A 144,179-nucleotide genomic window follows, 5' to 3' on the forward strand; every position below is an offset into this window, starting at 1 on the left:
TATATCCAGCACTTTACTTTGCTTACTTTCATGTCCTCTGCTTAGACATAGCTATTACAGAAGGATTTACAGGGCCAGAAGTATGCTTTGGCCTCTGTAACCGGTAAGAATAAACAAGTTGTAAATCTAATGCAAGGCTTTTCAACTTCTTGGCAATTGGGAGTGGATGACATCAGTTCCATTTACACTCAAGCCAGTTGTCAGATGAGTTGTATAATTTTATATGATAGTGGAAAACTGTCCTGGAGGCCAGATGTGCCTTTCTAGCTCTCAGCTGGGCAGGCTTTGTTTCATCCATTAGTATTCATAACTCCATGTGATGTTACAAATAATAGTATTTACATTCAATTCCTCTGAGCAATTATCTCATCTCACTTTGTGTTTGTGAGCACCAGATAAAATTCCAAGGTGATATAAGCGATTTCTTTAAAATAGAACATACCAGCATGTCCTATTGACTGAACATTTTTGTTTTAAATATAGATGTACTTCTTGGTATTGAACGAGTAATTACACTTTTAATTATTGGAGCAGCAGAACTTCAATGCAGAGAACTGTTATGAAAATAACTAAATTGAATCTTTTGGATGGTATTTTAAAGTTATTTTTATTCTACTTAAAATAGAATAGTGAACTCAGAATAGAATAGAATTTCAGTTGGAAGGGACCTGCAACGATCATCTAGTCCAACTGCCTGACCAGAGGCATTTTCTAAATTACCTTTCGCTATCTTATTGAGCTCTAAGATACTTACAGGGGTTTGCCAGCTTTGCTCTATAGTTCTGCCTGACATATGTGCTTCTAAGTTGGCATCAGTCAAAAAGCTAGGCCCCCAGTGCTCCTCACTGTTGCATGTTCATGTAACTTCAATAAAATTATATGAGAATAACCTGTGGCTGGTTCTATTTCTCTACATTTCCCGAAAGCCTCTCTGAGAAGAGAGGAACAGCACTAAACTTGATGAGACACAAGGCCAAGTGCTGGGCCCTGCACTTCGGTCACAACAACCCCAAGCAACGCTGCAGGCTTGGGGAAGAGTGGCTGGAAAGCTGTCTGTCGGAAAGGGACCTGGGGGTTTTGGTCGACACCTGGCTGAACATGAGCCAGCAGTGTGCCCAGGTGGCCAAGAAGGCCAACAGCATCCCGGCTTGCATCAGGAACAGTGTGGCCAGCAGGAGTAGGGAAGTGACTGTGCCCCCGTATTTGGTACTGGTGAGGCCACACCTCAAATACTGTGTGCAGTTTTGGGCCCCTCCCAGTGCAAGTGGAACATTGAGTTGCTGGAGTGTGTCCAGAGAAGGGCAATGAAGCTGGTGAGGGGTTTGGAGAACACGTCTTATGAGCAGCGGCTGAGGGAACTGGGATTGTTTATTCTGGAGAAGAGGAGGCTGAGGGGAGACCTCATTGCTCTCTACAACTACCTGAAAGGAGGCTGTAGGGAGGTGGGTGTTGGTCTCTTCTCCCAAGTAACTTGTGATAGGACGAGAAGAAATGGCCTCAAGTTGCGGCAGGGGAGGTTTAGAGTGGATATTAGGAAAAATTTTGTTACGGAAAGAGTTATCAAGCATTGGAACAGGCTGCCCAGGGAAGTGGTGGAGTCACCATCCCTGGAGGTGTTTAAAAATATGTAGATGTGGCACTTCAGGACATGGTTTAGTAGGCATGGTGGTGTTGGGTTGACGGTTGGACTTGATGATCTTAGAGATCTTTTCCAATTGTAATGATTCCATGATTCTATGATTTGAGAACTTGGCTTTGATATGATCCTTCTTTGACATTGAACAAATTGCTTATATTTCAGTGTTTGTGTTGTGGATAATTGCACTGTGGAGTGCTCAGCCACTACGAAGCGAGGGAGATGCCCTGGGAGACATGGCACTTCTATTCCTCTCATGTCAAGCAGGCGAGTTTTGAGAGCAGGATACAGAAGACACAGGATAGACCATCTTCTATATGTCTCCCATGTTCCCCTTTTCTGTCAATCAGCTACAAAACAAGGTTGGTATGGAAAATACTTATTTTGCAGCTGGGGCCAACCTAGTCTGGAGTCAGTGCTGCAGAGCCAGGCTTCTCCTGGAGCCCCCTGCACCCCTCATTTAGGCACAAATCCAAGAGCTTTGTAACAGTAGCCACGTGGTTTGCTTGCCCACTCTAACCCACCGAATCAAGGCGTTATTCACCCGTGTATGGGAGCAACCGACTGACCAGACCTGGCTGTGGGTGCCAGCAGCACCTTCTGAAGGAGTGGGAACGGCATCCAACACCCATGTCTTCAGCCACAGCCACCGGTTCCCTCAGCCAACAGGAATGTGTGGGGCAACTCTGAGGCTGGGGCAACTCTGAGGGTGCATTGATAGAAGTCATACTAGAAACACTGTGTGCAAACACTTTGGGATTAACAGGATTTTGCATTTTTTTCATGTATAAGCAGAGTGACATTTATTAATGAATTACTAGTGCTTTCTACCCAAGTTGAGCATGAGAGGCTGGAGCATTAGGGGGCTGGAGCACCTCTCCTGTGAGGCCAGGCTGAGAGAGCTGGGGCTGTTCAGCCTGGAGAAGAGGAGGCTCCAGGAGACCTTAGAGCGGCCTTCCAGTACCTAAAGGGGGCTTGCAGGAAAGATGGGGAGAAGCTCTTCAGCAGAGCCTGTTGTGACACAACGAGGCATAATGGTTTCAAACGAAAAGACAGGAGATTTGTATGAGACCTAAGGATAAATTCTTTACTGTGTGGGTGGTGAGGCACTGGCGCAGGCTGCCCAGAGAAGCTGTGGGTGCCCCATCCCTGGAAGCGTTGAAGGCCACGTTGGACAGGGCTCTGAGTGACCTGGTCTACTGGAAGGTGTCCCTGCCCATGGCAGAGGGGTTGGAACTAGGCGAACTGTAAGGTCCCTTGCAACCCGAACCATTCTCTGGACAGGCAAACCCTCAGCCCCTCTCCCCCCCGACGGGCCCGTGTTTTGGCGCCGCTGCCGCCAGGCAGACAGGCGAGCAGGCGCATGCGCAGCCCGGGACGGTGGCTAACAGCTGCTGCCGCCTCAGGGGGCGGGGCCTGAGCTTGGCTCCGGCCCAAAGGGGCGGGAGCGCTCGTGGCCAGTGCCAGGGGGCGGGCGGCTGGGAGCTAGGGGTGTCTTACTTCTCCCGCTCCCGGAAGTAGAGGAGCGCGCGGCTGAGGCGAACTTCCGGCGGCGGTTGCCGGGGTAACGCGCTGAGCAGGGAAGCCGCGCCGGGCCCGCCGCGCAGCCGTGAGGAGCGGTGTTGCTCGGCCCCCCGCCCGTCCAGGATGTTCATCTACCTGTGCAAGAAGGTGCTCCGGGGGCACGGAGGAAAGTCCGGGGGGCCGGAGTTCCCCTGGGAGCCCCCACGGCTTGGGAGCGCGGAGGCCTCGGGGCGCTGAGGGGACCCTCGGGGCCTCCTTCCCGCTGCCTGCGGCCGCTGTGGCCGTGCTGGCGCGGCTGTGGGTTTGGTCCCTTCATAGTGCGCTGTCCTGCTCTGCTCTGTCCTGCCTGCGCCCTCTCGGCCTGGGTTTGGGGTTTGAGGTTTCTTTGGTCTTCAGCTGCTCAGCAACTGCTCCTCCGGGAGAGTTTAGACGCGGCTCTTCAGCTGGAGACCAGCTCGCGGCAAAGCCTTGTGCCTGCGTGATCCCTCTCATCTGCTTTGTTGCTCATGGCGCCTTCTCTGCACACCTTTGAAGATGTCCTGTTACTGTTATTTACTGCATGTGTTAGATTTCCTTTTTCTCAAGTGTTGTGTTGCACAGTTTCACTAGTGCTTGTAACTCTAATTATCTTCTGTCTCTTTTTGCGTGTACTGATCTGTTGATAGAAATGCTTATCTTGTGTGCTATCATAGGTGTCCTTGAGGTGTTCAAATAGAGTATTTACAATAAAACATGATTCTTACAACTATGTAGACATGCACAATATTTCTTTTTCAGATTGCAATTCCTGGTAATGTTCGATTAAGATGTATTTCCTGGAATAAAGATCAAGGTTTCATAGCCTGTGGTGGAGAGGATGGGTTACTGAAAGTTTTAAAATTAGAAACACAGACAGGTAAATGAGGTTTTTTTTTAAGAACAAAATCCACTGCATTTAAGAAAGCGTAACTCCTTCTACATGTTACTTGACATATTGCATATGTTTTAAATCTATAGCTAGATATTTGCATAAACATCAAATGTGCTGTCACTTTCTTTTGAACACTATTTTTCCCCAGCTTGTCTTACGTGGCACACGTGTAATTTGTCTGCCTGTTATATCTGCTGAAGCTTTCTTCAGTTCTTCTTGTTTTTCAGGGCATATGTTACGTTCTTGTTCTTTTTGTATAGGTTTCCAGTTTATTTTGGAACTTACTTCATTATTTCTTTACTTAGTTTGAATGTTTTCTACTATCTTAATTATTTTAGGGAGAAAACTTTGTGGTTTTTTTTTTTTAAATAAATATGTTCCCAGAAAAGTAAAATGTAATGTATTTTTAAATTATTTTAAACACTTGTCTTACTGTAACAAAACGTAATAGTTGTTATGGGTTTTTTTTTCTTGTTTTGTTGAATTTTATCCTGAAAAACTGCTAGACCATATAGAGTATATGAATTTGGATGACAGATGTGAACAGCAAACACATTGAACTGGGAGCTCGAAAATTCATCCTGCAGTTACAATTTACATACTTTTAGGTGAATAATTTTATCTATGTAAATAGTGACTGGAGCTGCAGTATTAACAGAAACAGAGTAATGTGTATGCTTTGTTAGATTTCTTTTATAGCTATTTTTGTTATTTTTAGATGAAGCAAAAATAAAGGGTCTTGCAGCTCCTAGCAATCTTTCTGTGAATCAGACTCTTGAAGGTCATAGTGGTAAGTGTCTTTGGCCATTTAATGTACTTTTGATTAGAAAAAAAAAATACAAATTTTGTGAAGTTGATAGAGTAATTTTGCGGTCACTTTTATTATAAGCCAGAAATAAAGATTATCAGTATTCAACTCAGGTATGTAACAGCTTGGCTATCTTATTTTTACCAAATTATCAGACGAAAGACCTATGGTAAATCTTTCACGATCTGAGTGAATTACTGGGTTGTGAATCAGACTGATACAGCCTTATGTCAGTTCTCCTGGCTGATACTGTATGTGTGAGGCAGGATGCATGCTGCACACACCAAGCTCTGCTCTGCACGTTACAATTTAAAGTTTGCTTATGGATTTTGCAAAGTTAAGCCTGTGAACTTTGACATTACAGCCTAACTTGTGTTGTGTTACCTCAGGCTTTACTTTTTCCAAATGATTTTGCCCCATTCATTATCCTGCGAAGGAAATACTGATTTCTATTCAAGTGTTTAAGTGGATGATGCTATTTTATGTGTTGTATTACAGAGGGACTTTCATTTTTAATCATGTGGTGCTACTGGTATTGTACTTATCTCTGACTTGTGGTATAGTACTTGTTATCTGGAAGTGCTACTCAGTTGCATGGGACTGGAATATATTTTTAGCTATTTACATAAAAAATCCTGGTACATTTGCTTCCGTACATTTCTTCACATACAGATAAAGAATGCTTTATAGCAGAAGAGAAAAGCTAAACTGATGAGCAGTTGATGCTGGAACTTCTGAGTTAAAGAAACAATTACGTTCTGTGTGTTCTTTTTTTTTTTTTTTAAGGAGAACATTTTTTTCTTACACTGTATATATAAAGTTTTAAAACCTATACAATAGACTAAAATCAGAAATGAGACAAAAAGCTTTCTTAAGCACTGTTTCTAGTGGCACACGTGGATAAGCCTGTTTTTTCTTTGTTTTGTTTGGTAGTGTCTATGAGATTTACTTATATGTTATGGTAGCTTTAAATTTTCTTCTGAAGAAATTGAAGTTAGTTCACTAAACCTGGTCTCTGTTTTAAATATATCTTAATCTTAATTTTCCCTTTATTGACAAATGACAGAATGTGTATGTACATAGTATATAGACAAAGTTTAAAGAGGTTAGAAAACAGGCTAGAGAAGGATAGTGTGTGAAAGTAAAAATTGAATGTAGGGAAATTACGCAGGGAGGAATGTGAGAAATGTTAAATGGTCATCATCCATGGAAAATGTGATAAAAAAAAAAGAGGGCTAAAACCCTTATGTTATTTCAATAAATGGTCTTTTAATGAGAACTTGCAGTTGAAACCTGCCAACAGCCAGATTTTTCTAGGGACCTGGTTAAATTTGATGGAAAAAAAATAATTGTGAGGATTTGATTTAGTAAATATTTTCAATGGATGTCTTAAATTCTGAAATAGATTACTGTTGCCTTAAAAAAATCCATGACATTCAGGATATCTTTGATTGCATCTGTTGATAAAGTTTGTGACTGAAGTGTTGAAAAATGGAAGGGATACAGAGGAAATGGATGACTAGTGGTGAGGGCATGAGAGAGTGTGATGCTTGAAGCAGCTGAGTTCGTATCTAGTGTTGAACTGAGGAAATAAGCTGCTGCGTAGAAACAGTCTGAACATGTTTCAAGTCAAATATTTACGAGTAAGATCCCATCTGAGAGTTGAAGGTCTGAAGCAATTGTGTGTAGAGTGTTTTTTATGTAATTGTGAGGGAGATTTTTTTTGAGCAGTACAGCACTGCTGTGGATCAAACTATTGAGAGGAAGAGAAAAACAAAACTTGTTATGTAGTGAAGTTTTGTTAGCTTCCCAGACTAACATGTCAGAGGCGGTCAGAAACTGTAAAACTATGATTTGGGTTTTGCATATTGAAACAATATTCTGAGAATTTGGAGAGTATGTTACTCAAGTGGGTGAATATGGAAGCTAAAGGAGTCATTAACAGAATTTTGAAAGAGGAAACAAGTGCTACGGAAAAAATGCCTAAAACTAAATCAAAGTCAGCAGTGCAAATTTCTGAAAAGCTCCAGGTTAATTAAATTGGACTGGTGATTTTTATTAACTTATTTAAATGTTATAAATAAAAAAACCATGTATAATTTTCTAGGTTCTGTGCAAGTGGTGACATGGAATGAACAGTATCAAAAACTGACTACCAGTGATCAAAATGGACTCATCATTGTGTGGATGCTGTATAAAGGTATTCTACAGGACAAATTTGAGATGGCTTAATAGTCCCTGTTGTGAGAAATCTTTTTGCTTTCCTGTTTTTTTTTCTTTTTTTTTTTCCTAGCAATTTTTACTGTTATTTTTCAAAAACTTTGTTTTGCAAACTGTAAAGATCAAAGTAGATTTAAAACACAAATTCCAAGTTTTTTTTTTTGTAATACTTGTCTACATTTTTCGTAGTGTAGTCACATATGAAAAGGCATTTGTCTTGCAGAGGTACCTTAGGAGAAGGTATCAGTTCTTAGCCATATGCTTGGTAAACTGCTCTAAATTTCTTACTTTCTTCCTTCTATTACTGTATTACCTTGGAGGAAAACAGTATGTTGAAAAACAAAAGAAAAGCAGTGCTTCTTTTTGTAGGTTCTGTTATGCTTATCGCTGTAATATTTAAATTGTTCTGCAAAGTGCATCAAGCACTACAAGAACTTATCAACCCTGCTTAGTACATCAATTAAGTACTGTCATAAAAACACTCTTTAGAAATGTTTAATTAAGGCAGTGAGCTAATATGACTAACCAGTGTATTGCTGTTACTGGCTTTTATTGTTCTTGACCTTTTCCCACATACATGTATTCTTTGGTACACTTAAATTCATTTGAAAACCAGCAAACCTCTCAGTCAAATTAACCGCTTTCCAATACATGTGCGGAAGAGAAAGAAAATAAAGGGTTTTCTTTTTCCCTTGAGGATATTTATTTAATGAAGGATGGAAACAAATAATCTCAGCTCAGCTGCTCACTTCAGGAATAAAGAATATAACTTGATTAGTTTTTCTGCCTGATATGTGGTTGCTACTGTCACATAAATAATCTCTTAGTTTTGGAAAAGAACCAGTAAATTACTTAATACATATTCCTATCAAAGAGAGTTGTTCCCTCCGTTTATGTTTCCTCCTGTATTCTTGTCAGTTCTGAAATTACGTAAGCACAGATTCTCGTCATGTAGGGCCCCTCTCGGACTTTGGCTCCCCTCTCCCATTCCTCATTTGTCAGGTTGTTGTTTGTTTTTTTTTTTTTTTTTTTTAAAGAAGGAGCTCACATCTAGATGCTGAGTTTCACAATAATTATGTCTGTGTAGTCTGGGGGACAGTATAGCATAGTCTTGCTAGAGTTTTACTGAAAGGGCAGAACAACTTTATTTTTAATACCTTTCCGAAACTTTTTTCTTCTGTAACTTTTTGTTGTATATTACATTGCAGAATCATATGTAACCTACCACCTCATGTTTACTTACAAGGAGACCATTCTCTGGTTTCTCTATTGAACATCTAATTTGATTGCTTAGTAACTTTTATAAACTTCTTGTGTGTCCGTATTATGGGTTTTTTTTTGTTGTATTTTAACAATGTCAAGAATTCCTATTGCTAAAAAAATGTAATTATCATCCTGTTTTCATATAATTGAGAGTAATTGTACTCTTTGAATTCAGTGATTAGTGTGTACCATGAATCCACTAGAGGATTATCACATCAGAAGTGTAACTCGATTTTTCATTCGCTGCTAATAGGTGCTTGGTATGAAGAGATGATTAACAATAGAAATAAATCTGTTGTTCGAAGTATGAGCTGGAATGCTGATGGACAAAAAATTTGTATTGTTTATGAAGATGGAGCTGTGATTGTTGGATCCGTGGATGGTAAAATTTAAACTCTACTAATTGTCGTATTACATAGCTTTTGTTTTCAGTGTTATGTATGTAGTGGCTCTGTTTCTATAGATAAATACAATTAATAGTTACTTTCTAATTATTGCTTTGACACTCTGTAGCTGCTTTAGTTTTTGCATTGGTAACTTCCATCCTATTTTTAATTTTGTGGTATATTTATTAAGTACAATCAATGTTCTGTTACAGGCAATCGCATTTGGGGAAAAGACTTGAAAGGTACCCACCTGTGCCATGTGGCCTGGTCCTCTGATAGCAAAGTTTTACTTTTTGGAATGGCAAATGGAGAGATTCACATTTATGACAATCAGGGAAATTTTATTGTAAGTTCATGGTGGTATAGTAAAGGCATTAATTTCAACAGGCATAACACCTCACCTCCTCTTAATTTATTTTCATGTTTGTTTGTTTAGTTGATGAACTTCATAGTTGGTAGACTTCAGTACTGAGAACTAGACAAGGTCTTGTGCGCAAAATTTTTATTCAAGATTTATGCAGCTGCAGCTTTTTACTATAAATATTTATTTCTTGGTAGCTAAATGAACATCACATTACCTGATGCCTTTTTGCCTTGAAATAGTTATTGAAAATGTAAAAATGTGTGGTGATACTAGTTAAATTAAGTGAAGCTCATGTTAAAAGTACTAGAGTGCTTTTAGAATAAGGCAGTTGTTTATTTTCCTATTGCTCCTGTCATTCTGTGTTACATAAAGAATGTTACATGCTTCAGAGAAAAACTGAGAATAGGTGGAAAAATGAAAGGAAGTAACTATAATATTGCTGCATTCCTACAACTTTGGTTTGCTTATTTATTTTTTATCTACTTATTTGGAGTATTGGAATATGACTATGACAAAATGCTAAAAAGAAGATATATGCTGACTTTCAAAAGAAGCAATGTATTTGGAACCACGTTCTTGACTTTTAGATACCTGTTATGGTGAATTTTCTCCTCCCCTTTCCTTCCCTTACCAAAGAAGGTATCTGTTACCCTTCCCATTTTCTTTTCGTTAACCTCTCACTGTACCTTTCATTCTTCCCACTGTGTGAGTCATGGTGCTTCTAGCAAATGCTGTAAATTACTGAAATTTTTTCAAATAAGTTGTTGTTGCCCCCCTTGTGCCCCTCCAACTGGTATCGACAATGTGTGTGGTTGTGCTCTCTCTCCCTTTCTTCCGTAAGTTACCTGGTAGCCCTCCTTGAAGTGATCCAGGTGCACTCTTATCTTTCAGAAAAAACCCTTACCTCTGTTACCAGATGTACAGGGCTAATTATTTAAAAAGTGAACTTACCTAAATTGGTGTTCTAATTTGGATAATATTTTTTTTCAAATTATTTTTATATATTATTCAAGAGATTTTTATCAAGAAAATACTGACAAAAGATTTCTTTTTTAAAAAAATCTTGTGAGCAGGAATAGTTTTAAGTTTGTGTTGTTTTTTGATATTTTTATTTCTTCATTTTTTTTCAAAATTCAATTGAGGTTCCTTATGCGTGTGGTGGGGTTTTTTGTTTGTTTGGTTTTTTAAGTTACTTTTCAAAGAATTCAATGCCAACACTAAAGTAGTTCTTTGTAGTTAAAATACATGTTTTCATATGTCTGATCCAGCTTTAAATAAGGACATTTTTCCAACTCTTAAAATTTTGAGAATGTGAATTTTTTTTTTCCTGGGACAAGAAAAAGAATTTGCATAGGCATCAAGGCATCAGTAAAGATATAAAGTGTTAAAAAAAGTGTGTTGCATATGACTTTAAATATTTAACCATTCTTGTTTAGGTGAAAATGAAACTGAGTTGTTTGGTGAACATAACTGGAGCATTCAGTATTGCTGGAATACATTGGTATCATGGTACAGAAGGCTACATTGAACCAGATTGTCCTTGTCTTGCTGTCTGTTATGACAATGGAAGATGCCAGATAATGAGAGATGAGAATGACCACAGTAGGTACAAAATGTGAGGTGTTGATTACTGAGCTTCTCTTGACCCAAAGCATTTACTTGTGTTTATATTCTTAATGTTTATTATTTAAAAACTAGATCCTGTTTTGATTGACACTGGTATGAATGTCGTATGTATTCAGTGGAACCACTGTGGAAGCGTATTGGCAGTGGCAGGCTCCCTAAAAGCAGCTTCTCAAGATAAAGATGTAAACATTGTGCAATTCTATACTCCGTTTGGTGAGGTAAAAATATTTAATATACTTACATAACTTAAATGTTTTTTTGTCTTAGTATGTTTTGTCTATGTAGTTATTACTAGTGGAATTTGGATGCTAAAGTGTAGGTGTTTAATGTGTTGAACATGCTCTAAGGTATCTAGGATATCCACTTGGATCCGGAAAGATGAGACAGGACCAGGTACCCTTTTAGAACAGCAAGTTAGTGGCCAGCGTGAAAATCTGAGTGCATCTCACAAAACACTAAATGATGGGATATGTATAGTGTCTAAGTTTGAACACCTCACTCAGTACTTGACTCAGACTATAATCAAGATGCCATTTGGAACGCTTAGGCAGCAGTTAAGATGCTAACTTAACATCTCTGTATCAAATTTGGAAGTACCTGTCTTTCTCCACTGGCCGTGTAAGAGAACTAGGCATCTCTAGATTAGGAGTTCAAAATAAGGCAGTGACTGCTCCCTTGTCTTTTTATGGAATCAGTAAATCTGAGAAAACTACATCTGGCATCAGTAAAAGCAATGTCTTGGAAACCTCAGAAAAGGTAAACTGTTTCTAATCTTCATGTGTCTGTTTGGGATATTGTTTTTTAAATGTCTTTTGTACTTCCTGTCTTTTTTTTCCATAAGATGTTAAATACTCAACAGTTGAGAACGTTCCTATATATTTTTATTCATGGTGCTGCTCTTGTCTTGTGAGGTAATTTCACTTTTCCTTCTAGTAATACATCTGGAAATTGGTAAGTTAGCAGTTCTTATGAAATTTACATGCATGAGTTTTCATAAAATTTTCTGTTAGGCAAGGACAATGAATATCTTATGAAACAGAATCTGGCTTTAGCAAGCCATGTTACTTTATATAAACAATGCATACCCTGCTAACAATTGTACGCTTGAAGAGAAACTGAGAGACTGATAAAAAAGAAACATCGTGCCCCAGAAGGTGCTGAAAGTGGTATGATTGCCAAAGAGCATAAAGTAAGCAAGGATCTGCATGGGAAAGGGAAAACCAAGATAAGCAAAGAGTAACACGATAGACATGGCCCTGAGAGAGCAGGATGATGCCATAAATCTGCCAGAACAAAGAAACACCAAGATAGGCTCAGGGAGAGCAGACCTGCCAGAGAAGCTCAAACAGATAAGGAGGGATCCAGAGCATGAAAACATTTATTAAACTAAGGGGATGTATATCCTTGCAGGTGCACAACATTGATAAAGGTGGTGAATGGTCAACAAAATGCCACTAATTAGTGTCCTCAAAGTGAATTCTCTCATTATAATATGAAAACCACACCTCTAGTGCTAAAATCACCCCCTCCTCAGATAAAGACCCTTACTCATTGAGCATCTCTAGCACCCATCTCTGCGCAGAAATGAAATAAATAAATACCTCTACTCTGTGTGTAAGATTGGCGTACTGCACACTGGGTAAACGAACCCAGATTTGGGAGTACAGTATCAAAGTGTGAGAGAGTTTGTCCCTTGTAGAGGGGAAGTACTCGTCAGCCCTGAGGGTAACTGTGGTAAGGAAAGAGCAGTGAACTGTGCTGTGAAAGGGATTAAGATCCAACGTCATGTGTACGGGTTTCCTTAGCTGAAAGTATTAAAATAAACCAAAGGTTCTAACAATAACATTCCATCTGTGGTTGCTGATGTCCTTCACATTAACTGAAACTGGTGTTCTAGGTTCTGCATCTAGTGTTTAGAACTAAATTCTTTAGGTTCTAGAAATCTTTTGTACTAGTTCTCATATTCAGGCACGGACTTAACTTTTTGGAAGATGATATCTTCTGTGAATAGTGTGTGACCAGTATTAGGACTTGGTATTTGCATCTGATGAAAGGCATTAAAGAGGTACTAAACTGTGTAAGTTCATTGATAACAGTTTATTCAGGGACAAAGGTATGTCCTTAAAAGGAAAGTTAGATCTAAATATAAGTATCACTGTTCTGCTCAGTAAAAGGTTGTATTTTTTTAAAGCCTAAGATTATTCAAAGTCTTAGAGTAAATAGTAGATTAATGCATCCTTTATTACATACATCGATGTTTTTATTTGTTTAAACTGTTGGCTGTAGTTAAGGGTGTTGTATATCAACTGACTAGTACACTTCAGCATAAATGAAACTTCTGAGGCATGTCAGGTTTCAGTACTATTGTTGTGTTTCTTTCAGTAGTGACTGAAATGATAAAGGTAATTGAAATTACCAGCCAAAGGAAAAATGTTTATACTGCCATTCTTCATCTATTATTTATTTTTGTAAGTTTGAACTTCAGTGTGTTCTGGTTTTACTTTCTCTCTGACAAAAAATGAATTGAGGCAAAAGAACAATTTATGGTAATGGATGTTAAATATCTCCCCCTTTGTTTCCATGTGTATTGCAATTTGGGAGTCATGGTAAAGAAGATCTATGTTTGGTTTTCATCAACTATCAGAACTATTGTTTATGTATTTTAGACAGTTTTCCTATGATAAATTGAGAATCTTTTTTCTTTTCTTGTTTTAAACAAGCATTTGCGCACACTGAAAGTTCCTGGCAAACAGGTATCTGCTTTGTCTTGGGAGGGAAGTGGACTGAAAATTGCACTAGCTGTTGATTCTTACATATATTTTGCAAACATTCGTCCAGATTACAAGGTAATGTGGCACTTAACTGTATTGATGTTTCCTGTGATATATTCTCTTTCTGAATGCACCAAATGTAGCTTTCTCTAATACAGAAATCATTGCTTCACTTATGATTACTGTTTGATCAACACCACTGACTTGAAGTTCTAGTGGAATGTGAGTGTGATGGAATGTCTTGGTGATGGAATGACTTAGCCATTGGTTTTATAATTAATTTGTGATTTTTATTTTCATAATAAGAAAATGTATGCTTTGTTAATATTAACAGAATTGGGTGTGATTCTAAATTTGGTAGTAACTGAGGCTGTCATGTAAGTGAGGCTCCAGTGTTTTCATTGCTGTTTGGTTAAACTGAGTGGGCTAAGTGACACAATGGGAATTGTTTGAGTCTTACTGTCATTTTTTTGGTGGTGAATTATTAGCTTGAACCAGGACAGTTGTGTGGAAACCTGTACAGTAGAAATGCATGCAACCTAGTAGGCATAAGTAGGCATACTTCCTACTTATATTTCAATTCTCAATATACTTTTTACAAATGTGTATTCAGCTAATTCTAAAAAATGTTTTTATCTTATCTACCACATGTGGTTTTTTTTTTTTTTTTGGTTTGTTGATTTTTTTAAAGAGTTAGGAGTGTTTCACTGAAATCTATGGTTTAACAAAAAACAGCAATTGCTGTCCAGTATACGAGTGGTGTCCCTCAGGGGTCCGTGTTGGGCCCAGCCCTGTTCAACATCTTTGTTGGCGACATGGAGAGTGGGATAGAGTGCACCCTCAGCAAGTTTGCCGATGACACCAAGCTGTGTGGTGCCGTCGACACGCTGGAAGGGAGGGATGCCATCCAGAGGGACCTTGACAGGCTGGAGAGGTGGGCCCGTGCCAACCTCATGAAGTTCAACCAGGCCAAGTGCAAGGTCCTGCACCTGGTTCGTGGCAATCCCAGGCACAAATACAGGCTGGGCGGAGAATGGATTGAGAGCAGCCCTGAGGAGAAGGACTTGGGAGTGCTGGTGGACGAGAAGCTCAACATGAGCCGGCAGTGCGCCCTTGCGGCCCAGAAGGCCAACACATCCTGGGCTGCATCAAGAGGAGCGTGGCCAGCAGGTCGAGGGAGGTGATTCTCCCCCTCTACTCTGCCCTGGTGAGACCCCACCTGGAGTCTTATGTTCTGGAGCCCCCAACATAAGAAGGACATGGACCAGTTGGAGATGGACCAGAGGATGGCCACGAAGATGATAAGAGTGCTGGAGCACCTCTCTTATGAGGACAGGCTGAGAGAGTTGGGGCTGTTCAGCCTGCAGAAGAGGAGGCTCCGGGGAGACCTGATAGCGGTCTTCCAGTACCTGAAGGGGGCCTGCAAGAAAGATGGGGAGAGGCTGTTCAGTAGGGCTTGCTGTGACAGGATTAGGGGTAATGGTTTTAAAATAGAGGGGGATAGATTTAGATTGGAAATTAGGAAAAAATTTTTTACAATGTGAGTTATAGAACACTGGAACAGGTTGCCCAGAGAGGTGGTGGAGGCCCCATCCCTGGAAACGTTCAAGGCCAGGCTGGATGAGGCTCTGAGCAACCTGATCTAGTCGGGGATGTCCCTGCTCCTTGCAGGGGGGTTGGACTAGATGACCTTTGAAGGTCCCTTCCAACTCTAACCATTCTATGATTCTATTCTATGATACAGTATTGTACACTTTTTTTTTTTTTTCAGCAGAGGATATGTAACCACCATGATTAAAGAGATAGTGAGTAATGTGAGGAACATAGCACAGCTATATTTAAATGTATTGTTCCACTCAGTTCTGAAAAATCATTGGGCAGGGAGTTATAAACACAAATCTGCTAGGAAGCAATCTCAGATAGTTTGTTGTAAATCTACTGGAAAGGACTTAGGAAATTTGAGCTGGAAATTACTCGTGCGGGAAATGCTACCTAATGTTTATTCTGGGAAATGTGTAACAGCTGGAACACAGGCCTGTTGCTTTTTCTTAAATTCATCAGTATCTACAAAACCGTGTGTATTTTAAGATCTGGTACAGTTTGCAAATGAATAATATTTTGAAACCGTAGTTTTAGAAAGTACATGTGTAAACTCTCTCTGCTTTTGCATATTTAAAGGGGAAAAAGATGTGCTCAAGTTAGTTTATTTCTGCAGCAAATAAACTCTTAACCTGTTGGTAGTATACTCAGTTTCAATGTTTTGTATTTTTGTGGTGAATATGTGTTGTCCTTCAATGAATAATACATGTTACTACCACTATGTTCTGTCTGATTGTATCAGTAACTCCCTTTTAGGAACCAGATATTCTAAAAGGTGACAGTCATTAACTTAGGCTGGATTGGAACTAATGACCTGGAGATGAAGTGTTAGTATTGCATTACCAATGTACTGAATTATCCGGTTTCCTGTATTTTTCAACTATTACCATAATAAGAGAAAGGGGGTTCTAAATTAATATAACAGGAAAAACTATGATTTGAGCTGATCTTTTTTTAAACTATTCATAGTTTGCATGTATGTTTTTGACTTGTAATACTAACTTAAAGTGTATACCTCTAGTTACATTTCTTCTGGTCTATATTACCTTGCTAAAATCTATGTTGGATTTCACTTTATATCCTCATCATCCAGCATTCTAGGGTCCTTTGCCACTTCTTGAAAACAGTTTTAGATTTGACAAATGTGACTTACAGTTTACTGACTTGTTACCTCATCACATGCTCCTTTTATATAAATTTTCAATATTCAGAATAGTCTAAGTTCCAGTTTGCATCTCCGGGAAGGATCCTCTGGGTAGAGGTTATAAAAAAACCCTACCTTTATTCCAGTCCTGTTATTTTTCTTCTTCTATCCAAAATGAGCTTGATTTTGTTGAAAATCCAAGTAGCTCATGTCAGTTGGCTCATCTTCATTTGCATGTCTGTTGCCTCTCTGAAAGGTAATAAGTAATACTAAGTTATAGTAATAAATGAATGAGGTAGAATTTCCAAGGCTAAAACATGATGACTGCGCAGTGTGTTGTATTTATCCATGTACATCTAAGTCCATTATTTATATATCTATATATATATTTTTTTTGTTACATCTCTACCTTGTGTGAAAGCTGGATTTACTGATTTGTGATTCCCAGAATCATGCTTTTTACATCTGTCCACTCCTCTTCCTCTGGCTATACTCAACAGCATTGTGTTTGAATTCCCACAGAACTCTACTTGGGGGAAAAGCATTGGGTTCTAACAATTTATTACCATTCAGTTTTAGATCTATTCTAAAAGTTCTTTTGCTGACACTTTAGTTTATCGCCTCAGTTTTCTTTTCCTGTAAAGTGAGGGAACCCTTCTGGCCAGCTCTCTGACAAGCTTTCTCCCCTCTCTCTAGTAAATGCTGATGCAGAGAATTATATTTTTTCTACAATTGCATCATCATCCTTAAGTAGTTTGCGTTATATCTCATTTGTTTGTCAACTTCACCTCCTCTTTGAGATATTTTCTGATTCTACCATGTTAGAAAGGATTTTTGTTATTAATTTCTGTAATTTAAATACGTTGAATTCAATAAGATACATCTTAATGCTTTTTTCAGTGTTTTGATATTCCATTTCTTTACTTGCCTTTTTGCTTTTTCTCCTACTTGTTACATGAATAATTATATTCTTCTGGGGAGAAGGGAGGGTTTTTTCTCATGTTACTAATGTGGAAGAGATGATGTGAGTTATTATAGTGCTCTAATATAATTGCTTACTTTCAGGTGTTTATTGTATTTCCCTTCGGAAATTAACTTTGGGTTTCCAAATCACTAGTCTTAGAGCAAGATTTTCATGGCAAGAACCATCACCACACTGGGTATTTCTGTGAACCTGCTGAACAAGGAAGAAACAAGGGGAAGTGATATCATGTCACGTTTTAATATTGATCCTCCAGTTCTGATTGCGATAGGTTATTCTGCGTGATGGAAGGCTTCTTTTGCCAGTTTAATATTATGCAAATAACTTATTACTAGAGCTGTGTTCACATACTTTTAATAAAATGGTTCATTACTTGACAGGTAAAGAATATTGAATACTGTATATGAAATAAGCACTTTATTTCATAGCTGTGGACAATTTATTGTTGAATTCTTATAATTTCTGATAGATTTTATCCAAATTGTCTCTCCTGGCAGTGGGGTTACTGCTCCAATACAGTTGTTTATGCGTATACCCGACCCGATCGTCCGGAATACTGTGTCGTCTTTTGGGACACAAAAAACAATGAGAAGTATGTGAAATATGTCAAGAGCTTGATTTCAATAACAACTCATGGAGACTTCTGTGTTTTAGCAACTAAAGCGGATGAAAATCAACCTCAGGTAAAATCTTTCTTTTAATTTTCACTTGAAACGTTCTGTTCCGCATGTCAGTGCTTTGCAGCCAGAGTAATATGAAATGTAAAAATTCTGAATCTGTGTCGGAGTGTGTCATTCAGTTGTCATTGGACAGAATGGTACTTGAATGGGCTCAGTGTTTAAAAACAAACAACTCCAACAAACAACAAAGTAATAGCAAAAATGTGCAGAACCAGTTAACTGCTTCTGTATTTTAATTCCTTGTAGCCATCAGTAACTTAATGAAAACTGCAGCCTTCAAGATTAATGTTTCTTTAGAAATATTTAGAACAGTTCTCCAAAGAAAAGCTAAAAGCAGGAGAACATCAGAATGGTACCAAGTATTTTGTCAGTCAGAAGTAGAAAAAGGGGATTTATTTATTTATTTATTTATTGTGATATCAATCACATGTTACTACAAACTTCTCTGTTTGTATATTTATTTATTTTAAATGTAGTAACAAATTCTATGATAACTGTATGTTCAATTAATGTGTGTTTGGTTAGCGTGATGGTGTCACACAGTTTTTCTTACTGCGTTCACTTCTGAATTATTTTCTGTATCACTTGTGTATTGCTTACAAAGGAGGAGCATGAGATGGAGTCAATTGGTGCAACGGTAAAAAAAAAAATGCTTTAGTGCTTTTTGCCTGATTGTGCAATAAATTGTGTACTGTTATATGGAGTGAAAATATGGTATACATGACCAAAACCATTTGGTGAAATTGGGTGCAATAAAATCAGATTTCTTTTCTGGGTTGCATTTTTTTTTAAATAGGAAACAAACAGTGGAGGGAATTGGTGTAATATGACTTGAGCGTAAATAAGAGATTTAATTTTAGTATCTGAAAATTACAGATAATAAGCATCTTTCAGTTATTTCAGAATGGCTCCAGTGTAATTATTAACACTGTGGAGGGTCAGCTTTTAGGAAACGAAGTGAACAAGCTTATCCTTTGGGCAGAAGTTCATTAGAGTTGCTTTCTGAGAAGATTTGTTTTGCAATAGATTGCAGTCATTAGAATTGTGATTTCAAGATGGCAAAACGTACAGCAATAGCTGATAGCGCAAAAAAAAAGACATAATTTCAGCAGGAACTGTTTAAAGGTATTGCAAGCGGATGTGAATGTCAGTAAGTTATGAAGAACTTAATGCTGATCCCCAGAGCACAGCTTGGGCTTTCTGATTTGATCAAATCAGACAATGCAAACTCCCGGCACCATGCTGTGTAGCTCATGCAGCCTCTGTCTTGGATACTGTTACTCCGTCAGCCCTTGGCACTCTCTGATCTACTGACTTCAGAGTCTCAGAAATAAATAAAAGGGGCATAAAAGAGGACTTGATTAAAGAGTGAATGTTGGGATAATTTATTGGAGAAGAATTAATATAAACATAATGGAAGCAAACAATAACTAGTTTAAAGAGCCAGATGTGGTTTCCTGCAGAGGTGGAGGCTCAACATATATTTTTATTTATTTATTTATTTTTTTTAAAAAAGAGAAATTTGAGAATGCTGGTGGTAAGTTTAACTCATGAACAAAGAAATAAAAGTACTGGTTTTGAGAGGTGTTTATTGGTGGCAGAACCAGAAAAATAAAGTATTTAATGAAAATAAATCCTTGTTCAGATCTTTTTCTTTGAAAGAATGAAGCTTATACTGTAGCTGAAACTTAAATTCTGCCTTTCTTATGTCATTAATAGGCTAGCAATCTGTCAGTTTAAAGAGGCAAGCTGTACAGTTGCTGTAGTCTACTATCGCAATTACATGAATTGTTCAGGAGGTGAAAGAGCTACGAAGAACTAATTATCTTCCATTTCCTGGAGAGTCAGGATAACAGCTCTTAGGCAATTCAAGTTTTGGCAGCCCTGTGGGTTGTTTGTTTGTTTGTTTTTTTTAAATCTTAAAGACTTTACAGTAAAAGTTGCTACTGAATTTCAACACTTCTCATCCCAGGCATTCTTATTTTCTCGTATAATCATCATAAAGCTATTAAATCCTTGATTTAGGTTTGGAAAAATAAGTACATCAGCAACAACAATGAAGCATTGGTGTTCAGGTCAATTTTGATTTATTTGCATCTTCCTGAATTTAACACACCAGTCTGAGGTGTCTGTGCTATCAAAGCCTTCTGAGCAGGATTACAAGAAAGGCAAAACTAACAAAACTCATCAGTTTTGCAGTATCTGCGACACTGCAGAGCAGAGGGATAACCTTATTCACAGTTCTCCCCACACTGTCGCCCTCTTGGAGATTTTAGGAGACAGAGGTCTGCAAAGGATAGAACAATGGTCCTAACTTCTGGGAGCGAGTGAGGGGATCTGATGCAGTTTATTAGATTATCTTTTGCATGAACAGCTAAGCGAGAGTTGAGTCACTGAGAAATTGCAGGTGTATCATAATAGTAAATAATTGCAGTCTGTACCCCACAGAGCAGGGGGTGGGACGCTGGCAGTCGTGCTCACATGTTATCTGCTGGTGGTAGTCCTATGTATTGTATTTTGTGTGGTAGATTTGCTCCTTCACTTAAAACAGCTGGTCACTTTCCTGTTCTGTGCTTGGCTTCGTGTATAGTGCTAATCGGCAAGTATCTCATTACTCTCATGCTTATGCTGCTTTATATTTACTGCAGTTGTGGTGTGCCTCTGTTTTCTGTTGCTGATCAGCATTAGATTGTGTGAAATGTGGGTTAGGAGATACACCTTCACAGAAAATCTTGTATAGTTTACTGATTTTCAAAAAACGTGGTAGTAATGACAGTTGCTTTTATTTCCATACAGTATGTGCTGGTGCTCTGCAATTCTATTGGCACTCCCTTGGACCCAAAATATATTGATATTGGTAAGCAACTTGCAATAGTCTTATTCTGTTGTTTTTTTTTTTTTTTTTTCTCTAGTCTTTATAATGAATTTCTTATTCAAGTCTGTTGTTCAATGAAACAATCGCTGTGTGGCAACACCCCTTCCATCCAAATGTTGTGACCTTCTGTTCTATATGTGGTTCTAACTATGATTTTATATTGGCTGCTTGCTTCTGCTTGGACTCTCTCTAAATGTAATAAACATGTAATCAAGGGTTCCTGTGTTATGAACTTTAATTTGTGTTGGAAATGATCTATTAATTACTCTGTTAATAAAAATAGTTGCTTATAAAACCAATCCTATTCCTTGTAAAAATTGGCTAAATTGAAACAAACTACAATAGAATTAAAAAAAAAATGTTACTTTTCTTTTTTTTTTTAATGGTTTTTCTTGGTGATTCAGATTTTCCTTCACAACAGTGGTAATTCAACTCCTTTTTAAGAAAATGTACTTCTTTGAAGAGGGTCCTGTTTCTCAGAGCAAGTGGAAAAGATTGGTCTGGGCTTTAATTTAAAAACAACCTGTTGCTGCTTCCCAAATATCTTAAAGATCAATTTCTCATATTTCAATGTTGATAATTTATTTTATTTTTCATCTTCCTCACCATTGTTTTATCTAAGTAGTTGTTTTATCTAAATAGTTTCACATTATAAATGAAAAATTAAAAAAAAAAAAATCAGTGGATTATAACAGAAGTACGAAAATACCCCCAAATCCTAAACAGATCTGAATTCCAGGCTTTCCCTACTGCTTGTTTGCTGCAGGTGTGGTACAGAACATTGCCAAGTAATGGCAAACCATTGTTTTCTGAGGGTCTTGCTAGAGAATAAATCATTGATTTTTCCCTTCAAACAGATGAGGGAAGTGTGGACAAATTGACAAATCAATTGACTTTTGGATTAATTGCTCCACTTCTGTTTGTTCTGGGTTTCGCTTTATTTCTGGTTTGTTATCCAAATAGATCTGAACTTGGATTCACAACAGACGCTGTGAACCCCATTTGCAGTTTTTTTTCTTTTTGACACTTGGTTCTTTGATTAACTTTTTCTGTTTTGATGAAAGGCTAAATCATTTGTAATGAATTTTTGGAAAAATATTTATTTGCTTTTGAATGATAGAGGAGAGTATAGTTATTTAAATAAAAAGCAAATTACTTATTTTTAGAACCTCTTAGCTAAAATGATGGTAAGTAGAAAGTCTGTTTGGCAGTAGACATCTGATGTGATTCCACTGTTTTAGAAAGGTGGGATACACTATACCACTGCTGTGCTCAGTGCTAGAGCACTTTCTGAGCACCCTGAAATACTTAAGAAAAAAAAAAATCCTGTGCATGGTTGATACAGGAGAGGAGCATAGCTGTATTGGAACAAGTTATGGATAAAAACAGATTGCTTATTGTAAACTTAGAAGAATTCCTCCCCTTTTACTTTCCTAATGTAAAGGTGTCTCCTTAGTATGTGTATATAGCTTTAGAATTTACGTGCTCTGATCCTACAGAAATTAGGTTTAATTTTTAAACAAACTAAACCAAAATATTTTCCCTACCTGTGCCAAAAAGAGATCTAGCTATTATGACAAGAAACTTCATGCACTTTTTTTCCATGTAAGCAACCTCCTAGAGCCATTGTTTCATCCTCTTTGCAAAAAAAAAATAACTCTTCTGTCTAAATGAGTCTCATTAGAGAAGTTAGTTCCAAGCCATACTGGTAATGCTTGGTGTTAGTATTAAACAATAAACAAACAGCCATTCTGTCTGATAAAACAGGTGGGAAAAGTGTCTAGCAAAGTTTTGGTGAGGTAGAAATGATGAGGAAAGTAAAGTGAAGAGCTGTAAGACAAGGAAGTAACAACAATTCACAGAAGAATAGAGGTAGGAAAAATCAACAAAAGAATAGAAATAGTTGAAATTATAGAGATTATTATTTTCCTCAACTAGTGCAGTTTTTTATGATATATTAACTAAGTTTGTAAGTGTAATCAGTGATAGGAGGAAATCAGCTGTGAGTCAAATACATATTGTGAAATTCATGCCCTGTATTGTAGATCATAATTAAAATGAAGGGTGTCCTGCTCTGATGAATGAGCTTGGCTTCTTTGTCCTGTGGAATGTTTATGAAATATTGTGGTACTTTTTAGTCTCATAATTTCTGTTTATGTCAATTTGATGCCCTCTTGCCACTTTTCACAATAGGAGTGGCACATTAGAATCTTAAGGATTAAAGTGCCCAGGAAATTCAATACCAAGAATTTTACAATGGATGGAGGGGAATAAAAAAAACCAACCCCAAAACTGAGCACTGAAGTAAGACGATATGGTGGGTGGTAGTGGTGTGGGTGGGGTGCCTGTTGTTTTCTTCCTGTCCTGTCCCCCTTCTATACTTTATGTGCCTACCAGTCTCCTGGACTAACTTGACAGGTGGGATTGGGGCGGTGAGAAGGATTCAGGGACTTATAGGGAGTAGTTAATCTTATTTCTACACTTGATGTCTAAAATAATTTCAGTGAATCATTCCTGAAAGGGGTCTTTTTGCTCTCCATTGGGTACAAAGAAGTCCAGGGCAACCAGCTCATCTCTGTCAGAGATGTCTAAAATTAGGCGAGACAAATCCCACTCAAACGGTCAAAATTAGCTTTGCATGTACACCTCTAACTCTGCATTTAAAATGTTTTCTTTGCATTTTTCTGGTGTTCTGTTTATGTGAGCTTTCTAAATCTTAATCTGTGATAGTTTTATTTATATTATAAACAAAGCTATCAGTTTCTTTGATTCCCCTATTATGACCCATCTCCTACAGGTGTCTGTACACAAGAAGAGAATATTCTCCAGTGACTGAAAACAGTTAGAGAAATGCTATTTAATTAAAAAATGCTGCTGTTGTTCCAACTGTATTTGTGCTGAAGAGATTAAACAATCTGGAAAAAGCTTATCTTCCTTTAGCTTAACTAAGCTTTCTGCAGTCTGTTTCTGTTCCTTTCAATGTCAGAGGATCAGTTTAGTGCATAGATTTACAATGCTCTTTCCCTAGTGAATTGATTCGTGAAAATGCTAGGCATTATAGCCTTTAAACTCATAGATGGACAAATACTTGAGGTTAGGAATATTTGCATTTTTGAGTCCTGTAAAATTTTTGTAGGCTCATTAGTTCAAACATAACAAGCAAGTCTTTCATTGCTGTGTAGTAAAAACAGCCAAAGATGCAGCCTTTTTTTTTTTTTTTTTTTTTAAATAAATGCATTCTGTAAGACTCCTTTAAAGTTCGCCTACCAAGCTTCCAGAAGGGATTGAAGCTGAAAGTGAAAAGCAAATGCCTATAAATAAAACACTTTTGGAACACATTGTGCTGATTTTATCATAGTTACTATCCTTTTTTGTAACCTTTGAAGATACAACTTTATAGAACAACTTGGAATATTTTTAACATAAGGTCAATTTGTGCGAGGTGTAGACACTTGTACACAGTCAAGGTCTTAATATACAGTATATCGTGCTGTTTGTCACAGTTGGAGCTTCTTGGCAGTAGAAAGTATAATTGTTCCAATCTGACAGTGCTGAACTTAAGCAGCTGGCTGGCCTTGCTTAGGGCAATAGCGAGAGAAGATCTTGTAAAACCTTAAAGGCAGAAGACTTTTCTGTAAGTTCTTTTGAGATTCCAGTTGGTGCATAATTTCTAACAAAATCAGTATCCTTTTGTCCTGTTTATAAATGAAAAAAATCAACTCCGGTGAGTTGTAATGATTACTCAGGTGAGAGTAATCATTAAGCAGTACAAAATATACCATCCAGTTATCTTGAGTAAAAGATATTATTGGCTTATGAAAAATACATTATCTGTCTGTGAAATTCTTTATCTTCTTTGTATGAAAACAGTTTTTAAGGCTATTCTCTTTTAGTAGAGTGATAAATTGTTACATTGAATTCTGTCCAGAAAATAAGTTGTTTAGGTAATTTTTATTTTGAACTCTTGTTCTTGTTTTAGACTTTTAAGTGCCGTATTTCAGAGTGGTTGTAAAACATTTAGGTTGTTACTTCCATTGATTTTCATAAATAGTTATGAAAAATGCCTGTTGTAGAGCCCGGATAGCTCAGTCGGTAGAGCATGGGACTCTTAATCCCAGGCTCGTGGGTTCGAGCCCCACGTTGGGTGCCAAAATAACGGTCGTAGTTCAGCCCTGATCAAGACCAGACAACACAGTCTCTCTCTCACTCCCCCCACCCTCCGAGAGAACAGGGGGAGAAAAAATAAGGAAAAACGGCTCGAGGTTTGAGATAAGGACAGGGAGAAATCCTTAAAGTTACCATCACGGGCAAAACAGACTCGACCTGGGGAAAACTATTCATTTATTACTACAAACAGCAGGATAATGAGACAGAGAACAAGATAACCTCTCTCCACCCCTCCCTCTTCCCAAGCTTAACATTATCTCTACTACCTTCCCCCCACCCCCGAGCAGCACAGGAGGGAAGAGGGAATGGGGGTTGCAGTCAGTTCATCATACGTTGTTTCACGCCGCTGCTTCATTGTCAGGGGAAGAACTCCTCACATTCCTCCCCTGCTCCATCGTGGGGTCCCTCCCACGGGCCACAGTCCTTTGTGGAACTGCTCCAGCGTGGGTCATCTCTTCCACGGAGTTCAGTCCCTTCAGAACAGCTGTCCCAGCGGGCCCTCCATGGGCCACAGCCGCTTTCAGGCATCCACCTCCCCCGGTACGGGGTCCTTCACGGGCTCCAGGTGGATCTCTGCTCCTCCGTGGACCTCCATGGGCTGCAGGGGGACAACCTGCTCCACCGTGGTCGTCACCACAGGCTGCAGGGGAATCTTGGCCAGGAGCCGCATTACTCCTCCCCCTCCTTCTGAACTGACCTTGGCGTCTGCAGCCGTTCCTCACAACAGGCTGGTAGATGTCTCTCAGGATCCTTTTTACATCTTATTCACTTCTCATCTCCTCTCCACTTCTTGCAGCCGGGCTGGACCGAGTTGGGCCCAGTCGGCTGCCTGGCGAGAGGCCAGAGGGTGAGGCCTGCAAGGCCCATGAGGCCTGCGCCTCCCCCTTTGCTCCTCTGCCCCCTCTCAGCTTCTTCACATCTTCTCTTCTCCTTTTTTTTTTCCTGTTTTCCCCTTCTTAAATACGTTATCGCAGAGGCGTTATCACGGAACATTCTGCTACCAATCGGCTCGGCCTTGGCCAGCAGCAGGTCCGCCCTAGGACCGGCCGAGTCCACTGAACAAAGGAGAGCAACTTCTAGCAGTTTCCTACAGAAGCTGCCACCTTAGGCCCCCCCTCACTAACAAAACCATGACAATGCCTTCTCATATAGCAGGATGTTTCTCAACAGACCACTCGGTATCTGTGTGCTCCTGCCTATTCTTAAGCGAGTGCTCTTGACCTCCATGAGTCTAAAGTATACTTTTTGACTGGCTGTGATTACTTCAAATTGAACACAAAATATCTTTGTTTTTTAGCAGACTGCCCCTTGTTGGAATAGCAATCGCCTGGCTCTCTGCTAAGCGTAAAGATTTTACTCCTCCTTGAGACTTTGGCGCCCTGTAGGTCTCTTGGGCTTTGACTTTGGTAGGGAATTGACAGTGGAGAAAAAAGATTGCTAATCTGGGAATGCTAAGTAGTTGATGAAGCATTTGAATAATAAACATGTGTTAAGGCAAAATTTGTACAAATTGTCAATAACATTTTATAAAATTGTTTCAACTAAGTGCTCTTAATCTTCTAATGACAAAGTAATTTTGACAGTGCGCAATGTTTGATTCACTCCAAGGAGATGTAAATCTTATGTTGTTGGGCTCTAAGCCAATAGTTCAAGAAAGGCTCAAAAAGAAAAGTGCTTATTCCCTTTATTCTGTTGAGATTTTAATTATGTCATTAGCTTTCTAACGCTTGCCTCTGCTAATGATGGCAAAATAAGATTTAATCAGTCATTATCTGGTGAAAGGCCATCACTTCAACTTTCTTTAGACATTGATGGATAATTTCACCTTACAGCTCTTCCTCATATTGCTCATTGTTTTGTCCAAGGGCATTTTTCTTCCTCTGCTTTCTGTGCCTTGTTTTTAGGGTTCTTCACAATAGCCAGTGTTTGCTAGCCCATAAATTAGTCTTTTCTGCGTTGTCTAGCATTATTATGTTCCATCCTACTAAGGTACAAAAATGAATCAACACAGTTTCTTCTGTGCGTGTTTCACAGGCTTTCTGTCAAAGTCTTTTCATGAATAACTAAATATAAACTACAGAAGGTTAAATATTTTGCTGTATAGTATCTTTATAATGGAAACACAACAGATGGTCTCTGCTAAGAAAATGTCACTCAAGCTGGATTATATCATCTTCTTGCATATGCTCAGGAGCACTGACATAGTGTTGAGCTGTCTTTCACACGTGTGTTAGCGCCCAGTGAAATGAATATAACAGCCTGATCCACATACAGGCGGATTAAAGGCAGAGTGCTGGAGTCACGTGTAGGTGTTTCGCCTCCCTCCTAGATGCCTTCACAAGGATGACTGAATTCCATGTGGAACAGCACTTGAATTGCTGTTACTTAAAGTTGATCATTTTAAAGTAAACTCTATTTTTTTTTTTTTTTTTTTTATTTCTTTGTGTTCTGTAAACTGTGGTCATGCATGAGTTGTCCCATGTGCAGTTGAGTTGTCCCTGCTGCTGTTTGATGTTTTCTTCTTTTTATGAGGTAATACTTCCAGAGACATTTGAATTGAGCTCTAAAATTAGGTAGATGTTATTGACCAGACTAAGTTTGTTCCAGGTTCTCAGGAGCAGCTTGTAACAGCCTTGCATGAAAATAACAATTTAGTCTTGTATCTGCCTGTCAGATTGCTTTCTTTCCATCGGGTTTAGGTAGGATTACTTGTCCCTCTTGTGTTTGTATATCCTATTTCATATACTAGAAAGTGTCTCACCTTTTTCATGCAGCGAAGTAATATAGTCATGTATGAAGTTTGTTTTCCATCTACTATTTTTTTTGAAGAAGATTGGACATGTTCTAACTGTTTTCAAGTGAGATAGAGTGAGTGTGGATGAAATACAGACATCGGAGGAGGTTATTTGAGATTCCTGGATATCTAAGTAATAACATTTCTCTCCTTCATGAAGGAGGTTTTATGAAGGACCAGTGAAGAGAAATGAGGTGAGAAGAGAAAGAAGAGCCAGAAAAAACTAAAAGGGCAGTTGTTTCACATGTTGGCATTGCTTTGATGGGATGGTGTGTTTAATCCCTTTCAGTATTTTATCACTGAAAAGGAGAGCACCTTTTTAAATGTTTTCCATACATATTTTCAAAGTCTGAAAATTAACTATTAAGACATTAATACCAAAGTTAGCAATCTGCAAAATCAGTGGGAAAAGCTAAACAATTGAAGAAGTCCGTGTGTTCAGGACAGAAAGCTGCTATGCAGTGGAAACGCTGAGCAGAAGAATGTCCGAATCTCTCGCCTCCTGCTGACTTAATGTGCTTGCGTTTCTGTCTGTTTAATAATCAAAGTATGAATTCTAAAGGAAACTAAGTAGTTAAACCAGCTGCCTAGAAAGGGATTTTAGATCTTCCTCAGCCTGAAGGGATTGAAATGAGCACCTTTCCTTTCCCAGAAAAGGACAAATTCCTTCCTTCTCTGCCCCAGCAACAGCCCAGACTTGGAGTGGTTAGGGCATAGAATCACAGAATGGTTAGAGTTGGAAGGGACCTTCAAAGGTCATCTAGTCCAACCCCCCTGCAAGGAGCAGGGACATCCCTGACTAGATCAGGTTGCTCAGAACCTCATCCAGCCTGGCCTTGAACGTTTCCAGGGATGGGGCCTCCACCACCTTTCTGGGCAACCTGTTCCAGTGTTCTACAACTCCCATTGTAAAAAAATTTTTTCCTAATTTCCAATCTAAATCTATCCCCCTCTATTTTAAAACCATTACCCCTCGTCCTAGGCATCCAAGGCATCCTCTCCTTGTATTGAAGCTATGCTGTTACACAGCCAGGAAGGAAAGCATTTTAGGAGCAGAGTGTAGCCCAGTGATTAAGGCTCTGAGGTGAGAAGGAAGAATAGAATAGAATAGAATGGAGTAGTTCAGCTGGAAGGGACCTACAATGATCGTCTAGTCCAACTGCCTGACCACTCTAGGGCTCACGAAAAGTTAAAGCGTGTTGTTAAGGGCATTGTCCAAATGCTTCTTAAACACTGGCAGGCTTGGGGCATTGACCACCTCTCTAGGAAGCCTGTTCCCCATTTAACCATCCTCTCTGTAAATAAATGTCCAGTCTAGACCTGGATTTTAGTTTCTTTTTCCACAAACTCTTCTGTTTGTTTTTTGTCTTTCCTTGTTTAATGACTGGCCAGTATAAAACGCTAAAGCAATTTGAGGAAAAAAAACCCGTATGTCCTACTTTTAAGCAATTGTTTAAGCTATATAGGTAATTTGTAAAAGCATTGGTCCCCACATATAGGTACTGCTCTTCCAGATGTGTTTTTGAAAGAATCTGATCCTGATGATTGTGTCTCTGTGCTGTATATCCCTCTCCCTGCAATTTCACATTTGGCTTAAATCCAGTCATTGTTTAGCCTGCTGCTGCAGAGAAGGGAGGGCCCTGCCCTCTATGCTGGCTGCTCATTCCTGCCCTCTCCAACATTTGTGATTTTTCCATTTAATCAACTTAAACTAATCTTTTATTTATTTAATTTTGATATCAGTTGGATGAATGAACTGATCCAGCTTACTCTGTGGTCAAGCTACTGCTAAAGCTGATACAAAAGAAGTGGCAGGGAAATGTGCTATAGGTTGGTATGTGGGTTTTTTTGACAGCAACAATGAGTTTAAATCTTAGGCATGTTCATAAAAATCCCTAATTGATTGTATTCCTCTGGATAAAGCATAGATGTGTTGCCATCTTGTTTCTGCATCACAACAGAGCTTACGTTAACATCCTTTTTTTTTTTCCCAGACTGGGATACTTCCAAGTGTGCACAAATGAGTAAGTTTAGGCTCCATGGGAGCTGTAGGTCAAATGGGGAGTCACCTGGTGAGTCTGAGGAATGCCCACGGCTTTCAGATGTGGGCTTGGTTTAGCATTGTCTTGCAGTAAAGTGTTTAAACGTTGACTAATTTGAGTCCAAATACGAGGCTTAATACTAAAATTTAGTGATTTAAGCAAGAGGAAACCTTATTCCCTCACGAGTCGGGAGATTCTCATGTTTCATTTTTCAAGGATAAAAGCATTGATATGGTATGTACAACTGCAAGGTAATAACAGAGTAAATACATAGAGAATTTATTAATGATGTTAATGAAACCGAGTAGACTATATCCTTCAGTTGTATGTGTCTAATTATTGAAATGAATGTGTTACAAGTATATGAAATATACTGAGTTGCACGTAATGTAAACAACTGTACTGTTCACATGGTAAGCACCATCACTAAGCCTTCTTATCCAGTATTTACATTTATACTAAAAAGTATTCTAGAGCCATCAGGTAGTTTATATAATCCTCTTGGATTCAAAGAAATAAAATCTGTTCAACCAGTCTTTCCTCATCTGTCTCTCGTAGCACTGCTCTTCTTTATGGCAGGCTTATAGCTCCCTCCAGAGTTCTATTCTGTGTTAAAATACAGGAGAAAAAAAAAAAAAGAGAGATTGTCATAGATTCACTGTAAAACAATCAGATTTTGTGCTGACAGCCTGTTGTCTGTATTGACTCAGTGTTTCACTAACAGATTGGGCTACACAGTTCTTTTGAATTTGCCTGTTTTGTCTGGTAGCATACTGATTTACTTGTAGAATTTGAAAATATTGGGGGATTTATTGCATAAGGTTTTACATTTTTTTTTCCTATGCCTTTTTATGTGCATTCACTGGGTTTCAGAAAGATGAAACAAAGGACTGTAAAAGAAAAAAAAAAGAACCACAGTACAGTCAAGGCAGTGTATTAGAATACTGTAATGGTGTGCATATATATGTATTTTATTTTTTTTCCCATTGTTCACTGAACATTGACAGCAGTAATGAAACACTCAATTTATCCATGTATTCTAAATGGGTTTAGGGCTAAAGTAAAGAAAATGCCTTCTCTTTGTACACTGTGATCTTTGGATGCACTAATGTAAGACTAAGCACACACTTTGCTAAATATTTAATTTGCTGCCATGCAGATAAAGAATTGTTGTTTGGCCCAGCTATTAACTAAGATACAAATAGCATTTCTAGGTCTTGTCTAACTCAAAATTTGTAAACTGTTGTGAAGTGGTGCTAATCAAAGAATCTCTTCTAGATTGTCAACTTTTGAGTAGTCTTCCTTTTATATTTGAATAATTACAAATATGTCAGATATGGAGGTATTTCATAAATCTCATTAGAGATTTGAGATATTCCTGAACTGGTCATGAACCTGAAAATTTGTCTATGTATATTTGATGTCTTCTGCATAAGCACATGGAAATTTGCTGAAATAAGAGGGAGAAAAGTGTCAGCACTTGTAAATAATTTCTCTGTTCTTCTGAACAAGGCCACAAGGCCCTAGTGAAATTTCTTAGAAATTAATGAAAACTGCTGGTAGGTTGTGTGTGGTGTGGGGTTTTTTTTTTGGTTTTTTTTTTTTTTTTTTTTTTTTTTGTTGTTTTTTCTTCTTGTAACCTATGGAGATATGATTTCATCCACCTAAGAAAAAGTTTACAAATTAGCGTCTAGCACACTAATTTTACAACCATTTGGGTTTCATAACAGGGCCGTTGTTTGTCACAATGACCAAAACGCATGTGATAGCAGCTTCAAAAGAAGCATTTTACATCTGGCAGTATCGTGTGGCCAAGAAGCTCACAGCAATGGAAATTAATCAGGTAGCACGGACCAGAAAAGAAGGCAGGGAAAGGTTTGTCTTCAGGCTTTGTAATTTTTCTTCCTTTGCATTGGTATAATCCATGTCTAAAATATGAACTCCTGTCTTCTCATTTTTCTGCTTAGATTTGTTGACTTGCAAGCCTGTAAGATTAAATACTAAAGAACAGTTTTTCATAACAAATGTCAGTTTGTTATCCAAACCTCTTAGACTTTTTTTGATTAGTTCCTGTTCAGTGTCTCCATTTGCTTGCTGTGTGCTTCCCTTACAGAGCTGTGCATCTTGATGCTTTTTTTCCCCTTCTCCTTTTTCTTCTCCATACTCTTGGTTTCTAGGCAGCTGTATTCCATTCCTGCTTTTTGTGTGTCATTGGCTGTAAGGACATAGTCTATCCAGCTAGTTCTTCTCTAAATACACTTGTACCTGATTGTATCTTTGAAGTCTAATCCTGTCTGGACTTTTATCCTCTCAAACTAAACAAGCCAAAGTCAACATCACCTTGCCTCCAAAATATTTCCTTCCCAGGTGCTCACTAGTGGCATTAACTTTTCTGTGACGTTCAGAAGCTTACAACTTTGTTCTGATTTTCTTTTGTGTTATTTTATGTTTTCTTCCATAGAGATGCTATAGCACCTTTCTATAAATCTACCATCTCCTGTCACCATATATCTATAATAATGAGTAATTATTTGTACATGGTGTAAGAACTCATATTTTTCTAGTACCTGAATGTCCTAGCCTTGGACAAGATTGTAAATTTGACAGAAATACTGAAAAAGTAAATAGTTGTAATTCAACATAAACTACGATTTTAGCAGTCTAAAATTTTTCCTAATGCTACTTTTTAAGGCAAAAGAGAAGTTATAATGAAGTATTGAATATAGTAATACACAAGTTTTGTGGATCTGATGGTGAGACTCCCCGTAAGTATGGAGAAGAGCCTGAGAAAATACAGAAGTGCACATTTGAAAAGAGACAACTGAGGTGGCTGATGGTTTGCAGGAACTTCTTGTTGCAGAATGAAAATTTATAGATCATATGGGAGTAGACCATTGGGGGCTGTGAAAGTGAAAGCAAGTACCACATCTTTATATCAATACAAAGCTGAGTTATCAAAGGGGATACCACTGGAACATAAGAGCAGGCATAGCTTTTATGCTCTTTTACCATTGCAGTGGTTTCTTTTCCAATGATTATATACTATAAAAATGATCCTTTCTTCGGACTCACTTTTTCTTCTAACTTCCCTTTTCTACAGGATTTATCATATTGATGACACCCCCTCAGGATCTGGAGATGGACACCTTGATTACAGCAGAGCTATTGAAGTGAGTGATGTTTTTAACTAGTTTATTGTGATGTCACTGGTAACTTGAAAGAGAATATTTATTTTCATAGATTTTCATTAGTAGGAGTGGTCATATTTAAACTTTCTTTTACTTCTGCCTTTTGTATATAAGTGTTATTTTTCTTCCTTCTGGTTAGTGTGTTGTTACTGTGCCATTATATATTACTGGAAATGTACACCAAACTATAGAGAACATAGAAAAAGTATATTCTGGGGTCCAGTATGAAAACATCGGCGGTCTTCTTGGTACGAAGCAGCTCCCCTTACTTCAATAAAGTATAAGCTTGTTGAAACTCATTAACTGTTGTAATCTTTTCTAATATTTTTTGCCTTTTTCACTATGTGTGTGTGTGTGCGTGCACGCATGTGTTTGCTTTTCTATTTACCAATATACCTGAAATTAATTTCAGGGCTCACAAGTCGGGGATAGTTGCCTTCTTGTGTTTTCTGTTAAACACCTGTTACATTTTGGGTTTCTTATTTTTCTGGAGGAAGGGCAGGAGAAGAAAGGAAGCTGTTAATATTTTTATTATCATGATTCCCATAACAAAGGCTACTAATGTAATAAATTATCCATTTATTGTATACTGACAAGGTTTGATAGCCCCTTTTCACGTGGATACTTAGTAACATTCTTGTATATGTAAATAAAACTTCTTTCTTTAACACTGCATTCTTACTGTTGCATTAAAACTGATCCTGATATCGCTTATATACTTTCAGGGAACAAGAGATCCAATTTGTGCAATAACAGCATCTGATAAGATACTACTTGTGGTAAGTGACATGATTAAAATAACTCCTAATTGCCTCTTGTGCTTGTAGGCAGAAGATTCTTCTGCAGTGTGTTCATAAGCAGTCATAATTTCAAAGCATTTCTGAATTTAGAACTTATACAGATGTAATCTCTTTCTAGACTTCCTCAAAGCTAACTTTTCAGAAGTTCTTCTGTTAACTTGGAGTCTTTCTTTAGGAGGGCTAATTCACTAAGTGCTTACAATTTAAGTACAGACTAGTTGCCTGAGTTAGTACATATACGTAGGGTTTGATAAAGTCCACGTTAGAACTTAATTCTGTCATCTGAGTTCTGGGAAGTCTCTTATAGGTTGTATGTAAATGCACAAATATTTACAAAGTTTGTCTATTTACATATTAATAGTATGATGATAGATAATATCACATGTATGTAGAATGCTATATACCCATTAATACATTTATGGATTATACATGTCTTAGGTATGAGGTATTGTATCATGCCGAACAACTGGTGCATTTTTTCTTTCCATCTGAAATGAGTGATCTCATTAGATGAACAGACATATGGGTGGGCTTTAAAGCAAACTAACTGAGCAGAACAAAGATAGAACAACACTATTTCTTCGTTTTATCCACCTTCCCAAGAAAGATCTTGATGTTTTCTCATGTTCCTACTACGGTGATATGTTTTTTTTTTTTTTCTCTGTTGTTTGACTACATTTTACAAAATCAGTGGGTCACAGGAGAAAACATGAATGAAAAAAGGTTAGCAGGTTTGTGCTTGAAGAATAAGAGTGAGAAAATTAAATTAAGACAATTATTAATCACTGCCTGGTTAAGAGGAAGGGAATGAAAGGAAATGCCTTTGAGACCAGATCTGGGTAAATGTGCTGAAGCTGAATGCATATTACAGCAGTTAAATTTTCTAACACTTCTGACCAAATCTGCTTTGCAGTTTATAGGGTATACAGATGTGAAGAAGTCAAAGATGAAAGGTGATTTATGCTGAGGATCTTAGTGATGGCTTGGGGGGAGAAAAAAAGGAATAATGTTTGGAGTACCTTTAATAGCAACTCATTTTCAGCATAAGGGTTAAACAGTAGGTAGAATAACGAGTATGTTGTTCAGTCTACAGAAACACCATGAGAAAATAGTGGCAGTGATCATTTCAGTCCAGGGATGTCAAACTCATATTAGACTGTTGGCCTGATAGTGTCTTGACATAGGGCATGGGTGTGTCATTCAGCAAAATTCTCTAAAGATAAACCACATTGGTACTTAGATTTGTTTACTGTTGCTCAAGCCTTTGAATAACCCATGTATTTTTCAGCATTTACTTTTAAAGCTAGCTTAGGTCTTGGAAGTAACCGGTGAAACTTGTTAGCAGGCAGACAGCACTACACGAACACAGCTGTACTGCTTTCAGACCCAAGCTGATACTGTTTGAGTGGATCTACCAGTTTGGGACAGGGATCTTTATGCTGTTCTTTTTTTATGTAGACCATGTCTGAAGGTTCATGGGGAAGTGCTAGGGTCCTGAAACTGTTCTGTAGGCTGTATGTGGACTATGGCTTTTCGTTTTAACATCCCTGCTTTAAACAGATCTGTAAATTGTCGCATCTTAAGAAGTATCTTATGTAATCAGCAGCATTTGTAACTTCTAGGATGATGACATTCCTTCTCTCTGCTTCTGCTTTGTCACTTATCCAAAACCTCTTTTGTCTAGGACAGTATATAAATAAAACCTTTTTAAAGAGTTTATTGATGTAAAAAATAGCTCAATAAACAAGTATGTCTTTTCTCCAGGGAAGAGAATCGGGCACTATTCAGAGATACAATCTTCCTACCGTTGGTATGGTACAGAAGTATAGCCTGAACTGTCGTGCGTATCAGCTGTCTTTGAATTGCAACTCCAGGTAAGTTACACATCTGCTTCCAACACAGGTATCCAATTTTAAAATAAACCACTACAATTGGTGAAAAATGCCAATTCTATGAATTCTGTGATTCTAAAATGTACTAATTTTACTTTAATATAAACTATGTGTGAATTTAAGTTGTTATTAATGGTTGCTTAACCATTTATTTACTACTAGTTAATTACACCTGGCCAGTCATCAGATTACAAACACAGTCTCTCAGAGGAAAGCTCTCAAGTTTTAAACTCGGGTATGTGGGGGAAGTTTAAGGAAACATACATGAAATTATCTTTGTTATCTTAGATGAACCAAACATAAGCTTCCTCTGATCATGACATGAATTGACAAAGTTATAACCTGAAATTTTATATCTAAGGCTTCTTTATTTTTCTGTGTCCTTCTGATGTCTGGAAACTTTGTTCATCCCATGTTAATTTTCCATTGTTACAAGCCGTAGCTGGTGGTAAGCCTCTAGTAAGACTGGTTTTCCTAACCTTCAGCTGTGCCAATACTGAATTTGCTTTACTTAACAGCCATTTTTTTTTTTTTTTTTTTTTTTATAAGAGTGAGTATGAGAGTCTGCAGAAAAGTAAAAAAATATACTGAGTAAAGAGAACTTGTAAGACAATATTAATCACTTCAAAATAACTTTATAATTTCAAACAAAATTCATAATGTGTGTGTAGATTGATCACCTTTTTAGGTATAGACCAAGAACAGATTGCTTCACTTCTGCGGCTCTGACTAGATCACTTTGCCATTTATTTTTGTTTTGAACCCAAGCTGTTTGCTTGTGGAAAAGGCTCAGATCCATAAGCATTTTGAAGTTAACTTTCTAAATTGCTTTTGAAATTTTAATAGAGATTAAGGGTGGATAAATACCGTTCAATATTTAGAAATGCTTTTAAAATGATGTTGTAGTAAATGCAGGCTACTATGATTCACTGAAGATCGATGTAACTGGAAATTTTAACATGTAACCCTTTAGAAATTTATTTTTCCTGTATTTTAAATAACTTCAAAGATTAATTTGGTTATACTGCATATTTTGTCTGGAAAAAAACCTAAAGATTACTGTTTGTTGAAATATAAGAAATCCTGGTTTAGAGATTAACAGTCTGCATTACTGCACTGTCTTTTTAATTTAAGAATCTGCTTCATTGCCTCCTAGTAAATAATGAAAACCAACTCTGTTCAGTTGTTAATTCGTAATGAAAATTACATGCATTTCACTGAATCTATGGGATTATACTGGTATTAGATTAGAGGGGCAATTCGACCTGAGTGTGCCAGTTTAGGGAACTATTTCAGATTCACAACCTTGAATAGTATTAATTAGCTGTCTTGGTTTTTCTTCTTTTGTTTTTCTGTAGTCGTGTTGCTATCATAGACCTTTCAGGTGTTTTAACTTTCTTTGACTTGGATACACGGGTAGTAGACAGTACAGGACAGCAAGTGATAGGTGAGCATCTGAAACTGGAACGCAAAGATGTCTGGGATATGAAATGGGCCAAAGATAACCCAGATTTGTTTGCAATGATGGAGAAAACAAGAATGTATGTTTTCAGAAACTTGGATCCGGAGGTAAATATTAACACATGTAAACTACTAATTTTACAAAATCACTTGTAAGCTAACGGCTTGATGTTGAATAGTATTGTTCTTTTGCTTACCATTCAATTAGGCAAGTGTTTATATAAATAAACTTGCTTCTGGAAATCTCAAAATCTAGTCAGCTCTAATGTGGGAGTGTTGTTTAGGAACAAATAAGTAAAATGAAATATCAGTCCTGGAAAGATAAAAATGCTGTCATATTTTTCTTAAATGTATGAGATGTTTTTCAGGACCATATTTTTTGTATGCTTTGAAAAATACAAACATAATTTTAACAAATATATTTGTAAAACACAGTTCAGTTGAATCTAAATATTGTCAGATTTTCTTTTGCCTCTTTCCCAAAACATGAGGATTTTTAATTATGTCTGTGTATATGGAATTGTCAATAATGTTAATGATTTTAGTATTTGTTTCCTGTTGGAAATGCAATTAAATCTTAGTTTGGAGAAGAAGAAAGTCTCTTTATATATACCTAACAGATTTGGTTATGATTTCATCAGACAGAATACAAGTTCATTCCTTTGTAACTTATTTAACTTTAAGGAACCTATACAAACTTCTGGATATATTTGCAACTTTGAAGACTTGGAAATCAAATCTGTTCTTCTGGATGAAATATTAAAGGTAAGTATAATTAATTTTATTTTGTAGGAAAAAATGGTGTCTGTCTTAATGATCTGAACAGTAGATATCTATGTTGGGTGAAAATAAAGGTGACATGGAATAAAATAATGTTTCTTTTATCTATTATTTTAGAATCCTGAACATCCTAACAAAGATTACATCATCAATTTTGAGATTCGGTCATTACGAGACAGTAGAGCATTGATTGAAAAAGTTGGCATTGAGGAATCTTCCCAATTCATAGAAGACAATCCACATCCAAGACTTTGGTAAAATCTCTTTATAAGACAACTTTGTTTAAATCTGTGTTATTTTTTATTCTTTTTCTGTTCAGACAGATCTAGTATTAAAGTACAAAACCTCAACTCAAAACTAGCCAAAGCAGTATACTCTTTAAACAGAATCATTTAAGAAAAAGCAAAAAAAACCCCCAAAGGTAGCAGTGCTCAGCTGCCCTCTGAAGGGCTGCTATTCTAATTGAGAAAGTGTCTTCATTGGGCTGAATCACCTCCAAAGGAGTATTACAGCGTTGAGGGAAAGCCCAGAGAAAACCTTGCAGTCCCCTGTTTGCCTGGCTCCCCGCCTCTTTTGCAGCTGGTGTTTTTGGGCTGTTTCAAGCTGTGTGGTGTTACGATTTCCCAGAATGCAATAAAGTGAAGTTTTTGTGCCTGAGCATTTGAGAATTCAGGAGATGCTGAGCAAGTGTTCAAGACTCCTGAGCAGCCATCTTAAAAAAAAAAAGAACTTGAGGCCAGGGCTTCCCCACGCTCCTAGTTCTTGAACCCAAAGAAGTGGGCTGCTGTTAAATTGGAACTCTAAAATTTTATGGATGTTGTAATAGCTAGAATGGAAGGCATGCTGCGTGTGTCAAGGTGGTGGGTACAGGGTACAGGCTCAGGACACTTTTTTTGCTCTGTGCTGTATGAGCCCCAAAATGCAGTGCTCCCTACTTTTAGGGGCAAATCTAAAGGAAATGAAAAAGCTGGCAAAAAGCTAACTTTAAGTTGGTTAAATTAAAATTCAAATCAGTCATAAGTTGAGAGGGTGTTTATTTATTTATATATTTTATATTGAACCTTGATGACAAAAAGCTTAAAACTCAGTAAAAGGAACACATTAGAATGGTAACAAGCTAAGAGAAGTTGACTAACCTTTTAGCATTTTGGACAGGCCATAAAGGACAGAAATGAGAAGGGATGAGTACGTTAATCATGTTACAATGCAACGTCGCAGAAGTAATCTGGGAAAAGGAGACGTTGGCATACTTAAACTAAGCTTGAAAATCTTGCACAGCAAACATGTAAGAGTAAATCTGTGAAAACAGAAGTTCTGGAAATCTGTTTAATATCCTGTGTCATAAGTGCTGGAAGAGTAAATGCCTCAGTAGATAATTTAATGAAAAGTCAGTAGCAGAAATTAAAACTTCATTGATGAGTTACTTCTTGAATGATGCCAATTCTCTTTAACTCTCTGGAGATTGTTTCTATAGTTGTACCTTACTTTAGTAATTTTGGCTCTGTTTTGAATCTAACTGATTTCTTGCAGTGTTGCATGTTTGGCTTGCATCAAGGGGGATTCTGACAGTTCAGAGGGGAATTTAGAATTGGTGAAAGTGTGACCAAGACAACTTACTTTAAAAGTTTGTCCCAAAAAGCATTCCTTCCTATCCAGTTGTGCTTTCATCTCCAGAACGTACGTTCTGAAAAACAAGATTTGATAGCTGCATGTTGAAAGTTTCTGTCATAGTGCTGTAACTTTATTAGTTTGAGTATGTAGGGTAAAACATTAGTTTTGTGAGTCTTCATTTTTACTAATGTCTTGAACTAGCTGAAGATTTTTTTTTTAGTTTTGAAGTTCATGCTTTGCTAGTACCATCTATTTATTCAATATAAAATGATTATTAGTTTTGAAAGTCTATGTCTCAGTAAAAGTTTAGTATCATAAAATCACAAAATATATGTCAAATGCTGTTCACCTTGCTCCAAAATTGCCATTAACCTAATTGTCATTATGTAATGAAACATATAATATGTTACATAGTTACACGGAAGAAAGGGATTAGAAGTGCTGGGTATAAAGCAAATATATTCTAGATCAGAACGGGACAGTGCCCTTACTGCTAGAATGCAACAAACGGGATGACGTGTGTTGCAGATCAATTAAATTTGCCATGCTGTTTTTCTATTGGTTTCACTGATGTCAGTGATGAGCATTTGAGTTGAAGTGATACTGACCTTCTCAAATTGATTCAAAAATACTGAGTTGATGCTGCCTAAGCATGGCTTAGGTCACTGAATACAGTAATAATAATATTGGTTTTGTCAGTGCCCTACTGCACTGGCTTTGTTTCACAGTGTCAATCAGCCAGTCTAAATTTACCTGGCCTGAAGGCAGAAATTCTCTATTTGCAGAACGAACCAATGGAGCGGTACCAGTACAAGGTTTCCCAAACTGCCATGCTGTCCTAGACTTTTGTCCTAACTGGACAAGGAATATCCAGATGGATTAGACAGATATCTTATACTTCATGGCTAGTTTCGTTGGAGGCCTTCAGACTGAGGCTGCCATCAAGGCTTAAAGTTATGATATATGCATAGGTAGAAATATCTAAATGGAACTACATCGAGACCAGCAACACACTTCACATAGGACAACTTTAATACTCAAACCCTGCCCATTCCTCCCAAGCCAGTGTCCATTTGAACAGTTGAACTAAAGAGTATGAGAGCAATTATTTGAACATCTTACCCTGAGCAAGTACTGTAGAGATCACAGAATGTACTGGGGACAAACATACAACTGAATTAAGATTAGGTAGTAAACAATACAATTAGAGTAACTTGAATGTTGTCTTTGAATAATGACTAGTTAAATGGATCCTCATTTAATTTACCTTATAACTGCTTTTCCATCCTTTATGTTTGTTTTTCACACAGGCGTCTCCTAGCTGAAGCTGCTCTTCAGAAGCTGGATCTGCAGACTGCTGAACAAGCTTTTGTACGATGCAAAGATTATCAAGGTATTAAATTTGTGAAGCGTCTAGGCAACTTGCAGAGCGAGTCAATGAAGCAAGCAGAAGTGGCAGCCTATTTTAGCAGATTTGAAGAAGCTGAAAGAATGTATCTGAATATGGACAGAAGGTAATTGCATGTAGTCATCTCAGTAGCAAATAAAGAAAAAGAGTCTCAAAAAAAAAAAAAAAAAGCTTGCCTTAATAAGGAATGACTGTTTTAGCACTGAAGATTCTTTACTAATTTCTGGAAACACAGAAGAGGATCGGATGGAGAGAATTTTGTTGTATCCACAGATAACCAATTCTATATGTAAATTGGGGCATTTCAAACTGTTTGCAAAACCTCAGTTGCTCTAGGTAGTGCTGTGTTTCGTAGATGTTTTTTTCACAAGTATTTTGTTGATATTACAACTGGGCCTCCAAAAATGCAAGCAAACAATCTTAACTAATGTTTAATTTATGTACTGTTGCTCTTAGCTAGTAGCCAAGTACACACATTCTTTCCAATTACATATACAAACAACAGAGTTTTTAATGAACTGTAATCTCTGGAGAGACAGAAAGAACTCTGGATGAAATTGTGGATGAATCAATGGAATTTTTGCTCAGGAATTAAAACAAACACAGCAAAATTACAATATTACTGGGAAATGTAAAGTAATGCTAAGTAATTAGCTAGAGCACTGTCTTTACTGAAAAAGGATAATGAGAAAGAATAAGCCGTAGTTGTACGATGTAGACTGTAGGTGGTGATCAAACATGGAGAAGCATGAATCACTTAAGCACATGTGAAATTTTAGGCTTTGATTAATGGAGCCGTGAAAAAAAGTAGGGAATGATGGAGAAGAAATGATTTCTTCTTTCATGCTGTAAGAATGAGAAACCTTCCTTTTCCGGTGTAAGGAGGTGGGGGAGAAGGCAGGAACTGAGGAGAGATGCACATTAGATGCTGGTAATGGAAAACTTTCTTGCACATAATTAATTAGCTGATGGAAGTATGCTAGTTTGGAGAGGCAGACTGCCTCATAAACACTTCAGTCACACTGCAGCACTGCTTTTTACATATGGCATATTCCTTTCCACATGGCTGAAGAGAAATTTGGGCATTATAAGATTGCAGAAGTCAAAGACTTTTATTACTGGTTTCTTCAACAGTAGAGCATCTTATTCCCCAGCTACAAGGATATGGGAATTCTGTATTGATCTTGTGTCTCCTCACCACTAGAAAAATCTTGATAAGGACCTACCATAAATCAGGCTGAAATAACTGTATTTTCAAATACAATTTTAATTTTTTTAGATAGATGCTCTTATTTAGCTGACTGCACTGCCTTGCTATTGCCTTTCTTAACTCACTTGTAAGTTTAGGACACTTTTCAAAGAATTGTATATATCTCTCCCATTTATTTTCTATGCATGTGCAGAATTGCTTCTATGTGAAGTAATATAGAATTATTCTATATGGTAGAAAAATGTGCCAGACAGACACACGGTGGGTCATATGTATGCATGAATAATAAAAAGGAAAGACTACTTCTGAGTCCTTTCTCCTTCATCCAAAGTAATCTTGAATCTGAAAGAGAAGTCTCTGAAATTCATTTTATTACATCTCAGCTTTAGCCTCCATAGTTCATATTCTTTGCTTCTTGGCCCTTCCCCTCATCTCCCTTTTGCTTTTAGCTTTTTGCAGCTGCTGCCATCTATTATAGCGGTCAGCAGTGAAAGATAAAGTAAAGTATAGTGCACAGAATAAGAGGAAATCTGAAGTAGCATCAGCCCGGCTGTCTCAACAGCTGCTCATTTAACTCCTCATACAGGAGTATGGCTAATAGGGAAGTACGATACAACCTGTGAAGTCTCTGAGTATTTGCTTTTATGGAATACTGTTTCAATTGTAAACAAGGTATCTGAGATCACTGTGATACCTACAATGGAGGTTATGAACATGAAAACACTTTTGGATGCTTTTCTCAATATTTTTGTTATCTATTTTATTGTCTTTGACTTTTTCCTGCTATTTTCTGTTTACATTAGAGATCTTGCCATTGGATTACGAATAAAACTGGGAGACTGGTTTCGAGTATTACAGCTGTTGAAAACTGGCTCAGGTGATTCAGACGATGCCCTTCTCGAACAAGCACACAATGCTATTGGAGACTATTTTGCAGATCGTCAGAAATGGTATGTTCTATAGAGGAACTAATAAGAAGTAAATTACAAAGGAAATCATAAAAACTGATGACAAGACTTAATTTATGAGGAGGGACAGACATCAGGAAAGTCAGGATGCAATACCTAGGATAATTTTGGAATGATGAGATTGAGCTCAGACCTTTATGTTTCCACCGCTGCAGGCACCTTTAAACAGACAGCTATTTATCAACTATCTAAAGAATGGAATTAATAAATATCTCAGTTTTGCCATAAGTCTGTCTGCTTCAAAGAAGGGGAGGGGGAGAGAAATACCTATACAGTTAGACTGGGTACAGAAAGTGTTAAAGAAAAAAAAAAAAACAGTGAAAAGTAGTGAGAGAATTATTAAACATCACTGAATTTCAAAACTAACCACAAGCTTTTTAGAATACTTAAACCCACAGATATTTGAAAAGGTCCAGAGTTCCCTTTGACCTGGATCTGTCTCCAGCTATTGCCCAAATTGGGCACCCAAGAAAGATTTTAAGAGCAGTGCATGCATGTGATGGTATTTCTCCAGAACACATTTTGCAGTCAGGTACTTACTGAGCTAAAAGTGATGCCTTTATAGCTAATAACTTGCAGAGAAATTTTGTTTCATTAACTTCTCTTGTTGCCTTCTAAGCCCACGTAAACTTCTAGCATTCAGAACACAGAGTTCTGCAGCTCCACTATGTATTGCAGTTACTTAGACTACATTATCACAAAGAACTTGGGTCCCAAAGCAGTTGAAATTAGATTTTGAAAGTTGATTTTTTAGATGTTTTAGGTAACATCGGAGAATGGTCTTGGAGATTTTAGTGCTTCTGTTTTAAAACATGGAGGCACAACAGTAAAGCCCTCTTCTGAAACTTTAGTTGTAAGTTGTTGTACATTATCAGCCATGATCTGGGCAGATGTGGGAATACAGTTTTAAGACTCCTTGACTTCCTGACCTTATGCTAGTTAACGAACCAATCTGGCTACTACTTCAAGATAATGATCTCTGAAAATTAAAACTTTTAGTGCATTTTAGAAAAAGAGTGAAATTCTAGCTACAAAAGCTCTTTCAAGCAAAGTTACCTATTTAAAATAATGTCATTTTAAATTTACAAATGCAAAAGGCTTACACAATGAGAAGTTTCACTTGTGTTTATATATCGGAAGCCACTACATTTGTTTTAAATTTTCTTATTAGGTTAAATGCTGTACAGTATTATGTACAAGGACGAAACCAGGAACGTTTAGCTGAATGTTACTACATGCTAGAGGACTACCAAGGACTGGAGAATCTAGCCAACTCGCTTCCAGAGAATAATAAATTGCTCCCTGTAAGCAAAAAGCACCTTTGTTTTTCATTGTCTTATGCTCAACTATTTATTTAAAATTTCCCATCTTGGGAAAGTTAAGAAACAAAGAGAGAAAGAATGCAATGTATGACATCCTGTCTTTAAGCATAGTGGTGTTACTTTGATATTGATCTCCAATATTACTGTTGTTTTCATACTTCATCATTCTCCCTTTCCCTCATTGTCCAGGTTTCCTATATAGACCTGATTATTCATCATGCTCTACAGCCGCATGGCCAAGTCATAAGTCACTACTTCCCTCCCCAGATTGTGGCATTTCTCTCTAAAATAGCTATGCTTCACTGAGAAGTCACTTCTCATGACTGGACACTTACTTTAGCTTTCATTTTGTCATCTAGTCTACACTGGGGTTTTTCTGCCCCAAATTCTTCCTGGTTGCTATCCCTGGTTTAACATCTTACTTGGTAGCTCTGGTGGGAATGCTTATGTACAATGAAAATTTGAGATACTCTGCTGAAAACATGGAAAGTTGGTGGTTTAGCCTGAAATGACCTACTGAATAAGAGCTAATTTAAAACTATGGTATGATTGACTACTCAAATGCTTGAAAAATGCAAAACATGCTCATTTAATGCCATTTTCAGTTGTTTGAACAAAGCCAGACATAGCACTTTCCTTTTAACCTCTTTCTAATAGCAAAGTTTTGTGAAATACTCTTGGGTAGTAAGAACACAGTCTTTCTGGTATGATTTGATTTGAAAGAAATTTTTTAAATTAGCTTTTTTTTTAATGTAGAAGCAATGTGTGAAAGTAGCGTACTGTTCTAAAGATTTACAACAGTGCGTGTTGTCTTCACAGAATCCATGAAGCAAACAACCCCTTTCCCACAGCTTCTTGGAATTAAATTAAACAAGAATATAATAGTATTGCAGTTGCTACACAATGTACTAAAAATCTGGAAGTGAATTTAATGCGGTGCTGATGCTTTTTGCAGGATATAGCTTACATGTTTGTAAGAGTGGGGATGTGTGAACAAGCTGTGTCAGCCTTTCTCAAATGTAATCGACCAAAGGATGCGGTAGATACCTGTGTACATCTCAACCAGGTAAAACAGCAGTAGACAATCGACTTTACTGATACCAGTTGAACAGTGAGATATCTATCCTAAAGCCTAGTTAAGTATAGGTCCTTGTTATGTGTCTGATGATTTGTTATGATTTTTGGAAAATTCGTGTTCTCCAGTGTGACTTACCTGTGCAACTGTTTGTGTCAGTGCTAATAAGAAACTGAGGATGGCTACGAGGAACTTGATGTATGGGAATGGTAGGACTGGCCAGTGCTGTCTTTATGTGAACAACTTCCTAGTTTATGGATCTGAAGGCTGTTAGGTATGAGATTCTGCCAAGTTTCTCAGTCCTGCCAAACTTTTGATCTGAGGCAAACACAGTAGCCAAAATGTTGAAGATCAAGAAAATTCACAGACAACATGAGGTGTATAGAAGGATAAGTAAAGTGTCAGTGTTTATGTCTTGAGCTTATGGGCTGAAGTCCTCTTTTAGCTATGCTTTTGACAGTTTGGATTTTAGTAATATCAGAAGTGTTGAAATCCACATGTCCAGCTATGAGCAGCAATGAAATTATTTTGCAAAGCTTTTATCAAAGCAGAAGCAACTGCTTTGTATGTGGTTTTGGACAGAGGTCCAGCATTTGTTTCACAGGCCTGCTGTATCACATGATTGGCAATTATGTTAGCATTTGTATTCTCTTGCTTTTTAGTTCAGTTTTTTTAGTAGCCTCGTTCTAAATGGTGATGAAGTATTGCACACAAATGTTGCAAACTATTCATGGATAACCAGCTTGTTCTGTGAATGTATTTGAAAAAATGAGGTTGGTAATTTTCTGCTTTCATTTCTAGTGGAATAAAGCTGTGGAGCTGGCTAAAAATCACAATATGAAAGAGATTGGATCCTTGTTAGCCAGATATGCAAGTCATTTACTGGAAAAGAATAAAATCCTTGATGCTATAGAACTCTACCGTAAAGCCAATTATTTCTTTGAAGCTACTAAGCTCATGTTCAAGGTATTGCAGGTTTTATTTTTATGTCAAATAACTGGGGTTTTGGACTAGCTCTTATTATTTCCATGCTACTTTTATTTTCTTATTTTAGTGTTAACAATGTCCAGGCAATAAGCAGATGTCATTATACAGGATACTGCAAAGATGAATCCAACTCCTACATTCAGATATTTCCATCTGAAATAGTTACCCTGGATGTTCCCTGTAGCCAGTGGAGAGAGTCTTTCAGGACACAAGCCATCAGATTTATTTTGAGAGTTTCACTTCAGAATGAGATGAACTGCACCTCAGAAGAGGTCCTGTTCCCTGCATTGCCTACTAAAGCAGACTGGCCTGGGTGCAACATCCACATTATTTTAGATGTTGTCTGGATTCGTTTTATCTCCTTTATTTTTAAAAATAGCAGTGTCATTAAATAGAAGTTAAATTTTGATATTTCTTCAACTGGTACCTTCAATTAGAAACTGCTGTGGTGTGCTTTTAAGATAAAGGTGTTGCTTAGATTTGGTTTGGCTGCACAGATTTCTGTTCATAGCTTATAAAATCTGTAAGAGTGATAGGAATTTTTTACAGCAAATGTTTATAGTAAAATAAAAAAATATATATGTGTTACTTTAAAAAGCCATTCTTATTTTCTGGGAAAACCACCAGACCTTATTGAAAGCTATGCATTTCTTAAACTTCAGTGTTTAAAAATCACTATTTTTTAGTTTACTTTTATGTTAAGTCAAGACTTATACATGATTACACTGATTTATCCTTCATATTTATCCCTGGCTTTATATACTGGTTAGGTAAATAAATATTGAATAATGTGCATTCTTCACTTCGACATTTACATTTATAGTTCTGTTTGCAGTCTAAATTATTACATTCAAATGCAGAATCATTTTTTGGCATGACTTCCTAGGTTTGTACAAGCACGCAGTTGTCCAAGAGAATGAAGCAACTCTTCTAATATTTTTTTTAATCTACATTAAATTCCTTTGTTTTGTTTTTTAAGATTGCAGATGAAGAGGCAAAGAAAAGGACAAAGCCTTTGCGAGTTAAAAAGCTTTATGTATTATCAGCCTTACTTATAGAACAGTGCCATGAACAAATGCAAAATGCACAAAGGGGAAAAGTCAAAGGAAAAAGTACAGAGGTAGAGTGGTTTTTTTGTTGTTGTTGTTGTTGTTGGGGTTTTTTTGTGGGTTTGTTTTTTTTTAGTTCTTTCTGAATTCTGGTATGTGCTACCTAGTCAGAATAAATAAAGCTATCTTCATGTGAGGCTATTGCCTTTTTTTAGTAACACCTTTTCATGCTAAGAACAAAGCTCTCCTTAAAGCAAGTCTTCCATGAAAACATATTGTTTAAAGTATTACTTAAAAACATTTAAATCATATATATTAATAGATACTTTCTTTCCTAAGTTTAATGTGTTTTTCTTGATGTTTTCACTATAACAATGAAAATCATACTAAGAAACTCCAGATTTTTTTTTTTTTCTTTTCCTTGCAAGACTCTCACTTTCCCATTTAGGAGTAAGTATCAATCCAAAAGAGATCTGTGATTAGATTAAGCTATGTTGGCTACAATTTAGCAGTGAGATGGCTCCAGATATGGGAGAGGCAAATGGAAGAATTTTAATTTTTTTTCTGCTCACACTTTCATCTTCATATGCACAAATGAAATAGTTTAAACAAAGTTTTAAGAGGTCTGGTGTTGAAATGCAATATTAATCCAAACTATGAACTAGTCTGCAGATGTTCACAGAATATATTTGTACACATGTATGTGATATTTATCTTTGAAAATCTGCACCATATGTTCTGCCTATGCACTGTATAAAATATATAACAATGTTCACTTTAGGTCTATATATTTATATTTTCCCTAGTTAACACAGAGAGTAATCACCAAGTACAGAAAAGTTCTTTTGATTTATTCACATTTCCCGCTGTATCTGTTTTGTATAAAAATTAGTTGTGATACTGCTTTCTTTTCAGACTGCTTCAGCTTTGGCTGGTTTGCTAGAAGATGATGTTCTTTCTTCCACTAATCGCTTTGCAGACAATCCTTGGCGAGGAGCTGAGGCTTACCATTTTTTCATACTTGCACAAAGACAGCTCTATAAAGGTTCTGTAGATGCAGCACTTAAAACAGGTAGGACTTCATTTTTGACCCTGTAAAGAAACTCTTCTAATTCTCAGACCTGCACAGCACATAATTTCATGTATAGTTGGCACATTTTTCTATTCCTGCTAGATCCATGGAATTTAAAACAAAACCATATAATGAATTAAATATGGCTGTAGTCAAGATACCTGGAAGGTATTTTCTTGGAGATAGTGCAAATCTAACTTTCCAAATATTACCTGATTAACTTGGACAATCTCTGTAGATATTCTGTTGACTGTCTTGTATTTCTTTCCTTAAATTCTAAGGCATGCCTGAATTCACATCAGACCTCCCTGTAGAGCTTTGTAAAAAGATTGTGGGAGTTAGAGAAGGAAATAGTGCTTTATGCTTTGTCCAAGTAAAGAAGGTCCATTTGAAATGCTTACAGAATCGTAGAATAGTTAGAGTGGGAAGGGACCTTCAAAGGTCATCTAGTCCAACCCCCCTGCAAGAAGCAGGGACATCTCCAACTCAATCAGGTTGCTCAGAGTCCCGTCCAACCTGGCCTTGAATGTTTCCAGGGATGGGGCATCCACCACCTCTCTGGGCAACCTGTTCCAGTGTTCCACCACCCTCATTGTAAAAGAAAAAAAAAAAAAAAATGTTTTCCTTATATCTAGTCTAAATCTATCTCCTTCTATTTCAAAACCATTACCCTTGTCCTATTGCTACAGGCCATGCTAAAAAGTTTGTCCCCATCTTTCTTATAGGCCCCCTTTAAGTACTGAAGGCTTAAAACTTGAGGCCTCAATAAGGTCTCCCTGGAGCCTCCTCTTGTCCAGGCTGAAGAGCCCAAATTCTCTTAGCCTGTCCTCATAGGAGAGGTGCTCCAGCCCTCTGATCATCTCTGTGGCTTCCTCTGGACCCTCTCCAACAGGTTCGTGTCCTGCCAATGTTGGGGGCTCCAGAGCAGGACACACTACTCCAGGTGGGGTCTCACCAGAGCAGAGTAGAGGGGCAGAATCACGTCCCTCGGCCTGCTGGCCACGCTCCTCTTGATGCAGCCCAGGATACAATTGGCCTTCTGGGCTGCGAGTGCACATTGACAGCTCGTGTCCAGCTTTTCATCCACCAGAACCCCCAAGTCCTTCTCCTCAGGGCAAGGCACTCAATCCCTTCATCCCCCAGCCTGTATGGATACTGGGGGTTGCCTCAGCCCATGTGCAGGACCTTGCACTTGGTCTTATAAACCTCATGAGGTTCACATGGGCCCACTTCTCAAGGCTGTCCAGGTCCCTCTGGATGGCATCTCGTCCCTCAGGCATGTTGACCACACCACTCAGCTTGGTGTCATCTGCAAACTTGCTGAGAGCACACTTGATCCCACTGTCTGTCATTGATGAAGATGTTAAACAGTACTGGTCCCAGTATGGACCCTTGAGGGACACCACTTGTCACTGACCTCCATCTGGACGTTGACCCATTGACCACTACCCTCTGGATGCAACCATCCAACCAATTCCCCATCCACTGAACAGTCCACCCGTTGAATTCATATTTCTCCAATTTAGAGAGAAGGATGTTGTCGGAGACTGTGTCAAAGGCCTTACAGACGACATCCATAGCTCTTCCCTTGTCCACTGATGTAGTGACTTCATCATAGAAGGCCACCAGGATGGTCAGGCAGAACCCGCCCTTGGTGCTAAAGACACTTTAATTTCCCAGTCAAATCCCCTTATTTTTGTTTAGTTTTAAGAAGTGTTGAACCACAGATGCTTTACAGTTGTGTCAATGAAAAGGCTTTGATTCATTGTGTCAAATTTGCAAGATTAATACTGTCTACTAGTAGCAAATATTTCAGACAGATTCTTGCGCTTCCCAGAAGACATGTAATAATTCCCTTGGATTTTTTTTTTTTTTTTTTTCATTTCCTAGCTCTTCATTTGAGAGATTATGAAGACATTATCCCTGCAGTTGAAATCTATTCCCTTTTGGCACTCTGTGCATGTGCAAATAGAGCATTTGATACTTGTTCAAAAGCCTTTGTTAAACTAGAATCCTTGGAAACTCTTAGGCCAGAGCAGAGGCAACAGTATGAAGACCTTGCTCTAGAGATTTTCACGAGACATTGTCCCAAGTATAACAAAAAACCTGATCTGGATGACGTTCTTGAGAGGTGGGTTTGTATTTGTATGATAATGTTGTAATACTAGTGTTGTTTTCTGCTATTGTTTGCATTTTGGGTTTTAGCAGGTTTTGTGTGACCAAGTTAATTAGGTCCTCCCCTGCTTAAACGAAATATTGGGCAAGAATGATGCAGGTGTTCACCAGTGTACAGAAAGGGTAATGCAACACGGTTTTATTTGGGAGAATAGACGCTGACTGTATTTGAGGAACTGGGCATAAAGATATAACTTCATCTTAACTTGGAATGCACGTGGGCGGAGCACAGGAGTTTTAAGACCTTTGACAACGTGTCACATGCCATTAAAGTAATAATGTTACTGTTTGCATCACCATTGTGGTGTGATGGAAATGTCAGCAAGCGGATGTTTAACCATTATTAACCAGTAAGTCTCCAGTCTTTTGTGAATTACCTAAATCTACATGGTGTGAGAAGGTGAATGTGTCAAGTGAAAGAATTAAGAGATGAAGGGCATGCTTAAGAGGTAAGTCCTTGGAGCAGCTGTACTCACAATGGTGGCTTTGACATACGTTTCCTGCTAACAGCAGGGAATTTCTGAGTATGGAAATTGATTGTGAATAGATTTTCTTTTCAGTGAATAGGATTTTAACCTGTCTTGTTTGATTTTACTGTGGACATGTACAGAATGTCACTAGTGGCTTTCATGTTGGCTCTGCAGAGGAATGACCGTAACCGTAGTACAGTTGTCTCGGCCCTTACCTTTATACAGCCTCACTGCTCCTTTTCACCTACTCTTTTGGATCTGCTGGTCCTGATTTGTTGACTGTGTGGTTCTGGGGCTGTGCATTCTGTTGTGTGAAGATTTACATACTTGGCTATGTTAACAGGGAAGTGTTACACAATTCAAATTTTTATTTTTATTTTTTTTTTTTTATTTTTATAGTGGAGATGGGAAACTTCCTGTATGTGTTGCAACAGGAGAACCTATCCTGGAGTATCGATTCTGGATATGCAGTGTGTGTAAGCATTGCATGAAAGCCAAAGAAGCAAACAATTACAACTTCTGTCCTCTGTGCCACAGTACAGCGTAGCAGAGGATGAAGGACTGTTGATCCTTGTGTCCTTGTTACGTCTCCTAAAAATACTCTCTCGATGTTACTGATGTACTATACTTTAAAAGACAGCACAGGTACTGTATTGTAACGGACAGTGCCGCTATTAGAGAAACATCTTTTGAAAAATCCATACAACCCAAAAGAGAAACCTCTGCTGGTTCCATTTATGTGAATAAATGACTGTGTTAATAGACTCAGGGGGTCTTTTTTGCATTTTTTTACAAAGTTTTAAAATTAAAGCATTATTTTCTAATTGGCAATTGAGCCTAGTTTCAAAACCATGCAAATTCAATGTAGATTCATCTTAGTATGTTTTACTCTGAGCAAGCTCCATTTATCATTTTTTTGTAATTCCATAGCAAATTATTGGGTTTTCCCAGAAGTCACTTTTTTTTTTTTTTAAGAAAGTAATTCCTGAGTTGAAACAATGTCACAGTAGTTGTGATGGTATCATTGTACCTGTTTTTCTACCACTGCTCTACCAGAGCGATGGTACCAGTTTAGGCATACGTCTGTGCTGTTGTCTTTTTCCAAGTCTATTTAAAGCCACCGTAGCAATAAAGGGCTTGCAAACATTTAGCAATCAGTGCCGTTGCTCTGCATCGGGGTTCTTGAGCTTTGGCGATTTCTTCAGCCAGTGAAGGAAACTTCTGCGAACCTCAAGCTGGAATCTGATAATGAGCGTTTTTTTTTTTTTTTTTTTTTTTTTTTTTTTTTTTTTAAGTAGCTCGAAGTGAGCAGCTGACATCTGCTGAACAGATTTCAGGAGCTGAACTGTCAGCCTTGCTACACGCGGAGCTTTTGAGGCGTGCCATTTTACATGGCTCTTGTTTTATTGCTGGGTTTGAGCCTCTGCTCTGGCAGCGCTGCAGGTCCCTTCTCCGCCCTGCGAGCTCTCTCCCCAGCGGCAGCCAGCGCCCGGCACCAGCTGCGCCCCTTCACGTTCCCCTGGCGCGTTCGTTTTCCAGAGGAGAGCGCGAGGCCTCTTCTGCGCCGTCTTTCCTGGCAAGCAATGCCTTTCGGTTAAACCTGGGTAACGATACACTCCGTTCTGTAGAGAAAATATTACGATTTTTTTTTTTTCTCTCCTGCTATTTGAGCTTTTTTCCTTCGTGGAAGTGTCTGTTAGGCGATGCCAGTGCCGTCACTGCGGGCTGCGCCAGCTACGTCACTCCGCGCTCCCCCAGCAGGACCCGCGGCGGCGTGGGGGGGCGGGTGTGAGGGTGGCGGGCGGAGCCCTTTGTCCGCTGCACGCTTCCCCGGGGCGCCCGGCTGCAGTTGCCGCCGCTGCCGTGCCCGTGACGTCACAGCGCCGCCGGGCGGAGGTGCCGCCATGGAGCAGGAGGCGGCGGGGCTGCTGGCGGCGGCGCAGGCGCAGCTGGCGGCGCGGCGGCTGGCGGCGGCGGAGGAGTTGTACAGCCGCTTCATCGCCCGGTGCGCGGGGCCCGCCGGGCCGGGGTACGTGCCAGGGCGGCGGGGGGAGGCGCGGGGCAGGCGCGGGGCCCGCCGTAACGGCCGCTCTCCCTCTGTCCCCGCCCAGCGCCGGCCGCGACCTCGCCACGGCCCTCAACGACCGCGGCCAGATCAAGTACTTTCGGGTGGAGTTCGCCGCCGCCATGGAGGACTACACGGCCGCCATCGAGTGCCAGCCCGGCTTCGAGGTGCCCTACTACAACCGCGGCCTGGTGCTCTACCGGCTGGGTACGGGCCGCGCCGCGCCGCCCCTCAGCGCGGGCCGGGCCGCCTGGCCCGGGGCCCATGGCCCGGGTGACCCGGGGCAGGGCGACCCGACCGCTTGCCCTGCGAGCCGGGCGGCGGGCCCCGACCCTCCCCCTGCCGCCCGCCCGGGGCGAGGAGAGGGCAGGGAGCTTTCCCTGAGCGGGTAACAGCCCAGGGCGCTCGTTTATCCCAGGAGTCACCCAAACTGCAGAGAGATTCCTGCCGTTTAACAGATACAGGGACCTGCCTGGCACTGGTGGCGGAAAGACAGCACACCAGTAGTAACTGGGGCAGACAGAGATGCGGTTTTCTGGAGTTCTCACAGGGCATTTCAGCTGCTGTGTGTGCAGTGATACCCCTATTTGCAGATGCGCTGGCTATGTCATTTGAAATGATACTACTCAGGGGAAAACAGAGGTGAAGTTGCGATTTCAGTTTAGGAAGAACTTGCATTAGGGGTAAAACTAGCCAATTCCAAACATTGCCATTAAAACAAAGAAAAAGCATCTCTTTAGCATGCGCAGCCCTAGTGAGCACAGCCTCCTCAACCTGCAGCAGGCTGTCAGCCACCTCCAGGGAATTTGTTACCCAAGTTTTGAGTATTGCCATAAGAAAATGAAACCTCTGTTCCTTTTGTTGCAGCTTGGCTGTTTTAAAGCCAAGACCCAGAAGCTGAGGGACTAGAGAGAGCGCTAGGAGAGTGGAGCCTGACCAGGAGCATCAGCTGGGAAGCAGTCTGCCTGTGCTCCAGGTGTAAGACAGCCTGGGTGTTAGTTATTTGCCTGAGCCTGGGCCTTTTGGCTCCTTCTCTTTGAATCAGCTGGCTGAATTGAGCCTTGAGCCCATTTTAGGTTCAAAAATAGACACTTGGGTTCTTGCTCTGAAGGCCCTTGACTCCCACTTGGGCCTCTGGAGAATCCAGATGTAGTGGGTCCAGCAAGTACAGCTGCTACTTCTTGTTAGTGAAGGTACTGGGAGTCATTTCAGTTGTGGCTTGTGAGTTTGAGCACAGAAAGATAATTCATTCTTTCTTTTTTTTTTTTCTTTTTTTTTGGGACAGGATGCTTTGATGAGGCCATGAAAGATTTCAGGAAAGTATTAGAGTTAAACCCTCAGTTTGAAGATGCTGCATTGAGTCTAAAACAGGCTATTCTTGACAAAGAAGAAAAACAAAAGCGAGGTTATTGAAAATGCAGCCAGTGGTCTGAGAATGTTTTGCTAAACACTTACATGGTTTTTGTCATTGATGGATGAAACACAAGATCATTTACATCTGTTACGACCTACTGAAGAAACCTCATTCTTGGGTAAATAAGTTGAAAATAGATTATAATTGCTAAATAAAGTATTTTTTTTATATTGTTAGTGTTGAGGAAAAGCGTAACGTTAGATCTCTGTGAGATACTTGTACAGATTTTGTACAGAAGTACTTCATGAAGATGCTGGAAGCTCAGTAACAGCAAGTGAAGTCTCTCGTTCTCTTATTAAAACCATTCCTGTACTCTCATAAATTGTTTTAAACAGTCTTTCATGTGGAAGAAAAGTCAAACTACATAAAACACTTTAAATACTTCAGATTGGAGCTTGTGAAAAGCACAGTGGTTTAATAATGGTAGTGTTTGTCCACGTTGAAAGGTAAATTTGATTTAAGCTAGAAGTGCAATTGTTAATTATTAGGTGTTGTCCTTGAGATGCTGTGGTAACTGATTTTCTTTTCACTTCAGAGTGTTTCTATATTAAGAAACGCTTAACAATAAGATCTTTTATGTGATGCCTTCTGTACCTTGCAGGAGAAATGTGGTGTAAGCATCTAGTCTGTCATTAGTTTGTTCCTCCTAGAGGCAGTTTTGCGTTACCTAAACAGGTAGGAACAGAGCACCTCTGTTTTTTGTAATCCCATTGTAAAAGTATTAGATTAATAATTGAATTAATAAAAATGAACATGTACTTTTTATCTCATGATTGTCTGAAAGGAGCTTATGGTAGAGAATGCAGTTGGGCTATTCACAGCAGGAATTGTGGCTTTCTCCTTTTTATTGAAGAGGTCAGTTGCTTGAAAAATGCAGTGTGAAATCTGTCTGATTGAATGGGCTGTGAACACCCAGGCAGCTTCATTTCTCCCATGGTAGGAGGGACCGTTGCTGAAATCTATAAATCATTGATTAGAAGCACCCATGCATGTTCATAGCAGTACAAGTTCTAATAAAATAAATACCCTTTGATTGTCCACATGAGCATTGGGTTTTTTAAAAATAAATTATGCTGATAAGATTTCTGCTTCTTACGGTGCGTTTCTCTGCGGATGATCCTTGGAGCCTGCAGAAGTGCAGGGCTGACTGAAGATGGTGGGACTCTTGGAGGTAAGTCATGAGAGCAGACCTGAGCCTCTGAACATCTTCCCCAGCAGCCTTACTGAGATCACTGAGCTTTGAGATCTCTGCCACAGCTTCAGTGAGCAGATCTGGAGCATGGGGCTGAGGAAATGCTGCTGTCTTCGTGCTCCATGACACTTGACGGCAGCAATTTTTAAGTTGTTTAAATGAGATGCACGACAGCAGAATGTAAACATGTTTGGAAAGCAGGCTGTGATGTCATAACAGTGACCGTTTTTTTCCAAAGTTTAATTTTGGACATTTCTGGATGCATTAAGCACGTAACTTGCTTCCATTTTTATATCTTTGTGCTCTGTCTCCAAAACAGCATTGATAATTTAAGGACTTGGCATGTTTCATGCAGCCTCAGTCTCAAGAATTGGGAGAGTTGGTAAGAAACTCTTTAGAAGGGCCTGTTGTGATAGGACAAGGGGTAATGGTTTTAAAATAGAGGGAGATAGATTTAGACTTTATGAATTTTTTTTTTTTTTTTACAGTGAGGGTGGTGGAGCACTGGAACAGGTTGCCCAGAGAGGTGGTGGAAGCCCCATCCCTGGAAACGTTCAAGGCCAGACTGGATGAGGCTCTGAGCAACCTGATCTAGTCGGGGATGTCCCTGCTCCTTGCAGGGGGGTTGGACTAGATGACCTTTGAAGGTCCCTTCCAACCCAAACCATTCTGTGATTCTATGAACTCTTGGTTGATGGTGAGAAGGTGAGCTAGAACTAAGCCTGTTGCTGGCTTACCATGACAATAAAATGAAAAAGGCATTATGAGCGGTTGAATGTGACCTATGAAGTTTTACTTTGAGAGTAGAGATCACAGATATCTTTATGCACAGAACACTTTAAATGACAGGATATAGATAAAAAAAAAAACCCAGCAAATAAATGTTTTAGAAGACAAAGATGCTGGTAATAATATCCTTCCTACTTCCCAGCTGGTGGTGTTTTGTCAGTGTTGCTTAATTACTTGTAATGTGTTCATTGTCACATAAGTATTTTACTGGACTGGGAGCAATTTTATGGCAGATTCTCTGCAGTATTTCCTCTCTCCTGTAAAAAGATGAACAGTCGTGGTGCATTTTGGCATAATTTGGAATTCTTTCAAAGTAATTTTAGCCAGTAATGTTCTCGCACACATTTTCCCCTTTCACGTGCACACGTGAGTCACTTGCATGATCAGACCAATTGCGGTTTTCAGCCTGAAATTACTAAATCGTAGTGTGTGGTGCTCTTTCACTCGGGCCTGTGCAAAGCCTGTAAACCACCTTTAATGACGTAAAAAAAAGACTTGAAGAGGAGGATGTGTTTAGTAACTCCCCTTGTCCTGCAAGGTTTCCTGTTTGTAATCCTTTAAGAATTAAAAGTCTAGCGGCAAGTGGTAAAATTCTTTCTATGTTGCGTTCCCACATGAAATTCAGACAACCTTTTAGCTTGTAAAAGGAGCTCGCAATGCAGAGGTACTGTGGTGCATTCTTCACCGGGCTTCAGGGGTTGTCTCTGCTTGAAAATTAAACCTTTGTAGAGCGTCTGGGTCAGTCCGGGCTGCCCATTCCATCGCCCTTGCGAGGCGTTGGCTAGTGAAAGTCACGGCACCGTCCCTGCAAGTCCAACAGGTGGTTGCTGCTGATGTACATTGTCTGTCTCTTTGGCCAGAAATGTCTCAGATGTGAGTAATTCGCAGCTGCATTTCCAAGGTTTCCTGTGTATAAACCTACTCTCCCGAAGCCATTGACTTTCCTTCACACAGCCTTCCCTGGCAGCCACTCCATTTTGTTTGTTCTCCATAGCTGGGATTAATTTGACAAAGAGTAACAGCGTTCTCACCTGGTGATTTACCTCTAAACTTACAAAAAATATGTAATTTCCTTACTACATTACATGATTAGGTGGTTTTTTGTTGGTTTTTTTTTTTCAGCATCTGGAAAAACAGTCTCTAAGATGTTACTTGCTAAGAGAACGAGGCAAAGAATCACATCATCACCCTGTGCTTTTCCCTGGTACCCTATTTGTCCCGAAACACGGGAAGAGGAGTTGTCGCACCACTTGCAGTGGTGCAAGGCCTTTCCCTTGCTTTTACAGAAAGGCAGGAAAAGATGACAAAATCCTAGGTTAGCAGGGCACAGAGCAGTACGAGAAGTCTTTTGTGTATGTTTAGTGTGAGACGCAGCGTGGGGAACAAGGAGAGCCATTCCAAAGGGAAAGCTGCAGCACGTTGAGGGGAAAGGGGTGGGGGGGGGGTCATCCAGTGGCCAGAATAGGTTTCTCTTCCACGTGCTTTCCCTCTGAGCGGGCAACAGAGGTAAGCCAGCATTAAAAATCTGAAAACCTTTGGCTGTTACAACTGAGGACTGCACTATGCACTGTGCCGTTTAGTAGGAAACCTTGGTGAAAAGTAAATGAGTAGTGCAAGGTGCGCTATTCAGATTCGGCGGGGAATGAACACGTTTGTATCAATCAAGCTCAGCTATGCAGGACATGCTCTCCCCTGGCTATCAGAAAGGGAAGGGTTCAGAAAGAGGCAAAAGCAATGTTCCAAACTGAAGATTGCTAGTGAAGGATAATATTCTGTCTTCTTTTGTGTTGGCAGATTATTGTCAGTCTGCGTAATCCTTTTAATAGAGGCAGGGGCTGGATCAGTAAAACAGATTCCACCTCGGCCTGTGGCTTTCAAGCATGATGGAAGGGATGGTTGCTTTTCATGAAGAATGTTTACCGTGAGGTCTGGTCAAGGTGGAGGCCTACCTAGCAGCATGTTGTGATCATCTGAGTTGAACTCTAGTTTGTTTCTGAAGATTAACCATTTCCAGGATTTTCCTTGTAGAATTTCTCTTTAGTTCGTGAGCAGGGAGGGGTTGGATGCAGTCCACAGCACCACTTCCTACAGCCCATGACCATCATGTTTTTCATCACTCGTGTCTTTATGTTGTGCAATAAGCATGTGAAACGGGTCTGAAGGATATCTTCATCTCCCAGCAAGGAACAGCTACACCAACCCTGTCATAGACATCACAACAGTAGGTTTCAACCTAACCCCTCTTACTATGGAAAAGGCTGATCCAAAGTCCAGTGCTTTCCAGGTTTACGTGGGGACTCCTGTGTGCCTGTGTCAGTGCATTTAACCTCTCTTGTACCTTCTTAATTCCTTTTCTCTACATTGGCTGAATAATGAAGACTTGTTCAACTATAGCGGTGTGACCAGAATGGCTCCTGAAAGCCTAATCCAAGAAAGAGTTTAAGCCCATAGGCCTGAAAACTGCAATCTAGGATATGAGTTAGGTGCTGAAGTTCCATCCACAACACCTGAGAAGAGGGAGTAATTCCAGGAGAACCTGGACACAGAGCAATACACCATGCAATAGCACGGCTGAATCGTAGCTTGGGAAAGGTACCCTCAGAGCTAAACAATGGCTGCTTAACACGCTTGTCTGATTCAGTGTGAAAAACATCATCTGCCGTGAACAGCAGCCAAGGTGGTAGGAGGAAACCAAGGATGTGGAATTTCTCTGGCTTGTCTGTGAGAATGTGGGAACCTGAAATGGCAGTGGAAATGGGAGCACAGTTATGTCTCATCTCTTCCCTTTCCCTCCCGACCTATCGAGGAGAGAAATGTCTCCCCATCTGCTGGGGGGTGGGTGGATGGGGATGGAACGCTGCTGGGCTCCTTCCTGTGTTTTCTAGAGCAAAAGGGAAAGATCTGGGATATCCCACTTGCTGCAGAGGAGTGTACATGATTCTGGGATATCCCACTTGCTGCAGAGGAGTGTACATGATTCTGCTCTACAAGACGGCAAAGTGAGCGAGCCTTAGTGATGCAGCACCTGACCTGATGCTCCTCTACGTGGAACTAGACAGTGTCCCATGAGCACTGGGAAAAGAAGAGCTAGCGTTTCATCATTGTGATTTAACCTTCATCCTAGTTTACAAATTTCAAAAGGACTGCTTTTTAGATTAACAGAAAGTTAACCTAAATTGATGAGTTTGTTACTGTTAACATTAAAAATGGGGAACGTGCTCGCATGACTCCGCAGTGTTAGCTCTGGACAGTAGAGTGCACTGCTCATACAGCAGAGGAAGGCGTCTCCCAAGCTGCTGCTGAAGGGCGTCTTGGGATCCCAGCACCCCCTGATTCCTTTTCACAAAACTTAGTCCTGCAGTAGATACAGCTTTAGGACTACATTTAGTCAGCAGTCATCACAGGCATGACTGCAGCTTTTGGGAAGCGTGCCATGTGTGTGCACTGATCAGTGTGTGTAACCTAGCCAGAGGTTAGGAAGAAGAAGAGGCTGTAAGAGAAGAAAGAGAAGACAGAGGCTGTATGAGCTGTGCAAATCCACTGGAGACTGCTCACGTGTGGTGTTAGCCTGCATCGGCACCCGTGCGATTGTCCCCCCTTCATTGCTGTTGAACACCTACTCATGCTGCAGGCACAGTGCAGGCACATCCTGAGAGCGATTACGGGTGGTCATGTGCCTGGTTTGTCCTTGACCTCTAGAAAATGACTCTTCTAATTTTTATTCTCTTTAAAAAATGTTTTCTGTGGGCACAGGAAACAAAATACCAAGTGAGTTGTCCTTTTTACTCATGTTAGAGCATCCATCTTCTCCCATTTTTTATAGTTAGCCTTTTCCAGACTCGGGCAGGCGAGAGGAAAGTGAGGAACTAACAGATTTCCAAGGTCAATACAATGTTACAGACAAAAATCTGCATTAATGGGAAAAAAAAAAGTATGCCCTTGTGTTGCATGTGGAAGGGGCCCTAAGCAGCAGATTCCTTGGCTCTCTGAAGCCAGTGCTGCTATACCAGATGGTTGCTTTTGCACATTAGCAAGGAGATGTCCTGCACTTACATTACTTTTCACATATTTTTATTTGACTTTTTGGATTTGCACTTTACACTCACATGGGAGGATTGGCAGTCACTTTATGAAACGTTACAAGTAGCAGCCATAATCAGGGCTGGAATAACTGTAGTGATCTGCAAGTCCACATTTCAACAGTTGGAAGAAACAAGAGGTGTTATTTTGCAGCCTTGGGTTATTTTCTGGGTTTGTTTTGTTTTTTTTTTTTCCTTTCTTTTTTTCTTTTCTTTTTTTTTTTTTTTTTTTTGTAGCCACTGCAGAGAGACAACAAGTTACAACATTTACTAATCCTGTTAGCAGACCTTAGCACTTTCCAGTGCTGTAGTGCTGCCCCGAGTCCCACAATCTGATCTTTTCACTTCAAGCACGGTAGTTCTGGTGCTCACTGGAAGAGGTAGCTCCTGTGTCTGATTGCACCATTCAGAAAGTAGCCAGCACAGCAGAGCCTTCAGGTGCTGTTGGAGACACACAGAGTGAAGTGGGGAGTGAGGCTGGAGCACACATCTGAATAGCTCTGGTTCTCCAAAGGCAGACGAAGCTACCGGATAAACCCTAACAGTTTGGGGGATTTGTATCCTTCAAAAGAATTTGGAATTTGATGGTGATTTGTGCCTTACTATTTGTTTTTCAGAATTTTGGATCCATTTTCTTTCAGATTGACTGCTGGGGGCAGTCCAGTTGAAAACCTGTTGAAATAACATCTGGTTCCAAAACTGCTTACTACAGCCCAACTCCAAGATGACCTGCTCTACTGCTGGCACCTTCTCCAGAGCCATGCCACCTGTGTTTGGCTTGGCAGGTAGCTCTCCTTCTTCCTGCTTTTATGGCCTCAAGCTTAGACCAGGAGACTGCAAACCCTGCCTGCTCCATAGTTCTTGTCTCAGAACTTACTGTTCTAAGATCTTGAAGGACAGGCTATGCATTGCTTGTGTCACAAAGCGTGGTGACTTCTCTAGATGAGTACACAGAGCCCGGGGTTCTTACCAAATTCACTTGGCATGCATCATCTTAGATCTGGATCAACAATTCGGACTGGTCCAGCAAGTACGTAGCCCTGGAGATTGGCTGAATGGTGACCTGGAAAAGCTGAGAATGATACACAGTGTGTTTGTGTAGTTTTTCAAGAATGCATACATCCTGCATGTTAAGTGCTAATGTATTAAAGTACAAGCTAAAGGTAATGTTATACACTTCATGTTCAAGGCATTTCAGATGCCAAAACCAGAGATCCTAAATCCCTTAAAAATATCAGGGCAGGAGTGCTTTGCAATGGCTCTTTTTCTCCCAAACACCTACCCTTCCTCTCCCTGCTTGAGCTGCACTGTCCTCTGCAGGGGCTGCCAGGCAGTATGTTGGTAGGAGAGCAGGCTGCCACCAAACAGTGCACATACACCTGAGGAGAAGAAAAAGTACCATTTGGTCCATATCAAATCCCTCTTTGCAGAGCATTGTTTTGTCTTTTGTCCGCTTTCTGCAGAAGTTACAGCTGATTAGACTTAGGCTTATCTGAACACTTGCATGTGGCATCTTCTAGCTGAACCTGCTTTGAATTTCAAATCTGGTGTCAAAGAAGCCCTCAGGCAGTTTGGTAACTGAGAGGCTGAGACAGGAGAAGTTAAAACCTCACGAGCTGTAGTGAAGCTATGTGTCAGAGCTAGACAGAAACTCAATCTAGTGCTAGATGTGGCTGTGCACTTAGGAAGTAGCACAAGCCAGAATTGCATCATGTTCATTTCTAGCAAGTTCATGGGTTGAACCTCTTATGAAAGGCCAAGTAAAAAAATTATGTTGTTACTTAAGATGCCGAGGCAGGGGCACTGCCATGGGTCACATTGGTACCTGTGCTAGAGTCCACTGAACTGGGTGCAGTAGGAGCAAAGCACTCTCAGCTGACTGTCCTGGGTTCTCTTTGCTCTTTTTAGACTTGTTAGAGGAGGGCAGACCCTCAAAAGTGTAAGACCAAACCCACATGCCTCTGCTTCCCTGCCCATTGGACTGGCATCTGAGGAGATTGGCTGACTGGCTGGGATAGATGGGAGACAAGAGAGCTGAATTCATGTGGATGTTATGGCATGGAAGCTGACTTTTCTGTTCTAGCCATTTTGACCCTATAAAAAGTCAGAAACACCACATAAAAATCACATTTACATACCAAACCCTGTTGTTTACTCCAGCCAGTCCAATCTCAAAACTGTGTTGCACAGCGGATTTGAGAAGAGGACTAAATTAAAGCTGTGCACCAGTCAGGCTACATGGGTTGAATGCTGGCTAGGTCTGAAGTCTGTGAGGTGTTTAAATTGGCTATTGTTTAAGCGGTCTTGAGAAGTTCACAGAACGGGATCTGTTAATGGTTAGATGAGCCTTTGACTTAATCTTACCTGTTCCAGTCGATGTGCCAGGGTCCTTACTGCTAGCCTTTTAAAATGAGAAGGGTGTTTCACCCTGGAGCTAACAGCTACTGGGCAGAACTCTGCAACATACTCACTGCTGTTAATCTCACACCTATTTGAGAGAACAGATCAACAGATCTAGAAGAAATTGGGGCTTCTTTGATGAAGGCATCAGCCATTCAATAACTACTTGCCCATCCACAGTGATGTTCCATCTTGGGGTGCTGTTGAAGTCTAGAGACCCGGATACCCAGCAGTTTTCCAGGTATAACTCAGCATCGAGGCTCTCGTCTTTCAGCTCCATCTCAAGAAACATGGGCTCCACAAGTTGCTTGAGTATTGCCACATTGGGCTCGTAGAATTCCGCAAAAGATTCATCTCGAGAAAACGTCAGTGGATTTTGTTGCTGTTTAATTTTATTTAAATTAAGACACGTTTGGAATTTTTCTGATTTTCTTAGAAGGAGACTTACCTTTGGATACTCTTGAAACTACATTCAGGGCTTGTCTTGTCCTTCTGTGTACTGCAGAGAGGGAAATGTTAGTGAGGTTCTTTACTAGGAAGCAGAGCATGTCTTAACAAGGGAACTTAAAACAGAAAGAGTCACAGAAGTTTAAAAATTGAGGAAGAGAATTGCTTACCTGCAGTATTTGGTCTTGATACCATTGTACCGGAGCCAAAGAGTGGTGATGTGGATGGATCACTAGGGAAGGCACCCAGCACTAGGGTCTCTTTTGCTTGATAGTAGCACAAGACTGTCAGTCTGTAGTAGGAGAAAGGGTAATTTTTGTGTCCCCTTTTACTTTCCAGCAGCTGTACCAAAGTCAGCAGTGTCAGTGAGCAGTAGCTCCTACCTGTAGTCTGGATCTCTTGTGATTATCGGGATGCTGTGTCTTGGAAGAGTCTCTTTCTCATAAGAGATTTCGTTTTCATAAATAATGTGATCACCTTCGAACTGTGCATATGGGAAGCTCATTAAAAATTGAATCTTCTCAGGAGCTGGGGCAGGGGAACAAAAGAGAAAACACAAGAGAGACAGAGAATTCTAGCAGGTGTATCTGCTTTTGCCATGGGCTTACCTTTACTGAAGTGCCACAGGTAGTGACATGGAACTTGAAGAAAGCATGTCCTTCGTTATACTCTCTAGGCTTGCAAGAGCTATCCCTTAGTTTGGTTTTACTCATATCAATGGCAGGAACTGTCTTCATTTCGGCAGATACCATTACAGTACCATCTGGGTGGCATACTGAGAAAAGCAGAGACTTGGTTATAAACTCAAGGAAATAATCACAGATCCTTTTATTGATTGATCACTTGCATAACTTACTTATAAATGCTGAAGAATTAAAATTGCAGCTAACGGAGAACATCTGTAAGGTCTCCATAGTTCTCACTTTCCTTAGGGCAACATCAAACCTTGCTTTAATTTTCTGAAAGGACACTTCCTGTGAAGGAGGTGATGGAAGAGGTCTCCTGTTAAGGCACGTGGTCCATATGTGCAAAGTTCTGCTCTTTAGCTTGTACCGCTTGAATACTAACAAGTCACAAGAGTTAAATCAGTGTGAAGACTCAAGCCTGTTGTAACATGGGGGCAGAAGTTTTCTGGTATAAATTAATTGGTCACTGTCACAGAGATAAATTTTGGCTGATTACTGTAGAATAGTTCAGGTGTTTATTACAGCATCAATTTTCCCCTGCCATGTCTTAACTTTTCTACAAAAAGTTCCTTAAAAGAGCTTCTTTCTTAAAAGCTACATTGAAATATTGTTTCTGGCTCAGTGCAGATGGGACATTTTGCCTCATCTTACTAAAAATACTGAGGAGTTTGTTTTTGAAGACTTGGTGCATATCTTTTAGAGACCACTTAGCACTGCAGATTGCATAATGCATGGTATTAACAGAAGGGTCTGTGTCCGATATCTCTTGCCTTACTTGCACTGGCTTAGACTCCTTCCCTCTGGAGGTTTTCCAACGTGTTTAATACTGCAGCCCCACAAACTGTGACTGTAGGGCTGTGGCTGTGTGAGCAAACAGTCGTACATGCTTTAAAGAAGGCATTGCTACATGGTTCATGTACCTCATAGATAACTCCCATGGCAAACAGAGGTATTTGCAAGATCAGGTGTGTAGAATTGGTAGCTGCAAGATACCCATTGGTAAGCGCAACGTGCCGGTTCAGGAGCTTGTTACCAAGATACAGGTTCCAATACTGGTGCAAGCCAAAAGTAGGCATGGCTAGATACAGGTTTTCTTCATCACAGTAACCAGCTGCTTCTGGTAGTTCTGCGGGAAGAAGAGGGAATTAAGAGTTAGCAATGCAGGAGAGTTTGAGTGATGATGTTTTACCCAGGCAGGGCTTTCTGTCACAGGTAAATTTTGCACTGGCACTGCAGCAGCACTGTTACGTGCATACTGGCATCGTCTGCAGGGCTTTGGCTGTGTTGTGGATGTAGCCGCCCATAATTGGTGGCATGGGGAATCCTCATGCTTTAGGGGTGGCCTGCCAGCTTGCTTCCAGGACTACTCCCTGTTTCAGTAAGGCAAGCTGAGCTATGTATGTAAATACATCTTTTTGGTCAGCCTTCTTTGGGTTAAACCCAGAGCTATTTCAAAGATAAAATAGGACAGTGAGGAAACTCTGTCACCTTTGTGACATCCAAAATCTAAGAAGTTTGAGAAAATAACCATTAGACCTCCTGACTGTTTCAATAACCTGCTAAGTACAGCCCTTAGTGGATGACTGTCTCCTTACAGAAATGCTGTCTTTGGAGTTCACAGCAATTTATTTGAGTCCTTTGAGTTCTGTCCTGGATGCAGAGGCAGAATTGCGTTTGAGGACAAACTGAAACTCATAGCAATGTCTGAAAGTTTTGCCAGTAGATGTATGTTCAAGTTATGAGGCATCTTGTTTGCTGAGTTTGCAGGCCAACTTCTTTGACACACTAGTTTTTATTGCTCTCAGTATCTCGAGGGCAGATCGTCTTGCCAGTATGCAGAAGAGCTGCCATCAGAAAAGCAGCAGGTTGGCTATGTTATCAATAATGAGCTATTGAAGGGTGGGGTTTTCCCAAAAGCTCTCATCCTCAGCCTAGAGCCATTCTCACCAAATTCAAAAATTCAATGAATATCTGATCCATGCTGTTGATGCAAATTAGTTCATATCAGGGGAAAGCTTACCGATATCAGCAATCACACACTCCACCTCTGCAGAATGATAATAGGGTGTCATCTCCGGACCCACACTTACAGAGTAGTTAATGAGGAGGGTATATTTTGTTTCATTTCTATTCACATACTGCAAAAAAAAAAAAGAAGGGTAAGGCTGCAGTAGCAACAGCTTCCAGCACAGACAGGCATGTGTATCCTGAGCAGCACTAAATAATTATTCCAACACCCTCTTCTCTCCTGCAAATAGCTCAGTCTCCAAAAACATCGTTTCAGTTGGCCTAAAACTATTCAGAAATCTGGACTGGATTCAGCAGCTCTTTTGGCCAAACATAAGTGCGGAGAGTGTAGTGCCTGTTCAGAAAATGGAGGCAGAAGTGAACACAGTGGTCTTTCCTCTGTAGCCCACTGGTGAAAGAGCTTGTAGAGGGCAATCTGAGTCCAAATCCTTATTCTTTTTTACTGAGAGTGTGGGCTGAACCCAGGAGAGTGAGTAATTGGTAAGACAGAAGGTGTGAGGAGATGCTGTGAGAGATTCCTCTTGACAGACTAATTTACTTCACTAAAAGTGCCCCCAAAGCAAAACCTGCTGTTCAACCTGAAAGAAATACTTCTGAAAATTTTTGGCTTGCTTTGATCCTTAATGCAATTTAACTGTGGTTTGACTGCAGCCTGAAAACTATTTGTGCAAGTTCTGTGCAATGTTGTTCCTTGTAAGAGAAAACAGCATCGCAGACCTGTGTGATTTGGTTGAAACAGTGGTAGAGGACTTGCAGCTATGCATCCTCCCACTAAAATGAGAGGTTGAATTCCCTCTGTGAGTTTATACTTTTTACAAATATTTAGATTAGAAATGGTCTGAAGCTTAACAAAATTACATTTAGAATACCCTGAGCTTGCCTGTACGTGCTGGCACAGTGCATGGCCTGTGCTAGCGGTCAAATGGCTCTGCATAAACAGTAGGTTCAGGAATCACTGGATGTTGGTAATTGGTGTTTGCAGGATTGCAATAACTGATCTATTTTTCCAAGGCATTCCTGTTTCAAGGGACAACATTTAATAGAGATTTGACAAACCTCTTCCTGCTGGGTGTGCACTTGGACATAAGTCATGCTGACAGACACAGAAGGAAGTCATATTTCATACCATCTAATCACACTTTGTGCTGCATGTCTCCCTGAGACCTAGGGAGAGCAAGGTGGGGACACACAAGCCTCTAATCTTAATTCAGATGAGCTCAGACTCATTGACACCTTTATGACTGAGGAGCGATTGTTGATGAATAAATACCAGACTATGTTCTGAAAAGGGACTGCCCTGCCTCCTCCACTCAGCTGCTGAAGTGATCTGCTGTATCTTACCTCCTTTAGAACATACGGATCATCAAAAGAGACTTCCAGGATAAATCCTTTTGTTCTATTAGAAAAGGGAGTTTCATAAATCTTAAATCCGTGGTGCTGAGCTTCCCTCAGGGTAAATGGCACATTTCCTATTGAGATTGCCACCAGAGAGACATCAGGAAGAAAGTGTCCAAACGCAACATTAAATAGCCTTTCCTCTGGCACAGTATCTGTAGGGAGAGAACATCAAATTATTGCTGATGTGGATCAAGTAACGATGACAGTTGGGGTGGCCTCCCATTCAAGTTCCAGGAAAGTTAGCCAACAGCCATCTCTTTAATGGCTCTGATTAATGAGTGTTTGTGTTCTAGTCAGATCTGAAATACTCTGAGTACATGAGAATTGCTTCAAGCTGCAGGAGATTAACAACAAATACAACTTTATAGCAAGTGGGTTCAGTGACTTTCTAGAGGTGCACTATGATGTGCAATGACTTTCCTATAAAGAAATCTAGAATCTAGTTCAGCCACATAAAATATGGAAAAGCTATCACAATGTATGCCAAAAGGCTCATTTTTCTTTCTACATCAGTTATCCAGACAGTTCCAAAGATGTTTAGTTTCTTAATGCATTGGAAATTATCATTAAAAAATATCACTGCATCACTGGTTGGCACAGCAGTGATTTCAACACACTCCCAAGACAAAAAATGCAGGCTGTTTTGGGGAGAAAATGCCATCAATGAATGCTATCCTAAGACAGTTCTCCCTATTATGGCAATTGCACAGCGCAACATCTTTATCCTAAGGTCCCAGTGCTCACTGGAAAAATACAGGTGTTAGTGTGGAAGAAATGTTCATCATTAGCAACTGCTAATTTTCATTTAATCCTGTAATGATAAGTGATAAATGGTGCATCCATTAAGGCTAAAGATTTGGGGGTTTTTAATAAAATCTTGCATCTTGGCTTTGGCTAGCAAATTGAGAACGTTCTGGTGAATGTAGGTGTATGGCAGAGGTCAAATGGAGCAATGTATAACACAGAAAAAGCAAGAAATTGGTAAAAGTCACTGAAAGGAATTACTTACTGTTGATAACAGTTGGTATTTGTGGCATGAAAGGTGTGGTGATGGATTTGATGACAGAATACTTTGTGGTTTGCCAATCTGCATCTGTCCACGTGTGCTCCAAGAACAAGTCAATACTGTAAATGACTCCGTATACACCACCAGATATGGAGCTCTAGCAGGTAAAAATTGTAATTAAGTTTTAATTTTCAATAACTCGATAGAGAGATGATTGAATATGGTTAAAATTCTTACACTAGAAAGAGAAAACGGTATTCTAGTACAATTTGGATGAATTTTACTAGGGGTCTTGTTTGTTTGTTTGCTTGGCCCATTTGTCTGGACCATATTTGTCTCAGATACTGCTGAGATTCTCAATAAGGAGGTATCAGGGTTGAGGGAGTGTCCTCATTAAATTTAGTAAGTAACCATATTTGCTTTTATGTTTTTGCAATCCCTGGACTACCAGTCACATTTCTCATTCTGTCCCAGTTCATTCTGAAAGTTTGTCACTGCTTCCAGCAGTTCTTCAGACCAAGCCTGTCTGGTGTTACATACACATAGTGATGTAAGTGTCCACTAATACACAAAACAGTGAACTTCTGAAGAGGGTAAATCGAAGTCACACCGATGTCATCTTCACAAAGGAAACTGGTAAAGAGCCTTGTGAGAACATTGCCAGTTCCTTTATACTGGACATTTCTTTGGACACTGCCTCTATATGTGTAAATTATAGATTGACATAGATTATACTATGTCCAAAGCAGGTGGCTGCACCCAAACTACATGTTGGGAGTCTGTCCCATGCTTAACTCATGCTGCTTGCATGGAAATTGTCTAGGAAATTGCTCATTGACCCAGGTCAGAAGTGTGCCAGGACCAGTTTCATCACTGACCCAGGTCAGAAGTGTCCCAAGACCAGTTTAATAATCTAACAACACAGATAACTGAACTCTAGTGCCCAGGAATCCCTTCACTCTTAATTTATTAGCATACTTTATAGGTTATTAAGAAAAGACAGTCTCTTGCTTCTCTCATGCTTTGTAATCAGAGATACTTAGTTTCTCAGTAGGTGCTTTCAACATACAGAGAAGGAGCACCTAGGTCTTCAAATATTTCTTATATCTAAGAATTTTAAGTAGCGATCAATCTCTATTTGGAATGATTATGACTTAGAAACATCTTCCACGGTGCAGGGCCTCAAATGTGTTAGTATGTGACAGGTTCATACTAACCTTTAGCTTGCCTCCTTCTGCTCCGATAGGGATAGTTATTCGGATGTGTGTCTCGTTGTACTCCAGGAAGTAGTTCTTCTCCTCTGGACTTACTATGACTCGGCCATCGACTCCCATTAAAATGTTTTTAGACAGAAAGGTGGATTCTTGAACCACTAATGTGGGGATAACACTTGGCACAGTCCATGTTAGCGTAGTATCAGTGAAACTGATGCCATCTGTTGAGTTAGAGAGACAGTGCTGGAATGCCGGGCAATTGGAGTTACTAGTGAGTCTTTGCTATGCAATGGCTGTCTTTCCCTGACTCCTTTTCACCATGGTACCTGTACAGCTTTCACTAATTAAACATCTTGTAGGATATTGGCCGACTGATGGCTATTTTGACACAGAAACCCTGGTGATCAAAGTAGACTTGAATCACCAGTTTTAGGTGAGTAACTAATTTATTCAGAAGAATCAACAGTCATGCTCCCAGTTACCTGCTCTGTTGTCCTTCTGGTCCCTGGAGTTTTCCCTTACTGGCAAAAGGAATGAGGGACAGCCACCTGTTTGGGCCTTCTTGAAATAATGGCTTCAAGATCATGACAACTTAAAACATCCTGCTTCCTCATCAATTTTTCAAATTAATACTGTTCTGTGAGAGGCAGAAGGTGCAGCCACCACTGTTCTGCAAAAAGCTGGGCTAGTTTTGTCACTCCAGAGAAAAGGACTAGGTGAGTCCCAACGATGCAGAACTGCATTCCCTGTGTGGAGTTGTATGACAGTGGAGAGCCAAGGCTGTGGAGTTAGTCCAGGGGAGGCTCCCTGGCCCTTCTGCAGCAGTTTAACTAATCTCCAGTTCCCTGCATCTAACATAGGGCTTTGAGAAACCAGACACAAGGCACGACACTGCACCAGGAACACAAGTAATGTAGCATCACAGCAGGGAACATGTTTGTCCGGGACTAGAGCCATGGACTCTTAGCTCATGTTGCTCGGAGGGCAGCTTGTAAACCTCTTCTCTTACAGAATAGGTCACAGAGAAATGAGGAGACTGTGTTTTCTACAAGCCCCTTAGGCAGTTATTTTTGGTGAACAAGGAAGAAACCCCTACCAACAGGACAGGAGACAGTTGTGTCAATCAGCAAAAGAAGCCACCGCTGCCTGTACATGGAAGTGGAAGTCACCATGTTCATATTTACACCATTGACCTGTTGGGATGCAGGCACAAAAAAAGAACTGATGTCTTAGAGAGGCAGTGGAAACAGCACAGTTCTGTGTCTGATGATTCAAAGCAACAACTCACCACACTGATGTCAGACTCGTTGCTGTGATAGGGCGCACGGAGGTACACTCGGGACAGCGTATTATTGAAGCTGTAGCCCAGTTTTGTTGCATCGCTTACTGTTATTCTCTTTCTCCCTGATGGAGAAACAAACATCAGTTGCCATAGCTGGTATGCAACATTTTGAGTCTGCAAGAGAGAGATGAACTGCATAAGATCTAAGTCTACAAAAGTCTAATAAAAAACCTATTATATTGTAGCATCTATTTTCCTATTAGAAGTTGGAGTAAATGGAGTGGCACTGGACACTACTAGTTCACTCCAAGCAAGAAACACCCTTGATATATATAAGCGTAAGGAATTCTATAGCTCTTTAAGGCATCTTTAGAGATAGTCTTATAGCAGCCCTGTAAGAAACTTGGGCTAGTGACCTTGAACAAATCCACTTGGACAAATTGCCTGTGCTGTTAATAAAATGATTGCTTTCATGTCTGTCAATTGCTGGAGCTGTCCAAGGGCCAAATGACAGGCCACCTTTTATAATACATAGCCATACTGTGTCAAAGACAAGTCTCCTGAAATGATAACCATTTGGGGAGATAGTAAAAAGGAAACATGTAAGGAGCAAGTAAGACATGAGAAAAATGGGACAAGTGTATATATTTCCCCCTAATACTTTCCAGCCTTAAATAATTTTCAGCTCAGGGACTCCTGGGCTATCTGTAGCTTCTTTGTATTTTGTATGTCTTACTGGATTTCTCTTCAGTCATTTTTTCCACACTCTCCTTGAGATCAAGCAAGCTTTTAGCAGCCACAACATCTTTTGGCAAGAAGTTTGACAGATTCACTACCCATTGTGTGAAGAACCACCTACCTTTGTTTGTCTTGAACACAGTTTCCACTAATGTAACAAGCATATGGCTCTGTTCTCCCATCTAAACGTCTTTTTGCAGTCTAGAGCTCTAAGAAAACTTGAGAGGTTTTTCAGCACTCGATGGGCGCTATGCCCCAAGAATGACTCATGAGATTACCAAGAAGAGGCAGGCTAGGAACAGTTAGGAAAGACTCCATACCTCTGGCAGTGCTGACATCCACGCTACGGTGTAGTCATTTGAAACTGCAGGGACATCGGTCTTCACTGACACCTGGGGACACAGAGGAGATTCTTGGAAAACAAAAAAATCTTCAGCATTATTACAGGCATGGGAAGCAGAGAGAGGACTTTCAGATTTCTTCTCCAGTGTTTGTTGGGTTTAGAAATCTACATTCGCTGGAGGTAATTAAAGTGTTTCCAGAAAGCTTCTCGATAGCGGTAATTTCTGTGGCCTTAAAATGAAGGTTAAAGCCATGACATTTATGGTGGTGCACCAACAGCAGAGGGAACACTTTCTGTATAACCAGGTAAATCATAAGTCCTGTTTCATATCTGGTAAGCTGTAAACTAGATCCCTCTCTGGAGGCTTTCAGGGACATCTGGTTCTCTCCACCAGTGGTATAGGGAAGCAGGCTATTTGCTTTAACAAGACTGATTTCCTCTTACCATTCAGGCTAACCACCTGAAAATGCAGGGTCTCCAATACCTAAGGTAGATGCTATGCTGTAAGGTTGCCAGCATGTGCTGCTGCAGAGTGAGGCAACTTCTGGGCACTGAGCTGGGAGTCAGAGTTTGCCCCTGACATCTGTACCACGGTTTGTGTTGCAACAGCCAGACGTGACTGCTCAGCCACAAGTCCGCATAGGATAAATATGCTTTCTTTGTCCTGCCTCTAGCAGGTGCGTACAAAAGGCAATGAAGTTTGTTCTGTTCAATGCTTTATTTCTACGTAAGTGTGTAGATGCTGGTAGCAGGCTGGACAGCCAAATCGTACCACCCAGCGGGAGGCAGGTTCCATCTCACTAGTGATGTCTGTGAGTCCTGTGACGCACAGGGGTGCAGCTCTGCAAACTCCAGGTTTTATTATTTCAAATATAAGGATGACATTCTCACAGGTGCTGCAGCACTTTACAACATAAAAGTAAAGCTCTCATGAGCTAAACAGGTTGGCCTGCCTGGCTGCTGATTTGCTTGCAATGGCCTGACTTACATAATCTGTACAGTTAAATGAATTTCACCGCTTGCAAAATACCTGTGACATGTAAACGTGTTATGAATAAGCAACTACTGTTACACGCTCTGCTGAATATCAGCAGGTCACTATTATGCCTGGTACACGGTGTAAAACCAGCTTCTGATGGGAATTTCTTACTGGCAGGGAGCTTGGATGTAGCTTCGCCTTCAGTGTGAAAGCTTTTACCTCCATGTAGTTTTCTTCGCATACAATTTCTCTTGAAGCCCAGGAAGAGTAGGAGCAGTACATAGGGTAGGTGTAGGTCACAGCTGCCCTCATGCTTGCAAATGAGGAGACCTTGATGTTCACAGTCAGTGAAAACAGCTCATCTGCCTGGGAAGAAAAACAGGCAGCTCAGCAGATGGTCCCAGGAGCGTCTGCATCGGACTGTTCAGCCCAGTGTCCTGTTTCTGAGAGGGGTTTACAAGGATGAGAACAGGTTGAGAGCTGTAGAGACAGTTCCTCCAGCCTACCACTTTGTCTTACGTGGTTTGTGCTCAGGGCTTTCTGAGCCAGAGACATTGTCTCTGCACTTACAGCCTTTGCCTCAGATCAAATCTCAGCACTATTCTTGTCACAGTATTAAGGAACAGCTAGTCAGGGGAAGGTCTGACTTTCCTCACCATGTGGTTTGCGTTCTTCCCATTCATGACTGCTATGTGCCTCCTCATGGAGAGAGAGTACTGGAGCTTTTAGTTTGATGTAGATAGTTCAGATCTGTCTGACAAATGCTGTTTAGTGTCTATCTTGACTAGCTTCAATAAGAGGTCCTCTTTGTCCTTCAGCTTTCCAGGAGCCAAACATGAAGCCATGGACTGTACTTCTATCTGACATGGATGTATATTTTTCTACAGAAAAAGGCAAAACCTTTCCAGAGAAATTTCTAGTCTGGAAACCCTGGTTATTGCACAGCACACTGTACACCCCCCCGTTCTTGTTATCATAACCTCTGCCCGTAAAGTTTTACCTTATTTTTTCTTCCAGGATCAGACAGACTAAACATGGACAAGCAATGAAGTTTCTACTCTGATGTGTTCTGTTTCTAGGTATGTTGCATCTCAACTAACATTTAGAAGTTAGAAATCCAGGCTAAACTTTTACAAATATTTTAGGAAGGGGTGAATCACTTTCCGGAGATGCCTGTTTTTCTCCATTGACTATTGTGGAAGCAAAACCAACTAGTTTAGACCAGACATTATCTTCTAGATGGCTAAAGTTACGTGAGACAAATCTGGGTCTAATAGATGCATATGATCTATGTTCCCAGGCATGTGTTAACAGGCACATTACCACACAAATTAAGCCAGGAAATGATCTGCCAGAATCACACTGCAAATGTTGCCTTTTCAAGCAGATGCCTACTTCTTTCCAGAGAGGCTTTCAAGAAACTCTCTGGCAAATCAGCAGCTACAAGGATATGCTTGAGAACTGGCAGCTAGTCAGCAGCATTAGGCTAAGTGTCATTTCATGGAGAGAGAGGAAATCCCATGTCAGTCACACTGAACAAACCTCATACTGGAGAGCCATTGCCTATTCATTTCTACACACCATCAACGCTAACTCCTTGAGTTGACTATTTCTTGAGTTCTCAAAATGTGCCAGTGAAATGCCATACAATACCACAATCTTATCTTTTTGGAGAGGATGGACTGTCTGAAGTTGTTTCCAGCTCATCTCTGGGTCTTACCTCGTTGGCCACGTGACAGCCAAGCACTGACGCACGGAAGACGGGGTTGCCCCATACGTCTTCTGACAGGACGTAGCCACAGCGAGATGCTATTTTCTCATCCAGCAGAATGGGCCCAGCATAAGGATCTACAGAAGAAGAGAATGATGCATGGGATAGAAAGCTCAGAGCAAGTTAGAGGGCAGCGTGGTCCTGAGGCCCCCTCAAGCAGCTGTCCTGAAAGAGGTTCAGCTGGGCTGGGTTCTGTCCAGAGACATGTGTTGTTGAGGAGCTGGTGAAGATGTGCTGGTATGTCCTCGAGTGCATGAGATAGTCTGACATGTCTCAAACTCACCCACATTATGTTTACTTCAATGCCCATTTCTTTGTGTCCTGAAGTTTGTGCCACAGCCACCTTGAAATACTATTATGGAGAGCATGCTGTTAAACCTATAGAGGAGCCAAGTAACAGGCACAGTGGGAGCTGGCTGCACTCAGCTCTTGATGCTGGTAGAGTTAATAACATCATATTCTGTTAATTATCTGCCCTCTGATTAAGGAACTATTTTAGTCTTGGGTTAGACACAAGAATCTGTACAAATAGATAGGATTTAACAAGCTGCCATTGTAATTTCTAGATTTGTCTGTCATCTTTGTACGTCGAACAGTACTAGTAACTGCTGTTTCAGTAGATGTATTCTTGCAGCCAGGATAGACTAAGGAGATAAGTGGGAGGAATTTTGGAAGAAGGAATAGCTTTTATGAGACAGCTGATAGAGCTGGAAGAAACAAACAACCTTTTTGTGCCTGAAGGCTGGTCTGTTTTTTCCAGCGGTATCAGTTGCTCTCATAAATACTATTGCTTCTCCCCACACCTTTGCTGTACTTGACTTTTTCAGTTCTGGCTCCAAATCAATTGAAAAAACCCAAAACCCAGAAAAAAAGTAGGCTGATCTCAACAGAAAGAAATCTGGTTTGGGGTGAAATCACATACTTTGTTCAATATGATGTGAACATTTTCTGGTTTTCATTTTGGTTAAGTAGATTTTTGTTTTCCTCAGTAAAGAGGAAACCCTTTGTTCAATCTGAAACAGGGTATTTAACTACATTGTGGTGTTAAATAAAAAGGAAATTTTAAAAAATCCTTTAATTGCTGCAGCACTCACTCAGCACTCGTTGAAAATGTATTTCACTGCTATTGTCATTTCTGCTGTCCAGGACAAACCCAAGCTGCAATGTTGCCTTTGTTTTCATTGCTAGACATATGTAAGGGCTCAGCAGAGGAAAGAATACAAGGCAAACTTGAGTTCTTCCTCCTCAGACCATCCTTTCTCCTTTCCCCAGCATGTTAGCTGTAAGGGGCAAAAGGGACTGTGGCTGCAGATACAAGCTTTACTCATATGTAGGCATATTGGCCAAATTGAGGTGCGAGAGGCCAGGTCTAGGTGGCAAGGATGTTCTGCAAGTTTTTTGGGGTGGGTTACCAATTATCACATAGATGGCAGCAGCATCCAGATCACAGACTCTGTGGTCACTTAGGTGATTCCCCAGCCTTCATGGTATTCAGGGCAGGCACTTGGGACTCACCATTGATTTCAAGCTGGAAGAACTTTCCCTGGAGAAAGAGTTTATTCAGTTTCATCCAAAAAATCCTGGAGCGGCAACTGCTCTCTACAAAACCTGGTGAGAGCACATACAGAGCAGATGAGCCAGTGGGACTGGAGGGCAGAGAAGAGACACATCTTGTTACAAGCAAAATAACCGAGTTCTCTTCCTTGCCTCTCCCGATTGTCCTCTTATCATGTTTCACCGACCTGGGGGAGCCATCTGCCTCCCTTGTCCCAGCCAGAACAGCAAGAAAAGCAGCCAGATCCTGCAGTATAAGTACATGAACAAATGATGGGGTGAACAGAGGAAAAAAAAAAACAATCGAGACAGAAAATGAACGCGGCAGCAACCGAAGTCTCATTACCTGCATAGTGAGTAACCCACAGCCTCCATCTGTCCCCACAGACCTGTGCATGGGCAGCAGAGTCCTCCTCCCTTTCAAGTAAAGCTTACCCAGCTGTGGAGAGTAAACTTGGTCAGACCCAGGAGGAAAGGTATAGCTGACCTTTTACAACAGAGATCGTGCTGTCTCCTCCAGACCTTGTGTGTGAATCAGGAGAGGCTGGTGGCTTCTGTCGTGGAGGGACGCCTGGGCTGAATCCTGCAGTGTCCTCCAACGTTATCTGAGCTTCTGGCAGTGGGAGGCAGCTTCCCTCTGGCTGGGAGGGCAGAGCACCCTTCTGCCAGCTATTTCCAAGGTCAGATGCTGCTGCTGAGCCTAATTTTAATGAGTGCATCAGAGGGTGCTTGGTGCTTTCCATCAACCCCTGTGAAGCAATCTCATTCCTTACAAGCCAGTTGGGTAGCTTTGGCTTCACGTGTTAAGAGTACATGAAACATTTTCCTGGAGGTATTTTAATGGGGTCTGCACAGGAAATACATTTTTGTTTCTGTGAAATGTCCAGTGACCGAGCCATGCCAGAGATAACAGCAGTTCTTTGGCAGCTACACGTTCTTCTTCTGTGGATCCAGTTAGGTTGCCCTTTGATTTGTTTGATTATCGAACAGTGTTTTGGTGAAAACATCTTGTTTTTAGAAATGCTCCGATATCACTGAATCAGTCAGACCTTGTGCAGGTCTGTAAACATCCAAACATATTGCCTGGGAAGAGAAAGCCATTGCACCTGGTGGGAGCTGTGGCTCTGGGACTGCAAGCGCTCCAGGAAGCAGAAAGGCTGAGAGGTTTGGTGAGCTAAAAATACAGCTTGCATGGCCTGGATGAGCTATGGTCGGGTGAGAAGTATGGTACATTTAGGTTGACATTTTAGCCATTGAAAAACAGGGCTCAATCTCCTTTTGGCCCACATTTTGGGGCATTACCCAAGCATTTTACCTTACTTTGGTTCACATCCATGAGCACAGCTGTGCTGTAGAAATGAGATTGTTTTTACAGTATACTTCACACTGCTTCGAGATAAACAAAAGCCAATGGGCACATCCGCTCACAGGACACGGTGCAATCAGCGTAATTTTCTCCTCTGTTCCCCTCTCTCAGAGGACCTCTGCAGTATCTGCAGAACCCAAGCCACCGGCCAGCCAGACACACTCACTTTGTACAGCAGGAGCTGGTGGCACGCTTGTGTGAGTTCTCTGGAGCGGAGCCACGGGGCTTTAGCAATCTCCTAATGAATGTCCTTTGGCCACAAGACCCCTTCTCATTCAGCAGGAGCTGAAGTCCAACTTCTGCAACAAACTTCTCACGAGCCCACACAGGACTCGCTGCGTGATCCTGGCCTGCATTAACTCTGCGTCCCCGCACTCAGAGTGACTCTTCATTGAATCCAGCTGGGACTGGAATTCGTCTGGAAATGGCAGTACTCAGATACCACAGTGATGAGTGTGGTGTAATAATGAGATTTTTGAATTTTGAGTGAAAACTTCAGTATATTTGGATAGCAAACAGTTCCAATTTTGATAAGCCACTTCCAAGAGCGATGTAGCATCTCTCCGAGATACTGAGAGTCAAAGTCTGAGGGAGCCATGTTTGAGAGAGCGTGATAGCAATTTATTAACAAACTGCCAGTCATCAGGACAGGTACACAACTGCAATTAGCTGCCTCCTTTGCACAAGCAGAGAGGAGATGAATTTCAAGATCTTTGGACAACTCAGAGCACCGTCATTACTTTGTTTCTGGCATTAGTCGTGGTTCTAAATGTGGCAGAAACGACTTTGGATGTGACACAGCAATTGTGGTCAGTGTGCGATAGCCAGCTCTTGGCCTCGTAGTCAACCAAGCAAAGCAAAGCAAGTCCAGGTCAAATGCTTTTGGCTTCCAAGGATCGCTTAAGTGCTGCGGAAAGCACTGTTAGCATGGGGCGGCTGGAAGCATCAGCTGCTTGTGGTCCCTAAAGTCCCTCTGGTACTCATTATAAAGGTAGGGAGGATAAGCTTGTGAATTCCAGGTTATTATATTTGTCTACTCAGTTTTCCTTGCTGTTTTGGCTGCATAAATGCACCCATCTTAATGTTCTTGTAGGGTAATAAACAGCTGCTGTGTTTCGTCGTTGAGATGATGGCATTCTGTGGTGGATAAGATGATTCATGGCTTGGGTTCTTTTGAGCTGTAAGGTACTGTATGAATGTAATGTTTTGGTTTCTCTTTTTTTTTTTTTCCTGCATGGGTCTGGAACTGGGTTTTGTATTATATAATGTGATTGAAAGTTTAAAACCAGCCACTTGGAGCAGCACACATATAGCACCTCTCCCAGGGAGGCTTGCTTTCAGTGGTGGAAAAAGGCTCCAGCTCTTTGAGTCATGGTGTTTGTCTTTCTGTTGTTCTGTGGCACTGAAATCCCCACGTCACCTGAATGCTACAGAAAAAGGCTTTTTAATTTTTTTTGTCTCAAGTCTTTTAATTATAACTTTATTTTTTTCTGACTGGTTAAAATGCAAGGAAGGCTTTTTTTTTTCACTAGGTCCCGTGTGATGTTCTTAGGTAAGCCTATAGTTTGACACGTAGTCTGAGTGTGGGATAAATTAAAGTGACACCCATTACTGGACAAAATAAGGAGGGGGAATAAAAGTGCATAATGATAGTTCTTGTTTAACTTTGTATAATACTACAAGATAATCTCACTGATGTGACCAAAATGCTCTGTTCATTTTCGTATGCACACACTGTGTTGCAGAGGGCTGAGGCCTTACTGTTGTGCGCAGATGGTGCAGAGGAAAATATACTGTGTAAGGATCAGCTACAGAATAATCAGCTCAAAGAGGCAATTTCTTCCTATCCCCATGAGCCAGTAGTTGGCTTATGCCCTGGGCTGTGAGGGTTTACATTCCTCATTTGTTATTATAAACCTATTATTATTATTATTATTATTGTCTATATAATGTGTGTTTAGAAAGTGACCTTGTGTTTATGCCGTTTTTATCTTTAAAATATGCCACACTCAAATTCATATGAATTCCAAAAAGCAACACTTGCTATCATTGCATGCCAGTAAATCGTTAAAGTGGTGGAAAAAGCGCAAATAAGCAAACCTGTGTAATGATGGGATTTTAATTTTTTTTTAATGTGCTATTGGTGTTAATTTCTGTGTGCCTGTAATGTTTGTGTTCACTGTAACTGAACAATAGAACTTTGTTTTTGTTCTTTGTGTAAATTAAAAACATCTGTTCTCTTTATACGAAAAGTTGTTTTTTAAAAGAAGCTGGTCTGATCTAACTAAATACCAATGCTGTGTCCACAATGAGTTACTATTAATATTTGGGAAAGGCAACCATCCAAAGCAAGTGTAATGTCAAATCACTGGCGGGAGTGCATATTTATTGCTCAAAGTGACAGATAAAAATGCAGAGGTTACAAAAACAAAATTCTTGCGGATGACTAATGATGCATATATATGCCCCCAATGCCCCATCACCACATTTACAATTGGCAGGGTGTTCTCCACCGCCTCCTTCTCCCCAGGATTAATTGACAAGAGACTGGTAGCTTGGCACTGTCCCTGGAGGAGCGACGCTGCTCCCACCTTCCCTCCGGCAGATACTGCATGGAGTGGCCTTCAGGGTGTTCTGGAATCTGATCCATCTATTTAATTTGTCTGATTTTTTCCCCACCTCACTCTGGTATTTGACTGTATGGGTTTATTTTCCGCCAAAAGCACGTGACTTTTTTTTTGCATCCAGGTGGAGGAGGTGGAGCATCCACTGTATGTTCCTCTAGTGCCTGTGATGTCAGCACGATGGTGGTCTTCAGAGTTGTCTGTAAAGTCCTGATATGAAGAAGTTGGCAGCCCAACATGAGTCTGTCATCCTTCTCGTGAGGAGCAGTCCTCCATTCAGCAGCAGTCTTCCTGAAGTAGCTCGAGGCTACTCAGAGAAATAAACACACTATTTGTCATGAGCACCACTGGCAGAACTGGGGTCTGAGCGGTTCAGCGCTCTCCCTGCCCAGGTGGCTATGTAGCCTTGTCACTAACATACTTGAGCACCTCAGAGATGATTAAATTATCCTCACAGGGAAACATATTGGGAAAGAAATACAGCTAATTAACATTTCTTGATGAAGGGCCTGATTCAAGAAAGCATCTCTACTGAGTGCAGCAGTTAAGCCTTTGCTTAAATCTCATTTATTTCAGTAAGATTTTAAAACAAGCAAAGCCTTTCCAGACTCTGGGCATGCAGAGCCCAGACCTGCTTCTCTCCTCCCTGTTACCTCCAGAGTCCTGTGCCAAGGGTGCCCAGCCTTTCACTGGCAAGAATCAAGAAAAAAAGCTTGGCTCTGCTAAAGATTAGGTATTTTATTGGTATGCTTATTGCAGTCAGTGCCACAACAGATACTGACCTATTATCAGGGTAACTTCCCTGCTCCCTCTTAAGATAACCCATCCCAAAGCGTCGTTCCCCTCTCCCGTTCTCCTGCAGAGGAGCCCTGTGCTCCTTCCTTTCCCATACCCTTTTCCTTGACTATCCCTAATACCCATATTATTCATCTTCATATCTTTCTGCAACATCTCTACTCTCTCTGCGCTGCGTAACGCAGCGTACCCCTGTCCCATTCCTGACAGGTACGCGCACTGCCGCTGGCTGCAGCTCGGGCAGGCGGGCGGCTGCCTCCCACGGAGGTCAGCTATCATCAGCTGGTTGGTGGTATTTCGCCTGTCTCAGACACCTACATCCGCCTCAAACATCCAGCTGAGTGCAGAACTTGCTGAGTCACATTTTCACCGCAAAAACGCTCATGTGCTTTCTGACAGTCACGCAGTTATAGGCACGGCTTGGCCAGAGAGGAGCAGACAGCTCTCACTCTGAAGCGCATCCAGGAATGCTGGCAAGAAGTCGCTTTTTATTTCCTATCTCGGGTTACCGCAATAGGGGTTAAGACTACAAAAGCTCGAAATCCCTGGCAAGCTAATGCTGTACATCTGTCTAAGATGACGGCCAGCATGGACAACCGTGGGCTTCGGCCCATGACCAGTATGAAGCACTTTGTTCCTTGCTGAGCAGCTGTCATTAACAATGATCTGTGAGGTTTCTTCCTGATTTCACTCAGCGGTTTGCACGGCTGCTCTCTTCTCTGGTGAGATCTCCACGCTTGCCTGTTTGGAGGTGATCTACCTCTCAGCCTCGCCAGCTAATTGTTCTTGTTGTTTCACTGTTTGGAGGACACGAACTGCCTCCAGCAACTTGATGAGCTGGAGCCCTGCTGCATCCTCTCGGCCAGGGGCAGGCACAGGGACAACTTCACTTCTTCCATCTGTAAAATAGGACCAGTGTTTGCTCCCCAGGACAGTTACAAGTGATTAGCAGCGAATGCTTGCAGGGTGACTCGAGAGGGGCTATAATTCACCAGGCTCAGTCTCCCTGTGAGCTAAAGACTGTTTGGAAAGATGGTCTATGGATTCACTGTCTCAAATTGCTGGCAGCTTATGTGGCCTTTCTGTGGGCAGAAATCAGTGAAATAAATTGGTGCTGCACCATAGGAATTTGGTCTTTGTCTGTGTTTCCTGGGACCTGTCAAGACTTCTCTTCCTCTCAGTAGGACCTGGCTCTTGTGGTCCACAATGAGAGGGAGAGAGATGTGTGGAGCTACCTGTGGTGTCTATCCTCTTTGGTTCCCTTGCCAGTTTGGTTGCTGTCAGAAACAACGCCGATGTCCATTGTCCCCTGTTATCCAGGTTGATCTTATGCATGATACTACCATCACCTGTAGCCATGACGGGTGCTGGTAGACAGTCAGCTGAACATGAGCCAGCAGTGTGGCCAAGAAAACCACCATCATTCTGGCTTGTATCAGGAACAGTGTGGCCAGCAGGAGTAGGGAAGTGATTGTGCCCCTGTATTCAGCACTGGTGAGGTTGCACCTCGAATACTGTGTGCAGTTTTGGGCCCCTCAGTACAAGAAGGTCGTTTAGTTACCCGAGCATGTCCAGAGAAGGGCAATGAAGCTGGTAAGGGGTCTGCAGCACAAGTCTTATGAGGAGCAGCTGAGGCAACTGAGATTGTTTCCTCTGGAGAAGAGGAGGCTGAGGGAAGACCTCATTGCTCTCTACAACTACCTGAAAGGATGTTGTAGGAAGGTGGGTCTTGGTCTCTTCTCCCAAGTAATTTGTGACAGGACGAGAGGAAATAGCCCAAGTTGCGGCAGGGGAGGTTTAGATTGGGTATTAGGAAAACTTTCTTTACTGAAAGAGTGGTCAGGCGCTGGAACAGGCTGCCAAAGGAAGTGGTGGAGTCACCATCCCTGGAGGTGTTCAAAAAACGTGTAGACGTGGCACCTCAGGACATGGTTTAATGGACATGGTGGTGTTGATGATTGGACTTGATCTTGGAGGTCTTTTCCAACCTTAAAGATTCTTTGGTGTAGGGGTAGGACAACAGCTGCCTCGGCTGGCTGTATTTCAAAGTGCAGCGTTAAGAGCAATACCTGCTCACAGCTCCGAGGGTCCTTCACTTCCTCTTTGCTCTCCTGGTTGTGCAGCCATGGTGCGGCTGGGACCCCTGAGCAGAGCGGCAGTGCCCCAGCAGCAGTGCTGCCCCTCAGCTGGCCGGGGCGGGCTCAGACGGCCTGCGAGCCCCCTGACCGCACGCCATGGGCCGCTCCTCACAGGAAGACCGCAGCGCTGGGGTGCAGGAAGGGTTGCACGAAGAGCTGGGCTCCATGCGTGCAGCAGGTGAGGGGCTGCTTTGCCGCAGAAAATGGCGCCCGTGCCGCCCGCGGCAAGGCCCCATCACGGCTGCGAGAGGCAGCGTGGACGTGTGGCTGCTGGCATCAGACCCCTTCCCAAATGCCTTTAGGCCTCCCTGGGCCGCCACAGGCAAACCTGCACATTTTCACCGGTGCTTTCCCGTCCCCGGGTATACTTGTGCTGCGGGTGCTTTTCTTGCCTGTTCCCATTAGGTGTCTCCCTTCTCCTCCTTATGGACGAGCGGGGGCCGTGCCTGTTCTGGCGGTGATCGCCCCTCACGCACTGCTCTGAGTTGGGGCTCGGGGACCCTCTTTCCCTCCAGGGCCGAATTTCAGGGTGGAGCCACGTTAACGGATTTTTCTCTGGGATCTCTGTGCAGGAAACTTCCTCACGGTTCGGGGCAGTGGGCATCTGTGGCTGAGGAGGTGAATGTGTCTGCAGGCCGTGGCAAACCTCTGAGTATCCATACAACTTATTTTGCAGCTCCGTCAAACTCACCTCGGTGGAGTTTCAGGCTAAGTCCGGATTTCCTGGTAGCAGGAAAGCAAGCCAATAACATGGACAAAGGGCTTAGAGAAGGACTGTTGCCCTGTCACAGATGCTATATGCTATCCCTGTTTGGGACCTAGGATGTTGCCATGTGTTACAGATACGTGAAGAAAACACATGCAAAGAGGAATGCCTGATAACAAACTACACACAAAGGTGCCTGCCTCCCCCAAATCCTGATGTGAAATGATGGCAATGATATTCCTGAGCCTTTATGTGGGGAGAAAAAGGCCCTTTCAGCAATGGGATGGCTGTGATGCTTTCGCCTCTCTGCAGCTGATTTCTGACCCTACCTCTGCTCTGGTCAGTTTGAGTCCTTGTGTAGCGCCTGTGTCATCCTATGGAGCTGTCAAAAGTTATTCAAGTTTTGTGCATCTTGACACTGGAAACAACTTTCTGTGCTTTTGCTATTAACTGGTGCTCAAAACAGAGCAGGTTGTGAAGGCAACCCTGCATGCTGCATCATTCACAGAGATCATCTAGTCACTGCCATGGCTTGCTGCTCGTCTGCAAGTCACCCTCCGGGGGGACTGATACGGCATCAGAAGTTTTGTAGCTGATTGCATTATTTTATTCTTAATTCACATGCAATGCTGAAGCGGCACTGTTGGCACTCCTGCAGCATACAAATTTGGGTCATCTTGCCACGGCTTTATAGAGAGGAGGACTTAAGCTTGAGACTGAGACTCTATCCTAAGATTTAGGTGCTGGAGTGGAACATCTTTACAGAAGTATTTTTTTTTTAATTTGTTATGATTTTTATTTATTAATTCTGGGCATGGGCTCCTGTTGTTGGCAGTGCTGTTAGTTCAGCTGTCACAAAAGCAAGATTTGCCCTAGAAACAGCTGCATCTATAGCCTTTGGGATAGGTTGACTTATTTAAACAACATGTAGCATCTGGTTTCTGTAGCTTGGGTGACTTACTGGAGGTCACACAGCAGAGACCGGGAAACAGCCCAGCTCTCCTGCCTCTGATCTCTGTGCTGCAACTTTTGCAACTGCGTCCTCCACCACAGAGCAACGTTAATGTCCCCAGGCAGAAGAAGTAACATAGCTGTAGCCAGACTGTGGAGATGTGGAATACAAGGTGACTTGAAAAGCTGGCTGGACTGATGGGCTTGGAGGTGAGTAGTTAATGAGCTGAAGTCTAGCTGGTGGGCAGTGCTGAATGGTGTTCCTCAGCTGTCAGTACGGAGATGGATGGTGTTCAACCCCTCCATCTGTGCCCCAGGCGATGGGATGGCAGGCATCTCAGTGGATGGTGCCAAGCTGAGTGTGCTGGAGATTTGACTGCTTTTCAGAGAAATGGAACAAGTTGAAGAAATGGGCCTATGGGAACCTCAGGAAGCTCAACAAAAAAGAATACAAAGTCCTGCATCTGGGATGGAATAACCTCACGTACCAGTACTGGCTGGGGACTGGCTGCTAAGAAGCAGCTTTGCAGAAGAGGGCCCATGGACACCAAATGGGACAGAAGTCCACAGTGTGCCACTGTGCCAATGAGGCTACTGTGCACTAGGCTGTATCAGCCAAAGTGTGGCAGCAGGTTGAGGGAAATGATTATTCCTTTCTGTTTGTCACTTGCTGGAGTACTGTGTCTAGTTTTGGCCCCTTGGTACGAGAATGACACGGACAAACTCAAATGAGTTCAGTCAAGGCTACTGAGCTGGTCGGGGGCTGGAGCACACAAGGTAGGAGGAGAGGCCGGGGGATCTGGGTTTGCTCAGCCTGAGGAACAAGGGTGGAGGGGATATCTCACTGTTGTGTCCAGCTACCTAAAGGAGGGTTGCAGAGAAGACAGAGCTGGACTCTTCTCAGATGTTCATTGCAAAAGGACAGGAGGCAATGCTCACAATCTAGAGCAAGGGAAATCCTGACTGAATACAAAGAAAAAAAATTCACGATCAGTGGTTAACCACTGGCATAATTGCCCAGAGAGGCTGTGCAAGCTCCATCCCTGAAGAGTTTCAAAACATGACTGAACAAAGTCCTGAGCAACCTGATCTAACTTTGAAGCTCTGAGCACGTTTTGACAAGATGACTTCCAGAGGTCCCTTCCAACCTAATTTATTCCATGATTCTACAATAGCTGGATATCTTCAGTATAATTCCTGCTGTATTCCCCAGTGAACTGAACTGAATCCTTTGTCAGTATTGTTTTCACAGGCACACCTTTCATAACCACCACATACATCACAAAGAGAAAAAAAAAAAAAAAGTAGTCCACACTGAGAGGAAAATTTGAAGCAAAATAACGTGCAAGAGCTACACAAAAACTCCAGTGTCTCAAAGCTGCTGGTTGCTGCTAGTGTTGGCATGAGACGAAGCATAAAGTGGATTAAGTGCAAGGACAAACAATCTGAGGCATTCTGCTAGCAGAGTCTCCTGTCATCCTCCTGCTTCTCAACGGTGATCCAAGCTGTGCAGAGTCTTGGATGAGGCTCCAAGCGCTGAATCACTTTGACTCCCCTCCCTCCCCTGCAGTGATCACACATAGAAAACAGACATGACTGAGAGAGACTTGGGCCAGTTTATAAAAGGAAAGTCACTTTTCAACAGAACCCTCCACGAAAAAGGATTATTTGGTTTTGTCACTTAACAAACACCCTGATGACCTGATAAAGAAACATACTTGTCAAACTGAGTTTCCTTCCTCAGGCTTGAGGAAGGTGAGTTTAGGAAATTGTAGTTGCTGCAAAAAGGTGGTGGTAGCCTTGAGGTGGGATCTGTCCCTTGATGGACTTCCTCCCCCCTGGCCTCCAGTTGTTCCAGTACCAAGATGCTGCAAACAAGTGACAAACATATCTTCCCTCCTGCCAGAAAAGTGCATTGAAAAGGTAATTTCTATACAACATGAAACCTTTTGTGTTAGAAGACTATTAAGGCTACAGAGTGAAACTCTCACAATGATGTAATATTAACTCTGTTCTCTCATCAGTATGAAGGATGATATGCCTAATTGGCACTGGCTTCTGTATGTGGGAAATAGACCCTGCGCTAGATCAATCTGGTAATACAGCAAATGGTTAGTTAATGGGTGTTTGAAGGAAGAGTCTCTGGGCACATCTGTATTGGTGCTTTAAACTGTGCCAGGGCACAGGTTGCTTGCACACTTCTGCTATGGACAAATTTGTGCTCTTCAAATTTCCTGGGTGTGGTCTGAGAGTTAGCACTGGTAGGTAAGAGATCTGCAGTGAGAGCTAAGAGCTTTTAATAGCGTGGATACAATCAGAGAAAGCCTAAGTTCACTGGTGTAAATGCATTTCTGTGCTTGGCTCCTAGCCCTGCTCGTCCCTACACTTTAGTCCTCATGCTCAACTCTGATCATGTCTTCCTTGACCTCTGCCTTCTCACCAGCCTGTTTCAGCTCTGCCTGCTGCCATCCTGCTGTGCCCTGTGTGTTCTGCATTGATCCCGCTTTCCCTCTGATCCCCGGCTTTGCCCTGTCCTGTCCCTTGGATGTAATTTAGATCATCTCCTCAACTTACAGGCTTTCCTTGTACTCTTCAGTCGTGATCTTGCATCACCTCTTAACACACTCATGACTCTGGTGTCTGATCTCATTTTTCCTTCATTTTCACCACTGAATCCAGACTGACCAAACAAGTAGGCAGATCCGTGTTGCTACAGCAAAGCTGTTTTCCTCGGGCTGCATATCAGAGAAACACTTCAGTATGTCCTTGAATCCATTCCCCTTGGTGTGCTTAAGGACGTTCTCCTCTTGCCTCGAGCAAGGAGGATCCCTGCTGCTGAGCGAGGTGGGATTGCCTCGTGAGTTGATTTAGGCTCCTGAGCAATGTGGAACAGTTCAGAGCCTGGGCAGGACTGATGTTATATCACAGATGAAAACAGCGATCTGTCAGCAGCATTTTTCCTGTTCTTGTATCCCAGGCAGTTGTGCTGCTGAAAGGCCAAAAGTGACATATATGAAGAAAAGAGACCAATAAATAGAGGTCAAGGGGAATATTCAGTATACTGTAATCTAAGTAGGAAAACATAGGAAAAAAAAGGGTGCAGGCTTTACTAGGGTGAGCCTAGTCTATGGTCGGGGATAACCCACCCTAGAAATTGGTTATGTGGCACAACCTGAGGAAAATGGGTTTGGAAGCAGCCATACCTAAAGCTGGAATTAACACTAGATTAGTCAAGGTTGCCCTTGCTTGCACTTAGTATCATCCTGAATCCAAGAGCTGCATCAAAACTGTTTCAGCTGTGTTGGCCAGACTTTGAGACCTTGATAATCATTGTTTCCTTCTTTGCACCTCTGGAGTTGGCCTTTTGTTGTTTGAGGTTGTTTTTCTTTGCTCTTGCACAATTTGCCCTTCTTCCTCTCCTCCTAAAATCAGCATAAAAAAATTCAAAGCAAGTTTTTTAGAAGTTTGAGAATATTCTCTTTGCTGGAGGGAGCCTATGTGAAGCTGCAGCAGCTCAAGTTCTCTTGGCAAGGGAGAAATCACTGTAATTACTGGCCACAGTCCCCCCTGTCTCTGGGATTTGAGCAGCTTCTGGTAATGACAGGTAGTTAGCAGCTCCAAGGTTAGCAAAAACAGTTTCAAGCTATTTCTCAGTTTACAGCCATTTCTCACTCCTCTCACCTAGAGGAACCAAACTGCTACTGCCTTCTGCCTTGCTCCCTTCAAAGCCTTTGGCCTTTGCTCAGGCATCACCATTTTCAAGTTCTGCTCATTACATGCATACCGAATCATCCTACTTTAAGGGGATGCCCATTGACCCCAGAAGGACTGCTCATGTACTTAAGCTTATGTGTGTTTACATGCAGGGCTTGACCGGGCTTTACCTTGGGTTACCACCACGGAGACTGATGAGAAATCTGTTCGGAGGGTAAAAGAAATAATGAAGCATATGTCTAGCAGGATTTCTTTCCAGGCTTAAATTATATAAACATCCTTATAATAAGCATCTTTGGCAAAACCTGTCATCCAGCTGTGCCACTTTTCTTGCAGTACTTCTATTCCTGGATCCATCCTGCCCACCTGTAGGAAATTCTTGAAGTGCCTAAGTCAGCACCTCCTCAGGTCGCACTCCCACAGCTGTCAGTAGAGAGAGGTCAGCTCCTCCAGACACGGCATCTGATCTTAGCTCAGCTCTGCTCTGGAAGTGGAGAAGAAGGCCGTCTTTCTTCTGGGACCATACTGGGAATTCACAGTGACTGGACTCCGAACTGGCCTCCGTTAAGTCCCTAAAGTCGGGGGCGGAAGAGTACACCCTCAGGTCTTAATGTCTAGGAACCACCTATAAGATTATTACTAATGCATTTACACCCAAAACTCCCCCTGACTTTGAGGTGGTTGTTCGGGGTTGCTGAACTGGTTCTAGTCCTGCTGCAGCTCCTTGCGTGGGTCCTGAACTAGAGCCACGGGCTCGAGCGGGGCTGCAGGTGACTGCAGCCGTCTGTCCTCTGTGCCCAGAGCTGTGAGATCAGAGTCTGAGCATCCACATTCTCCACGCGGATGATTTTGCACTACACGTACGGAGCAGATTATTTTCAGTGAAGAATCATGTATCATGCAGCAAGTTAAAAAGGCCAAAATCTTGCCCTTCAGGAATTAATTTCTAGCTGTGGAAAATAACAGATAACATGTATCCACAACAAAAAAGTAGCAAATAACCTCAAGACTTAAATGTGATGAATTCGAAATACTGCATGAACTATAACTCAAGATATTCACTACGTTTACTGAAATCTCTCTCATGCAGCATTTTAAAAGACATTAACATTTTTTAAAGTAATCTTTTCCCAGCTATTCTGCATTAATAACTATTTATATAATAAGTTATTGTAAAATATATATACATAACATACTTTGAAGATATGCACTGGATAACTTGGACTAAATCCTACCTCATTTAATACAGATTTTCTGAGACGTGTAGAAAAATGAGAGTCCTGAAAAACCTGGAAAGAATTCAAATCTGATGAAAAACAAAAATATATATGATTAAATTTTCCAACCAGCTTTAATGAATACACTGATATTTAAAACAGAGCAAAACAGAATAGTGAAGTATGTCAACATTTTTCAAGGCTTCTAATAATTTTTCAGAATACGAATACTGCAAATTTATATCCAATTATCATTGTTCTTTTTTAATCTAAAAATGGTTGTAAAGTAATTGAAAAGGTAAAACAGTATTGGAACGTCCTGTCAAAAGGTACTAGAACACCTAAATCCTATTAACTACAAACAAAAAAAAGGAGATCACTATGATGATCAAGTAATTTAAAAATAAACTAAACACAGCAAGAAAAATATTTTTTTTTATAGCAGGGAAATGAAAAACTAAAAATAACATTTTTCATATGAGATTGAGATTTGTTAATAAGATCAATAATACTTTTGTCTTTTAAGTCCATATCACATGTGAAGTACTCTAAAACCCCCATTTAAAAAAAACCTAATTTTCTGGACATTTCAACATTTGAACATACTTTCTGCATGTAGAATTCAGTCCCTCATTTGGTGAATGCAAGTTTTTAAGACGCAGCACCTGAGATTCTGGATATATTTCATTATCTATTTCAGAGCACTTTTTCTAGACTGTCACTCATACTTTTTAAATTTAAACAGAGATGGAATAGGGAAATTAAAGCAAAACAAAAAAGAAACTGAAACATGACTCTGTTCAGCTGCGGCACAGCCTGTCTCGTAAAGGAGATCTGAACACTAATCTCATTGTTGATTTACATCAGATTCTTTTAACTTTTGTCTGAGTCTTTACTGAAGCTGTTCAAATCAGTTTGTAAATGTAGATTGAAGGAGCAATTTATGCCATTATCTTGACAGGCAGGTCAATCAGGATAATTCATTGAAAATATCTATTTAAAACTCATCATAGAGGCCAAGCATTTAATGCTTTCCTTTTTCAAATAAGTAAGCATCATTTACTAAGGAAATGGGAAATTGAAACTTTAAAAAAAAAGTTTATTTTCTAGAAAACAGATGTACTTTAGGTCTTACTAGCTTTCTTTTCATTGAAGTGATAATGCATGATGCTTTCCAAGTCATGAATGAGCCTTTTTAAGGAACCTATAGAAATTACCTGCAAATTTTAAAGTTCAAATTTTTAGTAAAGACATGTTCACCAAGTTACAGTAAGATAAATAGAGATTTATTATGGCTTTCAAACACAGGTCCCAATTCAGTAAATAATTTTAGCATGTAGTTAAGTAGATGAACAGTTCCCTTAAATTAAATGTATAACGAGCTCTGTCGTTGCAATGAAGCTCAGACATCTAAACCAGGAATCTTTCCAGCGCTTAATAAGATGCTCACTTTCAGAGACCTGCTTTCCCACATGCTTCAAATTTAGGTCCTGGATTGGAGCGCAGGTTATCTCAAGTGGCTCTTACCTATCACTTCAGGGATAAATTTTTCCTGATGATTTTACTGCTCAGGAGGCCTTATTTGCCTTTCTCAGTCAGATGGATCCTCTCATTGCCTTGTAACATCAAGAAGGGCTAGCAGGCTTGCAACCTTAGATAGCATGGTAGGATCCCTAAATTTCGTGCAAACTGGACCTTTTGCAGGGATGCAGCTTTTGCCAGACTTTGAAGGCTGCTTTCTGGTCAACATCTGAGGGGCTGGCAGTGACATCCAGGAAGAATTTTTACGAAAGATGCTAGTGAAGAGCAGAAGGCTGCTAAAGGGCACTTCTGTATATTGGTATAAAAGGAAAACCCTGATTGTTTGGAAAACCTTGACTGACTAAGAGGACATAATTCTTCTTTATAGAAAGTGCCCAAATGTTTTGCAGGCAAGAATCCTGTGAAGGAGTTAATGTGTTGTTATTTCAATAACAAAACAAAGGCACGAAAAACTTTTTTTTTTCCCTAGTATCACAGAGGCAGCCAGTGGTAGAAAAACTCCTGATCTCTGGTTCTATACTGCTACCACTGGGTCGTGTTCTCATTGCTGCTTCTTTTCTTGTGGCGTTATTAATGTATTTATAACTCATAATAAATAGATACCCATGATATTTTAAAATATAGTAGGGAAGAATCTGAGAGTGTATTAGTCTGAAACTGCCATTTCAGTAAAAACATCTTAATCTTCTTGGTTTGCAGGTAAAAACAGTGGAAAGGTTAATGTAAAAAGTGAAGACATAAGGAAAATATTTTGAGAGCAGAGATGTTCATAAATGCATAGACAACTAGACAGAGGGAAGAAGCAGAGGGTTTTGAGGGGCAAGAGGCTTTCCTTATGTCCAGTGGGACACCAGCAAATTTGCCTGGGGGTAAACAAAACACCTTTACTCTGGAAGCTTAGCCTGGTTTTGGAGGAAGTTTTAAGTAGATAGGGTTTGTTTAAACCTTTTCAATTTAAAGGGTTGCTATTCAGCACAGGATGAAAATGATGAGTTTTCCAAACAGCGAGATACAATGACAGAAATTACACAGCAGCACTGGAGAATAAATACACGCATTTCAGGCTGATAAGCATCGGGGTACAAACTGAGTATGAAGATAATTTATATTTGTTTTTCTTTGGCTATTATGAACTTTGATGATTTTCAGCCTAATTTAATAGCACAATAAATCATTTTTATGAACGCCATGATCTTTAATTGCTTCCTTGTTAAAATGTGAGCTAGTTGTCCTTGGTCTTGGAATAAAACTTCAGGGCAAATAAAATACTGTTCTGAATAACCCAAGTCTCTTAAGTTCAACAAAGTTGCAGCAAAGTGCAAATGTCAGAACAGCCTGCTGTTGTGTTCCTCGCTGGAAATGATGAAAATGAAAAACGTGGCTGCGTGTCAGTCATTGCTGTTGGGTAAAGGGCTGCAGCTGAAGAAATTCTAGCACTAAGACTTAGTCTCTGACCACCTCTGCCTTTTCTGACCATAGCAATGACTGATGCCGAAAGCCAAGTTACCTAGGCAGGCCTGTACACCCATATTGAACATGGTAGTTCTACCCTCTCACAAACGTAGCCCTTTCTATAGAGAAAGAGCTTTGCGGCTCAGAAACTCATATGCCTGCTCCTTGGGAATGACACCAAAGAATACCTTATAAATGAAGTATGCTTCCCATTAGGGATTACAGCATCATTTGATCAAAGTCCACTGGAAATAGCTCTTGGCAGCGTAGACGTTCTCTGTAACTCCTCACTCACTTGAGTCTGATTGGCAAGGTTGAGAAAAGCAAAGCTGACTTGAGGGCTAGTGGAGAGAAGGACACAACAGGAGTTTTATTGTTGTTTTGTTGTCTTTCTCTTTGTTTTAAGGAATGACTCTGTGAAATTGGTTTTTCGGATGCAAAGAAAACATTGGCAATGGGCTCATTCTTCTACAGAGTTGATCATGCCCTACATGCTGGCTCAACTTGTAAAACATAATGCAATACAGGCATGGCTTAAAATTAAACAATTTTTTGGCAACTCTGGTGAAATATATTGTCATCGGCTGTAGAGCACCGACACACTTGATAGAGTTAAAGAATGTTTGGAAGACTTCAAGCTCTCTCTGGTTTGAGTTTAATGAAATATGGGCAATCAAAATGTCTACCTGGCAGCTCACAAGAGACACTTCATGTTCATTATTTTGTAGTTAAACTATCTATCTGCCCTGATGTGCAAGACTACAAATTTGTATACATTTTTATATAGTCTATTTCCATTTTGAATATCCCATAAATTAGATACAGACTTTTAGGCACCTCGAAGGGGTTTTTCAATCTCTATTTTGGTATTAGGGATAGATGTTGTTGAGTTTTCTACATTGGTTCCTCTCTTGAGAAGATCAGTGCTTGCAGTTGGGAGAGAAACACATCACTCCCCTGCCTCTTCTTCATGTTCTATGGCCTATAAATCATAGTATTTAAAAAGATGAAATACTGGTGAAGTGCCATTATTTATGGCTTTTGTTTGAAGACTGCAGAGCATCTGACAAATGTAAATTGATCCTGACAAAATCTCAATGAGTTATTATGCAGCTAAACATATCCTCCATAGGGATGGCAAAACATAAGTGATATGATTTATAAAAACCTCCATAGCCCATAGTACTCCCTCTCCAAATACATTGTAAGCATAGTCCTAGTTAAATAGGTTTGAGTCAGTGGCACATAAATCTACAATGCTTTTAAGACCAAAGGCAGAGATAGATGAAGAAGGGAGCACATCCTTCTTTTCTGCTGTATTGCTCCTGCCACTTCAGTGGTTGCACTTCAATGAAAGAAAAATAAGGACCATTTCACTGACATCCTTGGGCTTTGTCTTGATCCCAGGTGATGGTACCTGGCTCGTTTGGACACAGAGATGCATATGCATTTGATTTCCCCGTCAATAGAGAGGATTAAGTCCTGCTCCCAGGTTCCTCCTCTTACTTGAAAATTGTTGGTTTTCATTGTTATGGTATGGGTCAATCAATTTAAAAAACAAAACAAAACAAAAACCAGCTGTAAAAATATGGTTCCTACAGAACACCGTAGAGAATGGAGGTTAGGAGTGCTTTCCTGCTGAAGCAGGTCCTAGAACAAATTTTCTGAGAGGTCCTCAGGCCTTTCTCACTCCTTTTCTCTCCAGACACACATGTTCCAGTTCATTTTACTTTTATTCCTTTTTTTTTTTTGTGAATGTAATGTGCAGATTATGCAACTTTTTGGTTATTAAATGGGTTTTTATAGTTTAAATATATCTCATGTCTGCGTATATAATGGTCTCAACATGTTTATGACAGGTTATGTCATTGGTTTCCTTGTTAGGAAGACTAACAAAGCTTCTCCATTAGCTTAAGAGGCCTGGGAATTTTGTGCATCCTGTTCTCGTTGCTGTGTGTCAGTGCTGGGCAGATTGCCATGATACCTCCGTGCATAATTCACTGGTTAAGAACATGTGAGTATGTCTCCCTCTAATGTGTGGCTCCAACAACAACCTGCTCATTCCCCAAAGCCAGCGAAGGCAGTCTTGCCAATGCTTGTGATTTTATTGTGAGTCTCTGGACATTTGGTGTGTACCTTAATAAACACAGCTCCTGGAGTTAAGATGAATGCATAAGAACCTGAGCTTTCATTTGAAAAATAACATAAAATAACATATTCTGAGCCTTCCTGTTGTGAAAGTGTTTGGAAGTGGACCCCAGTGGCTAAAACCCTAGAAAGTAAATGCGATCAACCCCAAATGTGTCATTAAAATCGTAACTTGTGGTTTTTATTTAAAGACAAGTTCCTGCGTATGAGAACCTGTCTGTAACTTTTGGATGGCTCAGGCTGGCAATGTAAGAGATGCTGTTCCTCTTCAAGTGCTGCACTTTTGTACTTTAGATGCTAAAATTCCCATGCTTGATCCACAGTGACAAATACAGTGCTGATCTGTGAGCTGCTCAGGATTTGTCTCATCTGCAGCCAGCAGCCTTGGGCCAGCCTGTGGAACTGAAATCCAGGTATGCTGCACTTAGTCAAGGACAACTCTGCTTTAGTTCGTTTGCTTGGAAGAAAGATCAGACCTATGCAGGTGCTAAGCAAATTCCTCCCTGGTTACATCTGCGTAGTTCAGAGAGACCTCAGCTCCTTTGGTCTCAACTCTAGAAACCACGCAGCCGTGTTAACACAGCAATGCTCTCCAATTAATATATCCTGCTTTTCAGCGTGCTAGTTAGATTGGGCACTCTGCTACACTAATCATGCTATACAGCTTCCAGACGGGAGCTGGGTTGCATCTGGCCAGCTTGGAATTCGGGGTAGAGTGCGTTGGCCTGTCCGCACCACTCTAAGTAGACTTAACAGCACTCAGGGAATTGCTTCTTCATGGTAAACTGCCCAAAAGAGGCCCTTTGTGACTGAAGCTGAAAGCTGTGCTTTCTAGCACGCTGTAGCCACAAATGTCTGACAACTGCTGGGTTCATACACGTGCAAATTTGGAGTGTCCCGGGCTGGATTTGCAAGTTACATGTTGGGCTTTTAAAGATCTGCCCATGCATGTATCTGTAAGCACTCTTGTACCTGGAGTGGACTTTATGAAGATCACAGTCCTTTCATCAGAAATGGGCACTTGTAGCAACTTCAGCACTGGCTTGATGATACTCACTGCTCCAATTCCTTGTATTCTTCATCTTGCTGCCTTTTCCCATCCTTTTCCTCTTTGGATTGAGCCAACACCTGTGGTCCCATATGGGCAAATTTGGCAGGTTCAGGGGATGGATAACAAGCTCTGGAATATATTTTTCCAACTGTGTCATCTGGCTTATAGGAGAACTCTGGCTTAGCTGTACTGCCAGTACTGGAACAACTCTGAAGCTGTCTCCTAGTCAAATGGTTGTAGAGCTGGCTGGCTTGCTTTGTTTTCCTGGACAGTGTATTGTCTCTTTTTTTTTTTTTTAATATTAAAATTATTCCCTTTTCACTGTGAGAAATGTGGTCCATATGAAACATCTGACATTAAAGCTTTGTTTTAAATTCCTTCTGCAGTCTGTATGCTACGTCTATTAAGATATAGAAGAGTCTTTTTCCAGTGGTTGTGTATGTTCTCGTTGTAGCTGGGAAGGGAATTCTAGGAACTACCTGTGTCTCTGCTTGCGAACATCCAAATCTGAGCTCTAAGAATGGGAGTAGATTTCCTTGCTTGCAAAACCACAGCTGTGGTTAATGACTGTAATGGAGATGAAGCAGCACATTTTCTTGTGAACATTAATAACTCCTGTGCACATTGTCCACATTTTGCAACCACATTTTCAAACCACTGCGTGTTTGTCAGAGGACAGCTGCTTGAGGGAAGCCTCTCTTGCTACCAAATGCTGGCACTTTGTTGTAAAAATCTGCACTCGATTTAAAGAATAGGAATACAACAGAAGTGGTGGCCCAGCCCTACAAAAATCAACAACTAAATAAATCAGCTAGCAGTTATTGATCTTAGTTTCCCCAAAAATGGTATCGGACTTCAACATTCCTTAGGCTGAAGGGAATGAGGAGTTCATTTTTGAGTACTTGCCATAGTGCATATATCAGTGTTTGCCACTGACTTTCCCTCATCACAGCCATCTGCAACCCTCCTGAACAAAATCATGTGCAGCATTGTGTTTAATGTTCCTGAAAGAAAAGGGAACATGTAATAATTATTTTAAAATAAACACCAAAGGGACAAGTACTGTGTTCTTTGGCTTAATTCATACATGGATGAAATCATTTTTCTAAACAGGCCTGCCAATGTGTTGTTTTAAAGTCTGAGCCTTGGAGGAGGCCTGCAATCACTGAATGAAGTGTTGGCCATCCCTCCCTCCTCCCACCGTGCTCCCTGCTCCGCGGCAGCCCAGCGAGCCGCAAACCACAGCCACCACAGCATGATGGCCGTGGTTAGGAGGCATGAAATATCTGCTCAGGATGAAAACATAGCATGGGCAATAAATGTGAGAGAGTGCCTGGGTGCTCTGCAGCAGCCGGTTCGGCTGCCCTTGTGCTGGCTGCAGACTTTGCCTCTGTTTTGATGTGGAGCAAACGCATGTGCTGATCGCACAGCCCGGTGTGTGGTCTCCCATGAGTGGCTCAACATCTCCAAGAACTCGTGGGGAATCAGCCTTTCCCCCAGGGCAGCCTGGGGATGTGTGGGTCCTCCCATGGGTCTCGTGCCAGCCAGCTGGGTGAGGCGCTGCAGGAAGGGGTAGCACATCGTCGCGTCTAACCCCAGTGTGTGTGCTTCACCTCCTGGCACGGGCAGCATTAGCCAACTGTGTGGGTATAAAATTTGTGCGTACTACATAGGTGTCTCCATTCCTTCTCTCTCTCCCTCGTCCTGCCCCTTCTTCCTTTCTTCCCTCCCAATCTGTCTTCCTTTTTTGCAACATCTGCTGTGCACCCAGTGAGACACACTCAAAGGCACTCAGACAGCGCAGTGGCAGTGGCATGGAGAAGGGGCCCATGTTTACCACGTACCGTAAAACGATGCTGAAAATCCCATCAGTCTGCCTGGCTCTCATCCCACGTGAGATGACGCCATTATGCTGAACATGCGAAGATGCTGGGATGCCCATGAGTTGTTCATGACCCCCTGAGGTCCGGCATGGTGAAGTCCAGGATAATGTCTAGCTTATATGTGTTTCAAATGTACTTTTTCTTTTTTTAAAGCTGATGGGCCCGGGGAGAATTGGCGTTTGTGAATGTGATCGCAGACGTGATGACCTCTGCAGTGTCCTGTCCAGGCCTGTGTTCCTGTGCTACCAACATCAGAGACAGAGGACCAGGGACTTGGCAAGGGCATCTGCCACCTCTTGGCAGTCACTGTCCAGTTTAATTTTTAATTACCTCCAAGGCCAATCTCAAGATATTACCAATGCCCTCAGAGGCAGTTTCGTCAGCCTGTATTCAGAAATCACAGTGAAAACTCAAACTTTGCTTTGGCATTTGTTCTGAGGAACATTTTTAAACTTCAGTGTAATTTAGATGAGACCCTGTAACTGACTTGTGGATTTTTTATACATTTCCAACTCACTATTTGATTTCTTTGAAATGGTAACCATCTTGCCAAACAGAACATGGTACATACACTGTTTATTTAATGTTTACAGGAAGAATCTGTAAAACCTTCTCCCATGCAGGGGACCCATGCAGGACTCCGTAATTCCCACTTAGAAATAACTGAAAGAAGTGGGCTTCAGCTTATCTGTCTGCACAAGGCTGGCTTCCTGTTTTAGCACCGTTGCTTTAGTGCTGAACCAGAGTACTTCATGCCAATGAACGCTGCACCAGCACGAGGAACGTTTACAGACAAACTATCCTGCGCTAGTAGACAGCACAGAGTTAGAATATAAATGCTTCAAACACTTGCAGACGTCTCAGTGTGAAGATACTAATCCAATGAGCAACATCCTGAACAGATGTCTGCTCTGTAATTGATTGCGTGCATGTTAACGCTAGCAGGTGATGATCTGACCGCCGGACTGAGCATGCATGCATGTGTGGGGGTGTGCGGGGGCGTGTGCGAAAGAGGATGATTGTCTTGATGCTGATGTTTTGATGAACGGTAGCATTTGATGAAATGCATTGTTTCCCCTAAAGAGGAACCTGATCAATCACCACGGGTTGAGCTCTATCTACCTAGTCTTAGCCGTGTTAGTTGGTGGCTAGGGAGGAAATTGTTACTCCCCAGCCCGAGTGAAATGAGTCATGAAAGAAGTCAAGATGCTGGCTAGCGATCCTGTGTGAGTTTGATACAATGTTCACTATGTCTTGGAAGAGCTATTTTAAGAAGAATTTGGCCAGAATCCTTGACTTTTGATTATTCTTTTTTCCTTCTCCTTGCATTTTACTGTTTCCCTGTAGCATGTTCTAAACGTTGTGTCTTGATTTATATCTGTAAATAAATCTCCTTATTTATGAAGATGTAATGTCCCTGGGGTCCAGGAGGCCCCAGCCATTCCATGTAACTGAAAGAGACGTTACCTAAGTGGACCATGAATCAGACAGGGAGAACTATTTTTACCAACCCACTTGACTTGCGAGGAGATCTGCCCAAAAGGCACGTGGGGGCAGCTGGGGGGGGGACTGGGAAGGTGCTAGGAATTATACCCTGGGGTATCATTTCTGAGCCTTAAAAGGTGTTGGGTTGTGCTGAATTACGGCACAGGGGAAGGAAGCAGGAGAGACAGTGGGAAAGGTTTTTGTGTGCTATCTAAGCAACAGCCAGGGCATTCTTGACAGAGGAAGGTGGCAACTGCTAAAACGAATAAGTTACTTTTTGTTGCTCGCTTGCCAGCGGCAACCTGATAGAAAATGTGTAGCAGCTTAAGTTAGGTTGGTCACGGTGAAATTATGATGCAGCTTTTCTTGTAGCCACGTAGGCTTCACTTCCATTCCTCCAATGTCCCTCCGATGCCATGAAATAAAGCCTGGTGTTAAAGGTGCCATTTCTGGCTAGTGTCCACAGAGACGTTACCTTTTCATTCCATATGTCTGGGTGGGAAGCTTATAGAAGTTGTCTGCTTCTCTTGGGAGAAAAAGTCCTTCCACCCTTTTCTGGCCAGGTTCTGGTTGGAGAGTTCTGGTGTGATCTGCAGCAACTCCAGGCTGTGAGGAATGCAAATATCCGTCACCTGACCTTTCTCTGTATTGACGGCCCTTTTTGGTAAGGTAGAAATCTTGTCCTAATATGAGTATAATTTCCATTGCCTTCACTGGGAGATTGCACAGACTAGGAATCAAAAGTCTTTTCTTGCCTTTTTTTTTTTTAATTTGACTTTATTTTTCAGGAATTTATTTTCATAATTTATCTTGGAATAATACACTACTAGCTCTTCTCAATGAACTGACGATGAAGAATATATATATCATATTCTGATACATCATATCAGTTTTCAGAGCCTGTTGTTGATATAGTCCTGAGCTGTGGTTAGAGAAGTGACTGCCTTGGAAATGCCATCTTCTCACTCAAAATATCTGGTCTGGATTGGTTTTGGGTCTAAGTTGTTACCGTCATTGATTACTAAAGACAATGTATTTGTTTTAGTGAACTAACAAATGTTCTACTGGCATGTTCTGTTTGAAAACATTTTCATTGACTTTTTCCTTAAAATACTCCAATTTAATGGAAAGATTGGGTCTTCCACATGAAAAACGTAAGGATTTGAGTAAAACCAGGAAATATTACAGGTGAAAAACATCATTAGAAAGAGCCATTTCAGGCCACCCTTATGTCCTCACTTTCTCATATTGTCCTGACCACCATCTCTGTGTCCTGCTGTAGTCACAGGATTCCCACCTTGCACTGCTTGCCTTTGCTGTGTGAAGACATTGTGGTGTGTCAGGAGATGCCATTTAACCAATTATTGCCATGAAACAAGCAGTATAACATTTTGAAATTAAAATATTTGTTTATCAGGTTTCTTTCCCCAAAAAGGCAACAATTTTGTAAAAAGGGGGAAAAACACTGACGTAGGTAGGAGGCTGGACTCCTTGACATGTCACTTCAACTCACTTATCAGCTTAGTAATGAGGACAATGTCTTATTTCTGGTAGTGAGGTAAGTGGCAGAAGGCAGCCAGTACAGTTATCAACTCCCTTGAGGAGTCTGGAGAGTGACAAAGAAGAAAAATCATCTTTCGTCTTGCACATAGACCAAATATGATATGTAATCACAGAAAAAAAGAGCACACAACAAGCTGTCTTTGTCAGCTGTCTAATTATAGCTACAGCCAACTAAACAGCCAGCAACCTGCAGTCCTCATTAAATCTGCTATGCACAGAAATTATTGTTTGAGTCCAGAGAAGATGGGATATCGAGGGGCTGGACAGAAGTCATGCGGGGGAAAAATGATTTGAGGAGAGGAACCACTCTGTGGTCCCCCATCTTTGGACTGAGGGACTGAAACACAAATATTAGCAGGAGCTGTGGGATTTTTTAGCAATTCAGCTTGTGAGTCACCCAGGGATGCTATTCAGCCACTCTCTGTGATACTTTTGAAGTGCCTTCCTGCTGAAAACTCTCCTTCCCACCTTTTTATGATTGTGTTTTCCCTTACTTTGGCCTCTTTTATGTTGTTTTGTTCACTGGCAGGAGATGGGGCTGCCACTCTTGTCAAAATACATGAATACATAAATAAACTTTCTAGGTGTTTAATACAAATGAATGCTGATTGTATGCAGGCAGTTGCGATCAGAGTAACAGCACTGAAAACTGCAGTTAAACACATGACAAAAATGGCTAAAATGGCTGTGAGGTGTCTAGGTGGCTATATTAGTAGGAGGACTCACAGACTTTTTGAAAACTCCTTGAAATCCGAGGTACAGAACAATTTGATAGCTATTTTTGAAATATATGAACAGTACATTTGCTTTTCCTTCTTTCTACGTGTCCATTCTCTCTTAGGATTTTCCTGTGGAGAAAATCCGTTCCTGAACTCTTGCTATAATCATCTGTCTTCTACTTCACTTCTGATCATGTGCAAACCAGACCCTCAAGCTATATTAGTGGTTTGATACAGTAGCAATAGCTGAATGATACAGGAACAGATCAAATCAGCATTTTCCTCCTGAAACAGTTCTCTAGGGAATCATGAGTTTAAAAAGCAATAAAAACTTCTGGAGAAAAAAACACCCCATGTTTTCCTTGGGCTTGGATATGTTTAAAAGCAACCTGAAAAATCCCCTGAATTTTTCTACAAGAAGCAAATGACTGCAGGCAGCTGCTGCTGGGACGGCGAGCTCTTGCTGTGTAGCGGGGAGGAGGCAGCACGGGGAGGCTGCTGTCAAAGGGAGAAGGGAAACGAGCTCCTCTCTGCTCCTGCCTCCCTCACCTTCACCTCCCTCCCGGCTCCGCTGGCTCAACAGCGAGGAACGAAGGGAAGGGCTCCATCCGCTGTCATCTTTCCTTGTTCATGAGGAGCCTGACAACCTTTGCTTCTAGACTCAAACGCCTTCAGCTTTAAACTGGGGGATTCTAACATTTTAAATACAAACCTCTGAGCAGAGGAGTAGTATATACAAAAGGCACAGATGCATAAAATGCAAGACATATTACTGATGATTTGCTTCTATTTATTCTCAAAGACCGATGTGAAGGAGTTTAAGGGCTGAATTAATCCTTAGCTGTACATTGAAGTCGACAGAGTTAGACCAGGACTGTGTTTGGCAGTATTTCCATATCCTGCAATTCAGCATGGAATATGTAATAATCTGACAGAGGGTTCAGTGTGTTTAGTTGTATAACTGCGAGAACAGATAAAGGATCAGCCAGGCAAACAGTGAAATATGAAAACGGTTCTCGTAAAAACATCCCAGCCTTGGGGCATGCATCTGCCAAGACTACTCAGTGGTGACATGAATGGACATAGCATTTAACTACTCTCCAAGAGGAGAGAGGATTACAAGGAGGTGGGGAAAGCAAAAGAAGCCAGAGCAACCCTGCCAACAATAGCAGGTTGCAATACTTAATCTCAGTGCTTGTGCCAATGCGCTTCGAAGCTGCTGTTGTTTTTATGAGGAAAAATGCAGAAAAGACTAATCTGTGTATTTATGTCTGTCTGGAAATGTTATAAGTGCCGTGTGGTCATTCTGATTCCAGAACCAATGGGGTCGGTATTCCCAGGATGGGGAGACTTGGACAGGGTGCCAGAACTCAGCGGCTGCACGTGGGACTGAAAGCAGAGAGAGTGAGTAAATGGAGGGATTCAGTAAAGTGGGAGACAAACCAGGAACTCTACTCACATTTCCAAGTAATTGAATTTTCTGGGACTATTTCAGCTCAGTGCTGCAAATCAGATGGCCTTGAGAAGTTCTAGAGCATCTTCTTCAGTCCTTTCATAACAAGCTTGCCCGTTATGCAATTAATTTGCTGTTTGTTTTCTAGCATGACTGTAATGGACAGTGTTATTTTGCGGGAGTTTATGCTAGTGAGGTATGCTAGAGCAGGCATCCTGTGGGCCATAAGCTGTAATGAGCACACAAAACAAGTGCAATAAAGGAGCAGTGGTAGCATGAGCTTCTTTCCGTGCCAGTATTTTCCTATGTTTGCTAGTATAATGTTATTTTGCATAAGGGACATATCTGCTCTTCTTTCTGTTCTCAGTTATGACAGAGCATTTCTTGTAAAAATATAATGGATTTTTAATGGTGGCTACTGTGGTTTGGTCTTTTGTCCCATGTGACTCTTTTGACAGTGACAGCAGAAGTCGTAGATACAGTGCTGATTTTTTTTTGTGGGCACTAGGATCTATATACAGATCATAGGCACATCGCATAGATTATCAATCAGTATTGACAGAGGGCAAGCTTAATATGACAGATGTCTCTGTCCTGTTCCTGTTTCTTATCTACTGCTGTTGCTGCGGGCTGCTGGGGGAGTGGGTGCTTTGGTGTCAGGTTATGTCACTGGCGACAGAGCAAGAGGGAAGCAGGTTTTCCGCTGACTGAAAGATCTACAGAAGAAGTGGATTTGGATTTACTGGGACATGCATTCCCTGAGGAGGGTGGAGGAATAACACAGATGATTTGCTGCTACTTCGTACTACTCTTTGGTTACACAAAAACATAATACACTGATCTGTCTTTCCTATCTGATCCTGCCATGGTAGTCTCCATGCTGTCTAAGGGTTTGTTTGATAATGTGTCTCTGGTGGTTTGTACCGTTTTGCTTTAATCCAGCTAAAGCTTAACTCTGTTTGACTAGTAAAAGACAGTGACACGTAGGAGTAAGGCTTCTTTGGCTTTCTTTGTTGGGTAGTACAGATATTTGGCAGCTGAGTTTCCCAAGGACCTAGGGATTAAAGTGAACCTTGAGTTTCTTTCTTGCTTAAAAATCTCCATCACTCCAAACTTGACATTTTTCTTCTATATAAGCTATAAACTACTGCAGGGGAGAAACATTTTCCAGATGACAGTGCTCCATAAATGGTGTTGTAGGATGTCGGTTGTCGGTGATGGTAGTCACACATCTCTACAATACTCCTGTGATCTCTTTTGACAATGAAATATCATTTCCAAGAGAAATGAAATGTGTGGACAGGTAAGAAGGTGAACATTAACATGATTCTTGGCTAAAACAGATTTATTTGAGCTTCAAGAAAGATTTCTTGGTGAACTGGGCTAAATTGGGGTGAACTTGAGCCTTCAATGGTTTACTTTCATTAGACGCATCTGTAAAAGCTGTGATCTCTTAATGGCTGTGTATCTGTTCACGTTCCTACAATTTTTTAAGGACTGGGAAAAGCATTTCCACCTTAGTAGTGTCATATTTTGATTTTCACTCCAGTTCATGACCTTCCAGACCCAAATCTGATTGTTTGACATAACTGCCTTACACAGCTAAAAGCAGATTATGGAAGTCCCTCTGCTGACGGGGGTTTCAGCTGAGGTGGAAGACCAAAGCACTTCCTCTGGAAAAGGGATCTGTAAGATCTGTAAGAAGGGAAATGAATGTTCATCAATGTAGGTGCTTCAAATACAGATTCCCACATGTTTTGCCATAATGATTCTGTGGAAACATTTTTTTTTTTTTTCATGTTATCTGGGATCAAATCTCTCAAAGATATGGGATGCTGTGGAGAAGGAGAAACTGTCCTTCAGATGAAAAAAAAAACCAGACCAAGCAACAAATAAGTAAACCTTGCACTTGTGTAGTCAGACGCTGATACTGCGTACCTAAAGCTGTAATATCATATGAAGTTTATCAGAGTGTTTGGAACACTTACACTGGTGTCCCTGCCAGATTTCTCCTGGGCAAATTACTATCCATTTTCCTAAATCCTCTTGGCAGTTTCTGCTGGAGAAAGAAAAAATGTTTGCCATGAGCTGAGGCCCTGGGCTGCACTTAGGTCTGGGCTCATCCTCTGTCTCCATGCGTGCTCCCTGTCTGAGAAAGGCAGTGTTTACATGCTCTGCGGGTTGGTTGTCCACTGGGCTGATAACTACAGATGGATGATCAGGGAATAAATTATGAAGAGGCTGAAAGACTCTCTGGCGAGGTGGACCTTAGCAGATGAAAGTCCTCCTCATCCCCTGTTCTAGACACCTGCACGGTGCTACTGTAACCGCTCCAACCCTCCCTTGCTTTTTTCCGTAGAGGCAGCTGCATTTCGCTGCTGTTATGGATGGGTGAAACAACTCTTGCAAGCATGTAGCACAGATGAGTTGTACGAGTGCCATAGTACACAGAGAAATGTGAGTCATAAATCATCATTAGCATCTGCTGGAAAACCTGCCTGTGCCCCAGTGGTTGCAGGTCACTCTGTCAGAGCACTTGACACAAGATCCATGATTGACGTTGTTTGGGACACAAGTCCGTAAAGATTGTGACTGCTAATGGCTGCTTTAACAGGCATGTCAGCTTTGGCTTAATGAGTTTGTTAATATCAAGCAACTCTCTTCCTCTAAACAATGGTGTTGGTAATTCACAAGCTGTTATTCTTGGAGCCCCACTTTAACAAAAGCCAGCATCTCTGTCTGAACGTTGCTGCTTTCATATTTTATTGCAGAAATTACACAAAAATATTTGGCTTGTCTAATGAGGGCTTGACGATATAGTATATATTGCTGAAAATGTGTCATCGCATTGTTCCTACAAAAATAAACTTTTGTGTTTTTTTTCCTTATCTGTTGGCATTTTGCTAGTTCAAACTGGGGAATACGGGATGTCTGTGTAACTTGTCTAATAATACAGAACAAATGATACGGCTGTAATGCTGGTGTTATCAGGGATACATAACTTGTTCCTTTGCACTTGCGCTTGTTTTCCTCCCTCTTTAGATCTATAGGTCTAGATCTGCACAATACATTAGACTGTGCTGTTGGCATCTGTAGTTTCAGAGGCTTTAGGAACACGGGGTTTGACCTCCCTTAATGTTGTTATTAATCCATGTTCTTGATCATGCAATTTGTTTTGCAAGAGGTCTTTAAGGCCAGGAAAGCTTATTGTGGTTATCTAATCTGACCTAGTTCATTACGGAGGTCACTGAATAGCCCCCACAGGATTTCCTGCAGCTGGGAGAGAGAATACTTGAAGAAAGTTTTCCATCATGATCAGACATGGCTGAAGGCTTTTTGGCAGTGTAGGCAAAATTTCATTTCAGGGCAGCAGCAGAGTGGGTTGTAAGGGGAGGAGGGCTAGGAGGGGCCAGGGGGTTTCAGGAGATGGGAGTGAGGATGTTGGGACAGGTCAGGAGGACTCCAGTAGGCAAGTGTGAGATCAGTGAGCTTCTGGAGACCACGAGCGTCGAATAGACTTAGGAAAAATCACAGAGGACTGGAGACAAGATATTGAGGTAATTGAGGTTATTTTTTGGCAAGTGTACGATTCAGGAGAAGGTCACAGGGCCACGTGGTTTGAGGTAGAAGCTTTTCAGGAAGGAGGTGGAGAAGAAAGTTCATGGTTTACAGAGAGGGGATGAAGTGATGAAACTTTTGGGAGAGGTCTGAGTCAGGAGTGGGAGGGATTTGAGAGACATGGGAAGTTTGAGGGGGCTGTTGTTTAAGGAAGGGATCCCACTGCTTCTCCCTCACCCTGTCTGACCCCTTCCCCTCTGGACTTCCCTTACAGCTCTTTGGAGGGGTGTGAGTCCCACAGCCCCAGCTGTGCTTCACAAAGCAGCCAGCCCCCTCGAGTGAGAAACACTCTCCTCTCTGTGCTGTTCCTGTTTGTCTTACTGTGCCTAGGGTACTGAAGCAAATGGATGGGGAGGGGGCTGCAGGCAGGCATGGGGCTGGAGGGGAGACCTTGGGAGGGATCCTTTCTGCTTTTGCTGCCGGGAGCATCAGGATGGGGCATGAGCTGCTTCCCACTCCAACTGTGCCCCTGCCACCAGTCCCGATCCTTTCTTTGGGGCAGGACCAGGACATTGCCCTGGCTATGCTGTGTCTCAGGGGGACCCACTCCCCCCTTCTTTTCTGGCACTGCACAAGAAAGGCAGCTTGTGGATCCCCTCCTTCCCCCTACTTGGGGCTCAGCCCAGCTCTCCTGTGGCTGTGATTTGGCTCTGATCTTAAACAAAAGCTGGACAAATGGTGGAGAGTCTACCAATGCTCTTGGTAAGCCATCTCAACAAGTGTTGTGAAAAACGTATGCTGCTTTACTAGTTTGAATCTGTTTATCATCAGAAAGGTGGGACAAAAAGAAATGGAGCAGAAGAAGAGTGCAGGTTTTGGCAAGGCTGGTCGACTGCTGGAAAAATGGATGGCAAAAAGGGCTTTTCTCTAAACATAAGGTTAGAAACACAGGGCAGAAGAAAAGAGAAAAAGCTGACGTGAATTGCATTAGGCAGCTAACGAAGGAATGAAGCAATATATTATATTGCTACTGTGGAGGAAAACGAAAACCTTCCTCCCAGAGATGAGAGATGAGGAAAGAGGTGGATATTTGTTCAGTGTAGAGTGCAAAAGGTTGATGGTTGTCCTGTTGGAAAACAGGATTGTTGGCTCTGTGAGGGGCAATGTGTGGAATAGTTAAGACTTTCAAACTGGGACTGAAGATTTATAAACTGTTCTTGTAAAAAGAGAGGAGAATTTTGCTTTGATAAATAGAATTTTTCAAATATCTTGTCTTTTGTTTCTGGTTTGGTATTCCCTCTCTGACACTGGCCCAGACTTGATTTTTTCAGAGGAAGTTGGTGTGTTTTGTCTAACACACACGGGGAGCTGCTCAGTCTTACGGAGGCGAGTCCGGCCACACATGGACACCTAAGTCCAATTTTGTTTGTTGACCATCTCTGATACAGTCATTGGCTGTGTAATCTGTCCTTTTTTACTAGCCATGCTGCTTGATCTATGACTGCAAGCTATGTTAGTGCATTGAGGGCTTTCTGAAGGACTGTTTATTTCATGACACAGAGCAAACCCCACAGAATAAAGGGGCAAGAAGAGACCATAAAGCTAGATGATACTATTGCTTGTTGAATGCTGGACTGAGCAAGCCAGAGCAACCCAAGATGTATGGGATAACAAAATAGGATGCCCCTGTGTCTGCTTACCTGTTTTATTACTAGCAGAGAAATAGAATCATAGAATCATAGAATGGTTAGGGTTGGAAGAGACCTTCAAAGGTCATCTAGTCCAACCCCCCTGCAAGGAGCAGGGACATCCCTGACTAGGTCAGGTTGCTCAGAGCCTCATCCAGCCTGGCCTTGAACGTTTCCAGAGATGGGGCCTCCACCACCTTTCTGGGCAACCTGTTCCAGTGTTCTATAACCCGCATCGTAAAAAATTTTTTCCTAATTTCTAATCTAAATCTACCCCCCTCTATTTTAAAACAATTACCTCTCGTCCTATCGCAACAGGCCCTACTAAACAGCCTTTCCCCATCTTTCTTGTAGGCCCCCTTGAGGTACTGGAAAACCGCTATCAGGTCTCCCTGGAGCCTCCTCTTCTCCAGGCTGAACAGCCCCAACTCTCTCAGCCTGTCCTCATAAGAGAGGTGCTCCAGCCCTTTTATCATCTTTGTGGCCCTCCTCTGGACCTTCTCCAACTGGTCCATGTCCTTCTTGTGCTGGGGGCTCCAGAACTGGACACAGTACTCCAGGTGGGGTCTCACCAGGGCAGAGTAGAGGGGGAGAATCACCTCCCTCGACCTGCTGGCCACGCTTCTCTTGATGCAGCCCAGGATGCGGTTGGCCTTCTGAGCCGCAAGGGCGCATTGCCTGCTCATGTTAAGCTTCTCATCCACCAGCACTCCCAAGTCCTTCTCCTCAGGGCTGCTCTCAATCCATTCCCCGCCCAGCCTGTATTTGTGCCTGGGATTCCCATGACCCAGGTGCAGGACCTTGCACTTGGCCTGGTTGAACTTCATGAGGTTGGCACGGGCCCACCTCTCCAGCCTGTCAAGGTCCCTCTGGATGGCATCCCTCCCTTCCAGCGTGTCGACGGCACCACACAACTTGGTGTCATCGGCGAACTTGCTGAGGGTGCACTCTATCCCACTGTCCATGTCGCCGACAAAGATGTTGAACAGGGCCGGGCCCAGCACGGACCCCTGAGGGACGCCACTCGTGACTGATCTCCACATGGACATTGAACCGTTGACCACCACTCTCTGAGTGCGGCCATCCAGCCAACTCCTTATCCACCGAGTGGTCCGTCCATCAAACCCATGTCTCTCCAGTTTAGAGAGAAGGATGTCGTGCGGGACAGTGTCAAAAGCTTTGCACAAGTCCAGGTAGATACTGATATGTCATTTTCTAAACAGAAATGAAAATCAAAATTATTTTTTTTTGAGAACTGATCCAGGTCCTGGGAGAATATTTGCACAGCTCCATCTCTCAGGAAAGCTGTTGCTGGTGGCAGTGTGTTTCCTTCAGTGACTGAAGGAAAGGGCATTATGGAGTGGTTGGGTTGTCCCAGATGAAGAATAGGGGTATGGCTGGCTGTTTTGGGTGTGCTGTGGGGCCAGTACACATCTGGATGCACTAGGTGGCAGGGTCTGCCCGTGACAGTGAAACATGCTGTGGGGATGGTGTTTGCATAGGACAGAGCAGCAGGTGGAGAGCATATTTCCTCCAAGATGCCAAAAATGAGTCCAAAAGATCTCTATCTAAAGATGGTATGCAATTCATTATCAAATGCAAAACAGCCTTCTCTGGCATAGTACACTGATGAGCAAGAGACTTACATTTAGTTGATTGAGAAGGAGAAAGGGGAGTTTTGCTAACAAAATGTCTATGAGCCTTGTCTTCAGGTTGAAAGAGAACACCATCGGAAACAGCTTAGCGACTGCTTCCTCTGCCCTTTTGATATTCAATAAATTTAAAACTGAATTGCTTGTTAAGTCTGGGGCAGACAGAGATTCATTTTTGCTCTGATATCCTACACTTGGCCTGACAGAAACAGCATTTGATTCTTGCCTGGAAACTGCACTCAAGAGCAGCAAACTGCAGGTGTGTGCAAAGGGATGTTCTGGTGGCAGGTGGGGACAGGACTTGAGGTCTTTACCAAAAACCTGATGTTTTGTGGGAAGACTTGATCCAGGGGAGAGCTTTTTGTGAAGAGAAGGTTGTTAGACATGCCAGTGGCAGCTATGAGAGATATGAGCAAAAGGAGAAATCATGCCCCTGCTTCTGCAGAGAAGGATACTGATCTACCCAGAACTGAATGGAAAGTTAATAGCACGGCCAAAACTGGTGTCATGTTAGCTCCCTGGAGCCCTGAATTGGGATGGTCCAACCATATCTGTTGTGAAAGCAGGTGTAAGCTGCTTTCTGAGATATGGGCCAAAGATGTTGACATTGACTGACAAAAAGAAGATCAAACTTGGGAATAGCAATAAACCTGACCACAGTATTTGAATGTGCTTGCCCTGAAATTGTCCTTCAGTGAGGAGACAGCTCCCATTTTTTTTTCCACCATAAAGGTTTTCAGCCTCCTGTCTGCAACTTGCAATGGGTCACATGTAAGGTGTATGTTTTCTATATGACATCCATGCCTCTGCTGGGTAAATCTTAGGGATCTCCAAGTCAAAAACACTTAAAAACCACCAGTGTGGTTGTAGATTGCTCCCTTTGTGCTTCAGAGGCATAAGTATAAAAGACAGGCCCAAATCAAAGCAGGAATCTTCATCCTCTGTCCCCATGAGGGACCCTGAAAGCTCTCTTTTTTTTTTTTTGTAAATTGAATAGACTAACAGCGTGAATCCAACCTGGCATTTTTAATTTTAGGCAATGACTAAATATACTTTAGGTCATGACTTCATGTGGACTTCAGTTGTTTCGGCTCCTCTCTGACAAACAAATAGTTAAAATAAAAACATTGGCAGGTGCTGGACAAGACTCAGACACACTGTCCCTTCATGTATTTTTTTTTCGTAATCCATCTATGAAAAAGCAATGTTGCTTTTCCCACTGCTAAATTTGCAGAGTATGCTTTCTGTTTCATGTAGGTTGCAGTGCAAATTGGCTCGTTCTTTCCCATAGCAGCCTCAGGTCTATTGGTCTTGTTGCACTTAATTAATTTTGTCTGTCATCATCTGATCCCTCTTCCCACATCACTTGCTGCTTATACCACTCAGGTTACAGCCATTGTTTAATTTCTTCTGATCTACAAAATATTGAGAGAAAGTATCATTTTCTCTTCAAGATCCGTCCTGACCAAAACCTATGTTTGATTTGATGTACTTGGACTGACAAATAAAACCACAGGTAAGAAAAATAAACCTATGGATACTTTGCAAGGTAAGCAAAGGAGGAAAGTAAAGCTGACCTCTTCCTTGCTTCCCTCTTCTTGTAACTGAAAAGGAAACTTTCAGAGGGCTCTAATTTAGTGGAAGCACCTTATGGCATATAGTCACAGGGGGCAACGTTTGTTGCCCTGCCTATCTTTGAGGACCATAGAAAGGAACTGTCAAAGAGAGGGACCTCAGTTTCTTGAGATGATGTAGAGCCAGCTCTGGTGTTTGCTTTTGTTGGTGAAGTGGGGGCTGCCTTCCTGATTGTCCAGGGATCATGCAGGTCTGTCAGGTCATGCCCCAAGTGCCGAGTGCTTTCAGTACAGTGAGCTTTTACTGCTTGGACTCCATTAAAATACCTTTATAAAAATTGGCATAAAATTTGGGCAGCCTTCCAAAGTAAGGGCAAAGCAAATCCTCCAGAGCTGAAAAGCTGCATTTCAGCTGTGTGTGACCACTTGTGCATTTAGTCTACACCTCTGGCTTTTTCACTGCATCACTAGATTCTCCTTTTATTGACAATTGTCCAATCTCTCCTCTCTGCTTACCCCAGTTAGTCATGCCTCCTTTTCTTTTATTGGCTGATTCGACTTCCCTATCTCATGTTGCCCATGTTTTTTCATCCCATCTTTCTTCTGGTGCCGTAGCAAGTTCATTTGCCAGTTAGAGTGTTCTCTTCCTTAGACTCATCTTGTCTCCTTCCAGCAGACGAGCCTGGAAGAGGCCAAGGCAAGATTAGGAACAGCAATCCAAGTGCACCAGCAAAACACACAAAACTAGCACACATGAATCAGTAAACAGTTTTGCCACTGAACTCTGGCCCCAGGAATGAGATAGGAGATAGAGTGGTTTTAGCAGTGCAGGGGAATGAGATCTAGTCAGGGTTTTCCAGGTGCTTGCAATACACAGTTTTATTTCCAAGAGCTCTGTGAAAAGAAGACACTGAGGAGGGCATATGGACAGCCTTGAGTGACATGTATGTGTCTACAGGGGGACAAGGGTGATTTTCTAGCCCATGTTTACCATGGCCTATCTATCAGTCTGAGGAGTAGTCTGCTGCCCTAAGAGTAACCTGAACTGGTATCCAAATACAGCAGATGGACTTTCCTCTTGTAAATGCTTACATGTTTCCAACAATGGTTCCACCAGACACCAGTCAGCCTCAACCGGGCTGAGTTCACTTAGTAAGTACCTCAACTCAATCACTTGTTTGGGGATTGTCTGGGAAAAAAAAAAGAGAGAAAAAGAAATCCCAGGAAGAGTGAACATTTCTGAGAATGATGGTCGTTTGTTATTTTGCTTCAATTTTATATGAACTATTTGGGTTGGCTACAGCGAAGCTGCCAGGTGGCTAAACATGCCGAGTGAGTGTGGTCAGTGCTTGGGACACGCACTGTGCTCAAGGCATCCAAAAAATTATTCCTGACCTTCATTTAGTCTGCCAATCACTGCAGGCTGCCCTTACATCACATTTTTCACTAGCCAGTAACAAATTCATAGAAGTTAGGGATGGAAAAGACCCGTTAGGTCATGCAGTCCATTTTCCCCCTCCCTCCCCTCCGCTCCCTGAAGGTCAGCCCAGGGCTGTTCCCTACGGTGTATTTTCTAGTGCTTTGTCCAGTCTTATTTGAAATGACTCAAGTGGTGGGGCTGCCAGCAGTTCCCTCTGGGAGCCTATTCCACAGTCTAATGGGCTTCATTTTTAATTTTTTTTCCTGATTTCCAGCCTAAAATATCCCTTTGCTAGCTTTGTCCCATTACCCACTTGCACCACCCTCAGCAGTTCCTCTCCTTCCTCCTCGCTAGCAGCACTAGCACTCCACAGTGCTAAAGTACCAGTTAGCTGAGAATTCAAAAGCGTTTCGTAAAAAGTAGACATGATTGCTTCCTTTATAGCCATTGCAAAAAGAAGTTAAAGAGCTGGTAGAGAAATTGAGTGATGACTAGAACCAGACACAAAACTTGTATCTCCTAACTTGTTTCATGGCCTTCGCAGATAATGTTCTCACCTCTCCAGTCAAATTTGTATGCAGGGAGTTGAAAATGAGCAGAGAAGAGAAAAGTGGATCCAAGGTTTTGATACTGATCACAGCAATCCCTTGACACTTCAGTTTATTGAAGTGGTGACTGGGAAGAAGGCTCAGAGTAGTTTTCTACTCCATCATCTTCTCCCAAAGATTTCTTATTGATGTTTGGACTTAGCAATGTCCAGGGCATTTGTTTTGAATAGGATGAGGCAGGTTGCCAGTATATTCTGACTAGATAATGTCCCAAACCAAATTCCTGGATGTAAACAGATACCATAGTAGACGGACTACAGCTCCAAGCTTCACAGCTGGACCTTGTCTATAATGATAGACTGAACCAAAATCCCAGCTCCAAACAGGCATGGCATCAGCGATTTTGAGCCTTGAGTCTGGTCAAAGAAGAGATGCTTTCTCAAATACCCTTCATCAAGTGTTTTCAAAATCATTCTGACCTTTTAGATCAGGTCTTATTGCCAGGGAGACTTTTGCAAAGGTGTTTACTGTGTCAAGTTGAACAGTAAATCTGTGATAATGCCATCCTAGCTTTTATTGTAACTCTTGTATTAATGCTCTTTGAAACAATCTGTTGTGGCACGGGCCCAACCTCCAAGGTCCCTTGAGGACTGGGCCCTCAGAAACTAGAGATGGAAGAGACCTACAGGATTAGCTCATCCTGTTCATTCCCCCGCCAATACAAGTCTGTTCCCCACGGTACATTTTCCAGTGCTGTGTCCAGACTGATCTTATTTTTAAATGATTCATATGATAGGGTTTCCTCCAGTTCCATTGGTGACTGGATGGTTGCCAGAACATTTTCCCCACCTCCCTCTTACTTTGATTTTGTGTCTTTGGATTCATCCAGAATTTTAAGATCTGCAGTTTGTACTGAGCATTAACTGGCAATAGAGTGAGTAACTGCAGAGAAAACTTTAAGGACTTTATTTTCTTGAGGCAAACAAATCCCTGACAGAAGCCAAGAAGGGTGTTGTTTCAGAGCAATTGGACCGTCGAAAGTTTTTTGTGAAGGACAAATGTGGGTTGGTTTGAAAACACCTATCCAAGCCTTTGTGTTGACATCAGTGGCAACGCTGAACTCTCATGGCTGGTGACTGGGATTGCTTTCTTCTCTGAATTTGCACTGACAGTCTGAATTTCAGGAGAGTTTTCTGGGCCTATAGCCAGAGGGTGTTGGCCAAGGAATGTGGAAGGAGTGGGGTTGACCAGGTGCATCACTGCAAGTGTGGCTTCTTGCTTTGCCGTACCATACCCTAAACACTTCAGTTACTTATTGCCATACACTCTTCACTGACCTGTGTCACTTGTCACTGTCCTGCGCACTGTTTGAAGTCCTCAGATATCGATGTCTGTATCCTCAAGATACATGAAGAGTAAATTACCACCAACACTGCCCACTGCAGCCCAGGAAAGAGCTGAAAGTAGTGCAAGACTCCCACTTTGAAAGGGCTAAGATTTCATCCCTTGTCCTTTGTCCTCCTTTCAGAAACCCTTTCTCTGCTGCCTCTCCAAAACTTTTTCTTTTCCCTTTCAAGGATGCTTCATTTTGTGCGTGGGATGTGGACTCTTCAGGGAGCGCAACATGTATAGCTGCAGCTGTGGGTAGGTAACACTTAAAGGCAATGCTGCCAACAAGACCCTGGCCTGGAACTTCAGTCAGTTCTGCCCTGTAACCTGTAGGCTGGTGAATCCCTTGCAATGGACACCTATTGGAAAATATGAGAGATTTGGAAATAGCGTACGAAAGACCAGAGAAAGATGGTAAGAAAGAAGAGGAGAGAGCTCAGAGCCACCTCTTCAGGAAGCACAGTTGTCCCAGAGTCCCTTGGAGCTTGCCTGCCTTCATCCATTACAGGAGCTATGGCCTTCATCTGCAGGATGGAGTTACCTCTGGAGATAGGGCTCAGTCCTCCACCTCTTCACACTGGACCCTGCAAATCATCAGCCCAGATCTATTTCCCCCTGGACAATTAGAAATTTATTTTAAATTGCCAGACATCACACATCACTGAAGGGCAAACTACTCTGGTATGATTAACCTTAGAAAAAGAGCTGGGTTTCCATCAACATTGTTATTTACTTTTACTTAAAGGAGTGGCAAAAACCTAATTTCTTCTCCTTTCTGCTAGCCAACTGGAATAGTCTTATCTAATGAGATCTAACAGCACTTTATCTTCCTGAATATTCTCTTAGAGATGTCTACATGTATTTCTCATTCTTTTTTCCTGTGGGTTTTTCTTGGATGCTGAAACAATTTGTCTATCACTCTGAGACTGGCACTGACTTTTGTTGTGTAGGGATCCAGACTGGTTTGGAGGGGTGATGATTGAGAGACTTCTAATAGGTGGCAGTTGTGTGCACTGCACTATGCTACATGTGACCCATGTGTTTTTTTTTTTTTTTTCAGTTGCGTAGCTAAAATGTGTGACCTTGAGATAGGGAGCTGCTGTCCTAGAAAATTCTTGCCACTCTTCAGTTAAAGAGGCTTTTGTTGCGTAGAGGAAAAGGTCATGAGGCAACCTGTATTGTTTAGCAGAGTAAAACTATGATTATAAACACTTTGGTCTGGAAACACACTGTGCTGTGACCAGATGATCTGCAGAATAAAAATTGTATTCATTCAGGAGCAACTGAAATGAAAGACTGACCCTAGAGTAAATAATGTGAATTCTGACACAAATTAATCAAAGTGAGATAATTAGAAATCAAAGTTGGAAATTGGCATGGAGGAATTTAGTCCAGATCTTTCCATACTGCAAGTGACTCTAGATACTTTCAACCTGCAATACATTTCATAACACCCTGACCCAGTGAATGGATTTGATGCCAATGCCTGCAAGGGTGGCCTCTGCTTAGCATCAAGCTGTGTGGTCTTCCACATGGCATGGGATACTTCAAATCTGTTTCCTGCTTCCCGGGGAACCCACTGCTCCATCGATAGTGGTAAGATATCACAGGTGAGATCTGCACACTTAGATTATTATAGCTTTTCAATGTGTAGGAAACAAATCACATTTACTTTTTTTTCAGATTAAGCTAAAATCCAGATGTCAATCACCACTGTAGACAAACAGGAGATAAAAAGGTGATCCAGTTTCAGAGCTACAGAATACAAACCAGAGATAACCTTTGTTTTTTTTTTTAACCATCCCAGACAGCTCAAATTTAATAAGCTTCAGGGTAAAGTGAAGGAATAATTTATTTTATCTGGCATGTAACTGATTAAAGTCAATGTGTTTTTGGTCTGTTTATTTATAGCACCACTAGTATTATAGATAAGGTGGGTTGAAAATTTTCTGTCAAACCTGGTTTTGGATGAAACTTTTGCTTTTGACAGAGTGATTTATTTTGGTGAAAAAATGATCACTCTTGGGAAAAAGTTTCCCCTGAAAAATAACATTTTGTCTGAAAATGGAATTTTTTTTTTCATTTTTTTTAATGAAAAGACAGAATTTTCCATGGTGAGAAAGGAAAATTCCGAGTAGCTTCAGCATGAGGTATTTTATAGATAGGCAAGAAATAATCCTGCCTCAAAGGGAGCATAATATAAACTGACAAAAATCTATGAAATTTGGATCAGTAATTTTGAAGTTACAAAAGTTTAAATTCAGCAGCTTTCCATGTGCTTATTAGAACCTCTCCAGTGATGCTTTTTTAATGCCTTGATTTGGGATTACCCATCTGAGACCATCTCATTCCAATTGCAAAGTCCTTTTCCATGGTGTTTAAAGTCAGTAGAGACCATGAGATCATCTGGTTTGGCCTCTTTACGTATAACTCAGTTAACCCCTTTCTGAGCCCAAAAGTCATGATTGGCCAAATCACAGATTGCAGTAAAGCGCCTAAACCTTACTTTCAGGCAATTCACCTTTTCCATGTGGTTTTTTTTCCTGTTGTTCAATCTATCTAAGCATTAAAATGAAATAAATACCTAATTGAACATTCATTTTGTTTTGAGTATTGGCAATAATTGTTCTTGTGTATTCTGGTAGATTAAAGGTCACTTTTGAAATCGACTACTTTATTCCCATAAGGTTGTGGCATGCTATCATAAAATTACCAAAACTTTAATGATTGGTAATGCTGTATTGAAGGTATATGCAGTAGAGTTCTTCAGTCTCTGCTTGTGCTTGTTGGGCATGGGAGGAATGGGGAAAAGGATAGTGCAACGTTCTTTAAAAATGTCAGAATTTTATTCAGTATAGTGGCTTTGGCCCACCAAAGATACAGGAGGAATTTAATCTTCTTGGAAAACATTGCCTTAACAGGTTTCTCAGGGCTGCAGCAACATTTTTTTTTTTTGCCACAGCTTGATGCTGCGACCTCAGCCTGGCCTAGACTGGCTCTAAAATCCATCTCAGAACTGCTGCTTTCCAGAAGACCATTCTTGTTTTATAGGAACAGCCCATTTTTTTTTTTCTCCTTAGACATATTAATTTATGAAAAGCCTTTTCTTGGAGTAGACGCAGATTACCTAGCAGTTCTGTTCACTCTGGTTGTCCTCGCCCCACTTTTGTCTGCCATTCCAACTGTCTTTACATCATGCACAAAAATGATCAGCAGTAATTTTTTATTTCCTTTCAAATACTTGAGGATGATATGGTGTAAGTCTCAGGTTTATAGCTGTGACCCTCCTAGAAACAGCCTTAGTTAGTGACATTACTCACAAATATTTTGAGGTATAGCAGTTAGCTAAGTCTCCATATATTTCATATGCAGTTTCTTAGTAGAATATACAATTTTTGTTTCAGAATGTTGTGTGGTACCAAGTCAAACACCCTATAAAATTTTATTACATCTACAGAGTAACATTTATCCAAAAAAAACTTCTTAGAGGATGAACTCAAGTTTGTTTAAGCAACACTATTTTCCATAAAGCATTTTATATTGTCTGGTATTCATTATATTATTCTCCTTTATTTTGTTATCAGTTGAATTCCATATGTGCTTTTTTTTTATTCTTTTGTTTGAGGTTGATGTCAGGATGATCGGCATTGTAACTCTGGTAGGTACAGTTTGCCCCCTCTCAAATTTTTGCACAAGGTGATCATTCATCTGATGTTTTTACGCTTCTTTGGTATTCTGGGATTTAGTAAAAATAAGCAACAAGTGAGCAGTGACTTCTTTAGGCAAGTCCTTTAGGATTCCTGGGTTCAAGGTATCCAGGCTGATGACTTTAAAATACGCATCTTTAGTAGATAACATTGGATTCCCTATTTTGAACCCTTTTTTTCCTCTCGTTGAAATAAAAATAATCTAATTATACTTAGGTGACTGAAACACATCATAGTCAAACAGAAAACAGATATTGATTTAATTTTTAATTAAAATTATATTATTAATTTTAAAAATTAAAATTATTGCTATTAAGAATTTTGCCTTTGTCACTGAGAAATCTGCCTTAATTTTCTTTGACCTCAATATATTTAAATTTTTTCTGACTAATTTTGCCAACCATGGCATTTTCCTTTAGGATTTTTGCCCCTTTTGCACACCTTCTACTCTTTGCAACTGATCATCTGTACGGTTTGGTTTGTGTTTGATATCTTTTCCTGTTTCTTGAATAACACTTCTGAAATTCCAAGCATTCGGTATACCACTGAGCCGAGGAAAGCTTTCAGGCAATGTTGTCGTCTTTGTTGATCATATGCTGTCTGGTAATCTAACAAGTTCTTGAAGAACTCTCCGTTGTCTTTCGTATTTTTTGTCTACATTTTTCATATTAGCAAATTTCTCTTATAATTTTCCTAATGACAGAATATATCTGTTTGGAAATATCCAAGTGTTTTTGTTATTCGGATTGTACTATGTTTGCCTACATGAAATAAATAAAAATTGGTCATGACCTGCAGTTCCTGATCAAGTAGTGTTTTACTGTTCAGACTCAATTCACCTTTTTCCATCATAAAGAGTTACCACATACAAATACCTGATATATTTCTTTCCCTTTAACATGCAGCTGCTTCTTCATTCCCTTTTTTCCTTTGACGTTTCCGGTGGCTCACAGCCTTCTGCTATCTCTCCTCAAAAACTTCTTTTGGACCTTGCTCATTTTGTTGACCTGTCAATGTTCAGAAAGAAAACTCAGTCATGAACTAATAGAGATCTGAGTTGAAGTATTTATCTGATTTATCTTATAATATTATCTGATTTATATGATTTGTCTTATATCATCCAGCAGTACTTCGGATTAAAAAGACTTTCTTGTGGTGTGGTCAATAGGGACTGCAGCTCCACAGATTGAAAATTCCCATTTAAGGCAATGTACTCAGTCAGCTAGGGAAAGCTAAATTTAAGATGTTTCTGTAAGCCTATTGGGTCTTTCTGATTAACGAAGTACAGAAACCTTATATTCTACTGGCTGAAGCGGTGAGATTTATGAATTCACCAACAAATGATTCATAGCTTTAAAAAATAAAGTAAGCAAAAACTTCCTATAATTAATTGCTGAAGTGCTAAGACTGAGTAGCTGGCACTCAGAAGGTACGGCATTCCAGAGTTCAAATTGTTGTTGCAAATTAACTCTATTACCTGCACATGTGCATTTTCTTTCCTTTTCTCATTACCTGCAGACTTTACTTGCATCATAACTGTAACATATTAAAGGTGCAAGATGTGTAACATAACTAAGTTGGAGATGAATTGACAAACAAAATTTAAATGCTCACAAGCTGATGAGATTTGGGGTTCATAGGTTTTTGAGGCTCAAAGAGGCCACTGTCTGAGTTTGACCTACTGTGTGACAAGAGCCACCTAATCTGGGCAGCAGTTTTGCAGTGCTGGGACCTGGAATTATTTTGCACTTAGACAAGTGAGTGATGCCGCGGCTGCTAACTTGCTGTTGAACTACTAGAGAATGTCACTTAGACATCCAATCTGCATTTAAAGGCCCCAAGCGATGATGAATTTACCACTTCCCTGGGTAGTATGTTCTAGTGATTAATTATGCTCTCACTATAAGGAATGTGTCCTATTTTCAGTTTACATTTTTCTACTTTGCCCTTTCAGCCAACTGATCTTGTAGGACATTTCTTCGATACAGTGAAGGGGTTGCTCATATCGTGCCTCTGTACTTCAGAAGCTTTAAAAACTGGTCTCTTGTTTCTTTGAGGGCCCAGAGTGATTGAACTATTTACATCTCTTGTTAGAAGATGTGTTTTGCAGAACCTTTCCAACTTTTGGTCTGTTTTAAATGTGAATTCCAGAGCTGGACACATTGTGTAGGGTTCTTACCAAACCATGTGTGGAGACAATACTGCTATGTTTAACCCAAAGCATTACTATTTTTAGCATGGAATTAAAGTGATTTTTTTTTTCCCTGCTTTTTGCTGCCACATCATGATCCCTGTAGCAGATTCCCATGATCCACAGTCCACCTCTGCAGTTTCAGTCTTTCTCCTGTGCATAACCCTGCAGTTAACAAAGGTCGTTCCTGTGGCAGAATTCACTTCATTACAGCAAAAGTAAATAAAGCCTGTCAGCACTCTAGCAATGAGTGTAGGTGCTTACCTTGGAGCCGAGCTGGGTGGGTAAATATACACTGCCTTTAGAGTACTGTGAATGGCCAACTGGATCGCATCCACGCGAGTGCGTCAGAAAGAAATCCTGACAGTCAATTGTTTCACTTGTGCCTGTGTCTTTAATGGTTGCCCAATACAAAGAAGAAAAAGCAATTATCAAAGGCAGCTTTTAGGAGCAACTTTACATACGGGATGCAATTACAACGTGAAAGAACACTGGCTTCGTAGTGACAGACAGTGACTAAGAGATCTGATTACCAGGGAACTAGCTGCCAAAATCACATCCAGGAAAAAAGTGTGGGGGGAAAAAAACTTTCAGACTGGCCTGCATATTTGTCAATCCACAATTAGTGATACTGGCAACGTGCTGTGCACACGGGTTCATCCTCGGATGGACTTGTGCAGCCACGTGTGTCCCTCAGACACTCGTGCATGGGATCACATCCCCCTTGTTGGAGTCTGGGGTGCAGGACCAGTGGGACGCACAGCCCAGCACTGCAACCTGGGTGCCTGCATCTTACCCAGCTTCCGAGCTGCTTAGAGAAAGGCAATGCTGTGTGCTTGCTCATCCTGCTCTCAGGGCAGTGGTGCCTGGGACGTGGCTTGCTGAGGGCTCTGCACTGTGTCTGCTGGCGTGATGGGGAAGGCATCAGGTGCCAGCAGTTTTCTTAGCAGTCTCCTGTGCTGCCTGTCTCCGTTCCCATTTCAGCCAGGTCTGCTCTATCCCTGCATTGTTCCTAACTGAGGTACTGTAGGGCATTTTTATTAAGTCTGGGGATTTATATTCCTGATGCAGTTTAAAGCACTTGCAAAACTATGCCTGCTATCACCTGGCTGCTGGCAGGGTCTGCAGCCTGCCTCTGATATTCCAGCCCTGGGTATTTAAAACATTGGATATTTTTCTCTGGAGACGTAACTCTGACAAACAGTATAGTTTGTCTTCCTTTTCATTTTGATTTGGCCTGTCCCAATACCACTCACCATCTCATATTGAAACGTTTAATGCTTTTTCCCCTGTTTTTGTCAGTCTGGCTTTGCTGTGAGCCCTGAGCGTCCAGGACATCACAGCAAACCAATTGAAGTCACCACGACACCCTTGGGACTCTCTGGCCTTGCTCCTGATTCCTGGAATTGCTTCAAAGTGACTCTCCTTTCAGCACACCTTGTAGCGTGCCCCCAGGCTACCTCTTGGACTTCACATCCCTCCCCTCTCGCCTTGTGTTTTGTTTTGGCCTCTCCACTCTGCTCTCCTCCTGATTTTGGGCAGTGTTTCCCAGACTTGCTCCAACCAACTCTCCGTTCAGAGAGTTTCTATGCTCTACATCTCAGGGAACCTTATCGCTGTCCCAGTGTACGCTTCTTTTACCTTTACCCTCAGGTGCTACCATTCAATTTGGTGATAGCAACAGTGGGATGGTGGCCTGGGAGGGGGTCAGGAGGGCTTCAGGGGGCTGAGACCATCTGTTTTACAGTGAATCCCTTCTGTGAAACTGCCAACGTGGTACTTGGTGTGTGCCAAACACCTAAGCACAGTTTGGTGGGGGCAGCCAAAGCCCCTGTTTATTTTACTGGTGTAGAAATAGCCCCGGTCTCAGCACAGCCCTGCATCTGCTCTAGGCTCGTGCATAACCAGTTGGGATCCGTAGGCTTTGCTAACACTCTCGCTTGTGTCTGCCTTGGCTGACGAATCGCTCATGCAGAGTTGTGGCATCTTTACGCCCTGTTTTAATACTGCTACTTGTCAGTGAATACATGAGTCAGTACATCGTCAGCTGCATCCTGCCGCTCTCATCTGGGGCCCAGTCTTGAGGCTCTGATCTGCAATCTATGCCGAAAAAACCAGCACTCCCTATTTTTCCTTTTTTGTGTGCCTGCCTCTGGACTGCGAGAGATTTCAGATGTTTCATTTTACTCTGCGCCTTTTTCGCTTTCCAGTGTATTTCCCAGGTTGGCTCCTAGTGAATGCACAGGTCAGGTTCAAACTCATTTGGGAGGTTGAGGGAGATGTCCTCCAGGACAGGCACTGCTACACCTCCTCGTCTCCTCGTAACAGTGCCTGGGTCCCGCCTGGAGCAGTGCTTTCACAAGAGCGTTATGCCGATGGGGGGTGAGCTCCGAAAGATGCCCCCCCATTCCCTGCATCCCTTATCCCAGACCAATGACTAGATGACTGTGTGATCTGCCAGTGCAAGGGCAGAAAGAAACACAACCCTACCGTTATGCCCAAAAAACACTAGACCTAACAGTCGGCAAAATGGATGGACATCCACTCAGTGTTTTTCTTTTTTTGTGTATTCCTATCTAAGAATAAGTTAAGGAAGAAGTGTTTGATCATAGTGGGGTTTTTTGTTTTGTTTTGTTTTTGTTTATTTGGACATGGAGAGTAAAGATCAAGCATGGGAAATCAAACTCAAATATTTTGTGTCTGAGATCTTTATAACTTTACAGATAACCAACCACAGTAATACCAGCCGGACTCCGTAGGTAGGTCAGTCTTTTTAGAAACATAACTCCTGATTTTTTATTTGCCACTAAATTTCTATGCCACAGTTTGCAATATGAAGAAATATTGTCAGGTAATTTGGGTGATTTAGCCTCTAGTGTGCACTCGTTTTACTTCATGTTCCATCGTCATTTTTCTTTTGAGTATCTCACACCACTTGGAAACACAGTAATATGGTCATTTTGTGATGTATGCTGTGTTTTGGATGGTGTTGCAGTTTTTTTGTTCCTGTCTTCTTTTACAACCAGCAGATTAGATCCGGAAAACACACTATATTCTGATAACGGAGGAGGAGTGAAATCCTGGTCCAAATGAAGTCAGTGGCAAAACTCCCGGTGACTTCAGTGGGGATAGGATTTCACCCTATCTTGTGTTGCCTTGCCTAAAAAAGGAAAAAAGACCTGATCCAAAGCCTATTGTAGTCAATGGAGAGATTCCCAGCGATTTTAATGGGCCTGTATTTGGTCCAGCATGAGGTTATTCAGTCACCTCCAGATTTTACAGGAATATAGTACTTGTGTTCCTTTCTCCAAGGACTAATAAACTTTCTCTGTTGTAGATAAATTTCTACACATTTCTTCTCCTGAAGCATTTGGGTGTACTAAGAAGTTCTTTCCTTTTTTTTTTTTCCTTTTCCCCAGTGTTTCTTTTCAGACACTGTTTTGCCTTGTGGTGATTCTAAGTCATCACAAAACAAATCAACATTGAACAAGGACAAGGATATGTAAGTTTGGGTTTATAGATTCCAGTTCCGTGAACTTTGATTTAATAAACTAACCCCTTTTGTAGCAGAAAGTACAAAACATGGGTGGGTTGGTGAACTTGAAACCTGGTTCTGATTCTGACCTACATTTAAAAGCTAAATTTGAGTCTGATAAAGTTTTAAAAACACTGGTAATGTGAAAAAGATGCTCCACTGTTCCCTTTGTATTTTTAACCTTCTTTCCTATTAAAACTGTAAACAGTTTTATATTATTGCAGGGAATTTTTCTGTAATTTACTCCAGTGTAAATCCAGAGGAATGTTTCTGAGAGCAGGAGAGCTGTTCTGCATTTGCACTGGGATGAGCAATGGTGGGCTCTGCCAGGCTCTTTCCCCCTTCCTCTTCCTCCTTTCACTGCTTGAGTTGATAACCCTGGGCAGAAAGTGTCGTTAAGTGATGCACTGGTTCCAGTGACGCCTCCAGCATTCACTGTCCCTGTGGTTGTGAGGATCTAAGTGCTTGTGATATAATCAGAATTATTCAGGTTTAAAAAACTGTTTCTGGTGGATTTTGTTTACCCCCCAGAAAATCTCAAAATCAACTATTTATTTTTATTTTTGCATTGGAAGAATAACAAAACCTCAACTATTTTATGAAAAGCTTTTTGTGGGTTGAAACATCTGTTTTCACCTCACATATCAGGGCCTGATTTGAATCATTTGCGTAATTTTTGATAAAGCAGATGAACTGTCTCTCTCTCCCCCTCTCTCTCACACACACATACATACACACAGAGTGTATCTGCTTTGGATTTCAGAAACTTCCATGTCAAAACTTTTTAAAAAATTGAATAAATTTTATAAAAAATGTTTTGGTCCACTTAGGAAATTAGCTTTACATTAATGTATCTGAAGAATTGAAGGAACACTGGGGTTTTGATTAAATGTCTCTAGTTACTGTGTTTTCCTGCATAATGAAATTAATTTCAGTTAAGATTTGATTTTTACTGGGTTTTAGTCCAAAATTAAAAATGTTCTGTAGAAAATCTTGCGTTTTTCTCTATATTTTTTCCCCTTTCTCTTCCACATTTTTCTTTATAGTTTTCCCCACAGTAGTCTATAAAATAGTGAGCATCCAAGTGGATTTTATAACTAAATCAGTGGGTTTCTGAGCTAAATCAGAGTTTCTTGTTCACTTTGTGTGCCGATGTGTTGTCTTTTGGCTGATATATTCTTGTATGGTTTATTGATATAAGCATCAATGTTCACTGTTACAGTAAGGCTCATCAGCTGCATAGACCTGAAGTTGTACCTGAAAACTGAAATATTCATCTTTAGCTCCTAGACAGAGAATTAGGCATCTCCAGCACATAGCCCTGACTGCTGTGTCTACTGTAGTATAAGACAAAGAGTTTCTTGGAGGTGGCTGCTTGTCTCTTTGGCCCTAAAGGAACCTAGGGATTAGTGCAGGCTTAGACATCTACATCTCAGATGTGTAAGGTACGGCAGATGAATCCTATACAAAGTCCTTCGAACTGTTAATTGGCTTCTTAGGAGAATCACCTTATATCTTCCACTTGATGAAATAATTTAGTTTATTTAGTTAATATGTGAAATTATTGTAAACATGAAATTGCAAACTGAAGATCCTTTGGACCCTCCTGTGGATTCTTTTCAGAGATAAGCGCACTCTGTTTATGCCTACTCTATAAGTGAATTTTGGACATGGTTGTTGCTTTCAGAAGGTACAAGCTGCTGCCAAATGTTAAGAACATTGTGATTTTTAACTGAAATGTGATGCAGTAAATTATATTGTGAAAGTTTTTTTTTCCTCCTCTAGACTTTGTAAGTCTAGCAGTCAATAATTATTCATTAATAAATACACATTTGTAAGCAACATGATTGCATCAGAAATGATTTTTTTTTTTCCTTCACAGATTAGATCCTGGTTAGAAACCAATAAACAGAAAATAAAATTGGCCAAGATATTGTTTGACTTATCTTCTGTTTCTAATACTGCATAGAAAAAAAAGTTGACAAGTTGTTTTCTATAACCAAAATCTTTGTTTTGTTCTTTTAAAATCTTTTTAAGGTAAAAGTTCCAAAAGCTTAGACTATATTTACATATTTTTAGCAGCTTTCTGTAGTTAATTTTTGTCATGTTATCAGCACTACCTTCTGCAGTTAATTTGGCTTGTAGAAAGCAGTGATTAATGGGCCTTTGCTATAGCATTAATTTTCAGCCACAACCCCTCCTTGCCCTTTAGTATTAAGTTAATTACTGGAAAAGAACCGTGAAATCATGTATGACACAGAGCTGTGGCGTGGCAAAGAACAACTAGAACTGAGGTTCTGAGATGTGTCAGGAAAGAAGAATGGGAAAATATCTGACCTGGCTGATGGAACCAAAAGTGTGAGGGGTTTTAGGAATTAGGCAATCCCAGTTTATTCTGGACAAGTGCTCCATCATACTGTTTTCCTTAGCCAATGCTAGCTTTTGGTAGATCTGAAGAAAATTGCTTGGCACCTATTTTCAGTCCTTGGGAGGACACTTAATTTGAAAGCACTTGTCTCAGTAGATTGTCTCCCTGATCAGTCTGCTGTAAGGGCTGTTGGTTCTTGATCCAAAATGAGCTAGAGTTTTGCAGTGAGTTAAGGTTTAGGTCTACCCTGTTCTTATGGAGAAGATAGTCCTAAAATGGTCACCCTTGGAGAAGTGATTTGCTGTATGAAAAAAAAAACAACAACTGCTACTTAATAAACCTATGAGTAAACTGCTAAAGTAGCAAACAAAATAATTCAGTGATGAGGGCAGAATTATTATTTCTTACTACCAAAATAAATGTGAATATGGTAAGTCTTAGAAAAGAGAAAGATTTTCTTTAATGTGGGGAAATATTGCAGTAGACAAAATTAGACTTGTCTGAAATGTTTTGTTAGCTAAATATCCTGTTCCTCACCTGATCATTACTTTAAACAAAGTAAGCAAATGAAGTGTTTGTCCTCTTTACATAAATTTGGCCAGAACTATCAAAGAACTTGGGTCCCTAGGGTGGGTCTTGCCAGAAAGTAAGAAGCTGAGTTTAAGAGTGTGAGCCTCAAAGCCAGTTCTGAAATAGATGGGTGTCTAATGTTTGTGGGCAGGTACCCATCCTAGCTTTTACACGTAAAATGTATGCACCTACATTTCTCATCCTGCAGATGCCTGAGTAACACAGACCTACTGAAGTCCAGCTGGGATTCCCTAGCCAAGGGGACATGCTTGATCGCATAGGCATGCTCAACACAATCTGGCCATAAGCTGCCGCAAACAACACACAGTTGTCATGACCAGTTCAACTAAAGAATACACAATAGAAGCGGTGCTACCTGTTGCTCCGTATTTATGAGCAATGGGAGTAGTTACCCAGGCTGTTGGTGACTGGGGTTTCACACCTACCTCCTTCAGAGGGAATTTGACATCTCCATTCCTTGAAAATGTTCTGACCACCAGGCTACTTGGAAAATAGGAAAAAGAGAGGAAAGTCATACTCCCTGGTTTTGAGACTGCTTCTAGAGGCACAAAAATAAATAAATAAATAAAAATTGCTGGATTAGGTAGGAAAAGATTAAAGAGGGAGACAGAAAGCAGGTGGTGCACCCTGCTCTTCCATCGCTGTTGAAGTAGTTTGTGCTGAAGTTCACAAGCAGTGGACAGGACCCAGAACTCACCTTTTTTTTCACACAATTATCCTACTTGCTGGATTGGACAGTTAAGCTCATTAGTCCCCATAGGCAGTTGCTCCCAATTGAGGTATTGCTCCTCTGAGGTACCTGGGTGTGAATTGGGCTGTAGGGTTCAAGTCAGATGTCATGTTTGCACAGAGGTGATGGCCCCCAGGGGGAAGGCACAGTGGAGGGCTATACAGATGCACCAGGCACTTGGCAAGACTTGTGACACCCCTGAGTGACAGCAATGATGGGTTTGTCCACCTTGACCTCATCAGGAGTGGTCTTGTGAGCTGGTGAAGGACAGGTGTCATCAGCAGAGAGGGGAAAACAGGACAACGAAGACAAAAAAGTAGGTATTACATTGAGAAATGCTAGGGCTTTGTAACTTTTCCAGTGTAAGTGCTAGACTTTCCTCTCTGAAGCCAAGAAGTATCATTTCAGTCTCTCCCACTGATGATATAAGACCACTGCATGACACATAGCCTTTATAAAGCATCAAACTTCCAGCAATATGATAGTTGTTTTTATCACAATGCTCCCAACAAACGGCACATGCTGTTAATATGAATCTATCTTTCAGCAGCAGATATTTCAGGCACTGTTAGTAACATAATCTCATGATGTTGCCATAATAGTGTATGCTGCAGATCCAAATCTTACTCGAGTTAATTCTTTCTTTGGTTGTTTTCCTGTAGTTCTTGGCTGCAGTGGGACACGTGCCCATATACTGTGCATATGCTCAGCCTTGTTAATCTTTGCACGGCACTAGGTCTCTGTTAGCCTACATTCGTAGGCTCAGAGATGCCAGAAGAGTACTGCAGGTAATGGCATGGGCTGGGGAGCATTGCGGGGCAAAGGGGGAGCAGCAGCAGGTCTGACCAGGAAATAAAATAGTATTGTAGCAAGGTTGTGGTGCTCTTATACACTCCTTAAAAGAGTATATAACAACATACCTGAGGGGGGTTAAGAGTGCAGCATCCTGAGGGCAGAGGAATCCCGGGATTCCCAGTACAGTGCTCCAAGGGAGCCTGCACTGCGCTCGACGGGCTACTTGTGTTAGTGTTGGCTGCCGGGTACGGCCTAGGATCGCCTCTCTTTCGCGGGCAATTAGCCATATCCCTTTGAGTGTCTGTACTAATAAATTAGTAGTGCCAGAGATCTTGCCTTGGCCCTGAATGCCATTCTTTCTGTCATTAAATTATTAAGGTCGTCCTTGGCATGGTTTTGGCTTGGGCTTGCTGAAAGCCTCTCATGCTATTCCTGGCCCTGGTTAAGGAGTTAGTCTGGACCAGGGACCATCAAAAAGGCAGTTTGGATGTGGCCTCCCTGTTTTAGAAGCCAGGAGAGTTTAATAAATGCATATGGCCGTGTTATGACAGCATGCTTCTGCTCCCAGGGCCAGGGAACGGGGCCTGGAGATGCCTGGTTTGTTGCGTAGGTAGGGATATAGTCATTTCGTCTGAGAGCCTCCTGCAACTGCAAGGCTCTTGATTCTTCTACTGTGGTGCAAAGAGCAGATGACATAAGACCAAGCCAGACACTGGTAACATTTTTTGAAAAGTTGATTCTTTAGAAGTTACATTTTTTCCTAAGTAGAGGGCAAGGCAGAGAAATTTAGAGGTCAGAGGAACTCAAAGAAAGGCTGACCTAGTATATTAGACAATTGAAATTTTGCATGTGTATAAAAATTAAGAATGCTGCAGAGAACTAGAAACAACAGCTAGTCAATATATAAAAGCGTACATATTTGATAAACTAGATCTGGAAGATCTTTTTGAAATTTCAGGTCAGTTTTACAAATATTCATATGAACATGTCTAAAAGCGTTAATCCAATACTTATTAATTCCTGAGCTTTACTGTATGCACACTGTCTTCTGCCAGTAACCCCGCTAACTTAAATGGAGATGACCTAGTATCAGGTTGATGGGACACATTGCTGAGTTGGGCCCAATATGTGCTTCAGGACTTACGCTTGTTGTTGCAGTCCAGGTAATTGCTAATCCTTTGAAGATGAAACAAACAGCATTTTGGTATTACAGCTTCATTAAGTCCTCTGCATTTGTTAATCTCACACTCTGTGTAATCCTAATTAAGATTTGTTTCCAGTATATGCTTTTGTTGCCCAATTCCTATGTGTATATAACACACAGTTACTTGAAAAAAACCCAAAATGACTTCACTACTGTGGCCTGAGAAAACAGTGCTTTTGCAGCTGCCTGTGACTATCAGTGCAGGAACATTTATGTTGATCAAAATACTCTAATAACTAGGTCATTGCTGTGTTACTCCAGTTTTGTTATAAAACTTGACTACCGTGTTGCTCTGACAATGTTGAAGGTATGGCCATGCCATGGTGTTGCTGTCGTGATTATTCACTAACTGGTAATCTGGACATTAAATGGGACAGGGGCAGAGAGATACTTCTGAATTATAATTTTTTTTTTGCCTCTGTGACAATAGTGAATTGTTGGGAACTGGAGATTACCTTGGTTTTGGCTATGACATCTCTATCAGGTTTGGGGGGGGCGGTGGGTCTATACATGTCAAAGTCACTTTATGCTTTCACAATCAAATAAAATAATACAAAGTCTCTATCTCTCTTGTTTTGCAAGGTGAATCTCCAAGACTGGGATGCAGCTAGCAACTACAATAGTTTCTCAGAGTTTGAAACTTTGGATGGTGCTTCTCAGCCCTCCTTTTCCTTTCCACACCTCCTTGCCCTGGCCAGCAGTCCCTGAGTAAACTCCGGTCTGGGTTACCAGACCTTGTTCTTCTTCCCACCAGTATTTCCTCCTCATTTGACTGACACACGTTTTTCATTTTTCCCTTCTCCCAGTCTGTGTGAAAATTCATGTGATGGATTCTGTGTGTGTTTGTGGGGGACACACTGTGGGTTTTGGGGCAGCAGAGAGGAGAGGGTTGACAGCATTAAACTGCAGCTGCAGGGGGATCGCCTTCCTGGGGTTGAGATGTATTACACTCTTGGGACAGAGTGGCTCCTGGGTGGCTAGGAGATGCTGGTTGGTTTATGAGACTTCAGGTCGGTGAGCATCTCTGGCATGTGAAGCCACAGGATGAGAAAGGGGACACATCTGAGGTGCAGGCTGAGGCTGGGGGGTCCATGGGTGATCCCCAGCAAACATCTTCTCCAGGAGAGCTCCTCTCATGCGTCTGCATTCTCTGCTCGCACCAACTAACTCGAAGCAGAGCCCAGAGGAAGCAACTGTGATTTGCTGACCGGAGTTCAGAGCACATCTTTTCTGTGATGCCCATGAGGCCCTGGTCCAGAGCAGTTCAGGGAATAAGGGTTTTCCCTTCTGCTTCTGCTCTTCAAAGCTGGTAATTCAACATTACGTTCTGCCACAGACCTGAAGAAGAGGGAAAATTTAACCACTTACATGCTGCATCTGCTCCAGTCAATGGTTTAGCCTGAGCCCATTTGCAAATAAATCAATGCAACAAAAGACTTTTATTTTAAATGCATTTAAATTGGAGCTGTGTATTAAAAAGTAAGCTAGTGAGAAGCCACAAAGCCTGTTCAAAGGCTGGCTGGTCGGGCTAGTAAGTATCTTCATTTTGCAGAAAGAAATAATGCTCACTCAAGCATCTACAAAGCGTAATTGTACATGACAGTCCATGTCAAAGTTCAGCAATGAAAACTGAAGAATTTTTTTTTAAGCTGGGAATCATGCATCAGCCTAATGAGTAACAGGTTTTTTGTTTGTGTGTTTGTGTTTTGTTTTGGTTGGTAGGGAGGACACATTCTTTTGTTCTCACCATTTCGTGCTCCCTCCGGTCTCTGAATGCTACCATTGCATTGACTTTGACAGATTCAGCTGGAAAAACAGACACATGTTAACTAGCAGTGCCCAAACACCAGCTATGTGATATGATTCACTGTGCGGAGGAGGAGCGTGGCTTGTTTAAATCACTGGCTGGCTTATGCCTGAAGGATGCCTGTTACAGAGGAGGTTTCACCTGCTGCATCTGTACAACCTGTTCCCTTTCTAAAGGCGTGTTTTTGAGAGCCATCACATGCACGTGTGTGCTCTATAAATGAAGCGAGGTCTGCCTTACACACTTTGAGCTATAACCACGCTGCCGTGCTATTCATTGTCTTTGCTATCGGTTTGCTTGGAAGTTTGATCCCTTGAGCTCAGAAGAGGCACATCTTTTTAGACAACAACCTAGAAAAACACATATTTCTTCCAGAGAAGAAGTGTAAATACTTCTCACTTTAAAATATTATCTAATTAAGCAGTCAGTGAATGTTAGTTTTAAGACTTCAATGTATCCAAGTTGTCTTAGCACACAGTTTTGCTAATTTCGTGTGCTGGATGATTGAGGAGGGTAGAAGACACGTTAGGAATCAGAAGTGGCGTGATTTTAGTGAACAGGGAATGATTATTCACCGTTTGTCATGAAGCAAAACATGACGGGGCTTCTGAGAAGGTGATGGGATGGCAAGTTCAAAAATAAACAGGGCATAGTTAAACTGCGGCACTTATATTCCTGAAAGTTTGTATGAATTTAAGAAAGCAATTAGATGAATTCATGGAAAAAAGGTACTCAAAGGCTAATAACATGAAGAAACAATCTCAGGCTTAGGAAGTCCTTATGTCTCTGATTACTGGCAGCAGGAAAGTAATGCCAGAAGAGGCATCAAGATTAGTTTCCTCTATTGTTCTGGACTTTCCTAGTTGTCCTCTACCACTCACAGACTCAGATGACTCTTTCTGCTCTTCTTGCAAAATGAAGACCATAAGCACAACAGTGTATATAAACTGGTGTTAAAGTTACATCAAGTAGAACATAAATTTGGAGTAGTACTTCACCTAACATTACCAATTTTGTGCTACATCTTGTGAGCAGTTGGGCTTAACATGGTTCACACAAAATTTGTGAGTTAAATTTTCTTCATTTATGTTTCTCTGTAATTTAAGATTGATACCAAATTCCTCCATATCTTTTTAAGTAAGCTGATTTCTAATATTATTCTGTTGTTAAAATAGATACCTTGAAAGATTAATCACTTTGGAATTCAAGTAAAGGTGAAAGATTCTCTCTATAGTTCACGGTATTGTAGTAAGTAGTCACCTGACAAAAATAACATAATATTTATGCAATTAGTTTGTTGCTTTTTTCTGATTATGGAAAATTGCTTTAGACTAATTTTCTTAAATGATATTTGAAGAAGAAATTGTCTTTTTGACTTTAAAGAATAGAGAAAACATTCTTCAGTAATGGATGTCAGGTAAATAAGGCTTCACAATATCTTTAAGTTAAATTCAACTATGTTAACCAATATACAAAACGTCTGATTTTCAATTAGTCTTCAACTAGTGCGCATAGTAATGTATCCTATAGATCCTTTTTCTTATACACACATATACACATACCTATACATAGGTGTTAGTGTGTGTAAGTTTATGGACGTATTTTTTATACCTACACTATCTGTATATGAATGGTATAGAAATGATATATAAATTGCAAACTTGAAAAGAAAATGAAAAAAAATATTGCATGTCAAAGAAGACAGATGACACTTTCCCCTCATCATAGGACTTTTAAAATAAAAACTCTGTAGTGTCAATACCTGTTCTCAACATAACATCAGTCTTCTGACTTTTTTTCATGAAAACAAGAGGCTTATTGAAAATAAGTTGTCCCATTCTCTTAAGTTTGTCACTACTTCTCTTGACAGAGAAATACTTTGTTATTACAGTTTTTAGCAGAAAACTACCATCCTATGGGTCTGATAATGGAAAATGTGTCTGTTAATATGGCAAATTATATTTGGAGACAGCATGTGCAATACTAAATGCCAGAACACCAATACGACCCATCTGCCCAATATGTAAAGTATAATAACACTATTATGAAGTGATGATATGTTTACATACCCTTGTAACAGGATTAAAGTTTTCTTAATTGTCCCCTGCTTGAACCTAATGTAATGTTTTTGGTGTGTCCTATAGAATAATATTGAAAGAATGAACAAATCAGTTGCGGAACCTAATTACAACTCAAATTGTTCCCATATTGCAAATTACATGCATATAATGCCTTTTGGGGCACAGAATAGAAGAAGCATATGAAGGTCAGCCAACAGTGCATTGCAATGAGTTCTGTCTTCATGAACTTCTAAAATGTCTTTTTCATGCAATGAGACACATTAATTTACTAGAAACAGATTTCAGAATTGTTTTATCCGATTTTGGAAGGCTTATTTCTGCAATCCCCACAAACCTGCTGCAGAAAACATAAATTGCAGTTGCCCTGAATTTAGTTAAATCACCACAAATAGAAATCACTCAGCAAGGTTATGTGTGGAATTAGGATGCTGCTGCTGCATTTCAGGTACATAGTTCATTTTGAAAGAGTCTCGAGAGTTTACAGACCTTCAACCAGATCTTGACCCATCATTCAAAACAGCGCAATGAAATGCAAGGGAGTCTTGGATAGCTCAGAGAGTACCAGCTGCATCCAGCTTTGTGTTCCCATGACACTGTTGCATGTTTGTCATAGGTGAACATACGTTAACTTTTTTTTTATTACACTCCAGCCTTTTTAAAGCACAGCTGTATGTTAACCAACATGATGACTTCTTGCTAGCCTAGAAGTGCTGACCCCACTGAGCAGAACTGCATCTCTAAGAGCAGAGAGATACTTGCAGGATGACTAAGTCTTTGGGGAATGCCTTAAAGATTAGTGAGGTCTTGCTGAACTATTGATAATGGCTAGTGGTTCAGGAGATCAAAATAGCTCTTTTCTTGATTGACTTGATTGCTTCAAGACAAAAAAAGATCCCTTGACAATCTGCTCAAAAAGTGTACTGTACAGTTTTAACAGTGGTATTATGTAATTATTCCAGGTAGTGAAAATCATACAAGGCATTAAAATATGTTAGCTTCTATGTATCACTGTAAGAAATATTCTAACACCAGTATTCTAATAAAATCCCAGTTTCATCAATGCTTACTCACACTGTGAAGTGTCTGGGGACTTACATGTTAGAAACAGGCCCCATATCACCCTGCAACTGTAAAACTAAACGACAGACACAAGTGTTGGTTGGGTTTTTTCAGGTGTAAGTTAGCTGCTTAAAACATGGGCTGCCTGCTGCAGAAGCAAGACAATGCAAAGCAAGGAGTGGAAATGGTGCATCATGGATTTGGGTCAGAAAAGGTCCCTACTACAGGGAGAATCTGACTGGGACATCCTCTGTGGTAGTACAGTTCCTGTACTGTAGATTAAGGATCTTTGGCTTTCATATCTGAGTTTTGGCATCTGTTTGGTTCATTGGTAGCCTTTTTCCTCTCAAGATCAGTGCTGAATCGCATTCTAACTGTGAAGAAGGAAAAAATGTCATTTGGCAGTGTTCCATGACCTTGATTTGCTCTGCTTGCAGGGTATAAATGTGGTATTTTTTTTTTCCTGAAAATTTAACTTTTTTTTTTTTTCAGTTCACTGGAAATTTAGGGACTAAGAGAGCCAAGTCAGACTCCTTGCATGGGTGAGAAGGGAAATGAAAACACAATTTTTCAGGTGAACATTGTATTTGACATATTGTGGTAGCCTTGTACCTGCATATCTTACAACCTCTGGATACTAGGGGCTTTCACATTGCATCAGTACCATATAGATGATGGGAGTAACATGAACTGGTGCTACAGCAAAGGCTCAAACCTGAAGTCTATCACAACCAAAGATTTCTGCCTCCTGTCATTATACAGAAGCAGCAGTTTAAACTTCTTAATTTACACCAAAGCTTTGCAGCTTTGCAGAGCTTTGGAGCTTTGCAAATGTTTAGGTTTTGACTTGACCTATTCTAGCAGGGAGGAGTGGGCAGGGAGTTCGTGCTCCTACCCACAGCACAAGTGTGGATAGCATTAGGGTTTGGACTCGGTCCCACAGCAGGATAACTGCAGCCAGACTCCCTGGGGTGCTCTGGATATTTTGTGCTGAACCTGTAGTGCAGTCTGGCTCTCAAGCCAGCATATCTGGGCCCATCACATCAGCATAGTCGGTGATTTCAGACACAGAGTGCTGGCGTGGAGTCTCCAGTGTCATTCCTTTCTCTGTTCTTGGCCGGCACAAGTTGGGCATGTGTTCATGACATGAACACCTTAACGTTGCTCCAGCTTATGGTGTTGGTTTGACCCCATTGCTTGCTATCAGCAAAAGCAAGATGACTTCTTGCTGCTTCTGGTGGTGGTACTTGCTTCTTGCTGCTTGTGGTACTAACTTGGACTTAGAGGGTCTCAGTACATTGTCTGCAGTTCAGGCATAACCACTTCCAACTGGGAAAATGTTCGTAAGCAATGTTTTTTGTTTCTGACTATTTTTTATATATATTCTCACACTTAATGAAACTTGTAGCTGCAACGAAAGTTGGAAGTTTAGTGGGCGTTATCTCAGATAATCAGCTTTAGTAACAAAATCAGGTCTTACAGCTCCCCTTGGCTTGGTTCAACACAAAGGAGCATTAACAATTTAAGTTTAGTCTGAGCTAGTTGCTTAGATGGGGATTGCCAAGTTTATGTGCATGCTTCTGTGTAATTATAATTATGAAAATTGCTCTTCAGCTTGTGAAATGGTGGAGCCTTGCAGGCTTTTTTAATTAAGAGGCTGTCAAATATGTATGCTGTTCCAATGCACAAATCCATGGCATTTAAAAACATAAGTTCTTTTAAATGTAGGGATCCAGGGCTCTTGCTGTACACTTATATTATGATTAAAATAATATTCATGTGAATTATGGTAATTCCAGTTAAGGAACACTTGAGAGATTTTATGAGAAATTATTGTCACGAGTTACATTTAAATTGATTATATTACTCATTTACAAAGGAACTCCTTTGTTGTCCATCACCATAGTATTAGAGGATAAAATCCTCAGCATAATGTAGCTAGAATTTATGGTTCACACTTAGAATCATGTATGGAAGACAGATATCTTTAATCTAAACTAGGTACAGAGGATCCTTAGGGGGAGAACTCCAGAGTACGGTAATAAGGTAGGCTTTTGGTTGATATAATTTTAAAAAAAGGTTGCCAAGCTTTCACAACATGATCTTTTTTTTCTGATCTTTCATGTCAGAATGGAGATAAAGCTGGTACAAAGTGTTCATTACCAATACCAGGAGCACCAGTCCCTTTAAAATATTTCAGACAGGAACAAACTTGATCCAAAGAAGAACAGGGAGTGGGGTTTAACAACCTACATTATTCAGTAGGTTGGAGGGACGATACTAATAGTCCTTTAAGATCTCGAAGTCTATAAATGGAAGTATATTAAAAGTAACTCATCTGGAGGTTAATGTGTCTTTTCATAGTTGCAGGCTAATTTCCTTGTATGTCTTTCATCAATGCAAGAAAGACCCATCTTCTTTTCTCTCTGATTAAACTGTCTATAGAGCTACATGAAAAATACAGAAAAAAAAAAACTAAACGGCAAACAGGTTGAATGTGATGAGTTGAAGTTCTGAAATCTAGGAGGCTACAGGGGAACTTGAAATGTGCGGTCTTGAATGCCTATGAATCTACAAACTAATTAACATAGGCCAGGACCGTGCACTAATGTAAGTTAGTTACAGCCCACTGAATCCAGCCAAAGCAACACCTGTCTTTAATAAATAGAAAGAATAATTGTCATGAGGGACTTGAATCCAGGATGCAATGATGGAAGCACCACTTCATGCAGAGGGTAGTAAAGCTCCTAAAAATGATGGATGATAGATGATGGCTTTCTAATGCAAAACATACTGGGTTTGACAATGAGTAATTTTATGCTGGGTCTTTTTCTAATGGATATAGATGAATTAAACTCTGTGCAGCAGCCTTTAGTGGCTCTGGGTCTGATGATCATGATCTGATTGCAAGTAATATGTAACTTATACTTAATATGTTAAAAGAGAACAGTCCCAACAACTAGCACATTTGTGGAGGTTAGGGAGAAGTGATGAATAAATTTTGTGGAAGCTAGGGAGAAGTGATGAATAAATTTGCCTCGAAGGAAAATTTGAGATGGAAAAATCTGAATGAAAACAGGGAGTTCCACAGCAAGAGTTTATTGTTTGGCTAGTAAGTCTTGATTCCACATTCAGAGGATGTAATTTGCTAAAATAAAGTCTGGTCCAGTGGAGAAGCGAGGCTATAATCGTCATCAAATATATGACATACAGGCAAAAAAAAGAGAGAAAGTTGAAAACAACTTGTATAAAATAGAAATTGTGAAATTTTTAGGAGAAATTAATCATCATTGGTAAGAGAAATTAAACTTATTATAGAATCCTTAATGAGAAGATAGGGATAAGGACATTAGGAACAGGAGAAACCTTCAGGAAGAGGTAGGCTTAATGATAGAGGAGCCACACAAAACTGACAGTGATGAAGTAAAAAAGACAGAAGTAATAAGGATTTCTCATCTCCATTTGGAAATATATATTCTATGACATACTTTCTCACCTTCCTAGCTCATCAGTACTGAAGGAAAACAATAAAGATCTGCTAGGGATAAACATTTTTGTATCATCTGTCTTGGCTAACTTGCACCTAAGAATGCTGAAAGAGTTGGCTGAGGACATCTCTGCTTCACAGATGTTCATTTTAAAGAAGTCCTGAAGTCTTGGGGAACCTCCAGAACAGAGGAAGATTTACAATATTGTGCCAACAATCAAAAAGCAACGTGAGCCGATCCAGACAGTTGTAGGCTGGTTTACCTGACATCACCTTCCAGTCAAGTAATGGACAGTCTAGTACAGGATTCAATTGATAAGAAATGAATTTTCATGTGAATGTAACCAAAGTTGAAACAAATTATTTAGGGAAATAAGCTGGGTTTTACTTTTTGAAATGACAGATTAAATTGGTTTTGGTAACAGCACAGACAGGGTGTGCGTTACAGAGCGTTTTAATTTGTACCAAGTGTTATTCTGACTAAAAGATCAGTACTACATGATATCAACAAGGTGAACTTTGAGTCTACTATGATCCACCTGACAAAATTTTAAAAGACCTGTCAGTGGGTATGTTCATTAATTAGAGATGCTTTCAGTAGAGCTCCAGAATGGTGGCTTCTGGCTCCAAGGCCATGTAAAATTTCCTTAAATTCTGTGCAAATAAGTGTGGATCTGTGGCTGCCAACATTTGTCACAGACACAAATACTGTCAAAGTGATCTATTATGATGATTACACAGGGTAATCCAGATAATTTCATCCAATAAAAAATAATGTTTTTTAACTAAGCTGGAAATAGGAAGATTTTTTTTTTCTCTTCTGTTCTGCTTAGTACCAGTCTATTGTTTCTGAAAAGAAAGATAATCAGTTGGAGATTTTGGAAAAAAAAAACCAAAAAACAAGCAATAAGAATTCTGGAGGAAGAGACTTCTGGTGACAAAATTGAAGTAAAAGAACAGTTTATTTTATTTTAAAAAAGTAAAGTTCAAGTGGAATGGGAATATTTAACAATAGATATTTTATTGGAAAAAGCCGCTTTATGGAATCGAAGATCTGTTAATTTTTCTCTCATTTGACTGGTTTTTTTTTGTGGCAGAATCTTCAGAAAGGTATCTTGAAGATTTTTATATAATTCATATTAACATTTTTGAAACCTTAAAGGTCATTTTTTATACTTTAAAATGGCTCATTGTTCTGAAATGTAAGCTAATTCTAGCAATAGGCAGCTATTAAAGCAGGAAATGGTATGTTCTTTCCATCTGAGAATCCAAAGGTACAAAGAATTATGAAAATCTTAGTGTTCTCAGAATTTTACTTGTGAGCACTTCAAATATCTTAGATGGGAAAGATAGCTGTTTTGAAAAAAAAATTGTACATCAGAGAAATATTGTTCTATTATGCAAGAGAGAGATGACTTGATCATACAACCTGAATAATTTCAAACAAGAACAGAGTACTGGGACAGAAAGATGAGAAGTATTATTTACATGACAAAATGTTGGTCTTTTGTGAAATATAGCGATAGTAATTTAACTTATTATTTCTGTATTGAATCCAATAATTTATATAACTAAAGTTTAGCATCTGGAAAGATATTCAGTTTTGAGTCAATGTCTTCAAAAGAGAGTAATCCATCATTTTCCTTGGTAGATAATTTCAGTAATCATTAACTCGTACCTCTAGTAGGATGCACTTTTCTTCTACTTTGAAAATATCTGTGTCTTGCACCCATATGTTGATAGCTCTTAAAAAATTATGTTAAAATTTTCCTTTAAAACCTGCTATTTTTCTTTACCACATACATTTTTATGTATTGTAGTCAGGTCACCCTTTCAACTAGCCATGCAACCCCAGGAGGCAATCAAAACTGAAATGAAGACATTACGGCAAACCCCAAAACCCAAGCCCAGGTTTTGCGTAAAAAGAAATGAAATTTGAAACCTGGTACTTTGGATGCCTTCTGTTTCAGGGCTCAAAAATACAGATTAATGGAAAATAAAGCTATGTGGGACAGACCTCCAGTGGTCATCTTGTTCTGTGACTCAGAGCAGAATCAACTAAGCTTATGTCATTCCTGCCAGATGCTTATCTAACCTGCTCTTAAAATCCTCCAGAGATCCTATAGCTTCCCTAGAAAAATCTATTACAGTGCTTCATTATCCTTACCATTAGGGAGTTTTTCCATAATATCTGATGTGAGACTTCCTCACTGCAGTTAAAATCCATTGTTTTTCATTCTTGGAGACAAGAAGAGCAAATTATCACTGTCCTCTTTGCCTCAGACTGGCCAATATCTTAAGTTGGTCATTTCTTCAAACTTCCCTGTACTAAACAATGATAGTTCTGCCAATCTTCCTTTTTAGGTTATGGCTCCTCAACCAACCTCTGCTCAGGTTTAAAAGCCTTGGCTCTCCTCAGAGTGCTCCAAACAAGTGCACTAGCTGAAGTCTTGCTTAGGCTGAATGGAGCATTGCATAAATTTAAATGTATTCCTATTGATACATGATCCTTTAGAAGGTGTTCATTCAGATAGTGACCACTGTTCTTAAAAATAGAGAGTATGATCTCTTCAGAATGTTCATTTTTCTCTGTTGGAGTGCATTTAAGTTCTTCTGTCACATACATTACCAGAGTTACATGCCGTTAGAGGTTTGAGATGGCATAAAATGTAGTTCAAACCTGTCAGCCTGGCTTTTCTTGGTTGTTGAAGTCTGATGTGATAGCAACCTTGTTTTTTGGAAACATATTTTTCACATTTGAAAATGTCTGTCACAGTTTGGAGCATCTTGCTAGATTACATCACAGTGGCATGCAACACACAGGAAATCTGAAAAATATGCTACATTAAACTGCCCTTAAGGAAACTTATGGTATTCAAAATAGAATATGTTTTAAATCTTACTCGCTTGTTTGTACAACTGGCCTATGCTATGTAAGCCACATTAAAACTTGGAGGTTACATGTAGTAACCAGTTATCCCAGTATTTCTGAGTAAGTTCAGTCACATTACCATGCACTCTGGTCTGAGGTGAAGAGAGCTGGAGAAGTTGGTGTCTTAACCTGAGATAAGTTGTTTGCCAACTGTAGTTCTGCCTGATTGATAACGGAACTGGGATACAAAAGAATGAGATATTTGTCATCTGAACTCAACTCAATTTAGTGAGACTTTATTGACACCAGAACTTCTCTAAGATCTGCCAAGGAATGTTAATCGCTGTGCTATCTATCAAGAGGAAAGGAATAACTCAGTATAAAAAGGGCCCTTTATTAGAGTGCAGATAAATGTAAAAGTAGATAAAACCAATGTACTTATATTCATGAGGGACTGCGCACTTTCTGAAATTTTACTCATTGTTGCCAAGTGGTTGATTTACTTGTCATAATTTCATCACATATCCTGCTTTACAAAATACTGAGAAAAGACTGTGAATCCCACTTGATTTCAGACTTCAGCGGTATTTAGCTATGCCCAGTTTGTCACCCTCTGTCCATTTAACCTCAGGGGAAAGAAACAGGTACCTTTCCCCTGCATCACCTCGCCTTATCCTCTCCTCCTCCTCCACTGCTCTCACCTGCAGCCCTCCTCCATTTCCATAATGTGAATGTGATTACAAGATGCCTTTGGCTGGACTGGAGTATATCACATTTCTTTGCAAGAAGGGCAGCCTCTCTCCCATGGTGAGTAGCCTGAAGCCGTTCTGATCTGTTTCAGAGCCCTAAATTATTATAATGTGAATAGCAGAAGTAAAAATTACACACAAACAAAAAGGCCCAAAACCTAGAGAGTTTAATATTCTCTATTCTTTTCCTTTTAAACTAGCACATTGAGCAAGTTGAGTTAGCTTCAATCATTTGTTGTTTCTCATTCTTTAGGAGAGAAGTGAACTGTGGCCAGGTTTTCATATCACAGCCCATCTGTGTTATGTGCTAGGGAGACAAAAGAAAAGATTAAAGATGTTACTGTGTAAAATGCTTTATATTTTGGGGGTGGGGAGTAGAGGAGCTAGGGAAGATAGAAAATTATTTCCAGTTGAAGATTGTACTTAAAAATGATTATCATCTTTTGTGGTTTCAGTTGTCTGGGGAGTTTGAGATGAATGATGCCACAAATTGCTGATCAGATATGTCAGAACTAATTTCTGCTTTCCACAATTTTTTTTTATAAAGCTTGCTCTGGTTGAACTTTGGGCTGCTTCCTTTGGAAATAAATTTAAAAGTGACTTCACATGAAGGTGTAAGTATGGAAAAATGGAGAATAAATGCTAACATAGTACTAAATCTGTATGTCCTAGAAAATAAAATTCCACTCATCAAAGGAAAAGCCTGACCAATGTGTCAATCCATCGTTTTCCCAAAGGCTCCAGAGTCTTTAAATGCAAATTAACTGCCCAAAGTTGTATTAAAAAGATATTATTCAGGTTGTAATGTCAAATACTCAAGTGTTCAGAAATTGCTCATCCATGCAATGTGAATTAAAATCTCATGTCCATATGATACAGTCACTAATTGCATGGTCCAATATGTTTTGTTTCACTGGGACCTTTGCCACTTTTAGGGCAAGGAATGGATATTACTGACTTAGAGTAGAATTATTCATTATCATATGGCTAAATATCTATTCAAACTATGAAGCCAGAATTATTAATTTCCTGAAGGTATATTCTGTCCTGTCCATGACTATAAAATCTAGGGCTTTGTATGTCCAGACTTCAGGAGAGTTAATAATCTTCCTCATATCCCTTTCAGGTACAGGGCAGTACTATTACAAAAGCTTTTAGGGACTGAGGTAAAAGATTATATACCAAAATTTAAATGCCCAATTTGAGATAACTTGAGTCTGATTTTATTCAGAAATCAGCCTTGTATATGACAGTATATGTTCAAAAGACATGTCTTGTCTTTGTTGACAGATGTGAGTCCTCTGTAGTTACGAAAATAATTTAGTCACTCATACAATGAAGACTACACTAACAGCAATTGTCCAGGTAAAGCTTGGAATACATGGCTTGCCTCCTATAACAGACACAGGGGTAAAATGTTATGCAGGACGCATAAAATAAAAATCTAAGTATGGTCATGGTGGTGAGAGCAGAGGTCCTCCTGACCCTTCTTCTTGTATCCAGGAGCTATGAGAACACTAAGATCATCATGGAGGATGGAGAATTCCAAGATGGTTTTATTAAAAGTTAGGTCGATTTTTGCTAAAAGTATGCTGCAAATGTAGATTGTTTTCTGAATCTTATATTTTGACCATTTCTGCTTTGAGAGGACAAAATCACACACCTCGTATACAAAGCTTTCTTTTATGCCAGATTTCAAGTTTCTTAAATGAAAAAAATCATC

At 40.8% G+C, this 144,179-nt stretch overlaps 3 protein-coding genes and 1 non-coding gene across 7 annotated transcripts; 3 read left to right on the plus strand and 1 right to left on the minus strand.

Annotated features, from left to right (window-relative positions):
• Positions 1-3,201: 3,201 nt before the first annotated feature.
• Positions 3,202-52,523, plus strand: WDR35 (WD repeat domain 35). 4 transcript variants are annotated; one of them, XM_086745127.1, is made up of 27 exons: positions 3,220-3,307; positions 3,938-4,055; positions 4,789-4,860; positions 6,986-7,078; positions 8,615-8,743; positions 8,960-9,093; positions 10,548-10,713; positions 10,810-10,955; positions 13,458-13,583; positions 17,731-17,916; positions 20,710-20,770; positions 31,522-31,666; positions 32,892-32,961; positions 33,705-33,758; positions 35,544-35,653; positions 37,030-37,240; positions 37,817-37,897; positions 38,030-38,166; positions 40,834-41,037; positions 42,945-43,091; positions 44,281-44,413; positions 45,387-45,497; positions 46,308-46,472; positions 47,473-47,613; positions 48,458-48,614; positions 50,505-50,745; positions 51,659-52,523. In XM_086745127.1, the coding sequence occupies exons 1-27, from the start codon at positions 3,284-3,286 to the stop codon at positions 51,804-51,806; spliced, it is 3,510 nt and encodes a 1,169-aa protein (XP_086601253.1). In that variant the 5' UTR covers positions 3,220-3,283; the 3' UTR covers positions 51,807-52,523. The 4 variants fall into 4 exon arrangements, with proteins under 4 accessions (XP_086601255.1, XP_086601253.1, XP_086601252.1 ...); XM_086745126.1 differs by lacking the exon at positions 3,938-4,055; XM_086745129.1 differs by lacking the exons at positions 47,473-47,613; positions 48,458-48,614; positions 50,505-50,745; positions 51,659-52,523 and adding an exon at positions 46,561-46,692 and having other exon boundaries at positions 3,202-3,307.
• TRNAK-CUU (transfer RNA lysine (anticodon CUU)) lies at positions 24,863-24,935 on the plus strand. The gene has a single exon. It is a non-coding gene; the product is annotated as a tRNA-Lys (tRNA).
• Positions 52,524-53,138: 615 nt separating the features above from the next.
• TTC32 (tetratricopeptide repeat domain 32) lies at positions 53,139-55,508 on the plus strand. Its single transcript, XM_086745831.1, has 3 exons — positions 53,139-53,288; positions 53,371-53,531; positions 54,610-55,508. Exons 1-3 carry the CDS (start codon positions 53,164-53,166, stop codon positions 54,735-54,737), a joined length of 414 nt encoding a protein of 137 aa, XP_086601957.1. The 5' UTR covers positions 53,139-53,163; the 3' UTR covers positions 54,738-55,508.
• A 5,265-nt stretch (positions 55,509-60,773) lies between these two features.
• LOC104483772 (uncharacterized) lies at positions 60,774-77,230 on the minus strand. Its single transcript, XM_086744563.1, has 24 exons — positions 77,167-77,230; positions 76,991-77,083; positions 76,833-76,891; positions 76,606-76,698; positions 75,040-75,167; positions 73,539-73,685; positions 72,318-72,389; positions 71,266-71,433; positions 71,074-71,170; positions 69,981-70,198; positions 68,767-68,920; positions 67,701-67,909; positions 66,352-66,469; positions 65,252-65,457; positions 64,502-64,619; positions 64,254-64,420; positions 64,029-64,129; positions 63,816-63,937; positions 63,647-63,697; positions 63,369-63,552; positions 63,163-63,286; positions 62,081-62,177; positions 61,769-61,870; positions 60,774-61,239 (listed from the first exon to the last, which is right to left on the minus strand). Exons 2-23 carry the CDS (start codon positions 77,017-77,019, stop codon positions 61,788-61,790), a joined length of 2,745 nt encoding a protein of 914 aa, XP_086600689.1. The 5' UTR covers positions 77,020-77,083; positions 77,167-77,230; the 3' UTR covers positions 60,774-61,239; positions 61,769-61,787.
• Between the last annotated feature and the right edge of the window lie 66,949 nt (positions 77,231-144,179).

Source organism: Chlamydotis macqueenii, chromosome 3, assembly GCF_036417535.1.
Source record: "Chlamydotis macqueenii isolate bChlMac1 chromosome 3, bChlMac1.mat, whole genome shotgun sequence".
NCBI classification, from domain to species: Eukaryota; Metazoa; Chordata; class Aves; order Otidiformes; family Otididae; genus Chlamydotis; species Chlamydotis macqueenii.

Coding starts and splice junctions, on each gene's coding strand:
- LOC104483772 (XM_086744563.1), bottom strand. CDS start 77,019: ATGGAGGCTGTGGGTTACTCACTATGCAG. Junction 76,892..76,990: donor GTGGGTTACTCACTATGCAG/GTAATGAGACTT, acceptor CTTATACTGCAG/GATCTGGCTGCTTTTCTTGC. Junction 73,686..75,039: donor GCTGTCACGTGGCCAACGAG/GTAAGACCCAGA, acceptor TTTTCTTCCCAG/GCAGATGAGCTGTTTTCACT.
- TTC32 (XM_086745831.1), top strand. CDS start 53,164: ATGGAGCAGGAGGCGGCGGGGCTGCTGGCGGCGGCGCAGGCGCAGCTG. Junction 53,289..53,370: donor GCGGGGCCCGCCGGGCCGGG/GTACGTGCCAGG, acceptor GTCCCCGCCCAG/CGCCGGCCGCGACCTCGCCA. Junction 53,532..54,609: donor CCTGGTGCTCTACCGGCTGG/GTACGGGCCGCG, acceptor TTTTTGGGACAG/GATGCTTTGATGAGGCCATG.
- WDR35 (XM_086745127.1), top strand. CDS start 3,284: ATGTTCATCTACCTGTGCAAGAAG. Junction 20,771..31,521: donor CCCAAAATATATTGATATTG/GTAAGCAACTTG, acceptor GTTTCATAACAG/GGCCGTTGTTTGTCACAATG. Junction 37,898..38,029: donor TTCTGGATGAAATATTAAAG/GTAAGTATAATT, acceptor CTATTATTTTAG/AATCCTGAACATCCTAACAA.